Source organism: Bufo bufo, chromosome 9 (assembly GCF_905171765.1).
Source record: "Bufo bufo chromosome 9, aBufBuf1.1, whole genome shotgun sequence".
Lineage (NCBI taxonomy): Eukaryota > Metazoa > Chordata > Amphibia > Anura > Bufonidae > Bufo > Bufo bufo.
The window spans coordinates 202,792,656-202,936,834 of record NC_053397.1 but is presented as its reverse complement, the minus strand read 5'-3'; the positions used below and the strand labels follow the sequence as shown (position 1 = coordinate 202,936,834).

The following is a 144,179-nucleotide window of genomic DNA, read 5'->3' as shown; positions in this document are numbered from 1 at the left end:
AAAATGTGGAATGCACGCGGACGGTATCCGTGTTTTACAGATCCGCAATTGGCGTATTGACTGGAGTGTCTCAGGATCACATGCAGGCACATTCCCAGGCTGGCTCCAACCAAATGATGTTTCATATCAACCTCTGGTCCAGTTTATTTCTAGGAGCAGGTATTGTGTTCAGTGGAGAAATATGGAGGTCCATGAGCTTCACTGAATGGTGCCCAAGAATCATCTACAATATTCTGCTCCTCAGCTTGACTAGAACCTTAGGGCAGACTTTCATCTTCATAACTACAGTCTCCTTTGGTCCTCTCACCTCCTCCATGCGCCTCAGCAGTACTCTACCTAAGATGCAAACCATGCAGTGCAATGACTCTGGGTCCGCATATGTGACACCTTACCTAATGAAACCTATATGCCCCACACAGTATTATAGCGTTAAAGTCAAAGAACACATTGATTGAGCGATTCACATAAAAGATAGATGGCTGCAAAAGTTAATCATCACACAAAATGGCAGGACATAACATAACAGGGGTGACCAGTTACTTTACTGGTGGTGCATAGTTAAATGATATAATTTGCTGGAAGGGGATGTCAAAAGTAAAATGCCCAAAAAACTGGAATTGTTGCATTTTCTCTTAAAGATGTTTCGCTAGTCATCCAACTGGCTTTATAACTGAGAAAACCAGTCGGATGACTAGTAAAATGTCTTAAAAAGAAAATACAACAAATTAAGTTACTCTGACTTATTGCTACTCATATACCATGACTTGAATGAATGAGAAGCTTCACAGACTGGAGGGGGATGGTTGACTGCTCCAGCAGAGCTCATCACGGTTCCTCCTTACCCTCCCCACACCCTTCAGCACTCTCTATCAGCCATTCCTGGCTTTGGTTGAAAGGATACCCAGGACGAGAAGATTTGACTTCAGTGATAACAATAGTGTCTCTCCAGTCCACACCTTTTTAGGTCTTACTTCCACATGGACAAATTTAGTAAATTTTCCACTGTGGCAAGTGCAGAAAGCCCCTGAGGGAGCTGGAGTAGAGCATGGAAGTGGTAGTGGCCCTGATAAGATGTTGTGACACGGTGTGCTCCCTCAGGCCACCACATTGAAAAGATGGTGCAAGGAATCAAGCCAGAAGTAAAAGAACAAAAGTCTCTTTTTATTAAATGCAAAGAATAAGTTGTAGTACATCCAGCAATCGTTTGTTCAAAGTGCAATTCTCAGATGATAAACCATGGTGGCAGATGATGGCACTCTGAGCATTCTAGCCAACAAAGGTCTCCTGATTCTCTTACTAACAGCAATAAGCTGACACTTTTGGCTATACAGTCAGGTCCATAAATATTGGGACATCGACACGATTCTAACATTTTTGGCTCTATACACCACCACAATAGATTTGAAATGAAACGAACAAGATGTGCTTTAACTGCAGACTGTCAGCTTTAATATGAGGGTATTTACATCCAAATCAGGTGAACGGTGTAGGAATTACATTACCTTAGATGTATTCACTTACTGGTGTGACAGATGGTTACCTCATAATATACACACAAAGATGCCACATGCTGCATGCTAATGAGCTGATTTGAGTCCAGCGTGATGTCAGTGAGTCCAGCGTATATTTAATTCAGAGCTATAGCCACTCCCCTGCCCACCTGCTGCTGATTCATATGGAAAATAACTGTCAATCAGCAGCAGGTAGGCTGGGAGAGTCAGGAGCTCATGAATATTCAGGACTCATCATTATCAGCTGGAGCTTTTCAATACAAGATGTTGGCAGATTGACTGGGTCAATTAAAGAAAGTGACCCAACATTTTGCTAAGAGAATCAGTCACTTAATTATGTTGCCCTTAGTTAGGACACCATAAAACTAGTGACAGGTTCCCTTTAAGGGACCAAAAGTAATGGGACAATTGGCTCCTCAGCTGTTCCATGGCCAGGTGTGTGTTATTCCCTCATTATCCCAATAACAATGAGCAGATAAAAGGTCCAATGTTGCCCCGCCCCCTCAGGGATGCACCCGATACACCTCCACCCACAGGTTTGGTAGTGCTCCCTCAGTTTGGATGGAGATCTGGGACTGTTTTCAGTCCAGTTCACATTTCGCCCAGGACACAGTCCAGCTGGGTTACAACCGTTGCTATTGCAGCATCACACTATATATAAGGTATCCATTGTTGGCTGGTTCCTGGGTTTCTGATACCTGCGGCATTGTCTGCATTTTGTGTGAATTATGCTTAGGTTCCGGGTATTATCCATGAGTGGGGTGAGCGGCACTTCTAGGATTCACCTTATTCCTCTCCCATTATGGAACTTATCTCCTGTCTTAGGCTACTTTCACACCTGCGTTCAGGTGTCCGCTCGTGAGCTCCGTTTGAAGGGGCTCACAAGCGGCCCTGAACGCAGCCGTCCAGCCCTAATGCATTCTGAGTGGATGTGGATCCGCTCAGAATGCATCAGTCTGGCAGCGTTCAGCCTCCGCTCCGCTCAGTGAGCGGACACCTGAACGCTGCTTTCAGAATTCGGGTGTCCGCCTGGCCGTGCGGAGGCGAGCGGATCCGTCCAGACTTACAATGTAAGTCAATGGGGACGGATCCGTTTGAAGATGACACCATATGGCTCAATCTTCAAGCGGATCCGTCCCCCATTGACTTTCAATGTAAAGTCTGGACGGATCCGTTCAGGCTACTTTCACACTTAGAAATTTTTCTAAGTTATAATGCAGACGGATCCGTTCTGAACGGATGCAAACGTCTGCATTATAGGAGCGGATCCGTCTGATGAAACATCAGACGGATCCGCTCCGAACGCTAGTGTGAAAGTAGCCTTACAGGGTCCTTCATAACATTTTTTGTTTGATTCAGGACCTGGGGTTGCCAGGATACGGGCTGGGCGCTCTATCACATGATCTGTCATGTGTTGGAGGGCGTTTGCGCGTTTCCGGGACTCCCGATCATGTGACCCCTACGTCGAACACGTGACCACTGGGAATCTCGTTCCATAACTCGCGCATGTGCAGTGACATGCGGTAGACGCCACTCATCGCACTCATACTACCGGATGGATTCTCTGCTCAGCTGTATGGTAGGTTTTAATTGAAGTACACAGCTGGGAATGTTATGTTGATATACTGTTGAATTTTGTCACTTTAGAACACGATTGGGTGAATATGTAGGGGGAGGGATTGACCTTTCTGAGAGACAACCCCTCAACCAATCCGGATTGAATAATACACTTATATATGTATTGAAGTTCACTTGTAAACTATATGTAGCTTGAGAAAGACCTGTGTGTCAAAACGTTGCTGTATTTTTCGGTGTGATTAAACACTAAGTTTTGATTCAAGATTGAGAGTGCCGTGACTTCCCTGAAGTTTTCTCTATCAGTGAAGCAAGCCATTATTAGGCTAAAAAAAAACACAACAAACCCATCAGAGACATAGGAAAAACATTAGGTGTGGCCAAAACAACTGTTTGGAACATTCTTTAAAAGTAGGAACGCATGGGTGAGCTCAGCAACACCAAAAGACCCGGAAGACCACGGACAACAACTGTGGTGGATGACCGAAGAATTCTTTCCCTGGTGAAGAAAACACCCTTCACAACAGTTGGCCAGATCAAGAATACTCTCCAGGAGGTAGGTGTATGTGTGTCAAAGTCAACAATCAAGAGAAGACTTCACCAGAGTGAAGGGTTCACCACAAGATGTAAATCATTGGTGAGCCTCAAAAACAGGAAGGCCAGATTAGAGTTTGCCAAACAACATCTAAAAAAAGCCTTCACAGTTCTGGAACAACATCCTATGGACAGATGAGACCAAGATCAACTTGTACCACAGTGATGGGAAGAGAAGAGTATGGAGAAGGAAAGCAACTACTCATGATCCTAAGCATATCACCTCATCAGTGAAGCATGGTGGTGGTGGTGTCATGGCGTGGGCATGTATGGCTGCCAATGGAACTGGTTCTCTTGTATTTATTGATGATGTGACTGCTGACAAAAGCAGCAGGATGAATTCTGAAGTGTTTCGGGCAATATTATCTGCTCATATTCAGCCAAATGCTTCAGAACTCATTGGACGGCGCTTCACAGTGCAGATGGACAATGAACCAAAGCATACTGCAAAAGCAACCAAAGAGTTTTTTAAGGGAAAGAAGTGGAATGTTATGCAATGGCCAAGTCAATCACCTGACCTGAATCCGATTGAGCATGCATTTCACTTTCTGAAGACAAAACTGAAGGAAAATGCCCCAAGAACAAGCAGGAACTCAAAACAGTTGCAGTAGAGGCCTGGCAGAGCATCACCAGGGATGAAACCCAGCATCTGGTGATGTCTATGTGTTCCAGACTTCAGGCTGTAATTGACATAGTAACATAGTACATAAGGCCGAAAAAAGACATTTGTCCATCCAGTTCGGCCTGTCATCCTGCAAGTTGATCCAGAGGAAGGCAAAAAAAAAACTGTGAGGTAGAAGCCAATTTTCCTCACTTTAGGGGAATAATAAATTCCTTCCCAACTCTATCTAGTAGCTATAGCCTGTAATATTATTACCCTCCAGAAATACATCCAGGCCCCTCTTATATTCCTTTATTGTACTCACCATCTCCACCTCCTCAGGCAGAGAGCTCCATAGTCTCACTGCTCTTACCGTAAAGAATCCTCTTCTATGTTTGTGTACAAACCTTCTTTCCTCTAAACGCAGAGGATGTCCCCTCGTCACAGTCATAGTCCTGGGGATAAATAGATGATGGGATAGATCTCTGTACTGACCCCTGATATATTTATACATAGTAATTAGATCTCCCCTCAGTCGTCTTTTTTCTAACGTGAATAACCCTAATTTTGATAATCTTTCAGGGTACTGTAGTTGCCCCATTCCAGTTATTACTTTAGTTGCCCTCCTCTGGACCCTTTGCAACCAAGTATTAAAAAGTGAAAGTTTGATTTATGATTATTATTCTGTCCCATTACTTTTGGTTCCTTAACAAGTGGGAGGCACATATGCAAACTGTTGTAATTCCTGCACCGTTCACCTGACAGTCTGCAGTTAAAGCACGTCTTGTTTGTTTCATTTCAAATCCATTGTGGTGGTGTATAGAGCCAAAAATGTTAGAATTGTGTTGATGTCCCAATAATTTATGGACCTGACTGTAGGTATCCACTTGTATGCCCAACCTGAACTGTGTTGATTGGTGGCTAAACATGTTTCCCCTCACCTGCAGCAGAGTCTATATAGCTATAGTGCTGATCACTCTGCTGATTGCAAATGCAGCTTACAGAACATCTGTAGCCTGCGACACTGCAGTCTGTTTGGAGTAGTGGTCCTTACAGGTGACCTGGATCTCTAGTCCCTTGAAGCAGGAGCAGATGGACATGTTCCCTCACTCCAGGCTTGCTGAAGTAGGAGCAGATGCACATGTTCCCTCACTCCAGGCTTGCCAAGCTAACTCTGCCTCCTGAGAGGAAGTCAGATCAGCCCCCTCCTTTCAAGGGGGTGGAGTGCATAGAATCTTTCCCAATGCCACCCATACATCGTCTGCTGGTGTAAAAGTGCATAGCATGTCAAAAACGGTACAAACATTACATTATAAACCCAAATTTTGCAGATACCCCTAATTCTAGGGTATTGCACAAGTGGTTACAATACTTTTGAGCAATGTTCATACTCACAGTGCCATATTTTGATCCCTTCAAACAGTTGATTGACAGATGTGCCAAGAGTCAGTCCGCACCAATCTAATATTGATAGCCTATCCTGAAGGTAGACCATAATTGTTGGAAAGCTAGATAACCCCTTGTGTGGGGTAATTTATTCATGCATTCATAGTGGAGCACACAATAAACATTTATACTGTTCAGAGTGCTGATTATCAGGTGGGACTAAAGGAGCCAGAGGGAAGATAAATATTTATATAATGGGTGAAATGTCAACTTGTGACAATAAGACTGAAGATCTGGATAGTCTGAGGTTCTCAGAAGCTTTCAGTGGGAAATTAACTATAAGCCATTTTGACTCTCAGCTTTCATGCATACAGCTCCGGGGAGCTATGTAACTCTGATCAGCTTCATAGAATGGCACCTATCAGTGGGCATAGTGGTATAAGAGGTTTAGCAGCTATGCTCAATAGAATGGGAAAAATATCATTGGACGGAAATACCAGATCTGGCATGTGAAATCAGAGCTACAATAGGGTTGATTCATATCCCCAAAAGGGTCTTAAAGAGGTCCTCTCACTTCAGCAAATGGCATTTATCATGTAGAGAAAGTTAATACAAGGCACTTACTAATGTATTGTGATTGTCTATATTGCTTCCTTTGCTGGATGGATACATTTTTCCATCACATTATACACGGCTCTTTTCCAGGGTAACCAAACGAGCAGTGTATAATGTAATGGAAAAATGAATCCAGCCAGCAAAGGGAGAAATATGGACAATCACAATACATTAGTAAGTGCCTTGTATTAACTTTCTCTACATGATAAATGCCACTTGATGAAGTGACACTACCCCTTTAAGGTTACTTTCACACTGGCGTTTTGGCTTTCCGTTTGTGAGATCCGTTCAGGGCTCTCACAAGCGGTCCAAAACGGATCAGTTTTGCCCTAATATATTTTGAATGGAAAAGGATCCGCTCAGAATGCCTCAGTTTGCCTCTGTTCCGTCTCCATTCCGCTTTGGAGGCAGCGTTTTGGTGTCTGTCTGACGAAACTGAGCCAAACAGATCCGTTCTGACACACAATCTAAGTCAATGGGGACAGATCAATTTTCTCTGCCACAATCGAAAACGGATCCGTCCTCCATTGACTTTCAATGGTGTTCAAGACCGATCCATCTTGGCTATGTTACAGATAATACAAACAGATTTCGTTCTGAACAGATGCAGACGGTTGTATTGTCTGAACGGATCCATCTGTGCAGATCCATGACGGATCCGCACCAAACGCGAGTGTGAAAGTAGCCTTAGGTTGTATAATACTAAGTGGCTTAATTTGAAGCTCCTGGACCCACAATGCAGATTTTGTTACAAGGTTCCAAATCAACCATTTACAATTTATAATACTGATGTCTTCTTATGTGGCAGTTGGACCTGTTAGGGTGTCAGACCTAACAATAGTGAGCTTCCCACTCAGATCTTACATGGACAACAAGTGGGGCACAGACTTAGGGCTCATGCACACGAACGTATTTTCTTTCCAAGTCCGTTCCGTTTTTTTTGAGGACCGTATGGGGAACCATTCATTTAAATGGGTCCGCTAAAAAACAGAAGGTACTCCATGCGCATTACAGACAAGGATAGAACTGTTCTATTAGAAGCCAGCTGTTCCGTTTCGCTAAATATTGAATGTATACAGACGTCATCCATATTTTTTGCGGATTCGTTTTTTGCGGACCGCAAAATACATACAGTCGTGTGCATGAGGCCTTAGCCAGTTGCAACATGACTGTCATTAAGAAGCCACAGGCTTAATCTCTTTTAGCAGGCATTGCACACAACCTCTATGGGCAATGACACTCTGGCCTGCGGCCTACGGTACTCCCGGTTGACTGCAATGATGACGGCTGTGCTACTTTACTGTAAATGGCATCTCTCCTCATGGTACTCTCTGCAACTCTGAATTGGTGTCAACTCAGGTCACAACTGGTCTTTATATCTTGACCTAGCTCTTCAGGAGGTCCTCTTCTGCTTCAGGGAGCAGGGCCTGGGAAGTGCAATGGCTACTCCTATATTCCAAGTTACCCTCTCCACTGCACTGCTCAGTTGCTTGACCCTCTCTAGGCCCTGAGGTGAAGCACCAATCTGTGACTGCCATTCCCCTCAACTTGCTAGGTAGCTAGCTATCAGACAAATGTCAGCTGGTTCTCAATTTCCCCCAGCCGCAGCGTTTCCCACTACTCTCTCATGTTCACTCAGTGCTCTGTTTACAAACTGACCTTGAGACTCTGACAGGCCCTTCTTTTTATGCAGCAACCGGGTCACAGGGGCATGCGTGAATGGGGCTAATGTTGTGGACGTGGACAGAGGAATAGTCTCTACTCACGGTTAGAAGCTCCCTGGGTCGGCATGTGTAACATCCTGAAGTATGTCACTAAACTTCTGTTTCCCCGCTGCATCATGTCAGGTGCATATGTATTGTCATCTTGTGTAATATAACACTGCATTCATTATTGTATGTATTTTCCAGGCCTGTTTGATATATACCATGCTGTAATTTCCATGTACACCAGCAGGTGGCAGCAATATGTTCAGCAGACCATTGCCAGTTTAGTATTGCTAGATTGGAATAGTTCATTCCAACCTAGCTCCCCCCTCTTTGAGGAGGAGTAGAATGTTCCCACATCCTATCTCATGGGGAGGAAAGGAAGTTTAGTCAGTGTGTACCAGCCCCCTGCCTGGGGAAGGCTGTGTTGGTAGGAGCTCCCAGTTACAGAGATCCCAACCTAGGATCCAGCCTCGGCTGAGGCCCAGGATCACTCTTCCCAGCCTGAGTCATCTACCTCAGCTGGTGACAAGCAAGCAGCACCTCCAAGACTACAGATCTCCAGGAAACCATTCCCTGCGAGCAGTCCTATGAGTTACTTATCCAGAGTCCAGGAGAAGCCAAATACCTCCTCAGCTAGTCAGGCCCATACCAAGAAGAAGACAGACAGAGCAGAAGATGGATACCTGCCAGATTCTCTAGGCATATGTTAAGAAGCAGAATACATATTGATTCCTGCCACATATTGCCAATACCTGCTGGGACCCAAGACCTATGCTGTAACCGTATGGATTCAAGCTGCCAACCATTAAGTAAAGACGAGTTGGATTATATTTCCTGTCTGGATTGCATTCATTCCTTAATTACTCCTACTGACCACACTCAATTTTATTGCAAGTGAGCCAGGATCCAGGAGTCCAGCCGTACCAAGGTAGAAGACACCGTTGACACTACAATACCTACTATACATTATCCCCCTCTGGCATTCCTCACCTGGTACGTGAGTTATTACATCTTAAAGGGCCCTGCTACAGTACCTGCACAAGCTGCTGCAATTGGCGTCACAAACTACTACACATATATCCTGACCCACTGCATAGCTGACCCACTGTACCAGTGTCCTGCTCATTGCACATGCAGCGAGTGGATAGCACCGTAATCCTTCGGGTCGCTCTCAGGGTTACAGGGGTTCTCCTGCCGGATGGTAGTCAAGGTGCCCTTGATGGTCTGGGTTTAAGGTGCAGGGAAGGAAGGGTTCCTGAAATCTTTGTGACACCAGCACCCTTGGGTGTAAGTGGGTGATGAGTTTGCACAATAAGGAGATCAGTTTTCTTAACAAATTCCCCACATTTTACTGAAGCTGATCCAAAGGTCATCAATGCGCACAAAAGTCATTTACAGCAAGGCAGCTTCTACAATGGTTTAGGATAGTTCCCAACAATTGCATAAGTTTTATTTTTTTTCTCAATGTTCCTCTCTTGATTCTCCAGGCTGGAGGGATGTACTATCGCTGCTGTACTGTATGGTCAAATACTTCGGTTCACAATAGCTTCGGTATCCTCTCTAGGAATCTCCTGACAGGTGACCTTTCTGTCTTTGGTTATGGTGGGCAGCTGGTAGCTTGAGATCTTTCCACCAAATGCAGAGGAGGCTAAAGCCTGATAAACAAGAATCCCCTTCCTTTGTCAATATTCTCCTCTCTGGGTTGTCTTGATCTTCTGTAATCTTTCCCTTCTATGGGTTGGTATATGGAACTATCTCTGGAGTCTAGATAACTCTCCACAATGGCTGCTGAGATGTTGCTTCTAGCTCAGACAACACACACTGCACTGGACTTGACTGACTTCTCTCATCTTAGAGAGAGTGGGGTGGAGTCAGTCCTGTGAGGTTTGTTAGAACCTCCCCCTCCCTATGCAACTTTTTGGGGACTTGGGCACAAGCACATTTTAATGAAACAGAATTACAGTGTCTAGCAGTGTGTTTCAGGACACTGCATCTATCCCTGTGCTCCCTAGTGTGAGCATGTCTCCTCTGATGACCCTTTGACTCCAGCTTTGCCTCTTCACTGCCACAGTTAGGGCAGGACTGGGATTAAAAAGCACAAAAAAAAAACACAGATATTACCACCCCCTCCCCGCATGTCATGGAAAAATAGCAAAGTAGCACAAGCTTCACGCCACAAATATAATTTTTATGGGTTCTACAGTGTAGGCCATTCTGCAGGAAGCCCAACACTATAATACAATATGCAGGATCAGTACTACACCTATACATTATGTCAAACAGGCCTCTCACCTATTTAAGCCTGCACTCTCTGCTCTGCACTGATGAGGGGCAATCACCCCGAAACAGCTGTCTGCAGAAGAGGTGCTGGCTTATTTAATGTCCAAGTCATGTCTCAAGGCTTATTTTAAGAGCTGAACATTGACTTATAGAATAGCTGCCTTACATCTGGTGGCATTGGAGGCAGAGCTTGTTAAGAGCTCATTTGCATCCCTTCCCTTTAAAAGAACTGTAATGTGCATCAATAGCATGTGCCATATTGCAAGCATCAAATTCCCCTCACAGTACCAAATAACATTTACTAAATATATTGTAAAGGACTAGGAGGCGAGAGCTGCAAGGTGGCATGTGCTGAAAGGGAGAGGCTATACATGTGCCTCCTTTTCCCAGTAGTATATAATGTACATAGTATAGTGCAGGGATGCTCAACCTGCGGCCCTCCAGTTGTTGTAAAACTTCAACTCCCACCATGCCCTGCTCTAGCCTGAAAGCTGTAGGCTGTCCGGGCATGCTGGGAGTTATAGTTTTGCAACAGCTGGAGGGCCGCAGGTTGGCCATCCCTGAAGTGTATCACTGTAAGGGGGCAACATGCTTTTCATCCACAGCGAAACTACTGTATTTTGCAGACATCCAGCTTGCCCACTCTCATAATTCATACATGTTTTGGTATATATTTAAATGACCACCACTGGAAGCTTCATATTTTGATGAGCCACAGGAAGAGAGAGGGATTGTCCTGATTGAGTGGTCTTCCACCATCACTAGAGATGAGCGAACTTGTGTTTCAAGTTCGGCTTACAAGGTTTGAGTTATCTAAGAATTCCATTATGGATTCAGCTATCATGGACCATAACTTATGGTCCATGGTAGCAGAATTTATAACTGAATTCTTAGATAACCCAAACCTTGTACGTCGAACTTTAAACACAAGTTCGATCAACACTGATAACCACCCAACTCCCAAGCAAGGGAGGATAAGTTGGAAAATGCTGCTCCTGCATGTTCCATTCATCTGACATGATCATAAAAGCACCATTTAACACCTCCTCACTTCAGGACCTGCATGGTTTGATTAACAAATTTCCAATATTTGTCATCAAGTCAATTGTGGTTCTCACATGGGAACGTGTATACTTTACCGACTTATCAAATAATGGCAATTGGTGAATATAGACCTTCTTAAAAGGGTTTTCCGAGATTCTGATATTGATGACCAATCTTCATGACCAATATCAGATCAGCAGTTTGAGGAGGCTGCAGATTACCAAGCACAGCACCGTCCATTGGATAGCGGCTCTGCATGGTATTGCAGTCCAGGCCCATTTACTTGAATGGGACTCAGCTGCGCTTAGGCCATGTGACCATTGAACGTGACATCACTGGATCTCACCGGAGTGCCACAGCCTCTTCAAACATCTCATCGGCAGGTGTGCCAGGAGTCAGACCCCCACTAATCAGATATTGGTATGCCTCGTCATAAAATAGGAGCAGTATCCAGCAGTCTGTGCATCTGAACTGAGATCTACGCTAACCCTTGGCCGGAGTAGATTTCAGTGCTCTTTTATGCCACAAAACTGGGCCATCTTTTCAGGAAGGTGGCAAGGCCGGTGGAGAAACATCACTTGCACAAATATTTTTTTGCACCAGTATTATTGAAAAAGTCACGAACATGCAGTTTGCAACTTTTTCCCGACAGTAATCTGGTGTATCCTCCATAGTCTGAATAATCAGAACAGATGAACATTTGTCAGTGCAGCCAGGAACACGCAAGATGAGGCATAATGGAAGAGTGTAAAACAAGTTGTAATATAAGCGAAAGCCGAACACCATAAATGACCATTCTGATGTCACTCACTTAACACTTGCTGGACCAATTTGAAAACACACAGACGATCCAGTCCCCAGTTCTCTGCAGAGCCTTGCAGTGTGACATAACGTCCACCAGACAGGGGTGCGCGGGGTGGGAGCAGGAAGGTCAGTGACATCTCAGACGGATCTGGTACTGCTGTTATTTTCATCGTCCTATAGCAGAGCAGAACGATGGAAATAATCTAGATGTGAACACAGCCTTAGAGCTTGTTCACACAAACGTATGGGTTCCGTTCCGTGCATTGGGGCCGCAATTTGCGGTCCGCAATGCACGGAGAACGTTCATGAGGCCTCCGGGACGGATCCAGACCCATTCAACTTAAATGGGTCTGCATCCCTCCATTCCGCAAAAAGATAGGAAATGTTTTATCTTTGTGCAGAACGGAACCACAAAGAAGCACTCCGTAGTGCTTCCATGGGTTTCCGTTCCATGCTTCCGTTCCGCATTGCTTCGCATCTCCTGATTTGCGGACCCATTCAAGTGATTGGGTCCGCATCTGTGAGGCGGAATGCACACGGAACGGTGTCCGTTTATTGCGGAGCTGCATATGCGGTCCGCAATACAGCAACGGAACCCATTTGTGTGAACAAGCCCTTAGGCCTCATGCATACCACGGTATCCATATTGTGATCTGCAAATCACGGATCTGCAAAATACGGAGACCATCCATGTGCATGCCGCAATTTTCTCACTCAGTAGAAACGGCTATCCAGAAAATAAAATGTGGATCGGACGTTGATCCCGAATGCTGTCGTGTGTATGAGGACTTAATCTGGTTGCAACAAGATTTTAAGTTATACAGAATAGGGTATAGCTAACTGTGGGGGTCCGGCCACTGGGAGCCCCACGATTCCAAGAACAGGGTCCCTTTCCCCCAGTCCGATGGAGTGGCAGGTCCAGCATGCACCCTGCCACTCAATTCATTCTCTATGGAACTGCCAAACATAGGAGTTTACCGCGCTCTCAGCTTTTTCTGGCGTTCTTATGGAGAACAAATAGGCCAGCCGCTCCATCCAAATGGGGGAACAGGACCCATATTCTCAGGATTGGTGGGGTCGGACTACCACTGACAAGTTAGGTATCCCCAACACATTTCTTCAAATTTGCTGTGTGACATCTGTGTGCTGTCCATTTTTGTTTTTCGCGGACCCATAGAAATTAATGGGTCTGTGTGTGATCTACAAAAAAATGCAGATCGGACAAAAGCCAAAGATACGGTTGTGTGCATGAGGTTTTAAAGCACATTTTTTAATATATATATATATATATATATATATATATATACAGTACAGACCAAAAGTTTGGACACACCTTCTCATTCAAAGAGTTTTCTTTATTTTCATGACTATGAAGGCATCAAAACTATGAATTAACACATGTGGAATTGTATACATAACAAACAAGTGTGAAACAACTGAAAATATGTCATATTCTAGGTTCTTCAAAGTAGACACCTTTTGCTTTGATTACTGCTTTGCACACTCTTGGTATTCTCTTGATGAGCTTCAAGAGGTAGTCCCCTGAAATGGTCTTCCAACAGTCTTGATGGAGTTCCCAGAGATGCTTAGCACTTGTTGGCCCTTTTGCCTTCACTCTGCGGTCCAGCTCACCCCAAACCATCTCGATTGGGTTCAGGTCCGGTGACTGTGGAGGCCTGGTCATCTGGCGCAGCACCCCATCACTCTCCTTCATGGTCAAATAGCCCTTACTTTCAAAGTTTTCCCAATTTTTCAGCTGACTGACTGACCTTCATTTCTTAAAGTAATGATGGCCACTCGTTTTTCTTTACTTAGCTGCTTTTTTCTTGCCATAATACAAATTCTAACAGTCTATTCAGTAGGACTATCAGCTGTGTATCCACCTGACTTCTCCTCAACGCAACTGATGGTCCCAACCCCATTTATAAGGCAAGAAATCACACTTATTAAACCTGACAGGGCACACCTGTGAAGTGAAAACCATTTCAGGGGACTACTTCTTGAAGCTCACCAAGAGAATGCCAAGAGTGTGCAAAGCAGTAATCAAAGCAAAAGGTGGCTACTTTGAAGAACCTAGAATATGACGTATTTTCAGTTGTTTCACACTTGTTTGTTATGTATATAATTCCACATGTGTTAATTCATAGTTTTGATGCCTTCAGTGTGAATCTACAATTTTCATAGTCATGAAAATAAAGAAAACTCTTTGAATGAGAAGGTGTGTCCAAACTTTTGGTCTGTACTATATATATATATATATATATATATATATATTATACTGTATAATATATACTTCCTCTGTTTTCTATTAGAATCTTTAAGAAAACGTTAACAATTTTGTGCAGCCTCTCGGCTATTTTCGGAACTCCATTGAAATAAATGCATGTGCAGAGCACTCTCCAGGTGGATGGGAACACTCCAAAATTGTTTGCGCCATCCTATGTCATTTTGCGCTATTTATTGTATTTTCCTTTGTCAAAGCTCTTAAATTCCCATTTCAGGCTGGTTCAATTGTCTACACATATCCACCTCTAGGTGTCACTTTAACACCATTTATATAGGTCAGCCACAGGAAGTTAAAGGGAGATTAGGAGTGAGGAGTTAGGCGGAGAGGAGACAGACTTGTCTCTGTCTTCCTGGGCCTAGCCCAGGGAGTGAAGCTACTTCAACATTTGTAGTCCAATACTAGGACTTATTGATTCTTTACTGTAATACCCCTTATGGGTATTAAGAGAATAATTGCTGTATCTTGTGCAACCTTTTCAAAGAATGGAGCAAAGAGTTTGCCTGCCATGAGGGAGACCGCTCTTGGGTTGCTGAATTACTGAAGCGCTGAATATTGCTGAATTGCAGAATCCAAACTATTTTTGAAAGGCTGAGTAACCAGAGCAAGATCAGGAACCAAGTGCAAGTAAGATCATCATTCCTATACTGGAGCTTGAGCTGGAACCTAGATACACCACCTCACTGAGCCTGTTATTAGGATTTACAGCTTTACCATCTGTATTTTTGACAAAGTGCTGCTATTGGATGATACCTATTGCAAGACTACAATTTACAAGTAAAGTTCCTGTTTGGTTCAACTACTACCTCTCTCATCATTCAAATCTATCTCCTAATTGCACCTTACGGTGCTGGCATCACGAGCACAGGGGCCCAGCCACCAAAGCACCCTAAACATACCCACTACCATCAAGGGCACCTCAACTTCCATCAGGCTGGTGTTCCCTGCAACAGAGAGTGCCCCAGAGGATTTAGTGCCGTCTTCTTCATGACTGCACGCCGACCCAGGCAGCTGTAAAACCATGAGTACGACTACTACCCCCATCAGCCCACCATGCACTCACATACTGCCCCTGCGGTACAGTCCGCTGCAGATGGCATATCGTAGTGATATCCCACCAATGTCTAAAATAAGACAACTCCTTTAATAACGTCCCCAGGATAGACATCATACTGGTAATTCTCTTGTGGGTGCTGTATTGGCTCTGGTTGTAATTCTCCTTCAGGAAGTGGCCATGATGAATATATGGAGAAAACTCCATCCTGATGTGAGACAGTTCTCCTCCTGCTCCTCCTCGTGTTCCTCACTGTCACTTATTGATCTGGCACTGAGGAATAATATCTTACTTCCTTTGATATCTACCACGGACACTGTCTGATCATTCCATCTTAAAGGTGTCTATGTAACGCTACCAAACCACAGGGGAAACAAGTGAGGCTACGGTGGACCGATGGGTGTAATAGTTCATATACTCACGGTTAGCAGATGCTACCCTGGGCTGGCGTACAGTGGATGGGAAGACAGCACGAAAACCCTCCGGGCACTCTCGGTTACAGGGAACACCAGCCAGATGTTGGTTGAGGTGCCCTTGATGGTAATTGGTGTTTAAGGTTCTTTGGTGGCTGGGCCCACGGTTCGTAACGCCAGCACCGTAAGGTGCAAATGTTGAGTGTAGTAGAAAGGATGAGGAGTCAGTTGTAAATCAGTTGAACATTTACTGAAAATCAATAGTCTCTGGACAGTTGGTACAGTTCATCAATGGAAAGCTTTTTGTATAGCATAAGTAATAATAAGTTCAACTGTAATCCTATTATCAGGTAGTGGCAGTTGTCAATGGAGGGATTCTTCTACTGCAGATACTCTACAGGCAAACTGAAGATTTACTTTAAGTTCCAATTTTAAGTTCCAACACTCTGGTACTGGATAGGATATTTGCTTACTTTATATTTTGAGTTATCCAATAAGGGCGTTCCCCTCGCGGCAGGCAAACACTTCTGCTTCATTATTTGCAGGATACTCTATTATAGAATTCAAGGTCCACTATATCCCGGAAGGTTTTGTAGTGGTAAAGACAACTTTGCACATTAATTGTCTATTTGTGTCCCGGCACTCGGAAAGTTGCTCTCTATCACTTGTGCTTATGAGGACCATAGGCTAGATTCAGCTGTAACACTTACTAGTCTCTCCCCATATCCAGACATAGACTTACTTGTCTATGCTAAGCTGCTGTAGATAAATGTTAGTTGTACCTACTTAGCCTGGCCATGACCAAGGGGTAGAAATAGCAGACTACATGGTGGACGATGCCTGTTTCTCTCCTCCATACACTTGCTTTTCCTCCTCTCACTAACTATTAACTTCAACTAACTTTATTAACACACCCAAGCTATATATATTATGTGGTGACAGCACCACCTAGGGGCGACTGGGTATAATGATATTGCCAGCCTGATAATAGGAAATACCATACAATGCAAATACATAGGCAGATGTTTAAAGTGTCCCATTTACACACTGATGTGGGATGGTGCATCTATTATATTTCATATGACAATATATCAGGCTGGGCCCCACAGCAAATTTTTTAACAGAATCCCTCCCCTTCCCCCAAGCAATTTCCCTCTAATGGCTAGTCAAAACCACCCACACTTGCAAAAAAAAAAACACCCACTCAGAAGTTTTGCCTTCTTAGTGCCCCTACAGAAGCTATACCCCTTAGCCCATCGTCACAGTAGTGCTCCCCTTAAAGAGGTTTTTCAACACTTTTCTACTGATGAACTCTCCTCTGGATAGGTCATCAGTATCTGATTGGTGAAGGTCCGACATCCAGGACTCCCACTAATCAGATGTTTGAGAAGGTACCAGCGCTCGCAGTAGCGTTGCGTCCTTCTCGCAGCTTTTCCTAGGTCATATGAAGTCACATTCATCCGTTACATGGTCTAAGCGCAGCTCAGCACCATTGAGGTGAACAGGGCTGAGCTGAGATATCAAGCACGACTGCTATACAATGTACGGCGCAGTGCTTGGTAAGAAGCGAGAAGGCCGCTGCGCTACTGATAGTGCCAGTGCCTTCTCAAACAGCTGATTGGCTGGGGTCCTGAATGTCGGACCCCCACCGATCAGATACTAATGACCTGTCCAGAGGAGAGGTCATCAGTAGAAAAGTTTTAAAAAAACATTTTAATGCCCTCACACAGTAGTGCTCCTCTTAATATAAGTTAATCAGTAATACTCACCTAGTCCTGTTCTCCTGATGAGTGGAGCACATCCCACTCTCCCTAGCTGGCGCCATGCAGTGATGTAATCGAACCTGCTGTGATGAGTAGACGAGGACAGGATGATCCTCGCCCCGCACGCTCTTCTACTGTCAGTGCATTGTGCCTGTTGAAGAGAGAACGGCTGGGGAATGACAGACCTGGGACACACATGGGGGATTTATCAAAACTGGTGTACAGTAGAACTGGATTAGTTTCCCATGGCAACCAGATTCCACCTTTTATTTTCCAAAGGAGCTCAGAAAAATGAAAGGTGGACTCTGATTGGTTGCTATGGGCAACTAAGCCAGTTTTCCTTTACACCAGGGTTGATAAATCTCGCCCACATGGCTCATTATTACTGTGGAGTAGTAGGGGTCACTTTCATAACTCCAAAAAGGAAGCCTTCACACCCGGGACAGTGGGTGACGACAGAACACACAGAATGGAAACCATAATAAGATAAATCATTGATATTTAAAGCCTTTCCTTGCTGCCTCCAAGAGTTTACTACTGGACATTACAGGGAGGAGGTATAAGAGAACTACTCCCGACATGTCCAGGCCGTCATTATGTGGACTTTACAGGTAAGATGTATAAGAGAATAGAAGTACACCTCCCAGCATGTCCAGGCTGTTATGATGCGATATCAGAAGACTTTACAGGGAGGAGGTATAAGAGGAGAGAACTACAAATCTCAGCATCCCCTTGGCTCTGAATGAATGCTTCTCCACTTTCTTCTCTTTACAAAGCTCAGCCCCCCTCAGGTCACATGATGTCATCACAGGTCGTTCATCACCATTCTCCTCTCTACTTGTGAGCTCCGCCCCCTCCTGCACTGATGACATGATGGTGATGTCATCACAGGCCCTTCAGCTCTTGATAATCAGCAATTATGCAGAGGATATAGATATATATATATATATTTCCACGGACCATAACGCAATTCTATGACGGAACGCCTTTAGAGGACTCCCCTGCATAACGGAAACTGGACAGATCCGTTTTGCAGCCCATAGACTTCTATTATTACGGAATGAATAACGGAATGCCTCTAAAGGCATTCCGTTATGCATTCCGTCATAGAATTGCGTTATGATCCGTGGTAACAGAATCCATAACTCAATTCACCTTTTACCACCAAACTAAGTGTGAACGAATATCAAAATATGAAATTCGCTCATCTCTAATATACTGTACATATATATACAAAAAAAAAAAAAGATATGGCAGCACCAACCTGTATTTGAAGATGGGTGCTAGTGCAGCATGCCAGACCTGCAGGGTATTGCGAAGTGAGGTCACGGTTATGGGCAATCGAGGGTTACTCACTATTTGAAGGAGAACCCTGGGCAGGCATGCGGCAGGGAAGGAGAGGTAGACACAAGTTCCTCTGGGGCACACTCTGTATGTAGAGACCTGGCCTGATGTTGTGTGAGGTGCCCTGGATGTTGCAGGTATTTAGAGTGCCTAAAGCAAGGTCCCTTTCAGATTCGTGACGCCAGTGCCTGTAACGGTGGCACACCGGTTTCCAGTAGCAATAAGTGAGGTACACAGGTGGTATAGTGAACCAAACGTTGCTTTACTTATAACAGTCCAACTTTGTACAACAAGATGGTAATGCAGTCCCTTATATCATAAGCTTCACAAGCAGGCTCAATTCAAATACTGGCAGGTATAATTCTGTGCAAGATACTCAGAGGGTAATCAACAAGACACTCAGAATCAGGTTGTACGTTCTCCTCAGAAATAGTGTATGCTGTTCTTTAGAACTCCTGTCTGGTTTCTATCCCAAGGCCCAGATGCCTAAATGCTGGCTTTAATCCTTGGTAAATATATCTTCCTCCCGTATTGATTCTTGCTCTTACTTTGTAGTTCCTCTGCCCATTAGCTTACTTATCTTAGCTGGTTGCACTGTCTCTGCTTGGCTTGAGGGTAACTGCAGGTTTCTCCCAGGAGGTCCCGTCCTACTACTGGGGTATCTCGACTGAGCTAATCCTTGCCTCAGGAGCTTCAGGTAGACTAAGTGACTCCTCTAGTCCCCTGGAATGCACTAACACTCCCCTGTCTGGACCTAGCTATATATATCTAGGGCTCTCTAGCTCTCTCTAGTGTCTGGAATGTCTAATTACACCCAACTAGGCCTGACAAGCATATAACAGGGAAATACAACACATGACAGTGAATGCAATGAACACATTAACCCTTGTGTAGTGCCCACCTTTACCTAGTGGGACACTACATACCCCCACGCTATGACGTTGCCCGTCCTCGGCGCAACATGGAGGGTCCGCCCATCTGGAAACGGCAGCCTGAAAGACAAAGGAAGAACATGCATACACAACAATCACCACAATAACAATATAAGACAATGACGAACAGTGTCACTGAGAGGTGTGGTGAAAAGGGGCGTCGTTATCTTCTTTCAGGATAATGTAAGGGAACAGGGGCGCTGACCTGGTGCAGCGTATCAACAAACCAGGATAGTCCATTATAAACTTTAAATGTAAACAGTCCACAAAAACGCAAACAACCAAAAGTCCTTGGAGGCTCACAGGATCACATGAGTCCGTACCCAAGCTTGCAAAGGGTTAAACAGGGGTTTCCCGTGAGGGGCTACCTGGGCCCATAATGTAGTCTCCAAACCTCACAGGTGGGTGCCCCCTGGTAGAACGGGTGGACCTCCTTACTGGCAGGGGTTCTTCCTGCCTGAATTCAGGGAGGTCAGAGGAGCCCACCACCTCTGGAACTACTTCAGGATTTCTCTGGGGTAAGACGTCCTGAGGCGGAGGACTAACAGGAGCAGGAGCAGGAACCAGTAAATTCAACCAAGGCGTGAGGGCCCAGTGGAGCGGCTCTTCATCATGGATCAAGTTCTCCACAGCCTGCATAGGGTCCATAGGTGGAGCCGGCAACTCTTCTTCAGAAGGCTCAGGCTCCATATCCTCTGCCGCTGGTTTTCCTTTTATACAAGGCTTGAGACGGTTCCTGTGAACGATTTGGGAACCTTTTCCTTCTCTGGAGACTTGGTAAATGTGGGCTGCAGCATTGGGTATGGCAGTGATAACATAGGGAATCCTTTCCCATTTACTGTCCAACTTGCTGGTCCGGTGGTTGTTTTTCAACCACACCTTGTCTCCAAGAGCCAGGGGTTCCGCATGGGCAGTCTGGTCATAGTCTTTTTGCTGCTTTTCTCGAACAATTTCCATACGTTCCTGGACAATCTCCTTAGCATTGAGGAGACGCCTTTGGTGTTCCACTACCCAATCAGTCCTGGGCAGTGGGTTGATCACATCCGGCACTTGTACCCCTAGGGAGTGATCCGCAGGTAATCTCCCTTGTCGCCCAAACATCAGATAGAACGGGGTGTAACCGGTGGAACAATGGATGGTGTTGTTATAGGTGTACATGAGCTGTGGCAACAGAGTAGGCCAATCACCCCTCGTCTCAGGGGGTACTGCTCTCAGCATTTCAATGAGAGTCTTATTCATTTTTTCACAGAGTCCGTTACCTTGCGGATGATAGGCGGTGGTCCGGACTTTCTGGCAGTCTCATGGAACAGCTGCGACTCAAACGCAGACCCTTGGTCGGTGAGGATCCTTTCTGGGCAGCCGTAGGGCAGCAGAAAATGCTTCCAGAACGCCTCCGCTGTAGTCTTAGCTGTCAGGTCTTTCACAGGCACTGCTACGACAAACTTGGTGAAGTGATCAATTATAGTCATGGCATACGTATACCCAGAGCGGCTCGGCTCCAACTTCACATGATCAATAGCGACAAGTTCTAAAGGAGCTGTACTTACAAAAGGATGGAGAGGCGCCCTCTGGTCACGGCGCTCAGTTCGCCCCACAGCACAGGCAGTGCATTCTCGGCACCATTTCTCGATATCTTCTCTCATCCCAATCCAATAGAATCTTCTACGTATGGTGGCCTCAGTCTTTTGCACACCGAAGTGTCCGGACTGGTTGTGATACATATCCAGTACCAGGCTGGCATCCCGACGTGGCAGGAGAATTTGGTAAACTCTATCACAGGACACTGGATCCAGACTCCTTCTGAGCAACAGGCCTCTTTGAAGGAATAGTTGGTGGCGATGTCTCCACAGTCTCACTAGTTCTGGGTCTGCACTCTTCCTGCGGATTCTCTCAGGGATTTTCCCACTGGTAAGGAAGTCGAGCAGTTCACCGAGGACTCTACTTTCGGACTGCCGCGGCCACCATGTCGGCCAGATCTGGACAGTACACCAGCCTTTGGAGCCACTTGAACGTTTTGTCGCTCCCGAAATGAGCTCCCTTTTCATGAGCTTCACTGGCGGCCTCCGATCCCAACGACATGGGAATGACAATTTGTTGTACTGCAGCTCTGACTGTAAGTATATGATCCGGCACAGGAGGTCCTGAGTAATTGTCAGCTTGTCCCACTGCCTTAACAACTTCTGACCCTCTGGGGTCAGGAGGGCTCGTTCTTCTGGCCGAGGCCAGATCTTGCTCCGAACCCATACTTTCACCTTCCACAAATCCCGGCAGCTATCCTGGACTCTCTCCCAATCAGTCAACGTTTTCCCCAGCACCAGCGTCATTCCAGACGCCACCTCACTTGAATGTGCCACATCCGGGAACAGAGGTAAGCGACCAAGGTCAGGAGTTTCAGTATCCTCTAACTCCTCATCGGCTCTCTGAGTCGACTGTCCTACTGGAACGAGAGAGAGTGCATCGGCGTTGCCGTTCTCCCTACCGGACCGGTACTTGATGCGGTATTGGTACTTAGAGAGGCGGGCCAACCATATTTGCTCGAGTGTGCCGAGCTTGGCATTCTCCAGGTGTGCCAACGGGTTGTGGTCCGTCATCACGGTCACTTCTGCACCAGTCAGGTATTCTGCAAACCTTTCGGTCATGGCCCACACCAGTGCTAGTAGTTCCAGTTTAAAGGAGCTATAATTATCAGGGTTGCGTTCTGACTCTCTTAGGGACCGGCTCCCATTGGCGATGACTCTCTCCCGTCCATCCTGGACTTGGGACAAGATGGCCCCCAGACCATGTAGGCTTCCATCAGTATACAGCAGGAATGGGGTATCAAACCGTGCGTAAGCCAGAATCGGGGCATTGGTCAGCGCCTCTTTCACCGCTTCAAAGGCCTCTTGTTGCCGGGGCCCCCAGTTGACGGGGCATTTCTCTGGGCCCCCAGCCGTGCCTTTTAGCAACTCGTTTAACGGGCCCACCAGATGAGCGAATTTGGGTATAAACCTCCTGTAGTAGCCGGCCAGTCCCAAGAACGCCCGTACCTCCCGTAGCATACTTGGCCGGGGCCACTTCTGAATAGCCTCCACCTTGATGAGCGCCGGTTTTACCCCCTCCTGGGTGACCACATGTCCTAAGTACTCTATCTGCTGTCGGAACAGCTGGCATTTCTTTGACTTGATCTTGAGCCCATGGTCTCGTAACCGTCCCAAGACTTGTCGCAGCTTCTGGAGGTGATCTTCAAAGGATGCCCCGAACACTACTATGTCATCCAGGTATATCAATACTAATTCGAAGTTGAGGTCCCCCAGACAGTGTTCCATCAATCGCTTGAATGTCCCCGAAGCATTGGAGAGGCCGAAGGGCATCCGGTTGAACTCGTAGCGTCCCATAGGCAGAATGAAGGCCGTCTTGGCTTTGTCCTTCTTGGCCACCGGCACCTGCCAGTACCCACTAGCCAAGTCAAGAGTTGAGAAGAACTTAGCTTGGCTTAGGGCTGATAATGACTCTTCAATCCGCGGAAGGGGGTAGGCATCCCGGACGGTCTGAGCATTCAGCTTCCGATAATCCACGCTGAACCGAAGACTCCCGTCTTTCTTCCGCACCAAGACTACCGGAGCAGCCCACTGACTTTGACTTTCCTGGATCACCTGGTTCTCCAACATGCTGGCCACCATATCTTTCACCTCGTTATACATCTTAGGTGGGATCTGCCGGTAGCGTTCCCTGATCGGCGCAGCATCGCCCTTTGGGATTTCATGTTCAATGGCAGTAGCACACCCAAAGTCCTCATCATGTCTTGAGAAGGCCTCCTGAAATTCCCAGAGGGTGTCTTCCAGCAGCTTTTGTTCCCCCAGGGTCAGGGTTCTGCAGTCCACCCCCATACAGGCCATGATCACTCGACCGTTCCACTCCGCTGTCAGGGTTTCCCTTGAATGGACCTCCACAGCATAGGTCCAGGCTTATCTTCTATCTGGCTGCAGCATAAAGCCCCTTCATCGAGCGATACCCCCTTCGGACACATAAACTTTGGCCAGCAGGGTGTTTGCAGAGACGGTTAACTCGCAGTCCTCAACATTATAGCAGCGTACAGGCACACATCCGTCTTTCACAATGGCAAGGGCTCGGGCTACCAGTGGGCGAATCTGCGTTTCTTCTTGATAAGCGGGCTCGATCAGGACCTCCAGTCCATTCAGTCGTCGTCCAGCCCCCACTGGCAGCATCAATATTCGCTCCTGTCGAGGTGGGATCTTCAACGGAGTCCTCCGTAGCACCCTCACGTCTCCAATGGCCCGTCCGGACAGGTTACTCTTTTGCAGGCTACAGCTCCTCATCATTTGTTGTAAGACCTTCTGGGTAGGCCGGTGTGTGGTGGCCCGTTGCCAGTACTTCGGCTCTTCCTTGGCATAGAGTTGATGATCTAGGTCTCTCAGCATATTCATGCCCAGGGTCACGTCCATTCCTTTCCGGGACGAATGGTCCACCAGCACGAACCCTTTCATGCCGATGTCTTTCCCAAACAGTCGGACCCGCATCCAGACTATCCCTCGAACATTCATCTCTCTATTATCGGCAGCTGTCAGCCTGATGACGCTCCCATCTTCGGGCTCCATCATATGCCTGAAGTGCCTCTCAAAGAACTCCAAAGGCATTAGAGTGCACTCTGACCCTGTATCAACTAGGCAGCTAACCTTTCGGCCTTCCAGCTCGGCTTCTAATACGGGGCTGCTGGCATACAGATCACGTTCTTCACGCAGAGGGCTTAACTTCTGGTGTACCGCCGCAGGACGCCCAGCTACTGCAGCGGTCGGAAGTTTAACGTCGGCTCTGACGCTACCTGTTCTGGGCACTCTCTGGCCATATGGCCGTATTTTCAGCAAACCCAACAGAGGGGCCCTCTTCTGCCTGGCCCCCTCACCGGGGTTGTTCCGGGTGGAGTGACACGAGGTGCGGGGACAGTTTCCGGAGGCCGGGACGGTTCTACCTTTATCTGGGACACTTCCAGCCAAAGCTCTTTCAATTCCGCCCGCAGGGCCTGGACCACATCCTTTAAGGACTCAGATTCTTCAGATCCCGGCCGGTCCCTTGTAACATGCGCGCTATTCACCACTCTCGCTGCCACAGGTATGGGCTCTTCCTCCCTCTCTACGGCGGCTAAATAAACGCTGTAGAATGTCATATCGGCCATTGTACGGGTCCTCTCTTGTAATTTATCTTGTAGGAATTTATTGGAGAGCCCCACTATGAACTGATCCGTAGAAGCCGGTCCACCTCCCGGAAGACGCCCATAGCCTCAGGGTCTCGTCGTTGTATCTCATTCAGTGTCTCCTGTAGAGCATTGGAATATTGCATCAGGGTCTCGCCCTCTCGCTGGAGTCGGTTAAAGAAGTGACTCCGTAACTGTACCACTTTGGCCCGTCCACCTTGGGCTCTCTCTAGCAGGGAGAATATATTCTCTAGGGTATCTCTCTCAGAGTCAGGCCTTACCAACCTCGGCCCGCAATTCGGGGGTCAGGTTACACATTTTAACCGCACTTCGCACCCTTTCAGTCCAGTCCTGCAATGTCATGTTGTTACCGTCATACTTTGGCAGATGACGCAGCAGTGCCCCTACAGGGATGTATCCTACTGGGGTAGCCATATTGTTGGGGGAAAGCTGGACTTGCGCCTGTGCACCCTGGGCTGGGCCCTGATCCGGCACCACTGGCGCCGGGGGACGATCTCCCGCCGCGTTCCCGTCCATAAAGGTCACTGTATCCTGCCGACTACGCCAAGTTGTAAGCCGTGTACAGGGGTGGGCTGCCCAGAATACAGCGAAGTCACAGACAAGGAAAGCGACACTGACACCAGCTTACTATGCAAGAACAGAAACTTTATTTAGACGAGTGATAACATAAGAAAAATACAAACATGCATAGAAAACGCTATATCCCCGGACCCACAGTCAATGTCCCTGCCCAGTGGACAGGCCTAGCCGATGGCGGACACAGCAGAGCCTGCAAGTCGGGCTGTGCCGCTACAGAGGACACCCCTAGCCGATGGCAAACGCAGCAGAGCCTGCAAGTCAATGACTGCGCTGCAGTCCAGTACAGTACAGCCTTGCAAAACGATCTAATCCTAACTACCTAATGCTAGGCCTAGGCTAGTCTCTGTATCTTCAGGCGCCACACAATGTAACAATCAGTAACCAGGTGTACTGACCTGCGTCCGTTCTGGGCTCGAGGATGCAGCCTACCAGGGATGGCCACCAACCTCTTAGCAACCGTGCGGCCTTGCTTGATGATGAGGCCTTCTGTCCACACACTGAACTGGTCTTCCTGGGACAACCTCTCTTTCAGAAGAGCTGGATTCAGTCAGGGTATAACAGCTACTCTCCTTCTTCTGAGTGTCCATTAACTGCCAGACATCTGCAAGCCAGGATGGAATCGGATTCAGTCCCTTACAGCACAATCCTTCCACCACCATGCCAGATCAACACACTTCCTGGTTCACTCACAGGCAGCAGCATGAGTCATCATCTGTTTTGCATATTCAAATCTCAGAGTGTGCTGGCTGTAGCTGCAAAACAGTGGCCTCTAGTGCCTGGAATGCCAAATGACAGTTTAAGTACATACATTATGCAGAAATAGCTGTTTCACAATCTCACATGCCACCCCACTAGAAGTTGTTGCCCTCAGCAACTCTCTCCATACAAACTCATCCTGAGCATAGCGCTGTGGAGGCACACCAGCATTGGGCCTCGCTGACCTTCTCAGATTGAGGTTTCAGAAATACTGGGGACATCAGGCATATTTGACAAGAGAGGAGCTATTGATTGCTCAGCATTGCATCTGAGTGGCAAAACTGCCACGGCCGGAACCTCTGTGGACACTTGAGCAGGGACGACCCACCATTCCTCCTCTTCCTCGTCTGAGGGACTTTCCTCCATACCTGAGCGTGAGGAGGCACCCCCTCTACGCACACCGGCTCATCAAAATTGCAACGTCTTAACATATTACGGTGTAAGTTCCGTGAGGGTCCCCCTGTCCCTACTGGCTCTACCTCATAGACCGGAATAGCGGGGTCTACCCTTCTCTTCACCGTGTATGGAACTGCCTCCCACCGTCCATCCAACTTTCCTGACGGCCGTTTGGCTTTGACCATCACCCGATCACCAGGGACATACCCATCTTTCTGCACTGGTCTTGGGTTAGGGTGTACCACCTGTCCCAGGCGCTCCACCACAACCTTATGTACCACTCTCAGCCGGCGGCGGTGCTCCTGCACCCATGCGGTGGTACTTCTCGGTGGGGGCTTCATCAGGTTAGGCATGTGGAGATCTTCAATCTCCCATCCGGCTCATCCAAACATGAGCATATGTGGAGAGTATCCGGTGGTACGATGTACTCTGTTATTATAGGCCCACATTAACTCAGGTAGGTATGCGGGCCACTGGGCTTTTTGACTGTCTTCCAGAGTCCGCAGCATCTTAAGCAAGGTGCGATTGAAGCGTTCGCACGCCCTGTTTCCTTGTGGGTGATATGGAGTGGTTCGGGAGCGTTCAATCCCATACAGTTGGTACAGTTCATTCATTAGAGTACCCTGAAAGCATGCTCCCTGGTCAGAATGTATCCTCCGTGGACACCCGAACACCTGTATAAAGTGTTTACAGACAGCTTCGGCGGCCGACTCTGCGGTTTGGTCTCTGGTGGGCACAGCCACCGCATACTTGGTAAAGTGATCTGTCATAACTAGACAGTACGAGTGTCCCGAGGTAGAATATCCGATCTGTACATAATTGATCATCAGAAGTTCTAGGGGCGCTGAGGTGCAGATGGTCTGCACAGGAGCCCGCTGTTCAGTACTCTTACTCAACCCACAGGATCGACACTTAAGACATGCCGCGGCCACCATGTCGGCCAGATCTGGACAGTACACCAGCCTTTGGAGCCACTTGAACGTTTTGTCGCTCCCGAAATGAGCTCCCTTTTCATGAGCTTCTCTGGCGGCCTCCGGTCCCAACGACATGGGAATGACAATCTGTTGCCGGTACTGCAGCTCTGACTGTAAGTATATGATCCGGCACAGGAGGTCCTGAGTAATTGTCAACTTGTCCCACTGCCTTAACAACTTCTGACCCTCTGGGGTCAGGAGGGCTCGTTCTTCTGGCCGAGGCCAGATCCTGCTCCGAACCCATTCTTTCACCTTCGACAAATCCCGGAAGCTATCCTGGACTCTCTCCCAATCAGTCAATGTTTTCCCCAGCACCAGCTTCATTCCAGACACCACCCCACTTGAATGTGCCACATCCGGGAACAGAGGTAAGCGACCAAGGTCAGGAGTTTCAGTATCCTCTAACTCCTCATCGGCTCTCTGAGTCGACTGTCCTACTGGAACGAGAGAGAGTGCATCGGCGTTGCCGTTCTCCCTACCGTACCAGAACTTGCTGCGGTATCGGTATTCAGAGAGACGGACCAACCATCTTTGCTCGAGTGCGCCGAGCTTGGAATTCTCCAGGTGTGCCAACGGGTTGTTGTCCGTCATCACTGTCACTTCTGCACCAGTCAGGTATTCTGCAAACCTTTCGGTCATGGCCCACACCAGTGCCAGTAGTTCCAGTTTAAAGAAGCTATAGTTATCAGGGTTGCGTTCTGACTCTCTTAGGGTCCGGCTCCCATAGACGATGACTCTCTCCCGTCCATCCTGGACTTGGTACAAGACGGCCCCCAGACCATGTAGGCTTCCATCAGTATACAGCAGGAATGGGGTATCAAACCGTGCGTAAGCCAGGATCGGGGCATTGGTCAGCGCCTCTTTCACCGCTTCAAAGGCCTCTTGTTGCCGGGGACCCCAGTTGATGGGGCGTTTATTCGTGCTTCCAGCTGTGCCTCTTAGCAACTCGTTTAACGGGCCCACCAGATGAGCGAATTTGGGTATAAACCTCCTGTAGTAGCCGGCCAGTCCCACGAACGCCCGTACCTCCCATAGCGTACTTGGCCGGGGCCACTTCTGAACGGCCTCCACCTTGCTGAGGGCCAGTTTTACCCCCTCCTGGGTGACCACATGTCCTAAGTACTCTATCTGCTGTCGGAACAGCTGGCATTTCTTTGGCTTGATCTTGAGCCCATGGTCTCGTAGCCATCCCAAGACTTGTCGCAGCTACTGGAGGTGATCTTCAAAGGAGGCCCCGAACACTACTATGTCATCCAGGTATATCAATACTGATTCGAAGTTGAGGTCCCCCAGACAGTGTTCCATCAATCGCTGGAATGTCCCCGGAGCATTGGAGAGGCCGAAGGGCATCCGGTTGAACTCATAGAGTCCCATAGGTAGAATGAAGGCCGTCTTGGCTTTGTCCTTCTTGGCCACCGGCACCTGCCAGTACCCACTAGCCAAGTCAAGAGTTGAGAAGAACTTAGCTTGGCTTAGGGCTGATAATGACTCTTCAATCCGCGGAAGGGGTAGGCATCCCGGACGGTCGGAGCATTCAGCTTCTGATAATCCACGCAGAACCAGAGACTCCCGTCTTTCTTCCGCACCAAGACTACCGGAGAAGCCCACGGACATTGACTTTCCTGGATCACCCGATTCTCCAACATGCTGGCCACCATATCTTTCACCTCCTGATACATCTTAGGTGGGATCTGCCGGTAGCGTTCCCTGATCGGCGCAGCATCGCCGGTTGGGATTTCATGTTCGATGGCAGTAGCACACCCAAAGTCCTCATCATGTCTTGAGAAGGCCTCCTGAAATTCCCAGAGGGTGTCTTCCAGCAGCTTTTGTTCTCCCGGGGTCAGGGTTCTGCAGTCCACCCCCATACGGGCCATGATCACTCGACCGTTCCACTCCGCTGTTGGGGTTTCCATTGAATGGACCTCCACAGCATAGGTCCAGGCTGATCTCTTATCCGGCTGCAGCATAAAGCCCCTTCGTCGAGCGATACCCCCTTCGGACATATAAACTTTGGCCAGCAGGGTGTTTGTAGGGACGGTTAACTCGCAGTCCTCAACATTACAGCAGCGTATAGGCACACATCCGTCTTTCACAACGGCAAGGGCCCGGGCTACCAGTGGGCGAATCTGCGTTTCTTCTTGATAAGCGGGCTCGATCAGGACCTCCAGTCCATTCAGTCGTCGTCCAGCCCCCACTGGCAGCATCAATATTCACTCCTGTCAAGGTGGGATCTTCAACGGAGTCCTCCGTAGCACCCTCACATCTCCAATGGCCCGTCCGGACAGGTTACTCTTTTGCAGGCTACAGCTCCTCACCATTTGTTGTAAGACCTTCTGGGTAGGCCGGTGTGTGGTGGCCCGTTGCCAGTACTTCGGCCCTTCCTTGCAATAGAGTTGATGACCTAGGTGTAACGGGGTTCCGAAGGTGCACTTGGTCCCGCATTAGCCGCAGACCTGCTGCTTAGCTTCAGGATTGAGGATCTGTGTTTGACCTTGTTCCCAGGGCGGCTTTACTAGCTGGGTGGCTCTCTGCTCCTAAGTCTGCCTTGAGCGCCGAGCTGATCACTCAGTGCTCGACTGGTTGGTCTGTCGGTCATGTGACGCTGGCCACGTAACATGACCTTCACTCTCCACTATAAATAATGGCAGCCTGCTGGCCACAGGTTGCCTGTTAATTTAGGTTCCACCTGTGATTTGGTCTTTCCTGGCGTACTTACCTTCTGCTGAATTCCTGACCATCCTCTGCCTGCTCCTTGTGTACTTTGCTGCTCTCCTGGTAATCTGACCCCGGCCTCCTCCTGACGATCCTCTGCTGACTCCTTTGGTACTTCACGTCTCTCCTGGTATTTATGACCCTGGCTTCTCCTGACAATTCTCTGCTTGCTCCATTTGTACTTTGTAGCTTTCCTGGTATTGACTCGGTCCGTTCACGTCCTGTTGTTTGTCTGTCTGTCATCCCTGCACTTATTCCAAGTTAGGGATGCCGTCCAGTTGTCCCCTTTCATTAGGACTCGCGAGGCAAGTAGGCAGGGCCAGGGGTAAGGGTGGAGCGCAGTGGTCACTTCCCTCCCCCCTGTGTGTGTGTGTGTACGCGACCGTTACAGATTAACAGGCCCAATAACCACTGTATAATGAATCCTCTGGTGACCCTGACTGACCATGTCTCTAATCTGACGCAGAGGGTGCAGGAGTTAGGGGAAAAACTCAGTTCTTTTGAGTTAGGGCAAGGTTCTTCCACTCCTCAGGCCTCCAGTCCGCATTTTGAGCCCCAGATTAAGCTCCCAGAACCCTTTTCTGGAGACCGGAAGAAGTTTCTCTCTTTTAAGGAGAATTGCAAACTTTACTTCCGTTTGCGCCCCGTGACCTCTGGCCCCGAGAGTCAACGCGTGGGCATTATCATTTCCCGATTACAGGGTGATCCCCAGGACTGGGCGTTCTCTTTACCTGCTGGCACCAGTTGTTTATCTTCTGTGGAGGGGTTCTTTCAGGCCCTGGGTACCCTCTATGATGAACCAGAGAGGGCTCTAGTAGCCGAGACGGCTCTAAAGGCACTGGTTCAGGGCAATCTACCAGCGGAGAATTATTGCACCCAATTCAGAAGGTGGTGTGTCCCCTCAGGATGGAACGAACCAGCCCTGAAGAGTCAGTTCAGGTCAGGTCTGTCTGATAAATTAAAGGATCTTCTGGTCAGTTATCAACTTCCAGAGACCTTAGAGGAGATGATGACCCTTGTTGTCCGACTTGACCGACGGGTTAGAGAGAGACGACAGGAGCAACAGTTCTCTTCCCAGATGGTGGTCCAGCCAGAGGCCTATCCCAGAGACAATGCTGAGGTCTCCACCGAGGAACCCATGCAGGTTGGCATGACCCGAGGGAATCTTCGCCGCAGACGTGGAGAATGCATTTACTGTGGAGATCCTGACCATTGGATCAACCAGTGTCCTAAGAAGGTCCTCTCTGTCAAGTCTCCTAAGGCAAGGCAACCTAAAGACCAGGTACACCCTGAATTTTCTAAATGTAAGCTTTCGGTACCCATTACGATTTCTCTGGGAGTAGATAAATGGCCGGGTAAGGCCTTTATTGATTCTGGCTCAGTGGCTAGCTTTATTGACTCTGAGTATGCTGTAAGATTGGGTATTCCTATGTTTGCCTTACCAACTCCTATCCATGTCATGGCTATTGATGCTACTCCTCTTATTGGTGGTACGGTGAGCTTATGTACCTCAGAGATTTCTCTAACCGTGGGTGTGTGCCACTCAGAGAGATGTTCGCTTTTAGTCCTGGAGAACCTACCGGCTGAGGTGATACTAGGGTTGCCTTGGCTCCGACTACATAACCCCACTATAGATTGGTCCAATGGGAAGTTGGTGAGATGGGGACCTAAGTGTGACTCGTGCTTGTCCGTGGTACAGGCTGGGGTCTCAGTAAAGTCTGATACTTTACCCACTGTTGTTAAGGAATATTCTGATGTATTCTCATCACCAACCCCGGAGGTTCTACCCCCCCATAGACCTTATGATTGTACCATAGAGCTAGTAGAGGGGGCCAAGTTTCCTAAGGGACGAATTTATAATCTTTCTATGCCCGAACGCAAGGCCATGGAAGATTATATTAAGGAGAGCCTTGGTAAAGGGCATATTAGACCTTCTGTCTCTCCTATGGGGGCGGGGTTTTTCTTCGTTAAGAAAAAAGATGGTAGTCTTAGGCCATGTATCGATTACCGGAGATTAAATAAAATCACTGTCCAGAATAGATACTCCCTCCCATTGATTCCGGATTTATTTAACCAGGTTCTGGGGACAACCTGGTTTTCCAAAATTGACCTGAAAGGGGCATACAATCTAATCCGAATCAAGGAGGGAGACGAATGGAAGACGGCGTTCAATACATCGGTAGGACACTTTGAATATCAGGTGATGCCTTTTGGACTCAGCAATGCCCCAGCTGTGTTCCAAAACTTCATGAATGACATTCTTAGGGAGTTCTTAGGTAAATTTGTTATTGTCTATCTTGACGACATTTTGATATTCTCTCCTGACTTCGAATCCCATGTGTCTCATGTTAAACAAGTATTAGAGGTGTTGAGGGAGAATCAGCTATCCGCTAAGCAAGAGAAATGTGTCTTTGGTGTACAGGAGATTCTGTTTCTAGGGCATGTTCTGACTCCTCACGCCTTCAAGATGGATCTGGTAAGGTACTAGCAATTAAGGAATGGGTAAGACCTTAATCCTTAAAGGCCTTACAACGGTTCTTAGGTTTCGTCAATTACTATCGTAAATTTATTATGAATTTTTCCGTAATTGCTAAACCGTTGACCGACCTTACTAAGAAAGGGGCGGATTTGGAGAATTGGTCTACTGAGGCCATTTCTTCATTTGAAAAATTAAAAAAGGCATTCAGTAGCGCTCCCATTCTGATCCAGCCTGATCAGGAGAAACCTTTTATTGTGGAGGTGTATGCGTCCGAAGACGGCGCAGGAGCAGTCCTTTAACAAGGTCCTGCTAGCCTCACTAACCTGAAACCATGTGCCTTCTTCTCCAGGAAATTCTCTCCCACGGAGAGAAACTACGACATAGGGAATAGGGAGCTGCTGGCCATTAAATGGGCATTTGAGGAGTGGAGGCATTTTCTGGAGGGGGCAAGGCATTGTGTAACTGTTGTCACTGACCATAAAAAGCTTATGTTTCTCGAGTCTGCTAAGAGGTTGAATCCCCGTCAAGCCAGATGGGCTCTGTTTTTTACTCGTTTTGATTTTTCCATTACGTTCAGGCCGGGAAGTAAAAATGTGAAGGCGGACGCATTATCTCGGAGCTTCCAGGCTTTTCAACCTACTGAGGTACCACCTGAATCCATCCTAACAGCAAAAATCTTCTTAGCAGCTCTTACCCAGGATATCTCGGCTCGCATTAGGTCTGAACAACATCTGGCACTGGTATCCACCCCAACAGATAAGTTGTTTGTTCCCATACAATTTCGTCTCCAGCTGTTGAGTGTCACGATTCTGCCTTTTGTGGACATCCGGGTGTTGAGGGCACTAAGGATCTGGTTTCTAGATCTTATTGGTGGCCCACTCTAACTAGGGATGTCAAGTCCTACGTGTCAGCCTGTGAGGTTTGTGCCAGGTCCAAGACACCTAGGACTCGCCCTGCTGGTAACCTACGACCCCTACCCATTCCCAGTAGACCCTGGTCCCATATCTCTAACTGACCTACCGCCGGCGGAGGGTAAGACTGTAGTTTAGGTAGTGGTCGATAGGTTTAGGAAGATGGTCCATTTCATTCCCCTGTCTAAACTCCCGAATGCCAAAACCCTGGCGTCTATTTTTGTGAAAGAAATTGTTTGATTGCATGGTATCCCGGAAAATATTGTTTCTGACAGGGGTGTGCAGTTTGTGTCCAAATTCTGGAAGGCCTTCTGTCAAAAATGTAAAATTTCATTGTCTTTTTCCTCTGCCTACTATCCTGAGAGTAATGGGCAGACTGAACGCCTTAATCAGTCTGTGGAACAATTCTTGAGGTTTTATGTTGCTGATGACCAGCAATTATGGGAGAAATTTCTTCCATTGGCTGAATTTGCTTTGAATAACCGTGTCAATTCTTCTGCTGGGGTTTCACCTTTCTTTTGTAACCATGGTTTCCATCCCCGTTTTCATTCTGGGTCATCCGTCTCCTCCTCTAACCCTGAGGCGGATAGGTTCTCGTCTGAACTGTGCACAGTTTGGGCCCGGGTTCAATCGAACTTAGAAAAGACTCAAAGTTCTCAGAAACTCAAGGCCGATAGGAGACGTTCAAGGGGGGTGAATTTTCAGGTTGGGGGTAAGGTATGGTTGTCCTCCAAGAATCTCTCTCTTAAGGTAGATTCTAAAAAGTTTGCTCCTCGTTTTATTGGACCATATAAGATCACGGAGGTGATTAACCCGGTATCATTTAGGTTGGAGCTGCCCGAGTCATTCCACATTCATAATGTGTTCCATAAATCTCTACTTAAAAAATATTTTGAACCGGTAGTACCATCGAAAGCCTCGCCTCCGCCGGTTCTTGTTAATGATGCTGTCGAGTATGTGGTGTCTAAAATAGTCAGGAAGGTGCGTAATTCCTTGCAGTACCTCATTCACTGGAAGGGGTATGGACCTGAAGAGAGATCTTGGGTACCTGCCAGGGAGGTTCATGCTACTAGACTTGTTCGAAAATTTCATTTAGAACACCCTGAAAGGCCATCGCCTGCAGTCTTGGGTCCGGTGGCCACTCGTAAAAGGGGGGGTACTGTAACGGGGTTCCGAAGGTGCACTCGGTCCCCCATTAGCCGCAGACCTGCTGCTTAGCTTCAGGATTGAGGATCTGTGTTCGAACTCGTTCCCAGGGCGGCTTTACTAGCTGGATGGCTCTCTGCTCCTAAGTCTGCCTTGAGCGCCGAGCTGATCACTTGGTGCTCGACTGGTTGGTCTGTCGGTTATGTGACGCTGGCCATGTCACATGACCCTCACTCCCCACTATAAATACTGGCAGCCTGCTGGCCACAGGTTGCCTGTTAATTTAGGTTCCATCTGTGATTTGGTCTTTCCTGGCGTACGTACCTCCTGCTGAATTCCTAACCATCCTCTGCCTGCTCCTTGTGTACTTTGCTGCTCTCCTGGTAATCTGACCCCGGCCTCCTCCTGACGATCCTCTGCTGACTCCTTTGGTACTTCACGTCTCTCCTGGTATTTATGACCCCGGCTTCTCCTGACAATTCTCTGCTTGCTCCATTTGTACTTTGTAGCTTTCCTGGTATTGACTCGGTCCGTTCACGTCCTGTTGTTTGTCTGTCTGTCATCCCTGCACTTATTCCAAGTTAGGGATTGCCGTCCAGTTGTCCCCTGTCATTAGGACTCGCGAGGCAAGTAGACAGGGCCAGGGGTAAGGGTGGAGCGCAGTGGTCACTTCCCTCCCCCCTGTGTGTGTGTGTACGCGACCGTTACACTAGGTCTCTTAGTATATTCATGCCCAGGGTCACGTCCATTCATTTCCGGGACAAATAGTCCACCAGCACGACCCCTTTCTTGCCAATGTCTTGCCCAAACAGTCGGACCCGCATCCAGACTATCCCTCGAACATCCATCTCTCTATTATCGGCAGCTGTCAGCCTGATGACGCTCCCATCTTCGGGCTCCATCATATGCCCGAAGTGCCTCTCAAAGAACTCCAAAGGCATTAGAGTGCACTCTGACCCTGTATCAACTAGACAGCAAACCTTTCAGCCTTCCAGCTCGGCTTCTAATATGGGGCTGCTGGCATACAGATCACGTTCTTCACGCAGAGGGCTTAACTTCTGGTGTACCGCCGCAGGACGCCCAGCTACTGCAGCGGTCGGAAATTTAACATCGGCTCTGACGCTACCTGTTCTGGGCACAGGTAGTATTTTCGGCAAACCCAACAGAGGGGCCCTCTTCTGCCTGGCCCCCTCACCGGGGTTGTTCCGGGTGGAGTGACACGAGGTGCGGGGACAGTTTCCGGAGGCCGGGACGGTTCTACCTTCATCTGGGACACTTCCAGCCGAAGCTCTTTCAATTCCGCCCACAGGGCCTGAACCACATCCTTTAAGGACTCTGATTCTTCAGATCCAGGCCAGTCCCTTGTAACATGCGCGCTATTCACCACTCTTGCTGCCACAGGTATGGGCTCTTCCGCCCTCTCTACGGCAGCTAAATAAACGCTGTAGAATGTCATATCGGCCATTGTTCGGGTCATCTTTTGTAATTTATCTTGTAGGAATTTATTGGAGAGCCCCACTATGAACTGATCTCGTAGAAGCCGGTCCACCTCCCGGAAGGCGCCCATAGCCTCAGGGTCTCGTCGTTGTATCTCATTCAGTGTCTCCTGTAGAGCATTGGAATATTGCATCAGGGTCTCGCCCTCTCGCTGGGGTCGGTTAAAGAAGGGACTCCGTAACTGTACCACTTTGGCCCGCCCCCTTGAGCTCTCTCTAGCAGTATCTCTCTCTAGGGTATCTCTCTCCGAGTCAGGCTTTACCATCACTGTCCGCCTGACGTCGCCCTCTAGGGCTCCCAATGCAACCTCGGCCCGCAGTCCGGGGGTCAGGTTACACATTTTAACCGCACTTCGCACCCTTTCAGTCCAGTCCTGCAATGTCATGTTGTTACCGTCATACTTTGGCAGATGACGCAGCAGTGCCCCTACAGGGATGTATCCTACTGGGGTAGCCATATTGTTGGGGGCAAGCTGGACTTGTGCCTGTGCACCCTGGGCTGGGTCCTGATCCGGCACCACTGGCGCCGGGGGACGATCTCCCGCCGCGTTCCCGTCCATAAAGGTCGCTGTATCCTGCCGACTACGCCAAGTTGTAAGCCGTGTACCGGGGTGGGCTGCCCAGAATACAGCGAAGTCACAGACAAGGAAAGCGACACTGACACCAGCTTACTATGCAAGAACAGAAACTTTACTTAGACGAGTGATAACATAAGAAAAATACAAACATGCATAGAAAACGCTATATCCCCGGACCCACAGTCAATGTCCCTGCCCAGTGGACAGGCCTAGCCGATGGCGGACACAGCAGAGCCTGCAAGTCGTGCTGTGCCGCTACAGAGGACTCCCCTAGCCGATGGCAAATGCAGCAGAGCCTGCAAGTCAATGACTGCGCTGCAGTCCAGTACAGCACAGCCTAGCAAAACGATCTAATCCTAACTACCTAATGCTAGGCCTAGGCTAGTCTCTGTATCTTCAGGCGCCACACAATGTAACAATCAGTAACCAGGTGTACTGACCTGTAGGATGCAGCCTACCAGGGATGGCCACCAACACCTTAGCAACCGTGCGGCCTTGCTTGATGATGAGGCCTTCTGTCCCCACACTGAACTGGTCTTCCTAGGACAACCTCTCTTTCAGAAGAGCTGGATTCAGTCAGGGTATAACAGCTACTCTCCTTCTTCTGAGTGTCTATTAACTGCCAGACATCTGCAAGCCAGGATGGAATCGGATTCAGTCCCTCACAGCACAATCCTTCCACCACCATGCCAGATCAACACACTTCCTGGTTTACTCACAGGCAGCAGCATGAGTTATCATCTGTTTTGCATATTTAAATCTCAGAGTGTGCTAGCTGTAGCTGCAAAACAGTGGCCTCAAGTGCCTGGAATGCCAAATGACAGTTAAAGTACACACATTATGCAGAAATAGCTGTTTCACAATCTCACATAAAGCTGTCAGTATGATTCTGTAGAAAAAAGGCCATGCCGAGACACATAGCATTATAAATCATGATAATGCTGTGCGCTCCTGCAAGTCCAGAGCGGAGAATCACACTCACACACGGAGTGATTCCCGCAATGGACTCGCTCGTGTGAAACAGCCCTTATTTGTTCCATTGGCTGGCTTCACTTAAAAAAAAAATGAATTGCTGAGACAAATAAAATTTTAATACATAAAAATGAATCACTAGGAGCAACAAGGGCATTGCCGATACACCTAGATGCTCAGCTCTCTGCAACTGCTGCACCCTCCACGCCCATGTTTCTCCTAGAGGCTCATTTGTATATATTAAAACATAATTTTTCTCAGTAATGCGGGCACATATGAACATGGCACCAAAACAGATGCCTTCAGCTGTCAAGTGCACATGTAACAGGTCAGCCAGTGTCAGTCAGGTACAAATCTGCAGACAGATGGCCTTTAAATCTTGATTTGCTTATATGAACTACAAACATTTGCAGATTAACTTTTTTTTTTCCTGAGGACTCAATCCAAGCTATTGTTAAATAATCATGTCTGTCCTTATGAGGATTAAAAATAGGAAACCAGACAATGGTCAACCATAAAAATGTTCAATAGGGAATAAATAAAATCTAAATATATACAGTACAGACCAAAAGTTTGGACACACCTTCTCATTCAAAGAGTTTTCTTTATTTTCATGACTATGAAAATTGTAGATTCACACTGAAGGCATCAAAACTATGAATTAACACATGTGGAATTATGTACATAACAAACAAGTGTGAAACAACTGAAAATATGTCATATTCTAGGTTCTTCAAAGTAGCCACCTTTTGCTTTGATTACTGCTTTGCACACTCTTGGCATTCTCTTGATGAGCTTCAAGAGGTAGTCCCCTGAAATGGTTTTCACTTCACAGGTGTGCCCTGTCAGGTTTAATAAGTGGGATTTCTTGCCTTATAAATGGGGTTGGGACCATCAGTTGCGTTGAGAAGTCAGGTGGATACACAGCTGATAGTCCTACTGAATAGACTGTTAGAATTTTGGCAAGAAAAAAGCAGCTAAGTAAAGAAAAACGAGTGGCCATCATTACTTTAAGAAATGAAGGTCAGTCAGTCAGCCGAAAAATTGGGAAAACTTTGAAAGTAAGGGCTATTTGACCATGAAGGAAAGTGATGGGGTGCTGCGCCAGATGACCTGGCCTCCACAGTCACCGGACCTGAACCCAATCGAGATGGTTTGGGGTGAGCTGTAGTGATGAGCGGCAGAGGTCATATTCGAATTCGCGATATTTCGCGAATATTTTGTAGAATATTCGTCGAAAATTCGAAGATTTTTTTTTATACTCGAAAAATCGGAAATGTAATGATTGTGTAATATGTGAATTTTCGGAATTAAAATTTTTCGGAATTCGAAATTTTTATTGCGAATTTTTCAACTTACAACTATTAGACGAAGATTATAGCACTATATTAGCTAAATTGCTCTATATTCGATTTTTTTCGAATATTCTCTATATTGCTATAACTTAGTTTTTTCAAATATTCGTAATATTCTAAAACAAGAATATATAGCAATATAGCAAATATTCGAAAAAAACAAATATAGAGCAAAATTCGCAAACACTACTACTCCTAAAGTCAAGTATATTGCAGCCTTCTTATTGGCCCACAAGCTAGAAGCAGTGAGGGATCATGTGTACTGATTAAAAAAATATATATAAATAAATCGAAAAAATAAAAATAAAAAATAAAAATTCTAAATTCTAAAACAAGAATATATAGCAATATAGCAAATATTCGAAAAAAAAACGAATATAGAGCAAAATTCGCAAACACTACTACTCCTAAAGTCAAGTATATTGCAGCCTTCTTATTGGCCCACAAGCTAGAAGCAGTGAGGGATCATGTGTACTGATTAAAAAATAAATAAAATTGAATATTCGAAATTACGAATATATATAACTATATTCGAAATATTCGCGAATTTTCGAAGTACCTATATTCGCGATAAAAATTTGAAATTCGAATATTCGTGATCAACACTAGTGAGCTGGGCCGCAGAGTGAAGGCAAAAGGGCCAACAAGTGCTAAGCATCTTTGGGAACTCCTTCAAGACTGTTGGAAGACCATTTCAGGGGACTACCTCTTGAAGCTCATCAAGAAAATGCCAAGAGTGTGCAAAGCAGTAATCAAAGCAAAATGTGGCTACTTTGAAGAACCTAGAATGTGACATATTTTCAGTTGTTTCACACTTGTTTGTTATGTATATAATTCCACGTGTTAATTCATAGTTTTGATGCCTTCATAGTCATGAAAATAAAGAAAACTCTTTGAATGAGAAGGTGTGTCCAAACTTTTGATCTGTACTGTAAATATAAGCATATTATTAGTGTGACACGATTCAAAGGCGCACGCCCTTCTTTCTGTGCCAAAATGGTAAATAGATCCTCACTGAAGCAACAGGTTTAGGGATCATGCACACGGCCGTTGCTCAGCCGTGGCCCTATTGTGGCCCGCATATAGCGGGTTGGCAATACACGGGCACTGGCCGTGTGCCCCCCTCATCATGGATGCTGACCTATTCACTTGGATGGGTCCACAATCCGGGAGATGCAGTGCGGTGCAGAATGGAGGCACGGATCGGAAGTACTCCGTAGTGCTTCCATGGGTTTTCTGTCTGTGCCTCCGCACCGCGAAAAAGTAGTACATGCACAACTTTTTTGCGGTGCGGACCGTCGGATGTGGATCGCGGACCGTATTTAAGTAAATGGGTCTGCGATCCGCATGCGGCTGCCCCACAGTCGTGCCCGTGCATTGCGGACCGCAATTTGCGGTCGGCAGCACGGGCCCGGCCAGCACACGGTCGTGTGCATGAGCCCTTAGAGAAATGTCATCTCTGTCTTCATATGTGATGGTGAAACAGGTGCATAAAGTAAAAAATAAATAAATAGGTGTGTTCATGAATCTGCTTTTATCCCCAGGCAAACAGCAGTAGCTGGAAACATGCAATGAGCGCGAATGTGCTATAATACACTGCCGAAGGAACTTACAGTGACAGTCAGCAAACGGAGAGGTAAGGAAGTTCCCAGCGTGGACGCAGGTACGGTTTGCTTAATAATGTGTAAGTTTATTTTCATGCATAGACTTGTAGCAGGGGCGGAAACAGAAAGCAGAGGGCTCCTGTGCAAAGAAAGTGCCTGCCCCCCCCCCTTCCCCAGCCCCCCTGCAACCACACATACAGACATAAACATAGGCCATAGGAAAAGATTAATGCATAGTGATGTGCAACAGCAGAAGGCACACCAGATTGTCAGCTCCTCCCGATCCTGCAGGTGGAGGAAGGGGTGATCAAGGGCATCAAAGATGGTGGAGACCGCTCAGATCCTGTGGTCCGTATGAATGCCCCCTTAATGCCCTCACACAGTAATTATTGCCCCTTTGTGCCAGCATACCGTAGTAATATCCACATTGTGCCCTGTAGTACTATGCCCTGATATGTGCCCCTCACACAGACCCATTGAAATGAATGGGTCAGGAAGGATTCAGTCTGGATGATATGCATTTGCTGCACACATCGCATCCAGTAGGAAAATTCGCTATTGAAAGAGGATTTAATCTGACATCACACGTGGAGGGACACCGGTGCATGCCATCTGCCGACTCCAGACAAAGCAACCATGCGACGCTCAGCAAGTATCGTACATGGACCCTTCTGATTTGATAATTGTTGGGTGTCGGAAATGTTTTTGCTCTTTCTCCGTGTCTGATCAGAAGAAACTGAATACGCCTATATTTCAGGTGCAGTCGCAGCAATCTGCGACTTTGCTCCGCTCACGCCATGTCTAAATAAGTGGACGGGGAAGGGAAGGGGCCGACAGGCCCGTCTCATTCACCATTTTCTACGCCTGGTTTAGGGGTAAAAAATGATCTACATCTAGAACTGGAACATCTAGAACATGTAGAACTGGCAGAGGATCCGCCAAAGTTATGAAGAGGCGCCGGCCTCTTTATAACTTCTGCGGAAGCACCGCCAGATATAGGGGTTATTAAGATCGGGGTCTAAAACGCTGGTCTTAATAAATGACCCCCTGAGTGTCTGAGCAACACTTTTAACCCATTTACACGACACGGACCATATGCATTTTGTGATCTGCAAATTACGGAAGACGTCCATGTGCCATCTACCTTTTTTTTGCAGACCCATTAACTAGCCTGCATGTTGGGGACCAGTATAGGACATGTCACATTTTCTATCCTTTGGGGAACAGACATACGGATGCGGAATACAAATTACTTCTATGTGCTTTCCGTATCCGTATGTCCGTTGTGCATAAATAGAAAATGTGACACGTCCTATACTTCTCTACAAAATGCGGACTGCAGACCCATTTAAGTCATTGGGTCTGCAAAAATATGCGGATCGCACATGGACCACATCCATATCTTGCCGATCCACGGACCGCAAAATACATAAGTGTGGGCCAGGGCCAGTCACAGGAGGACCAGAGGGGGACAGGGGTGATGGGGGGAGTAAAACAAATAACATACCAAGTGTCAAGTTCAGTGTCAGGGACAGTGGGCACAGGGGCCACCTCCAGTCCTCACTCACTTTCTCCTGAGTTGCTGGTTTGCTGCAGGCCTCACACATTAAGCACCAACTTTGATCAGCTAGGAGAGGACAAGATGTGGGTAAAGCTACCGATGGGGGGGCTACCGTCATCACTAGATGGGGCAGAGCTACCGACACCGAGAAGTGGCTCAGCACAGGCCTGGCTTAGCTCATTTCAAACTCTTCATGGCTGCCCCAGTGCCCCCCACAGAGCAGGACTCGTCTGTAAGGAGGCAGAGCGATCACAGATACAGCTCAGGACGGGCTGCCCATGCCCTGCTGCTCAGAGCTGTGGATGGCACAGCATGTCCTCAGACTCAAGACAGTGAGACACAGATTGCCAGGGGGAGCCTTTCTACATGCTGGATGGAGTTATGAATGGTAAGCTAGGAGCGGGCGGCTCTCTGCTTCACCATTAGAATGAGCTGTCTGTGCGTCCTGTGGAGGGCCACCTTCCATGCTGGGCCCCTGTGCAGCTGAACCGGCTGCAAAGGCATTATGTCCGCCCCTGTCTTTTAGTATAGCGTGCAAAGATGTGTGGTTAAGTGCAATTTTTTATATCTGGCAAGTCTAGGTTTGTCTTTTGAAGAAGCAATGATAACGTTAATTAGTATAATCACTCCATGAATGTGTAGAAAGAATTCTGTCAAGTACAGGTGCAACGGGCATCTCCCCCCAGGGCTCTCTATATAACGCGTCGCAGGTGTATGAATGCCGAGGGGTATGTTGCGGCCTAAAATGTTGTTTTTATGTGTGTCACGGTGCTACTACCTGGATACCGCTGGACTCCAGGCTTTGGCTCCAAAGCAATAAATAGGGGGAATAATTGAGGAATAAAAGAATAACTTGAGTCCAGACCTTGAGATGAAGTTTAATGGCAGCTTTACTTGAATAAACATTTCTCCAAAACGGTTTACAGGCTTTGTCTTGGTTCCAGCAGGCTTTAGCATGAAACTGGCAGGCAAACTCCACTCTGCTATATCTCTGTTTCTCTCTGGCTCTGCTGTACTGACAGGCTGGCTGTATACCTCAGCTTCTTCCGTATGCTGCACTTCACTTTGTAGTCTGACTCTAGATTATGAAAGGGAACTTTCCTCCTGGCTCCTGAGGCTTCAAGCTTTGGCCTCCATGGCCAGAAGAGCTTAAGGTGCTTTAGATGGCGTGGGCACGTCCAGCAGAGACACCCTTCCACTAGCTGGGGGTAAACTAGACTGACTGGAACTTCTGCCCCACCCTTCCTGCAGAAAGTAGGACTAGCCCATTTCTCTCCAGAGGGGGGTTAGAAAGGAATGGAAAGCACAATTCTATATAATTACAGCTCTGCCATGAACCAGGCACATGATATGAACAATTACATTACATTAGATGCACAGTGTGGAGGACCTGGAAAAAATACACAAGATGACATGAGGTTAGACCAATAAAGACCTTAGCTGGGTGCAGAAGTGGTAACACCACCCTGGGGTGTTACACAGGGCCAGTCTTCAATTCCGGTAATAAATTACTTTTTACCTATGCCTTGTAGCCAGCCACACCTAATTAACCACCTCAGCTCCCCTAGCTTAAACACCCTTAATGACCAGGCCACTTTTTACACTTCTGCACTACACTACTTTCACCGTTTATTGCTCGGTCATGCAACAAATTAATTTTACCTCCTTTTCTTCTCACTTAGTCTACTTTCACACTTGCGTTCAGAGTGGATCCGTCTGGGGTCTGCCCAGACGGATCCGCTCATATAATGCAGACTTGGGATCCGTTCAGAACGGATCCGTCTGCATTATATTGTAGAAAAAATTCTAAGTGTGAAAGTAGCTTCAGACGGATCCGTCCAGACTTTACATTGAAAGTCAATGGGGGACGGATCCGTTTGAAAATTGAGCCATATAGTGTTAAATTCAAACGGATCCGTCCCCATTGACTTACATTGTAAGTCTGGACGGATCCGTTTGCCTCCGCACGGCCAGGCGGACACCCGAACGCTGCAAGCAGCGTTCAGGTGTCCGCTTGCTGAGCGGAGCGGAGGCTGAACGCTGCCAGACTGATGCATTCTGAGCGGATCCGCGTCCACTCAGAATGCATTGGTAGCTGAACAGATGCGTTCGGGGCCGCTTGTGAGACTCTTCAAACGGAGCTCACAAGCGGAACCCCGACGCTAGTGTGAAAGTAGCCTAATAGAGCTTTTATTTGGTGGTATTTTATTGCTGCGGACATTTTAACTTTTTTTTGTCATTAATCGAAATTTAACGATTTTTTTGCCAAAAAATTACATTTTTCACTTTCAGTTGTAAATTTTTTTTAAAAAAAACGACATCCATATATAAATTTTTCTCGAAATTTATTGTTCTACATGTCTTTGATAAAAAAAAATGTTTGGATAAAAAAAAAATGGTTTGGGTAAAAGTTATAGCGTTTACAAACTATGATACAAAAATGTGAATTTCCGCTTTTTGAAGCAGCTCTGACTTTCTGAGCACCTGTCATGTTTCCTGAGGTTCTACAATGGCCAGACAGTATAAAAACCCCTACAAATGACCCTATTTCGGAAAGTAGACACCCTAAGGTATTCGCTGATGGGCATAGTGAGTTCATAGAACTTTTTATTTTTTGTCACAAGTTAGCGGAAAATGATGATTCTTTTTTATTTTTTTTCTTACAAAGTCTCATATTCCACTAACTTGTGACAAAAAATAAAAACTTCCATGAACTCACTATGCCCATCCCAAAATACCTTGGGGTGTCTTCTTTCCAAAATGGGGTCACTTGTGGGGTAGTTATACTGCCCTGGCATTCTAGGGGCCCTAATGTGTGGTAAGTAGTTTGAAATCAAAATGTGTAAAAAATGACCTGTGAAATCCTAAAGGTGCTCTTTGGAATGTGGGCCCCTTTGCCCACCTAGGCTGCAAAAAAGTGTCACACATCTGGTATCGCCGTACTCAGGAGAAGTTGAGCAATGTGTTTTTGGGGTGTCATTTTACATATACCCATGCTGGATGAGATAAATATCTTGGTCAAATGCCAACTTTGTATAAAAAAAATGGGAAAAGTTGTCTTTTGCCGAGATATTTATCTCACCCAGCATGGGTATATGTAAAATGACACCCCAAAACACATTGCCCAACTTCTCCTGAGTACGGCGAAACCAGATGTGTGACACTTTTTTGCAGCCTAGGTGGGCAAAGGGGCCCACATTCCAAAGAGCACCTTTAGGATTTCACAGGTCATTTTTTACACATTTTGATTTCAAACTACTTACCACACATTAGGGCCCCTAGAATGCCAGGGCAGTATAACTACCCCACAAGTGACCCCATTTTGGAAAGAAGACAGCCCAAGGTATTTCGTGATGGGCATAGTGAGTTCATGGAAGTTTTTATTTTTTGTCACAAGTTAGTGGAATATGAGACTTTGTAAGAAAAAAAAAATCATAATTTTCCGCTAACTTGTGACAAAAAAAAAAAAATTCTAGGAACTCGCCATGCCCCTCACGGAATACCTTGGGGTGTCTTCTTTCCAGAATGGGGTCACTTGTGGGGTAGTTATACTGCCCTGGCATTTTAGGGGCCCTAATGCGTGAGAAGTAGTTTGAAATCAAAATCTGTAAAAAATGCCCTGTGAAATCCGAAAGGAGCTCTTTGGAATGTGGGCCCCTTTGCCCACCTAGGCTGCAAAAAAGTGTCACACATCTGGTATCGCCGTACTCAGAAGAAGCAGGGCAATGTGGTTTGTGGTGTCTTTTTACATATACCCATGCTGGGTGAGAGAAATATCTCGGCAAAAGACAACTTTTCACTTTTTTTTATACAAAGTTGGCATTTGACCAAGATATTTATCTCACCCAGCATGGGTATATGTAAAATGACACCCCAAAACACATTTCCCAACTTCTCCTGAGTACGGCGATACCATATGTGTGACACTTTTTTGCAGCCTAGATGCGCAAAGGGGCCCAAATTCTTTTTATGAGGGCATTTTTAGACATTTGGATCCCAGACTTCTTCTCACGCTTTAGGGGCCCTAAAATGCCAGGGCAGTATAAATACCCCACATGTGACCCCATTTTGGAAAGAAGACACCCCAAGGTATTCAATGAGGGGCATGGCGAGTTCATAGAATTTTTTTTTTTTTGGCACAAGTTAGCGGAAATTGATTTTTTTTTGTATTTTCTCACAAAGTCTCCCTTTCTGCTAACTTGGGACAAAAATTTCAATCTTTCATGGACTCAATATGCCCCTCACGGAATACCTTGGGGTGTCTTCTTTCCGAAATGGGGTCACATGTGGGGTATTTATACTGCCCTGGCATTTTAGGGGCCCTAAAGCGTGAGAAGAAGTCTGGAATATTAATGTCTAAAAAATTTTACGCATTTGGATTCCGTGAGGGGTATGGTGAGTTCATGTGAGATTTTATTTTTTGACACAAGTTAGTGAAATATGACACTTTGTAAGAAAAAAAAAAAAAAAAACAATTTCCGCTAACTTGGGCCAAAAAAATGTCTGAATGGAGCCTTACAGGGGGGTGATCAATGACAGCAGGGTGATCAATGACAGGGTGGTGATCAGGGAGTCTATATGGGGTGATCACCCCCCTGTCATTGATCACCCCCCTGTAAGGCTCCATTCAGACGTCCGTATGTGTTTTGCGGATCCGATCCATGTATCCGTGGATCTGCAAAAAACATACGGACTTCTGAATGGAGCCTTACAGGGGGGTGATCAATGACAGGGGGGTGATCAGGGAGTCTATATGGGGTGATCACCCCCCTGTAATTGATCACCCCCCTATAAGGCTCCATTCAGATGTCCGTATGTGTTTTGCGGATCCGATCCATGTATCCGTGGATCCGTAAAAAACATATGGACGTCTGAATGGAGCCTTACAGGGGGGGTGATCAATGACAGGGGGGTGATCAGGGAGTCTATATGGGGTGATCACCCCTCTGTAAGGCTCCATTCAGACGTCTGTATGTGTTTTTCGGATCCGATCCATGTATCCGTGGATCCGTAAAAAACATACGGACATCTGAATGGAGCCTTACAGGGGGGTGATCAATGACAGGGGGGTTATCAATGACAGGGGGGTGATCAGGGAGTCTATATGGGGTGATCACCCCCCTGTCATTGATCACCCCCCTGTAAGGCTCCATTCAGACTTCCATATGTGTTTTGCGGATCCGATCCATGTATCTGTGGATCCGTAAAAAACATACGGACGTCTGAATGGAGCCTTACAAGGGGGTGATCAATGACAGGGGGGTGATCAATGACAGGGGGGTGATCAGGGAGTCTATATGGGGTGATCAGGGGTGATCAGGGGTTAATAAGGGGTTAATAAGTGACAGGGGGGGTGTAGTGTAGTGGTGTTTGGTGCTACTTATTACTGAGCTGCCTGTGTCCTCTGGTGGTCGATCCAAGCAAAAGGGACCACCAGAGGACCAGGTAGCAGGTATATTAGACGCTGTTATCAAAACAGCGTCTAATATACCTGTTAGGGGTTAAAAAAAAAATCGCATCTCCAGCCTGCCAGCGAACGATCGCCGCTGGTAGGCTGGAGATCCACTCGCTTACCTTCCGATCCTGTGAAAACGCACGCCTGTGTGCGTGCGTTCACAGGAAATCTCGCGTCTCGCAAGATGACGCTTATATGCGTGACTGTGCCTGGAGCTGCCGCCTCCGGAACGCGATCCTGCGTTAGGCGGCCCGGAGGCGGATAAGGGAGGCGTAGCTAGAAATGACTGGGCCCTATACCAAATTTCTAAATGGGCCCTCAACACACATGCAACCCCCACCTCCTGCGGCTAGTCAATGTCACCCATGCTCACCGTGCATACTCCCCACCTACTCGGTCATATACAGTATCAAAAATAGGGGTGAAAAGCAGGGTTGGATTATTATTATTTTTTTCAATTCTGCACTGTGACCCCATTAATCTCTATGGCTGCACTGCTACAGTGTGATCCTTGGTTGCACAACATCTGTCTTGTCATAGATCTCTCTGCAGCCCCAGCCTAAAGGCTCATTCACACGACCACATAAATGGGTCCGCATCTGTTCCGCAATTTTGAAAAAACGTGTGCGGACCCATTTACTTTAATGGTGCCGCAAAAGATTGCGGACACCACACCGTGTGCTGTCTGCATCCGTTGTTCCGTTCCGCGCCCCCACAAAAAAAATAGACCATGTCCTATACTTCCACAAGATCCACAATCGCAGACAAGAATAGGCACTTCTATAATGGGTAGCCCGTTCCGTTCCGCAAATTGCAGAATGCACATGGGCGACATCCATGTTTTGCAGATCCTAAATTTGCTGATCGCAAAACACGGCGCGGTCATGTGAATGGGCCCTAACGCACATGACGCTGCCCCAAACGGAACTGTACTGTGCACTGCCATACGTCAATATTGTGCGCTAAGGATCCAGCTTCTATGAAACTATAACTCCCAGCATGCACACTTAATCAGCTGTTCTTGTAACTCTGATAGAAATGGGGGCATACCTCACTGCCATTGACATACGATAACGCTCCAAGTACAGTTACATTTGGACTCTGACACATTCCTATCTCTCTGGCTGCTCATAGGGTGTAATATGCTGGGAGCCGGAGTGAGGATTAAAGTTACAACAGACGGACACCATTTCCCTGTGGATTACAGATAGTATTGTGCAATACTTAGGGTGCACCCCAATGAGGAACTTGTCCAGGAACATACAAGTGCAGCTAGGCTGCTTAATAGACTTTGGGGAAAACATCACATTTGCTGGTTTATTGTTAGACAGTGTTACATTTACTGTTGGTTTATTCTCTGTGTACCAATCTGTTTTATATATTCTCAGCTTCTTGTTCACTACATTGTTCAGTAAACTCAACTGCTGGGAAAGAACCGTTGTCTGGGGGTACACGATGCCACACACAAAGTGGGGGAAAAAATGTCCCTGCATCTTATGGGGTGAATACAAATGAGCGCTTCCATTATGAAAGCGCTCATTAGTACCGGAGGACCGGGAAGCGGTGATGGCTCTGTACTCACCGCCTCCTGGTCCTCCGCTGTGGCTGCGCACAGCGCGAGGGCGCTCCGTGTCCTCGCGTTGTGCGCGCTGGTTCACAGCACAGCCGACAGGGGAAGGAAGAAGAGTGCTGGCGCAGCGGCACCCGGAGCAGGAGAGGTAAGTGATTTATTTTATTTTATGTCATCTGAGGCATGGGGCACATCTGAGGCAATAGGGGCTGATCAAAAGAGGCATGGGGGCTGATCAAATGAGGCATGGGGGCTAATATGAGACTGGGGGCTGATCAAAAGAGGCATGGGGGCTGATATGAGGCTGGGGAATGATCAAATAAGGCATAGGGCTGATCAAATAAGGCATGGGGGGCTGATTTTAGACTGGTGGTCTTATCTGAGGTCTGAATAGGGTCTTATTGGGGTGTTATTCACTTTTCGGTGTGAGCTGAGGTCTGATTGTGGGTCTGATCTAAAGTCTTATTGGGGTCTTATTAACATTGGGGATCTAATTGGAGCTGTGATCTGAGGTCTGATTAACATTGGGGGTCTGATTGCTGGTCTGACCTGAGGTGTAATGAAAAATATTTTTTTCTTATTGTCCTCCTCTAAAACCTAGGTGCGTCTTATGGGCCGGTGCATCTTATAGGGCGAAAAATACGGTATCTATCCTATTAATACACCCCGTAAATGGCTGTAGTACAATGTAACTTCACCACTGAATGGCAATTATGACATATTTTTTCATATTCTTTTTTCCTATTAATACACATAGTAACATAGTTTATAAGGCTGAAAAAAGACATTTGTCCATCCAGTTCGGCCTGTTATCCTGCAAGTTGATTCAGAGGAAGGCAAAAAAAAACTGTGATGTAGAAGTAAACTTTCCTGACTTTAGGGGAAAAATATATTTCCCGACTCCAATCAGGCAATCAGAATAACTCCCTGGATCAACGACCCCTCTCTAGTAGCTATAGCCTGTAATATTATTACACTCCAGAAATACATCCAGGCCCCTCTTGAACTCTTTTATTGTACTCACCATCACCACCTCCTCAGGCAGAGAGCTCCATAGTCTCACTGCTCTTACCGTAAAGAATCCTCTTCTATGTTTGTGTACAAACTTTCTTTCCTCCAGACGCAGAGGATGTCCCCTCGTCACAGTCACAGTCCTGGGGATAAATAGATGATGGGAGAGATCTCTGTACTGACCCCGGATATATTTATACATAGATCTCCCCTCAGTCGTCTTTTTTCTACACTGAATACAGTAACCCTAATTTTGATAATCTTTCAGGGTACTGTAGTCCATCCATTCCAGTTATTACTTCACACAGCAGCAGAATAACACCAATTTGGATCCCCAATTAGTGCAGCAAGGTATAATAGAATCACTCCTATTACCCAGGCTGTACACTCTTCTATTGCACCCTGTTCTCCTTTTATAGTGTAGATGATGCCTCCCTACCCTTTCCCTACACCTTGACTAATCTTTCCCTGAACTTGTAAAAAAAAAAATCAGCACAATGAAGTCTTTCCTAGCACTGTCCATAGCGACTGCTGACGTCTCTCCCTGCACTAAGCACACTGGAAAATGTCTGAATCCAAAATGGCTGAGGCTACCTATAGGGCTGTGACATCACAGTACTGGCTGGTGATTGACTGCATGCATGGCATTGTGGGTGTTCCCAGAGTTCTTTGTTCAATGTCCTAACATGTGCATCAGCCATTTTAGGAAAAAATGCAATTAGTTATTAGTGATGAGCGGCATAGGCAATATTAGTTTTTGCGATATTTTGCTAATTTTATGCATAATATTCGCAATAAAGTCGCAAATTCTAGAATTCGTGATCTCCGGTCATTATTTTCGCGATTGTGCAAATCAGCACTAATGATGCGCATATTTTTTGAGTAATACATGCTACTTCACATTTTATCAGGTCTGAGTAGATATTACTGATTGGTGCACTAAGTATTGTTGTGACATCACAGCACTATGTCTGTAGCATGTATGTATGGACAGCAGAGAAACAGTAATTCCTATCACACTACCTAATACCCTGCACTGGGAACCAGCTACACTATATCAGGATCTAACCTACACTGACTATCTCCCTCTAACTATCTGTATGATATACAGTATATATGAGCTAACTAACTATCTAATGGAATTGGCTAAGGAATAGGATCCAGATGACTCAGCAAAGCACTGAGCACAGCAATGTCACTGCTCTCTCTCTCAGAACTTCAAAGAAAACCTGCAGAAAATGGCTGCTGGGAAGTTTCTTATATAGTAAAGGTGTAGGTAACTTTCCTATTGGTTGCTAGGAATGTTGCTAATCTCTGACAAAGATATTGCAACCTTCTCATTGGCCCACAAGCAAGAAGGGAGGTTACTGTCACTGCCTCGGTCTTGTGCGTAGTGACACTTTAGCTGTGCATGCTGGTTGCCAGGGGCAACGCGTTGTTGTCGCAGCATGTATGTGCTTTTCTCCCCTTCTCCTGGTTCCTCCCCTGGTGTCTTTAGGGTTAACTATCTGGCTGGGTGTAGCCACTGGGTTCATATTGCCTGTGTATTCCAGGCTTTAGTCGGTTGTCCTCCAGCCTTGGTGTGTGCTGGAGTTGCTCCTGTCCTGGATATGTCATCAGTCCAGTTTAAGGGGCCAACTAGTTGGACATCGATGTCTTCCCGATGTCTTCCTGATGTCATCCTGTTGTCTTCCTTCCTCTCACTACCCTTGCATATGTTTGGTGATGTTTATGTATGGGTGGTTGTTGTCTTGTCTAGTTGTTGTTACATGTCTGGTCTGTTGGTGTCTGTAGTTCAGCATGTTTGCTAGACATGTCCCCTGTGTTGTGTACCTCCGGAAGGGGGTCTCAGGGTTCCCTGGAGGGGTAACCACAAGTCAGTGTGCAGCTCTGGCGGGGGCCACCATGCATCCTGTCCGCATGGGGTCCGGTTGCCGTTGTTGTCGCAGCAGGTAAGTGTGTGTTGTCTGTTGGCTCTTGCCTGCCAATTTAGAATCGGTGGACTGTCTGTCCCTTCTCTGGCAGCTAGGCCAGTAAGACTCATGTTTATCCGTGTCTGGGATGAACAGGTTGTCTCAGCCCCTTTCTCTATTTGAGGGATTATCAGGGCGACTCAGGGTCCTAGGTTTCCAGGGTATGAGCCGTCCTATCATCCAGGTCCGCTCATACCGTGAGGAGTTATGGCGAGGATTAGGGATGCTAAAGGAGGTGACCAGCTCCCTTATCCCGGCCCCTGGCCTAGTTATATTCTTGTATACCCACCTTATTGTACGGTGGGGAGTTTCCCCCACTTCCCACCGTGACAGTTACTGATGAAAAAGAAATCTAGAATATTCGCAATTACGAATATATAGCACTATATTCTACATCTTCGCGAATTCTCAAAGTGCTAATATTTGCAATAAAAATTCGCGATTAGAATATTCTCGATGAACACTATTTGTTACCACGAAGGGTGAGGAAATTTGGCTTTGGTGCGAATCAAATTTTTCCTGAAATTCGGATCGAATTCCACTTCATCAACTTCGATTCGCTTATCTCTAGTAACAATATTATGGGCTGGCAGGATGGGGTGTTCAGAAAGTGGGGGGAAGGATGGAAAAGTAGAAAACTAAGATTTCTGTGTGTCAAACTCTGCAGAGACCAGACGTGTTTAACCACCTCAGCCCCCCTAGCTTAAACACCCTTAATGACCAGGCCACTTTTTACACTTCTGCACTACACTACTTTCACCGTTTATTGCTCGGTCATGCAACTTACCACCCTAATGAATTTTACCTCCTTTTATTCTCACTGATAGAGCTTTCATTTGGTGGTATTTCATTGCTGCTGAAATTTTTACTTTTTTTGTTATTAATCGAAATTTAACGAAATATTTGCAAAAAAATGACATTTTTCACTTTCAGTTGTAAATTTTTTTTAAAAAAACGACATCCATATATAAATTTTTCTCTAACTTTATTGTTCTACATGTCTTTGATAAAAAAAAATGTTTGGGTAAAAAAAAATGGTTTGGGTAAAAGTTATAGCGTTTACAAACTATGGTACAAAAATGCGAATTTCCGCTTTTTGAAGCAGCTCTGACTTTCTGAGCACCTGTCATGTTTCCTGAGGTTCTACAATGCCCAGACAGTACAAACACCCCACAAATGACCCCATTTCGGAAAGTAGACACCCTAAGGTATTCGCTGATGGGCATAGTGAGTTCATAGAACTTTTTATTTTTTGTCACAAGTTAGCGGAATATGATGATTTTTTTTTTGATTTTTTTTTTCTTACAAAGTCTAATATTCCACTAACTTGTGACAAAAAATAAAAAATTCTAGGAACTCGCCATGCCCCTCACGGAATACCTTGGGGTGTCTTCTTTCCAAAATGGGGTCACTTATGGGGTAGTTATACTGCCCTGGCAATTTAGGGGCCCTAATGTGTGGGAAGTATTTTGAAATCAAAATGTGTAAAAAATGACCTGTGAAATCCTAAAGGTGCTCTTTGGAATGTGGGCCCCTTTGCCCACCTAGGCTGCAAAAAAGTGTCACATATCTGGTATCGCCGTACTCAGGAGAAGTTGGGCAATGTGTTTTGGGGTGTCATTTTACATATACCCATGCTTGGTGAGATAAATATCTCGGCAAAAGACAACTTTTCCCATTTTTTTATACAAAGTTGGCATTTGACCGAGATATTTCTCTCACTCAGCATGGGTATATGTAAAATGACACCCCAAAACACATTGCCCAACTTCTCCTGAGTACGGCGATACCACATGTGTGTCACTTTTTTGCAGCCTAGGTGGGCAAAGGGGCCCACATTCCAAAGAGCACCTTTAGGATTTCACAGGTCATTTTTTACACATTTTGATTTCAAACTACTTACCACACATTAGGGCCCCTAGAATGCCAGAGCAGTATAACTACCCCACAAGTGACCCCATTTTGGAAAGAAGACACCCTAAGGTATTTCATGATGGGCATAGTGAGTTCATGGAAGTTTTTATTTTTTGTCACAAGTTAGTGGAATATGAGACTTTGTAAGAAAAAAAGAATAAAAAATCATAATTTTCCGCTAACTTGTGACAAAAAATAAAAAATTCTAGGAACTCGCCATGCCCCTCACGGAATACCTTGGGTTGTCTTCTTTCTAAAATGGGGTCACTTGTGGGGTAGTTATACTGCCCTGGCAATTTAGGGGCCCTAATGTGTGGGAAGTATTTTGAAATCAAAATGTGTAAAAAATGACCTGTGAAATCCTAAAGGTGCTCTTTGGAATGTGGGCCCCTTTGCCCACCTAGGCTGCAAAAAAATGTCACACATCTGGTATCGCCGTACTCAGGAGAAGTTGGGCAATGTGTTTTGTGGTGTCATTTTACATATATCCATGCTGGGTGAGAGAAATATCTCGGCAAAAGACAACTTTTTCAATTTTTTTATACAAAGTTGGCATTTGACCAAGATATTTATCTCACCCAGCATGGGTATATGTAAAATGACACCCCAAAACACATTTCCCAACTTCTCCTGAGTACGGCGATGCCACATGTGTGACACTTTTTTGCAGCCTAAATGCGCAAAGGGACCCAAATTCCTTTTATGAGGGCATTTTTAGACATTTGGATCCCAGACTTCTTCTCACGCTTTAGGGCCCCTAAAATGCCAGGGCAGTATAAATACCCCACATGTGACCCCATTTTGGAAAGAAGACACCCCAAGGTATTCAATGAGCGGCATGGCGAGTTCATAGAAATTAATTTTTTTTGGCACAAGTTAGCGGAAATTGATTTTTTTTGTTTTTTCTCACAAAGTCTACCTTTCCGCTAACTTGGGACAAAAATTTCAGTCTTTCATGGACTCAATATGCCCCTCACGGAATACCTTGGGGTCTTCTTTCCGAAATGGGGTCACATGTGGGGTATTTATACTGCCCTGGCATTTTAGGGGCCCTAAAGCGTGAGAAGAAGTCTGGAATATAAATGTCTAAAAAAATGTACGCATTTGGATTCCGTGAGGGGTATAGTGAGTTCATGTGAGATTTTATTTTTTGACACAAGTTAGTGGAATATGAAACTTTGTAAAAAAAATAAAATAAAAAATAAAATAAAATAATTTCCGCTAACTTGGGCCAAAAAAATGTGTGAATGGAGCCTTACAGGGGGGTGATCAATGACAGGGGGGTGATCAATGACAGGGGGGTGATCAGGGAGTCTATATGGGGTGATCACCCCCCTGTAAGGCTCCATTCAGATGTCCGTATGTGTTTTGCGGATCCGATCCATGTATCCATGGATCCGTAAAAAACATACGGACGTTTGAATGGAGCCTTACAGGGGGGTGATCAATGACAGGGGGGTGATCAATGACAGGGGGGTGATCAGGGAGTCTATATGGGGTGATCACCCCCCTGTCATTGATCACCCCCCTGTAAGGCTCCATTCAGACGTCCGTATGTGTTTTGCGGATCCGATCCATGTATCCGTGGACCTGTAAAAAACATACAGACGTCTGAATGGAGCCTTACAGGGGGGTGATCAATGACAGGGGGGTGATCAATGACAGGGGGGTGATCAGGGAGTCTATATGGGGTGATCACCCCCCTGTCATTGATCACCCCCTGTAAGGCTCCATTCAGACGTCCGTATGTGTTTTGCGGATCCGATCCATGTATCCGTGGATCTGTAAAAAACATACGGACGTCTGAATGTAGCCTTACAGGGGGGTGATCAATGACAGGGGGGTGATCAATGACAGGGGGGTGATCAGGGAGTCTATATGGGGTGATCACCCCCCTGTCATTGATCACCCCTCTGTAAGGCTCCATTCAGACGTCCGTATGTGTTTTGCGGATCCGATCCATGTATCCGTGGATCTGTAAAAAACATACAGACGTCTGAATGGAGCCTTACAGGGGGGTGATCAATGACAGGGGGGTGATCAATGACAGGGGGGTGATCAGGGAGTCTATATGGGGTGATCACCCCCCTGTCATTGATCACCCCCCTGTAAGGCTCCATTCAGATGTCCTTATGTGTTTTGCGGATCCGATCCATGTATCCGTGGATCCGTAAAAAACATACGGACGTCTGAATGGAGCCTTACAGGGCGGTGATCAATGACAGGGTGGTGATCAATGACAGGGGGGTGATCAGGGAGTCTATATGGTGTGATCACCTCCCTGTCATTGATCACCCCCCTGTAAGGCTCCATTCAGACGTCCGTATGTGTTTTGCGGATCCGATCCATGTATCCGTGGATCCGTAAAAAACATACGGAAGTCTGAATGGAGCCTTACAGGGGGGTGATCAATGACAGGGGAGTGATCAATGACAGGGGGGTGATCAGGGAGTCTATATGGGGTGATCACCCCCGTCATTGATCACCCCCCTGTAAGGCTCCATTCAGACGTCCGTATGTGTTTTGCGGATCCGATCCATGTATCCGTGGATCCGTAAAAAACATACAGACGTCTGAATGGAGCCTTACAGGGGGGTGATAAATGACAGGGGGGTGATCAATGACAGGGGGGTGATCAGGGAGTCTATATGGGGTGATCACCCCCCTGTCATTGATCACCCCCCTGTAAGGCTCTATTCAGACGTCCGTATGTGTATTGCGGATCCGATCCATGTATCCGTGGATCCGTAAAAAACATACGGACGTCTGAATGGAGCCTCACAAGGGGGTGATCAATGACAGGGGGGTGATTAATGACAGGGGGGTGATCAGGGAGTCTATATGGGGTGATCAGGGGTGATCAGGGGTTAATAAGGGGTTAATAAGTGACAGGGGGGATGTAGTGTAGTGGTGGTTGGTGCTACTTATTACTGAGCTGCCTGTGTCCTCTGGTGGTCGATCCAACCAAAAGGGACCACCAGAGGACCAGGTAGCAGGTATATTAGACGCTGTTATCAAAACAGCGTCTAATATATCTGTTAGGGGTTAAAAAAAATCGCATCTCCAGCCTGCCAGCGAACGATCGCCGCTGGCAGGCTGGAGATCCACTCGCTTACCTTCCGATCCTGTGAACGCGCGCGCCTGTGTGCGCGCGTTCACAGGAAATCTTGCGTCTCGCGAGATGACGCGTATATGCGTGACTGTGCCTGGAGCTGCCACCTCCGGAACGCAATCCTGCGTTAGGCGGTCCGGAGGCGGTTAAATGAAGTCATCATGGCAGTCTGGTCTAAATGGAGACGATGAGGAAAGATCACTGAATGTGATAAATATGTGGTGCTGTATTTCCCTGTATGTTTGGTAGTGTGGAATGTAGTCATCTATCATGGATCCTAATGTGGTATCTGTCTTTTTTGACAGAAACAGTAGTGCTGCAGCCTGCGCGAATCTGTCAAATCTGAATGAACTGTTAACAGAGGATTAGAACAGAGCCTATGACAGCAGCATAATAATAGCCTTTGGGGAGGGAGGGTTATATGTTGTCACTCAGCTTTCCCAGTTGTTGAGAAGGAGCTCATAGCTAGGGTGTGATCCCCTCCAGCCGTGTATCATATAATTCTATAACAGAGGGCATGCACTCACTTTCTATATGCGGGGTGGAGGTTTGCCATTTTGATGTTTGCCCTGTTGGTCAATATGAAACTAATAGTAGTACTAGTAGCAGACATGACAATGTGCCAGCAATAAAGCAGTATCTAAACAATAATTGTGCCGGTCAACTAGTACCCCCCACACACCGTAATATGCTTCCAGTTACAGCTCACTCTCTGTTCAATGTCACCAGGTCTCCTCTTCTTCCTAATTGTTTCTTTCTCTCCATCCTCCTCTGTCTTCCAGTCCCCTTATAGCCTGTCTCTACTTCACTTCTCTGCAGTCTTGTGTATAGTTGTGTATAGGCAGTGAATAGTTAACCAACAGCTCTTTAGTTAAGTTACAAGGGTGAGCAGGCCTAGAATGAGGAAGTGTATGTATGAGAAAGTGTTGAGTTGAAGGGAACTGTCAGCAAGATAATCAGAGCATAATAATCTGCAGGCAGCCTGTTATAGAGCAGGAGGAGCTGAGCAGATTGATATACAGTTTTGTGGGAAAACATTCAGTATAACTTATATATCATGCATTAAAATGACTGTTCATTCTGGGCTTTGAAGTCCAGGAGGTGGTCCTATCAGTGATTGACTGCTATCTCTGTATAAACAGTCATAGAGAGCAGGCTGTCAATCACTGATAGGACCGCCTCCGTGACTTCAAAGCTCAGAATGATCAGGAATTTTGATGAAGAAAATACAAGTTTTACTGAATCTTTTCCCATAAAACTATGCAGCTCAAACCCCATGTTCAATGTGACCACTCCCCTTTTGATGAGTACAGAATTGCTCGCCTGTGGTTATTTTTTTGCAAAGTGTATTTATAGAGGGCCTCAGGGAGGACTAGTACCATCATTGCCACCTCCTATATACAGTCTTTGGGCAAAATGATTTACTTTAACCTTTTGGTTTTCTTAGTTATTCAGTAGAATATACTTCTCTTTCTGTGAAGCGAGGGGCTCTTGTCGGTCTGTGCCATGCTTCATGGCATTAAAACATGTGTTTCATGTGTTTTTATTATTATGAATTGGGTCAAATAGGTTGCGAATTTTGACAAATGCCATTTGTGCGGTAAAATTTGCAACATTTTCCTATTCACCTCACTTTTCCGAAGGGTCAAGAAAAGGGGGCGTGCTGCGGGCCGGCAGGCCCAGCTCATTAATCATTTTACGTGCATGTTTTTGTCAAACTGTGCCTATTGCTGATATGTGATGCGACTCGCATCATTTATTCAGTAAAGAGAGACTTTATTACAACCAAAGCCTTTGACTCTACCATCCATTCACTGGGCCTTATCTGCACTTGTTCTCCTGCCCCACACCCTGCCAACTATTCACCATCAAGGGCACCCCAGCCAACGGCAGGCAAAAGACTCCAAAAGTCCAGAGTGTGTCCCGAGGGAAGAAAAGGGCGCCATACCATCACTGAACCGGCGGCCAAGGGAGTACTGGAGGGAAAGGGATTAGCAATGAGAATTACAACTGCCCTTATTCCCACAGCTACCACACCCATACTCTCCAGCCCAGAGCCACCACACCTTCTCTGCGGCCTGGCCTGGTTCACTCATAGCGAGCTGAACACAGCTACTTGAACATGCAATTGCTCGATCGCTTATACCATAGACTGTAATACTATAGTATTGCAGTTTATTGTCCTTGTGACATCTTCCTATTAAGCCCTGCCTGTAGCAGGGCTTAAAAAGATAATGGCAAGCCTGGGAGCCCCCTCCTCTGTCTAAGCTCTCAAACGCCACAGTCACTATCGACCGCAGAATATGAGGGATTAAACATCTGGGATCTGAATTATCTGTTATCCAGGTCACTATGGGCTGGTGTCAGCAGTGTATGAAGTACATACATTCCCTGGCAACCAAGGACGTACAGGTATTTACTTGGTCATTAAGGGGTTAAAGGAGCAACACTCAAGCAATCTCACATTACATGTAACAAAACCTCTTTCTTTTTTCTAAATGTATTATTCACATAGACACCAACAATCATGCAAAAACAGCAGTTGGGACATTAAAAAAAATGTAAAAAAAAGTGTTATTGCTACATATTTCATATATTATCCTTGGCAATGGCTCGACCCAAGGAAAAACAGATAAAAAAAAAAATAAGGAAGGAGGGGGGACTCATGGGCTTTCATTAACCTTATATATACAGTATCTAAACAAGCATTATCCTAGATTAGACCATGTCCTGCTGCTCTACTGTAAACTTTATGCTGATTTCCTTATCATTACTATTGTTTTTGCTGTGATCCTTTAGCAGATCCTGGTCACAGCTTCATGACGAGTAGAATAAGACTGTCTATCAGTTGTACTGGGGTCAATTGTCTTTTAACATATTAAATGTGTTAATGTTACAGATGTGATTGCTGATGGTTTACACACTAATAAATAATCTATTCTATCAATTATTACAAGGTTTTACTGTTAGCTCAACAGGATTTCACACATCCTGCTTATTCATGGACATTACTTAACTAGTTCACCCTAGCTGGTGTCCTAAGTAGAGAAATATAGAGGTGCCTTAGCGGATGAGGATCCAAAATAGAGATCTTACTGGCATTTACCATATAGCCAAACTACTCATATCTGGGGTTTGTGCCATATAAACAGTCGAGTCACATTATTATGACCACCATCTAATATCCAGAGTAACTACTGTACTGTGCAGCATGGACAGCAGCTAGACAGGCCATGTGTGACTTGATAAGGTCCTGGTAGGTTGTCACAGGTATTTGGAGCCATGCTGACTGCAGTGCATCCCACAGCTGCTGGATAGTTGTGGGTGAGGATCTATAGAATGAACATGACCATCGAAGTGGTCCCACAGATGTTCAATGGGAAGAAAATTTAGACTACCACATCCATAAAGCTAACATACAAACGGCAAACAAAATATGGCAGCACACTGTTATATATGCAAACAATAGAACTAGGGATTAGAGCTGATTGTGGATTACATTGGTACTATATATGAAAAATGGAAGCTCTTCGAGCACTCTTCTTAGAAGCCCTGGGCAGATAGGTGGGGAGTGCTAAATCTAAAAGGAGGCATCTACCCACCAAACACACTGCAAGAAAAGACTTTGGATGTGGTAGTCTAAATTTTCTTGCTGTATGTTTGGAGGGTAGCTGCCTCCTTTGAAATTGATTACTCCCCACCCGTCTGCCCAGGACTTCTAAGCAGAGAATAAATGAAGCTGATTCCTACACCGCCCTGAACATTGTAGGCTTAAATTAGGCCCAGGACAGGCAGTCCTGTTAGTGTTGTGTACCCATCTGCAGAAGCCACCTTGACGTTGGTAGATGGGCCCAACACACGTTTGATCAAAAATGTGCACAAATATTTTCTATTTTCTCATGTATATGTAATCCGTGTACTGGGGTGGGCTCCCCAGGATACAGCAAGGTCACGAACGAGGAAAGCAACTCCAACACCAGCTTTTGCCAAAACAGTATTTTACTTAAACGTGTAATAAACATGACCACAAATGCTGGAAACACACAATAAATTTACATACACCCAGCCCAAAGGCTGAGACCCGTGTGCTGCACAGCATGGCGCCTTCAGATGGATGCTGGAGGAAAGTGCGGTAATATACTCACTGGCGGGCACAACTAAACAACCACGCCTTACCTGTTATTACCCTAAAAAATTAAGAACAACTGTTTGGCTGTGTGGTACGGGCTAGCCTGCAATGCAGCACAACAGCTTACAATCCTACAGTGCTCTACAGTATTCCTCCTCCCATAACTGGTCTTGTAGCACGTGCCTGAGTATTCCTTCTGAGCAAAACGTCAGCCTGACTTGAGTTTGTAGGGAAGTTTATTAGCTCTCCAGTGTGAAATGTCACTTTAAATTGTAAAGTCTTTGCAATGAACAGCCAGCAACAGCAACCCTACCTAACTAACTAGAGGCCTGGTCTCAGTCTCTAGGGTTCTAGGAACCAACACTGTGGTGAGGTGAGTGCACGATCAGTCTTACCGACCTGGGTATGCTCTACATCTGCTGTTGGCTGTTGACTGAACAAAAGCTTCTCCAACAAGCATGCGGTACCGCAGTGTATGTTGCTTTGCTCTTCAGCTATCATCAGCATTCCTGGAAGCAATTCTCATTCCTATGGACAGGATAAGGGCCTTGGACACAAATCGGCTTCACTGGGCTGTAGTGCTGGTCACCGAAGGATGTCGATGGATTCTCCTTACATACAGCCCTTGGATCCTCTTCCAAGCTCTCCCCAACAACTCCACCTCTCATGAATATGGAAAAATTTGCAGTCTGTTAGTTGGTTTAGGAAACAGCGGCATTTTGTGGCCAAACAGCAGAATGTCAATCCAGATTTTTTACTTAATTTACACAAACAGTGTTCAGAAAATGAGAGCTGTTTTCCCATCTCACATATAGTAGGTATAGTGCCAGTGTAATCCAGAATAATCTGTAATCCCTAGTTCTATTGTTTGCATGTATAACGGTGTGCTGCCATATTTTGTTTGCTAGATGTTCAATTGGGTTCAAGTCTGGGTAATTAGGGGGCAGGGTAGTACTTTGGTTGGAAGAGCATGACCAAACCTTCCAATGTCGGACATTTCTAGCTGTGTGACATGTCGCATGGTCTTGCTGGAAGATCCCATCCACCCAAGGGAAGACAGTCAGCATGTATGGGTATACATGATCTACAAGGATGGATTTAAAAAAAAATCGGTTGAGTGCTAGTTTCCACATGGATGAGTGGTCCCAGAGAATACAGAAAACATTCCCCAGACCATAACTCTGCCACCACCAGCTTGTGTTCTTCCAACAATCTTTTCTGCCGATTGAACTTCGTTGGCAGAGGTGCAGTGACCGTCTGATTCAGAGCCCCATACACAGTAGGGTTTGCTGAGCTGTTGTTTTAGACACAGGACTGGTAGCCCCTGGTTAATTTTGGCAATAAGCTGCTCCACTGTAGTTAGTTCCATGTCGCGTATTCGCATTGGTACTATTTGTCCACTCCCCATACACTTTCACCACAGCAGCATGTGAACAGTTCACAAACAGCACAGTTTCAGAAATACTGCCACCCTTGGCACAAAAGCCAATAATTATCCCTTTTTGCAACTTGTAAATCGTATTTTACCCATGACCGCAACGAGGGATATGTGTGTAGATAGCCTATCACACACCTTTTATACCCACCAGGCCAGCTCACCACACGTGACTTCCTTCTTGAGCTATGGGCTGCCAACTTTGACAGAAGGAAGTTTTCCTAATGTGACTCTACCATGTATGTGACCCTGTGCATGTTTTCTGTTGAAGAGGGACTGAAATTCAATCAAAGTCCATAAAAGTGTCAGAAGATAGGACATGCTATAGATATAGACTATGGATTTGTACTGTAATTTATTGCTTGTTCATGGGGGTAGGCTCTGTCTCTGTCAGGTTTCACTGAGCAAGTCAGTGGAGACTAACTAGTATGATATCTCCCTTATGCCTCATTCACATGTTAGTGTTTTGGTCAGTTATTTCTATCAGTGATTTTGAGCCCAAACCAGGTGCGGGTCTAAACATGGAACAGGTGCAGATCTTTCCCTTATACCTTATTTCTGTGGAGGCTCCAATCCTGGTTTTGGCTCACAGTCACCGATGGAAATCACTGACCAAAACACTGACATGTGAATGAGACTTTACACTGCACACACAGAGGATATCCCACTCCCCTAACTCTTTGTAGCACAACCCAAGAAGCAGCAGCAGCAGCATGGAGGGCATTATGCTGCAGTACTGAGCACTGTATCTGTGCATCCAACCCTGGAGTGAGATAGAAACCTTATAAAAAGCAGCAGTCTCTGTTGCTCTGTCTCATTCCAGCAGCATCTACTCCCCTCTCTTTAGACTTTTATGGGCAGCATGTAACCTTATCCTTGACTTAGCTAATGTTTGGTGTTGTCCCACAAGATGGATGGAGTTATTTTCCTTTAATAAGATACTAAAAGATCCTTGCGTTTACTTGAAATATTATGCAAGTTTGCTGAAACAGCAGTGCCTGTTTAACATAATTCTGGGTTTGGTCGCATGACACGTATATGAGCAGTATTTTCCAGACTGTACAGTCTTGTGTTCAGGTCTTCAGGCTACTCAGAAGCTAATCTGTTTGAATTAAGCAAGCCTAATATATTCCTTTCTAAGTACATATCCACTCAGGGCCCCTGGGTTACCTTCCCTCCTCCATCTGGTAATCCATTATGTATATTTGGTGGACCAACGAGGGAGGAAGACTATTTAATCATTATAAAGCATAAAGATATCCAATGAACAATCTGTGGACCCCTGTGGGAGGAGTGAAACAGGGCATAATATGATTTTAAAGCACTTTTTTTTTTAAAATGCCACATTACATTTGGTGGGCCCCTTTGGAGGGGAACAGTAGACTAATCTGAACCAGCGAATTGATTGGACCTCATATTTACATGTTATTGCCTATTTAGCATGGTTGAAACTGTGTGAGTCACTTACAGTGACAGTTGGGCATCAGAGGACTTAATAATAAGCGTCATAATAGGTACCACTTCTTGGTCTGTACAGATCACTTTACTGCAGTTATCTGCATTATAGGCAGGATTAGAATGACAGATATCACATATATATATAGACAACACAGGATTCACCATTCACAATACATTTTTAAAAATTTGATTTCTTAGTTTCCTAAGGTCTGCCTGCTGGGCTTCTTACCTGAAGAGCAGTGGCCACATGATATTAGAATTTTCTTAAGAGAGACCTTATTTCGCTCTAGGAAAGCAGCGGCACTGTGTTGGATAGGGGTTCGGAGCGATCCCCTATCCAACACAGTGCCACTACTTTCCTAGAGCGAAATAAGGTCTCTCAGGAAAATTCTAATATCATGTGGCCACTGCTCTTCAGGTAAGAAGCCCAGCAGGCAGACCTTAGGAAACTAAGAAATCCAATTTTAAAAAATGTATTGTGAATGGTGGATCCTGTGTTGTCTATATATATATATTTGATATCTGTCATTCTAATCCTGCCTATAATGCAGATAACTGCAGTAAAGTGATCTGTACAGACCAAGAAGTGGTACCTATTATGACGCTCGGTCAATGGGAAGCTCTAGTTAACCAAATTAAACCTTAAAATGTGGTGGTCAAAAACAGAGGATGCCTGCAAATATTTTGGAAAGTGTGGGTTGCATGGTGCACATCTTCCTTAACTGTTTTTCTATGGCAGAGGTTAAATGCTGCAATCATTCAGCTTTGCTGTTGTCACCGCCTTAATGTGACTATTCATATGCATGCTGTATATTTGTTCTGAATCAACACTCTACCTATATTTGTAACAAATAGTTTTCTTTGAGGCACTGACATACTGTACCTCGAATGAATATCGTTCGATATGACGCATAAAAAATAAAAAAAAACTAGGCCAGTTCCGGTCACTGTTCCAATCTGGCTGCTCAGAAGTCCATGGGGTAAATGAACATGGTACGCGCCGGAGAAAGGCTAGAGTCCGGGTAGGATGGAACCTGGACTTTGAGGCCATAGATCACCATTTGCTCATTTGCATCAGCCTGGCGCGGCACATGGTAAAACTGCTCCATCATGTTGTTGATACTGAACTGGCTGCTGTGGCTTCTGCTGATTGTGGCAGCGGAGAAGGTGGAAGTGTAAGGGGTGCAAGTGGATAGCGACAAACTCACTTTACTGGTGATGATTTTGCAGTACAGGGGTAAACTGTTGAAATTGTGCAACAGGTAAATTTGTATTTAAAAATAGGGATGCTGTCTTTTTAAGAATACGTGTTGATAACACGGAGGGTCAGGGATGTAGCTATAGGGGGTGCTGAGGTAGCAGTCGCTACCGGGCCCAGGAACCTGAGGGGGCCCAGAGACCCTTGTGCTGCATAAGAAGAAACCGGTATTACAGAAAGTGCATGCTGGTGAAGCTGCACCTCTGGCTGGAGGGAAGGGGTTTGGTCAAAATGTGCCGGGGGGGGGGGGGGGGGTATAACTACAGTCTCGGTGAAATAAGTTTAACTTCATACAGTCTCTCAGGAGCCGCACTTACTGATCCTGCTAGCGGGTGATAGACCCTCCTGATGCTCAATCTCTATCTCTCCACAGTAGGACCTCTCTTTCCTGCAGTGGAGAATCTGGCAGGACACTTCTGAGGCCTTGCCTGTCTGTGATATGTGCTCCGCACTCTGCTCCTTGCACTGGTTCGTGTTGAACCCTTCCTTCAGTGCCATACAATGCTCTGCCGGCTGCAGCCTCTCTGTACCTGTCTAGGATGCATTTCTTTACTTGGGTGGCCATATCGCACCACCCCTGAGCTCTGGTAGCCAATCATTGGTACTATTTTGGGGTACATATGATTTTTAATTGCTCTATGTTACATTTTTTGTGAGGCAAGGTAACCAAAAAATTGATGTTTTGGCACTGTTTTTATTTTTTATTTTTAACAACATTCATCTGAGAGGTTAGATCAAGCGCTATTTTTATAGAGCAGGTTGTTACGGACGCAATGATATCAAATATGACTACTTTCTATGATGTTTGTTTTAGTTTTACATAATAAAGCATTTTTGAAAACAAAAATTTTGGTTTTTGTATCTCCATTTTCTGAACACCCTATTTTATTTTTATTTTTTCTGCCGATCGTCTTGTGCAGGGGCTCGTTTTTTGCAGGAAGAGTTGACGTTTTAATTGGTACCATTTTTAGGTACATATGATTTTTTTGATCATTCATTATTACACTTTATGGGGCAAGGTGACCAAAAAATTGGTTGTTTTGGCGCATTTTTGATTTATTTATTTTTACAGCATTTGCCTGAGGGATTAGGTCATGTGACTTTTTTATAGAGCAGATCGTTACGGACAGGGCAATACCTAATATGTCTACTTTTTCTTATTTTTTTACGTTTTAGGCAATAATAGCATCTTTGAAACCGAAATAATGACATTTTAGTGTATCCATAGTCTGAGAGCCATAGCTTTTTTTTTTTTACCAATTGTCTTAGGTAAGGACTAATTTTTTGCGGGATGAGGTGATGGTTTGATTGGTACTATTTTGGGGGGTATATGCCTTTTTGATCGCTTGGTTTTGCAATTTTTGTGACGTAAGGTGACAAAAATTGCTTTTTTTTATACAGTTTTTTTTTTCACAGTGTTCTCTTGAGGGGTTAGGTCATGTAATATTTTTATAGAGCTGGTTGTTACGGACGTGGCGATACCTAATATGTATACTTTATTTTATTTATTTCACTTTAGCACAATAATAGCAGTTTTGAAGCAAAAAATAATCATATTTTAGTGTCACCATTGTTTTAGAGTGATAGCTTTTTTATTTTTTGGCCAATTCTTTTAGGTAGGATCAAATTTTTTGTGAGATGATGGTCTGGTACTATTTTGGGGGGCATATGCTTTTTGATCACTTGCTGTTGCAATTTTTGTGATGTAATGTGACAAAAATGGCTTTTTTTTACACAGTTTTTATTTTTATATTTTTACGGTGTTCATCTGAGGGGTTAGTTCATGTGATATTTTTATATAGCTGGTTGTTACGGACGTGGCGATACCTAATATGTATATTTATTTTAATGTATTTCACTTTAGCACAATAATAGCAGTTTTGAAATAGAAAAATTATGTTTTAGTGTCTCCATGTTCTGAGAGCGATAGTTTTTTATATTTTTTGGGCGATTGTCTTAGATAGGGGCTCATTTTTTGCGGGATGAGGTGACGGTTTTATTTCTACCATTTTGTGGGACATACGCCTTTTTGATCGCTTGGTGTTGCACTTTTTTTGATGTAAGGTGACAAAAATGGCTTTTTTTTACACCATTTTTATTATAATTTTTTTATGGTGTTTATCGGACAGGGTGGATCATGTGATATATTTATAGAGCCGGTTATTACGGACGCGGCAATACTTAATATGTGTGTTTTTTTTTTTTTCGTTTTTTATTATAAAATAAAGGGGAAAGGGGCGTTTTTTTTCTTTTTTTACTTTATAATTTTTTTTAAAAACACCTTTTTTAAACTTTTTTTTCTTTACTTTATTTCTGATGTTCAATTTTGGGGGTCCGATCCCCTCTGCAATGCATTACAATACATCTGTATTGTAATGCATTGCCTGTTCGTGAACTATAGTGAGTAGTACACAAACAGGTTGCTTAGGACCTGCCACCCGTAGAAGGCAGGTCCCGATGCCGTGCAAGGCATTGGGCATCCTCTGAATGGCATCGGGCTGCCTCGTCACGCATCGTATCCCCGCCGCAGCAGCTTTTACAGTGATGCCAGTGGATACAGCAGGGGCCAGGCTACCAGGGACTGCCGGGCCCTAGCAGTGATCGCGCGATCACCATGACGTACTATTACATCAAATTGCGGGAACGCAGTGGTTTCCATGACTTAGTAGTACGTCATGGGTCGGGAAGGGGTTAATCTTGCAGATCTTCCACATAGCAATTATTTTGTCTTCTGGCTTTGTGGGGAAAAATGGACAGACAGGATATACTTACAAACTCCTCACAGAACTAGCAGCAGCCAAGCATGACTTAGGTCTGGCACATTTTGAGCCTACACTCACAGTATCAGCGGCATCACCAGTTTCCCTGACCATAATAGAAGCAGATCTGGTCGTATGTTTTCTCTGCTCTTTATTGCTACCGTGCTACAAGTGAATGGGTCCTCATCCGTGATGCAGAGTGCACACGGGCCGGTGCCCTTGTATTGCGGGCCGCAATACCGCCACGGGCACACAACGTTTGTGTGCAAGAGGCCTTACAGTCATTTGTCATATTTCTAGAGAAGAGATGATGGAGCTGCACTTTCTGATGAGTGATCTAAAGATTCTCAACAATTAGTTTTGAAGCCTGAAATGATTGGCTATTATAAATGCAAAATCAATAATTGTTAGGCAGCTGTTAGCAGGTTGATAAACTCTGTTAGTCATTAACAACTGGTTAGTAATTAATGTATAGAAAAGTTAGACTTTATCTGAAAGAGATGCATTCTTCACCAGGAATGATGGACAATGTCACCACAGAGGCCCCGTCTGCTGAGCCTAAATATGCCACCTTCGAGGTTCCTGATATCATTGTCGTTGTGGTTTATTTTGTCTTTGTTCTTGGAGTAGGAATATGGGTAAGTCTATAAGTATTAATACTTAGTCTCTAACATGTTACTATCTGGGCTGCCATTTCATTAAGACCCATTAAATAGCACTAGACTTAGGTACAATCTATTACCATAATTGCAACTAAGCTCCCTGAGGGTTGCGTTAAACTTTTTCCGGTATTGAGTTCCGGCCTAGGGACTCAATACCGGAAAAAATTTTATCAGTTTTATCTTAATGCATTCTGAATGGAGAGCAATCAGTTCAGTATGCATCAGGATGTCTTCAGTTCAGTCACTGTACGGTTTTTGGACGGAGAAAATACTGCAGCATGCTGCGGTAATTTCTCCATCCAATATTCAGGTACACATGCCGGAATGCCAGATCCGGCATTATTTTACATTGAAATGCATCAATGCCGGATCCGGCCCCAAGTGTTCCATAAAAATGGATCAGGTTTTGCAGTCTGCGCATGCGCAGACCTTTTAAAAATGTGGAAAAGATAAATAGTGGATCAGTTTTTCCAGATGAGAACTGGAGAGACGGATCCGGTATTCCAATGCATTTTTGAGACTGGTTAGTCTACAAATGGTATCCGTTTGCATACAGATTGCCGGATCCGGCAGGCAGTTCTGGCGATGGAACTGCCTGCCGGAATCCAACAACGCAAGTGTGAAAGTACCCTAACTCATTTACATCTACTTCACAAATAGCATGAGTTTTCTACAATATGAGGATTATTTTTTTTCTTGGGATACGTTTATGCTGCATTCACTACATTGCTGCCTCACTTAATGCAGTTTTTTTTTCCAGCATGAGCCCACGACCGTTGGGCAAAAATTGCAGTTTCTTGGCAGGAATATTCTGCAGCAGACCATTATCTAGATCTGCTGAAGGTACCAGAGATTTTCAGTAAATGTGCACTTGCAATGCTCCAAACTACCATTCTACAAAGAGATCAATGACCTCCTTGATAAGAGCATTTCACGACTGATGATTGTCCATCACTGCTCAGGAAATAAGATACAGCAGAGCTAATGATACAAAGTGAGCTTGTTTGAAAAGTAGTCTGGAAACTAATCAACATTACCCAATGCGAATGTATGCCTTAGGCCGAGTTCACACGAACGTGTGTGTGTGACCCGTGTCTGTGCTGCGGCCCGCAAATAGCGGGCCGCAATGCACGATCGCCAGGCTTAGGTCAGCCGCATCGGATCGCGGACCCATTCAATTGAGGGTTAAAAAATTAAAAATAATTAACTCACCTTCTCCTCTTGATCGCGTAGCTGCCGGTCTCTTCTTACTTCTTTAATCATGAGCTGCCGGCTAAAGGACCTGTGGTGACGTCAAATCACATGGTCCAATCACATGGTCCATCACCACGGTAGCATTGTGTCTATGGACTGTAATTGGTTCTAGTCAAGTGAACTAAGCTGAAATGCAATACCAAATACAGATCATGGGCAAACATGGTGTTGTCTTTGCAAAAACTTCTGACTCTTCTATCTAGTCCTGGACAACCCTTCTAAAGTACAATGTTCAGTATGAATATTCTCGTCCTTGTACAATGACCTCTGTTAACACCATTTTACTGTCATTAGGGTACCAATGTTAGTTACTATAATGTTAGATGGTATCTATCTACTATATGGTCATGGAATTTGTACTGTGTATTCTCCATTTAACACAATATCAGCAGAGTCCATCTTCAGTCTATTATTACCTGTAATACAAAGGTCAATAGGGAAGACAGAAAATACACTGTATTAATGGAGACCTGTAGCTAATAGTGCACTGACCAGTTTTTCCATGTTTTACAGTCCTCTGTCCGTGCAAGTCGGGGAACAGTAGGAGGATATTTCCTAGCCGGAAGAGCAATGACCTGGTGGCCTGTAAGGAATAATAAAACACATTGGTTTATACTGTTAATAAGGGATAATAACCTGCCGTTACTCCATGTCCATTTTTAATTCTGCTGCAATGAATTTTAATCCCTTTCTGATGTCGTCCAGTCTTCTTATTCTGAGTAGTAGTTATTGGTTTTGTTACGACTTGTCATGGATGAAAATGACATAAATAGATCCCTATAAAAGCATCCAGCTTCTTTATACGAGCCTTTAAGGCAGGATTTCTCAACTCCGGTCCTCGGGACCTACCTCCCGGTCAAGATTTAAGAATATCCGACAGAATGAATACCTGTGGTAAGTCCTGATGCATGGACACTAATTATATCACCTGCTCAATACTAAGAAAATCCTGAAAACATGTCTGGTAGGTGGGTCCCGAGGACCGGAGTTGAGAAACCCTGCTTTAAGGGGTTACATATTAACATAGTTTGTAAGGCTGAAAGAGGACATCCGAGCATCCAGTTCGGCCTGTTATCCTGCAAGTTGATCCAGAGGAAGGCAAAAAAAAACTGTGAGGTAGAAGCCAAAAAAAATTCCTTCCTGACTCCAATTAGGCAATCGGAATAACTCCCTGGATCAACGACCCCTCTCTAGTATCTATAACCTGTAATATTATTACACTCCAGATTTGTAGGGCGTCTACCTAGAAAAGAATACCGTACATACCTTTACCATGCATTACAAGCTAGACATTTTTTCTAGTGAAGACATGGCCTTTGGACGGAAAGTCTTTTGTGCTATTGTCCCCCCCCCCCCCTAATATATTCTTTGTTATTTCTTAGGATGTGGTGTCATGGAGACGACTAGGGAAATTAGTATTACACTCACCGGTAATCCGGTTTCCTGGAAGTCTCCATGACACCACATACTTCCCACCCATTTATTTTAGTACTGTACATAGATTAATTATATTTTTTCCTGTCCTATCAGAAGAAGTCAGTCTCAGGATGTGGTGTCATGGAGACTTCCAGGAATAATGGCAACGGAGAGAGGCGCAGACATAGCGGAGTGCGGATTGACTTGGGGGGAAGACTGCAGGCTAGAAGGGGGTTAATGTTAAGAAGTTATGGCGAGGGTTGGTTTAAACTAAGGAGGGGGAGGAGTTAGCAAGTTGGCGGGCAGTATATATGGTTTGGAGGGAGGGGTTTTGGGCAGTTGCCAGCGTAGAGCCAGAGTGTTTAGGGATCCAATATGTCGTCTCTGGATAAGCTGTTAGAGGCGGTCAGGGCCGCTGTCGAGGTACATGGTGCAGAGTTACTGCAACAGACCATTCAGTCTGCTTTGAACCCCCCTCTACTTCTACTGTGGCTGTGCGTTCTAGCAGGGCCAGGAGGTCGGTCCCCCCTGAACGCCTGAGCCCTGAGTCTACCCCCCGGGTCCGCCGACGCCTTAGGAGCCCCCCCAGGGACCCTCCGCTGAGGTCTGAAGTGTCCGTTCCCAGTGCGGCGCTCAGGCGCAGCGGGAGGAATCCAGCAGCACGTGGCAGGCCGGCGGGAGAGGGACGGGCTCGATCCGGTCCCGTCTCCCATGCTACAAGGGGGAGAGAATATGTGCAGGCGGCTGACTCCCCATGAGAGGCTCCGCGCGGGGAGCGAGCCTTGATCGCATTACCTGTGGTGCATGGCGACGTTGCGGCCGGGCTGTCCGGCGGCTTGGGTCTTCCGGCCGGGGAAGAAGAGGTGTTTTCTGCGCGGCAAGTGTCTTCAGGTCGGCGGCCCCAACGCACTAGGACCAGAGAGCGATATGGAGGAGAGAGCGTTGCGGCCCCTAGCGGTGGGTCGGCGACATTGCACCATTGCCAGGACTGATGGGGTGACTCCGCCCCCTGACCTCCGGCATGATGACGCGGCTTACAGTGCCGCTGCTGTGGAGCCTGGATCATTGAGGGCGGATAGAATGGGGAGTTCGCGGCCATGTGATGAGGCCACCACTACAGGGGAGATGTCGGGTATCCTTCCCCTCCGTCAGCAGTCTGAGGGGGGCTGTCACAATTGGAGGAAGGAGAAGTGGAGCCAGGAGAAGACACAGCGGCAGGCGGAATGGACGTCTCTTTGGGGGAGGACGCCGTGCCTTACAGGCTGGACACGCCATTGGTGACACCCGGGAGGAGACCTGCGGCTGCCGGAGAATCCATCCGGGGACGGCCAGGTGAGAGGACGTCGTGTCAGATTCCTGTTGGGGGGTTGGGGGTTCAGTACTGCATAGTGGGGGGGCTCTGAAGTTTTGGTGCAGGATGTATTGTCGGGTATGCTGTCATTGTTGTCGCGGTTGGGTACTGGATCCACCGCATCCCCGGCGTCAGTCTGGGCTCCGGCACAAGCGTTGGCACTGGAACAAGGGACGGCACGGGGTGCAATAGGGGCGGGTGAGAATGGCGTCGCGGCTGATACACAGGCCTCAGGATCGGGAGTGGTAGCTGGAGTTAGAGGTGACGTGGGGGATGGCGTTAGGTTGGCAGATGCAGCAAAAGGAGAAATCTATGTGTGTTTTGAGGGGCCGTGGAAATTTTCTCGTTGCTTCCATTAGAGAAATTTAATTTAGATAGGGGAAAACTGGATGAGAGTAAAAAGGAGGAGGAAGAAAGGAGGCGGTATAGATTGATTCCACGTACTTTTCAAAATTGGCTTCAAGCGTAGTTTGGGAAAAAGCGCCCGAGCACTGCTCAGCCCTTTTCTGCTATATGGATGCTATTGGGGAGGCTCATCGGACATGTGGGGGTGTGGCGTGGCTTAGGTATGATGAGCAGTTCCGGCAGCGGAAGGCGGTCAGGCCTAGCATTCGTTGGGACCACAAGGACATTGGTCTGTGGATGCGGTTGATGGCGGCACCTAGGGGGGGTTCTCAGCCCTTTTGTGGATCGGCTGGGGGTACCTCGGCTTCGGAATCTCAAGGGGGAGTAGGAGGGGCTGTTGCTGGCAGTATAACGAAGGACATTGCAGGTTCTTGTCTGATTGCAGGTACAAGCATGAGTGCTCCGGTTGCGGCGGCTCCCATAGTTTGTCTCTGTGTTTCAAGCGAGGGAAGGGTAAGGGACCCGAGGTTATGCAGAAGAGGAGTGACGCTAGTGAGGGTGGAAAAGATGGAGCCCTATTTAAGTAAGGGAGGTAGCTCAGTTGTTGTTGGCAGGGTTTACAGGGGGTTTCGTTATTCCATGTAGTTTGGTGGGGGCGAGAATGGTGTCCCGGAATTTGTCCTCAGCTTTGCGTCACCCGGCCGTGGTGAGGGGGAAGATTGAGAAGGAGGTGGCGGCTGGCAGGGTTGTAGGCCCCTTTGCGGAGTGTCCTTTGCCGGATTTGTGGGTTTCTCCTTTGGGTTTAGTGCCTAAGAAGGAGCCCAATAAGTTCAGGCTCATTCATCATTTGTCTTATCCGCTGGGGGGGTCTGTGAATGATGGTATAGCAGATGAGTTGTGCTCCGCTTCGTACACGTCTTTCGATGAGGCGGTGCGGTGGGTCCGGCGTTTCGGGCAAGGCGCCCTGCTTGCAAAAACGGATATTGAGGCTGCGTTTCAGTTGTTGCCCATTCACCCTGATAGTTTGCATTTACTTGGTTTTCAATGGGAAGGTTGTTTCTACGTTGATTGTTGTCTGCCGATGGGATGCGCGATCTCGTGCTCATTGTTTGAATCGTTTAGTTCATTTCTAGAATGGGTGGTGAAACAGGAGGCGGGATGGAGTTCGGTTTTGCACTACCTGGACGATTTTTTGTTTTTGGGTCCGGCTGGATCCAGGGTGTGTGCCGTTTTGTTACATACGATGGAAAGAGTTGCGGCGCGGTTCGGGATCCCGTTAGCGGTGGATAAGACAGAGGGTCCGTCCACGGTCATAACGTTTTTAGGGATTGAGATTGAAAGTATGGTCATGGAATGTCGGCTGCCTGAAAATAAGGTGTCTGATCTGTTGAATGAGGTTGTGTTCCTACGGAGGGCAAAAAAAGTCCAGCTCAAGCGGGTTCAGTCGGTCTTGGGCAAATTGAATTTCGCTTGTCGCATTTTGCCGATGGGACGGGTTTTTTGTCGTCGTTTGGCGCTGGCGACAGCAGGGATTACCGCCCCTTTTCATTACTTGCGATTACCAGCGGCAGTAAAGGATGGTTTAGCGGTGTGGGAGACGTTTCTGTTGGAGTATAATGGGCGGTCTATGTGGATGGAGGCAGTGATTAGTAACGTGGATTTGGAATTGTTCTCGGATGCATCAGGTTCGTGTGGATATGGTGTTTTTTGTTGGGGACAATGGAGTGTGGAGGCGTGGCCGGCAGTGTGGAAGTAGGCTGGTTTCCTTACCAACTTGGTATTGTTGGAGCTTTTTCCTATTGTTTTGGCTACTGAGTTTTTCCTATTGTTTTGGCTACTGAGTTATGGGGGGACTGGCTTAGGAACCGGCAGATACGTTTCTACTGTGACAATATGAGTTGATTGAGCAGGTGGGTGGTTGCAGTTCGTTGGATGATTTTCGGACGTTATTGGTTTTTTGGGTAGGAACCTTTTATGCTGCGGGTTTGTCTTTTTCGGTCGCGTCAAAGAGGGTAGCGGCGGTTGCCTTCTGGTTGCGCCTGCGGGGCCTGGCCAATGTGTCTCGGTGTTTTATGGTGTGGAAGTCGTTAAAGGGGTTACCATCGTGGTGTGATACGGAGGGACACTCGGAGGCCAGTTTCTTTTGCGGTGTTGCAGATGTTGTGGGAGGAGGCGGGGTCGGTTTGTGTGTCAGCATTTGAAGTGCGTCTGTTTAGGGCTGCCTTTGCACTAGCCTTTTTCAGAGCCTTTCGAAAATCAGAGTTGGTGTCAGCGAGTCGCACGGGTGGTGGGGGTTTGTTATGGGAAGATGTAGGGCTGTGGGAAGGTGGTTTGCGGTGTGTAGTACACAAGTCTAAAACTGATCAGGAGGGAAAGGGTGTGGTTTTGTGGCTTAGGCCGCTTGTGGGGTCAGTGCTTTGTCCTGTGCGCTGTGTGGAGGAATTTTTCGAAGTACGGCCCGGTGGTTCGGGTGCGTTGCTGGTTCACCAGGATGGTTCATGGTTGTCTCGCTTTCAATTTGTTTCTGTTTTTAGGAAATGCTTGTTGGCCGCGGGTTTGCCTGCCAATGACTATGCATCCCACTCATTTCGGATAGGGGCCGCGACCGAGGCGGCCAGGTGGGATCTAGGGGAGGAGGTTATAAAGCGTATTGGGCGCTGGGAGTCGGATTGTTTTCGATCATATATTAGGCCTCATCTGTTATGAATGGTTGTAGGGAGGGGTTGCTAGGAGTGATATGATTGACTTGGCGTTGGTGGTTATGGTTTAACTCTGTTTGTTTTGTTTCAGGGGCGGCGCCTTGTCGGGCACTCGTACGTCTATTGGGGGGCCTTGCGAGCTGACGTCAGGCGGAACGGACGCCAGTTGGGTTTCCCGACGGAGGAGTTGCTAATCTGGTGGATTGGTTTGAGGGGGCTTCTTTGGGGGCGGGTTTTGCCTGAGATTCATACGAATGTCACTTTAGATCGGCCACCTGATATTTTAGTGCTTCATGTAGGTGGCAACGATTTGGGGGTGCGTCGGTCTCATGACGTGATTCGGGATATTAAGTTGGATGTGTTGCGTTTATTGTCGGATTTTCCTGACTGGTGGTGTGGTCAGAGGTGGTTGCGAGAAGTAGTTGGCGATTGGCCAGGTCGGTGGAGCGGATTAACAAAGCTCGGGCGAAATTGAATAAGGAGGTGGGGCGAAATTGAACAAGGTGGTTTAGTGGTTCGCCATCTGGAATTGGAGGCGGCGTCGCCTCAATTCTTGAGAGCCGATGGTGTGCATTTTAACGATGTGGGCATTGACATGTGAGCATTAGGTATTTAGGAGGGTTTGGAGACGACTCTTAAGGTGTGACAGGACGCCCACAGGTGAGGTGTCACCGGTGGTCTTCTAGTGGCTGATATATATGGGATCCTGGGGAGCAATACAATGGTTAAGAGATGCAGGACATGTTGGAGCCTGCATCTCATGTGGTTTGTGAATGCCGAGGATGGGGCTCCTGTTTGGGCTAAAAGGCCTACAGGAGGAGATACTTGTATACTTCAAGGATTTGGTGCCCTTGGGTCGGTGAGTGCGGCCAAGGGTAAGTTTGAAGTATAAGGTGAGACGGTTAAGGAGGATACCGCTTGTTTGGGTTGCCCTCCAGGATCCTTGTTACGGTGCAGTGGGTCATAACGTTGAAGGATGTGTTAAAGTGCCTGTTATTATTATTATTATGTGTGGAATAATAAAGTTTGGCCGTCATGGTCATTTTCACCAAAGCAAGATGGTGTCGGTGTGGTTATTGAAGGGGAACGGGTTAGGTAAGAGTAGCCAGAGGAAATTCTTCCATCCTATTAAGTCATAATGGCAACGGAGAGAGGCGCAGACATAGCGGAGTGCGGATTGACTTGGGGGGAAGACTGCAGGCTAGGAGGGGGTTAATGTTAAGAAGTTATGGCGAGGGTTGGTTTAAACTAAGGAGGGGGAGGAATTAGCAAGTTGGCGGGCAGTATATATGGTTTGGAGGGAGGGGTTTTGGGCAGTTGCCAGCGTAGAGCCAGAGTGTTTCCCGCCCTCCCACCCTTGTAGCGTTGGGTATTTGATTGCAGTGTAGGAAGGGCTGATTGATATGGGATCCTGGGGAGCAATACAATGGTTAAGAGATGCAGGACATGTTGGAGCCTGCATCTCATGTGGTTTGTGAATGCCGAGGATGGGGCTCCTGTTTGGGCTAAAAGGCCTACAGGAGGAGATACTTGTATACTTCAAGGATTTGGTGCCCTTGGGTCGGTGAGTGCGGCCAAGGGTAAGTTTGAAGTATAAGGTGAGACGGTTAAGGAGGATACCGCTTGTTTGGGTTGCCCTCCAGGATCCTTGTTACGGTGCAGTGGGTCATAACTTGAAGGATGTGTTAAAGTGCCTGTTATTATTATTATTATGTGTGGAATAATAAAGTTTGGCCGTCATGGTCATTTTCACCAAAGCAAGATGGTGTCGGTGTGGTTATTGAAGGGGAACGGGTTAGGTAAGAGTAGCCGGAGGAAATTCTTCTATCCTATTAAGTCAATCAGATTACCGGTGAGTGTAAGGGCTTGTTCACACGACCATGCCGTGTTTTGCGGTCCGCAAATTGTGGATCTGCAAAACACGGATGCCGCCCGTGTGCCTTCCGCAATTTGCGGAATGGAAGGGATGGCCCATGATAGAAATGCTTATTCTTGTCCGCAAAACGGACAAGAATAGGACATGACTTATACATTTTGCGGAGCCACCTATTGGAGCAACGGATGCAGACAGCACACGGAGTGCTGTCTGAATCTTTTGCGCCCCAATTGAAGTGAATAGGTCCGCACCGGAGCCGCAAAAAATGTGCCTCGGATGCGGAACCAAACCACGGTCGTGTGAATGAGCCCTAATACTCATATACTGTCCTCTGTAGTATTAATTACTTTACACAGTTTAGTGTCATCTAGAAAAATGTAATTTTACTGTGCAAACCTTCTAAAAGATCATTAATAAATGTATTGAAAAGAATAGGGCCCAATACTGACCCCTGAGGTACTCCACTAGTGACAGTGACCCAATCTGAGTGTGTACCATTAATAACCACCCTCTGTTTTCTATCACTCAGCCAGTTACTTACCCACATACAGACATTTTCTCCCAGTCCGAGCATTCTCATTTTATATACTAACCTTTTATGTGGTACAGTGTCAAATGCTTTGGAGAAGTCAAGATATACGACATCCATTGAATCACCGCGGTTAAAGTCGTCCTAGAAACTGATTAAATTAGTTTATCATGACCAATACATCATAAAGTCATGCTGATATGGCGTTATTTGCTTATTTTCATTGACGTATTCCAAGATAGCATCTCCTACAAAACCGTCTGTTTACCTACAACAGATGTTAAACTTACCGGCCTATAGTTTCCAGGCTCTGTTTTTGATCTCTTTTTAAATATTTGCACCACATTTGCTATGCGCCAATCCTGTGGAACGCTCCTTGGAGTCCTTAAATATTAGAAATAAGGGTCTGTCTATGACATTACTTAATTCTCTTAGGATATGGGGGTGTATGCCATCTGGTTCTGGCGATTTGTCTGTCTATTTTAATCTTTTTAAGACGCCGCTGTACTTCTTCATTGGTCAGACACGGCACTTTTAATGGGGAATTTACTTTTACATTCTGAATTTCATCTGACAGTTTATTTTCCTCAGTGAATACAGTGGAGAAAAAAAATAAAGATTCAATAGCTTTGATTTCTCCTCATTACTCTCTTTTAGTTTAGTCTTAATCTATCTCTCTGTCTTCAGTTTGGCTGCTTTTATTTGTCTTTTACATATTCTTTTTTTTTCCTTGTTGTTTAATGCTTCCTTGCTACCCTCCTGTTTAGTGATTTAAATGCTGTGTCAATGTTGTCATCTCAGACATCAGTGGCATATTGCTAGGATATGCCACCAATGTCAGAAAGGTGCAGGTGCCACCTCTAGCAATATGCCACCAATGTTGGAAATTAGACTACTATCATTATGTAAACGTGTCATCTAATGCATTCCAGACTGTAAGGGTTACATAGCATCATAAATCAATATAATGCTATGTGGCCCCGTCAGTGCTGGGAGGTCAGGCCGGGAGCTGCGCTGTGGACCCGCAGCATGACACACGCTCGTCTGCAAGCGGACTAAAAGACATAAGACTAGGAAACAAAGACCTGCTTGGTGTTCTTGCTTTTACAAATAGGTATTAAATGTCACTTAAAAGGGCTGGTTTAACAAATTTGTTGCCGCATCCAGCTAGCCACCGCTCTAAATAATAACATGTTGGCTTCCTGCAGCTTCTATTTGCTTACTGCAAATAGTTATACACTTACTGTTTAACTCTATAAATCTGTATACAGTAAGCTCCCCCTAGTGGTGGCTGCAGACAGACAGAAAATTGCCAGGAATGGGGTTTTCCTGGAGTTAAATATCGATGATCTATCCTCAGGATAGATCATTCATCTCAGATCAGTGTGGATCTAACTCACTGATCAGCTGTTTAAAGGGGGTCGGCAGGTTTGGATGAGCACTGCAAACTTTTCATAGTATACCATGCACAGCACTATTGAAAATAACATTTAAAGAGGTTTTGTATGTGTTTAAGGCTAGGTCATCAATGCCGTATCTGAGTGGTGGGGGTCCAACTCTTGGAAATGCCACCATACATGTATAGAAGCTGCGTTGGTAGTGCAGCCCAATCCTATTCGCTTGAATGGGACTGAGTTGGAGAAAGGCCATGTGACATTACTGGATAAGCGGGGGAAGGGTGGGTTGGCGGAAGGATAAGTCACCAATAATTAATGCGATTAAAAAAAACACTTTAAAATATGTGGCTACCACTGGCTTCTGCATCTCACATGTATTACAAAACATAGTGCCCATCTGAGTCAATCTACAGATGCCATTTACAGTCAGATGGGCTTGATCATTATTCCCCAAGTGATTGCTCAGAAGAGGAAAGAGAGGGGTTAGACTAGAGACAGAGACATCAAAAAGCCGGTCTGGCAGAACTGACTGTGAACTGCTTGCTATGTGTTATGATAAAAGCTGTAATAAAAATCGGTTGTAAAAAATGTTTTTTTTATTACAAAACAGATGGAACACAATAAAAACACGTGAGCAGAGGTGTGCATGAGGCTCACTGCTGTTACAGTAGTATCGTATTCTGTTGATATTGTTCATATCAACGACCGCACAATAAACTCTATGGCCCTGATTTATCATATCTTCACTCCATAATTTTGGCATAAAAAAAGTGGCAAAAATAAGACTTTTGCAACTTTTTGCATTTTTACACCACTCACTCCAGTTTTGTAATGTGGGTGAAAAAGTGGGTGTGGTTAGCTATGTTAATGAGTTTCACTCCATATTTATCATCGAGACTATTGGGGGGGAAAAAAAAAATCGCAATTCACCCCAGGAGGAGGAATAAGCCAAATGTATCAAGTAAGGGCGGGTTCACATCACCGTTATGGATTCCATTTTTGTTTTCCGTTATAACATGGTAACTATGGTGTGAACACGGTCTGAAGGTGATGAAATCCAGCTCACAGCCAAGCTTCCACACAACCACATAGCAGGACAACTAGTGCAATGTGAACAAAGACAGACTGTAAGCCTCACCCATATCAGACCGTGTGATGGAGGTTACCAGGTGCAAAAGAATGTTTGAATGCCAGGTGAAGGCACATTCAATACATATGGAACAAAATCACAGAAATATAGTGGCCAATATGGGGGAACTGCTCAGACCCCAAACACTGTAGCGTGTTTCTTATTGGGGGGGCAGTCCCACCGCATGTGGACCGCAGCCAACGACCATCCCCAGCAAAAAATGCGTACAATGGAGGATGGCGGCGCGGTCCACATGCATGATGGGCTCCGATATTTTCCTGACAGGAATATATTGGCAAAAGTCTCAGCTTTTAATATCTGCTTGTATGACTAGCCAGTATAGTCAGTGGCATATCCGTTTGGTGCATTTTTTTTTCTGTGATTTATATAATTATATTTTCATCCGCACAATGCTCAGTTTTGTGTAGGATGCCTTTGTGGTGCATGTGGACCGCGCCGGCGTCCTCCATTGTACGCATTTTTTGCTGGGGATGGTCGTTGGCTGCGGTCCACATGCGGTGGGACTGCTCCCCCAATGAGAAACACGCTACAGTGTTTGGGGTTTGAGCAGTTCCCCCATATTGGCCACTATATTTCTGTGATTTTGTTAAAAAAAGAATCCACCCTAACATGAGATCTTTGATAAATGTGGCATAAAGTCCTCCAACACAGACTCGAGCATAATTGACTTCAGATTTTCTCCTCATGATAAATCTCCCCCTGTGTCTTTATATAACTGGCAATTTAGACCTAAAAATTTCTTAACACTAACAACTCTGTCCCTTGTCCAACTGCCTTGCCCTGTGCAAGTGAGGTATTGCATTACAATAGACATCTGGATCCTAAAATCGGAAGTTCATTGGTTGCAGTGGCATGCCTAAGGTGTTTGGCACCCAGGACGGGTCCTTTCTCTGCACCCCCCCCCCCTCCCCCCAGATACTTTAAAACATTGTGCCCTCCTCACAGTAGTTATACCTCCATTGTGCCCTCCTCACAGTAGTTATGCCTCCATTGTGCCCTCCTCACAGTAGTTATGCCTCCATTGTGCCCTCCTCACAGTAGGAATGCCCTCATTGCGCCCCTTCACAGTAGTTATGCCCTCATTGCGCCCCTTCACAGTAGTTATGCCCTCATTGCGCCCCTTCACAGTAGTTATGCCCTCATTGCGCCCCTTCACAGTAGTTATGCCCTCATTGCGCCCCTTCACAGTAGTTATGCCCTCATTGCGCCCCTTCACAGTAGTTATCCTCTCAATGCACCCCTCACGTTAGTTGTGCCCTCATTGTCCCCCCTCACAGTAGTTATGCCCACACTGTGCCCCTTTACAGTAGTTATCCCTTTATTGTGCCTCCTAAACAGTAGCTGTGCACTCATTGTGCCCCTCACAGTAGTTATGCCCTCATTGTGCCCCCCTCACAGTAGTTATGTACTCTGTGCCCCCTTAATAGTAGTAATGCCCTCTCTGTGCCCCATTCACAGTAGTAAGAATTAAACATAAACAAATTTTAGGAAATTTGCTGATCTCTATCGCATAGTAGAAATGCAGTGTTTAAATCATCCCAGACCTTAATCTGCATGCCCGTATGAGGCTGGATGGAAGAGCACATCCAAGCACTGCTAGTGTAAACCTACAGACTATTTATATAGACTGCTAAAAAAGGACAATATATGTATTACCATATTTTTCGCATTATAAGATGCACCTGATGATAAGATGCACCTCAGGTTTAGAGGAGGAAAATAAGAAAAACATATTTTTCATCAAACCCCCATATCAGATTCTCCCATCAGACTCCCATATCAGGATATCACATCAGTCCCCAATATCAGGACATGAGATCAGACCCCCATTAGAACTCAGATCAAACCCCCATATCAGATCCTCCCATCAGACTCCCATATCAGGACATCACATCAGTCCCCAATATCAGGACATGAGATCAGACCCCCATTAGACCTCAGATCAAACCCCCATATCAGATCCTCCCATCAGACTCCCATATCAGGACATCACATCAGTCCCCAATATCAGGACCTCAGATCAAACCCCCATATCAGACCTCAAATCAAGATCAGACATCCATACCAGACCCATATATCAGACCTTAGATCAGACATTAAAATAAATAAATGCACTAACCTCTCCTGCTCTGCCACTCCAGGTCTGCTGGTCTCCCCAGCAGTCACACTCCTTGGCCTTCTCTGGGCTTGCACTGCACTATGACCTGACTGGATACAGCATCAGGTCATAGTGCACGTACTACATCCTGACACTGTATGCAGTCAGAACAGTGCAACGCAGACCTAGGTAGAAAAACTAGGGAGGGTGAGTACTGGCAGCGCCTCACTCCCCGCTTTCCGCAACTACGGCTTACTAGTGAGCACTTCCATAATGAAAGTGCTGACTAGTATTCGCTTTATAAGACTCACTGCCATTCCCCCCCCCCCCCCACACACACTTTTGGTGGAAAAAAGTGTGTCTAAAGCGGAATTTACTGTATATTGTCAATTATATAGTAGTGCTGAAATAAAAAAAAAACAGCCCAAAATTTGTAAAAAATTCTATGAATAATAAAGGGCTTCTGTCACCCCACTAAAGTCATTTTTTTTTTTTTTTTTGGGCTAGTTAAATTACTTATACTGCAATATATGAAAATATAATGGTCTTACTTACTTTGATTCAGCAGTTTCTTCTAAAAACGAACTTTTATAATATGCAAATTAGGTCTCTACCAGCAAGTAGGGCGGCTACTTGCTGGTAGCAGCTGCAGAAATCCGCCCCCTCGTCGTGTTGTTTGACAGGGCCAGCCGGGATCTCCTCCTCCGGCCAGCCCTGTCAGCATTTCAAAAATCACACGCCTGTGTTCATTCGGCGCAGGCGCTCTGAGATGAGGAGGCTCGCCTCCTCAGAACTCCCTCAGTGCGCCTGCGCCGATGACATCACCGAAATAGAAGTCATCGGCGCAGGCGCACTGAGGGAGTGCCGAATGAACACAGGTGCGCGATTTTTGAAATGCCGACAGGGCCGGCCGGAGGAGGAGATCCCGGCTGGCCCTGTCAATCAACACGACGAGGGGGTGGTTTTCTGCAGCTGCTACCAGCAAGTAGCCGCCCTACTTGCTGGTAGAGACCTAATTTACATATTATAAAAGTTCATTTTTAGAAGAAACTGCTGAATCAAAGTAATTAAGAGCATTATATTTTCATATATCGCAGTATAAGTAATTTAACTAGCCCAAAAAAAAAAATGACTTTAGTGGGGTGACAGAAGCCCTTTAAGCTTACATAAAATGCTCTCTTCTGATGGAAATGTTCCAGACTTTATATCGGTCACATATTTGGCATCAGGTACATCTCAGCATATTGTAGTTGTATTGCATACAGTATGTTAGAGACAAGCTAATTTCTTTAAATTTGTTTTAGGTCTGATTTGCTACATCATTTGAAAAAATAGATTTGGACCTGATTCAAATATACTCCAATTGCACTGAAAATTTGTACACAACGCTGTCTGGTCTCCTAGGATTTTTTTTTTCTGGACAGCCTTAGGAAATATGAGAAGAGGGACTGAGAGGGTAATATTATCTTAGGTTTCTGGGAAATATGTATGCTTTGGTGGGTACTTTTTCTCATCATGGAAAGTATTGTAGGGCAGGCAACTCTGCTCTTGGTTACTGGGAAAGATATTTTTCATATCTGTGTCTCTGATATTTAAATTTCTCATAATATTCAAATCTTATGCTGAGCCTTTGTCATGCCACCAGATGTTAGACATGTTTCTAGCTTACAATACACCTCACATATACTAGGCGGTCTCCATAATAAAAATAATACCCACCCAGAGGTCCCCAAGGCTTTTCAAGAATAAAAAGGCAACTTTGGTCTGCTTGATTAAGAGATAATAGCAGTCATTAAGAGTCATTAAATATTTTTCATTTTAGAATACATAAGCTGCAAATATGCAGGTGGGAAGGCACTGTTTTTGGCAAATGGGGTCCTCAGTTGTCTTTGTTTGCCCTTGTTATAAAGGGTGCAGACAAAGCAGCTGTACCCAGGCCCTGGAGTCTGATGGTTGCTAAAGGCACTGCCGTTACATAAGAGGACATCAGTATGATAAATGGCACATAGTGGTGGGAGACTTTTACAGATTTTGCACGGTGGTCGATATATTCATGTATCGTCAAGAGCATGGTCATTTGCATGACACCTAAGCTTACATTTTTGAGCAATATACTTTCCTAATGGGTACAGTGTATTAAGTACAGTAGGATTGTTACCTAGTATCTTAATTCATGCTGCTACTGTATAAAACATAGTAGACAGGAGCTACTGTGCATTGAATGGTATATGACTGAGGTTGTATAAGTTTATTGTTGGGGTCATTCACATGCTATGGAACTGCTATAGATTCACAGTGTGGTTTCCCATACCAGAAATATGCAGACCTTTACAGTACATACATGCAGATGGGGGTTCTGCATGTGTTGAAAATCTGCAGTAAATGAGTTCTGGAGTGTATTTTTCTTCCAGATTTTCACTATTTTTTGTTGGACGAGATCATGAGTTTCACAGTTATCAGGGGTAAAGCTACCCCACTAATCAAGTGACAGTGAAACAGGATCTGAAGTAGCATATGCAGATCTAGCAGAGGAGGTGCAACTGTCCATCATTTTTGTGAATTTGTTTATGCAAATAGAAGCTGTAGTAAAGTAATGCACATACAGAGTGACCCTATAGTGTTAGATACCAGCTCTAAACAGTGACATTGCAGTCCATACTAGAATACAATAAACCATATTACAATACAATTAAATCCAGTGGTTCACAGATAACTTCTTATTTTAGATGTTGTCTAACCATTTCTTCTCCATCCAGCCCAGACCACTATAAAGACTTCTCCTAATGACCTCTTTAGTTTACTGCCAACAACTTTTGCACCTCACTTTCCATCTTTTATAGCAAGACAAATAAAATCAGAGCTCAAACCACAGATAGACCTACAGTACAACAGCCTGTAGTGCTCTGGAAGGGGGGGGGGGGGGGGATCCTAGTGCCTGCAAATCCAGTAAGCCAGTAAGGGTCAAATTTTTTTTTACAAAGTTAATGGGTTCTAATTGTTAGGCTTATTTTGTCCTTGTGGCTTAAATCCACTAAATATTTGAGCAATTCAGGCATGTGACTGTATCACTCAGAAGTGAACTAGTCATAAAAATTTCCCAATTGGCCCTCATAGGCCATTAGCCAGTATATGAGTGACAAAGGCTGGAAGAGGCCTGTGACCTGCATTGGAGATGGCGGTTTGAAAGGAGTTATTTTTATTTTTTTCTTCTTTCCTTAGCCATTTGGGGAGTATATTACTGTGGGCATTACACCGCGCAACAATGATTTTGCTACTGAGAGAAAAACGTGATTTTATTAAAATGAGCGTGCTGATTCCAAATATGAACTCAGAATTTGCCTGACACGTCTAGATTTTAAGTTATACATGCACAGCCTATTCAGTTTTAATATTAATGCATTATATTGGAAATATTCTAATGGACACTTTTTTGGCAGATTTTTCATTTTAATAATTTTTTTCCAGTTACAAAGCAAGGGTTAACAGCCAAACCAAACTCAATATTTATGGCCCTGATTCTGTACTTTACAGAAACACCCCATATGTGGTCGTAAACATCTGTACCGGCACACAGCAGGGCGCAGAAGGAAAGGAATGCCATACGGTTTTTGGATGGCAGATTTTGCTGGACTGAGGTGATGAGGGGATGAGGTGACGGTTAGATTGGTACTATTTAGGTGGGCAAACGCCTTTTTGATCGCTTGCTGTTGTACTTTTTGTGATGTAAGGTGACAAAAAAATTGTTTGGGGAAAATGACGTTTTTGTTAATTTTTACTTGAAACAAAAAATTTTTGGGGGAAAACTTTATTTTTTCAACTTTTTTTTCCCACTTTGGGACTTGAACTTTTGGGGGTCTAATCCTTTACAATGCATTCCAATACTTCTGTATTGGAATGCATTGGCTGTATGAGTAATACAGTGAGTATTACTCATACAGCTTCCGGCCTGTGAGATCCAGGGAGCTTGATCTCACAGGCTCGTCACCGGAAGGCAGCGCAATGCCTTCCTTAAACATTGCGCTGCCTTCTATGCCATCGGGTCCCCCCCCACAGCCGCATGGGGACCCGATGGCACCGCCCGCCGCAACCGCAGGTAAAAGCTGATCACATGACCCCCCCCCCCCCGGCATTGTGACAGGATGCCCGCTGAATGATTTCAGCGGGCATCCTGTTCCTATTAACCCACGCCGCGCCGCAATCTATTTTCTAAACTTAGGACGCACCGGTACGTCCTGAGTCCTTAAGGACTAAGGGGTTAAACCAGTACCACACGATGTAGAGAATCCCCTCCCACAGCAGGAACGGCAAATGAAACAGACGGTTCTGATCCTGATGAAGAAGAAGATGTTGATTGTCACAATTTATTAACTGATCCAGAACAACTGGAGGGTCAGCCGCACTTGCTGAGCCAATCAGATTTACATGATCTGGTAAGAGATCTGTCATTATCTAAAGAAAAGTTAGAACTGCTAGCTTCTAGAGTTCAGGAATGGAATTTGCTACAATGAGGCACCACAACTTCACACTTTCGTCATCGACACACCAAGTTAGCTGCATACTATGCAATGGAAAGTGATGTCTGTTTCTGTACTGATGTAAATGGTCTCATAATGGAGTTAGATGGTACACATGTTCCCGATGAATGGAGGCTATTCATAGACTCTAGCAAAACAAGTTTGAAAGCTGTCTTGTTGCACAATAGTAACGAAAAACCATCTGTTCCATTGGCTCATGCGGTTGGAATGAAAGAGACCCATGCTTCTATGGAGTTCATTTTAAAAATGATCAAATATTCAGAACATAAATGGAAAATGTGTGCTGACCTGAAAGTGGTAGCACTGCTGCTTGGCCTACAGTTAGGTTACACAAAGCATATGTGTTTCTTGTGCCTATAGAACAGTAGTTATGACAACATTCATTAAACAATGAGACAGTGGCCTCTCAGAGTCGAGCACACAGTTGGTTAGTACAATGTACTGTACAACACAAATCACTGGTCGATCCACTTCAAGTTTATCTTCCACCACTTCACATTAAACTTGGTTTAATAAAAAATTTTGTAATTGCACTTGATCGTGAAGGAAATGGTTTCCAGTATATGAAGGAGAAGTTAAGCACACGGAGCAAACTGATGCCAAAATAAAGGCCGGAATTTTTATGCCATTCTTGCATTGGGAGGAGGGAGGAGGCTGTGAGTCCCACCCAAGACTGGCTGATAAGGCCCAGGCCTCACAGGTGCACCTAAATGTTGCCTGTGGATGAAAATCAGGCACATTTAAATCTGGAGTTTATATACCTCCAAACACATCTATATACAAACTACAAAAAAATGGCGTGGTGTCAAAAGGCAGGAAGTGCTCAACCCCATATGCAGTTGTGCATCTATACCCAGGGGAGCAGATGCTGCACTTATGGCATACATCCATACATTTTTCTATCTTGTGTAGGATGTCTTTTTGTGGTACTTGTGGTCCGCTGCGGGCATCCTCCACTGTATGCATCCTCCACATTTTTGTGGACCCATAGACTTGTATGGGTCCACGGAACATTTTCTGCAGACAAGTATAGGACATTGAAGTTTATTTTTGCGGAGCCGTGGTACGGAATAACGGATGCGGACAGCACACGGTGTACTGTCTGCATCTTTTGAGGGTCCATATAAATAAATGGATCCGCAGACCTTCCGCAAAATTGCGTAACGGGTGCGGATCTATACATACGGTCATGTGAATGGGCCCTAAGGGTTTTATGTATCCACGAAATGACAAGCTATTAAAGCATATAAAAGCACATTAAAGCCTCATGCACACGTCCGTGAAACACGGACCGTGTGATACCGGCCTGGATATCTTCTGAGTGCAGGAGCGCACAGCGTCATTGTTTGTACGCTGGTATGATCGATACCAGTGTATCACTGTACTGCGGCGGCAGCAGGAAGCGCACGGCGTCATAGCAAACAATGACGCCGTGCGCTCATGCACTCAGAAGACATCCAGGCCAGTATCACACGGTCCGTGTTTCACGGACGTGTGCATGAGGCTTAACACAGTCAGTATGTGGCTGGTCCTGCCCAACTCGAGTTTTGCAATCCTTTTTCTTGTGAAACCAACCGTTCCCTCATGCCACCTTCTTTCTCACATAGACTGCTTCCCTATGCCCCCCCCCATGACATTCTGTAGACTGTTCTCTATGCCTCTTTCTCAGAGACTGCTCCCCCCGGCCCTCTCACACACTGCTTTCTCTGGTCCCACCCAGTTAACCTTAGCGAAACACTGGGTCACTTACTTGAACTGACAGCCATTTTGCTAAAATTTCAGAACAGCTCTTGTGCTGCACCTGTTCAATACAGATTTAAGCACAACTATTAATGATCCAGCATTTTGCTAAGGCTATCTGTCAATTTATGCTATCCTCTATCAGGGCACCATAAAACTGGTGACAGATAACTTTTAAGGGAGCAAGAATTATTTTGTGTACCTAACCCTTTTATTTCCATAAGTACTGTGACATCACTGTGTCTACTATCCCTGTACTGTGACATCGCTGGGTTTATTATCCCTGTACTGTGACATCACTGTGTATATTATCCCTGCACTGTGACATCACTGTGTCTACTATCCCTGTACTGTGACATCGCTGGGTTTATTATCCCTGTACTGTGACATCACTGTGTGTATTATCCCTGTACTGTGACATCACTGTGTGTATTATCCCTGTACTGTGACATCACTGTGTTTATTATCCCTGCACTGTGACATCACTGTGTTTATTATCCCTGTACTGTGACATCACTGTGTGCATTATCTCTATACTGTGACATCACTGGGTATATTATCCCTGTACTGTGACATCACTGTGTATATTATCCCTGCACTGTGACATCACTGTGTTTATTATCCCTGTACTGTGACATCACTGTGTTTATTATCCCTGTACTGTGACATCACTGTGTTTATTATCCCTGCACTGTGACATCACTGTGTCTACTATCCCTGTACTGTGACATCGCTGGGTTTATTATCCCTGCACTGTGACATCACTGTGTTTATTATCCCTGTACTGTGACATCACTGTGTTTATTATCCCTGTACTGTGACATCACTGTGTGCATTATCACTGTACTGTGACATCACTGTGTGTATTATCCCTGTACTGTGACATCACTGTGTGTATTATCCCTGTACTGTGACATCACTGTGTGCATTATCTCTGTACTGTGACATCACTGGGTATATTATCCCTGTACTGTGACATCACTGTGTATATTATCCCTGCACTGTGACATCACTGTGTTTATTATCCCTGTACTGTGACATCACTATGTTTACTATCCCTGTACTGTGACATCACTGTGTGTATTACCCCTGTACTGTGACATCACTGTGTGTATTACCCCAGTACTGTGACATCACTGTGTTCATTCTCCCTGTACTGTAACATCACTGTGTTTATTATCCCTGTACTGTGACATCACTATGTTTACTATCCCTGTACTGTGACATCACTGTGTGTATTACCCCTGTACTGTGACATCACTGTGTGTATTACCCCAGTACTGTGACATCACTGTGTTCATTCTCCCTGTACTGTAACATCACTGTGTGTATTATCCCTGTACTGTGACATCACTGTATTTACTATCCCTGTACTGTGGAGTGGGTTTTGCTTTGGGGCCCCAAGGTTACTTGTTATACACCTGTCTGTTATAATTACATGTTTTTTTTATATTATAGATGTGAGCAAGATATTCTGGATACGGTTACTGTAGTGTGCTTGGCACAACCCATGTTATTAACACACCCCGACAAATACAAAATGTTGCTAATTCCAAAACAATGCACTACAGTAAAGTATATTGCTATTTTTTCTTGGCCTGTGTCCTTCTCTAATCTTTACCCTTAGGCTCATTCATTCCTGAAGAGTCAAGTCTGTTCAGAAAAAACTATAATTTTACAAATTTGCATACCTTCCCTATACACTTAAGGGTAATGTGGTGTATCATCGTTGCCAGGATTAGAAAAAGAGAAAAAAAATGTACAACATTTATACTATTTTTAAAATAGCACCATACCTGTTCATGAGTTGAAGAATGAGTAACTTCAACTCCAACAGTGGCTGCTGCTTCTCTGTATGTGATCCTGCAAGTATGTTGACTATAGACAGGTCTAGTTTAACCCCTTCAGTACCGAGCCACTTTTCACCTTAAATCCCAGGCCGATTTTTTGCAAATCTGACATGTCCCTTTATGTGGTAATAACTTTGGAACGCTTTTACTTGAGACAGTTTTCTCTTGACACATTTTACTTTATGACTGTGGTAAATTTGAGTCGATGTATTTCACCTTTATTTATAAAATAATCCAAAATTTACTAAAAATTTGGAACAATTCAAAATTTGCATTTTTCTACTTTTAAAACAGATAGTAATTCCTCATAAAAGTTATCAATCAACATTCCTCATATGTCTGCTTTATATTTTCAACAAAATTTCCAAAACAATTTTTTTAAAGGGAACCTGTCACCAGTTTTATGGTGTCCAAACAAAGGGCAACATAAATAAGTGACTGATTCTCTTAGCAAAATGCTGGGTCACTTTCTTCAATTGACCCAGTCAATCTGCCAACATCTTGTATTGAAAATCTCCAGCTGATAATGATGAGTCCTGAATATTCATGAGCTGCTGACTCTCCCCGCCCACCTGCTGCTGATTGACAGTTTTTTTCCATATGAATCAGCAGCAGGTGGGCAGGGGAGTGGCTATATCTCTGAATTAAAAAAAACGCTGGACTCACTGACATCACGCTGGACTCAAATCAGCTCATTAGCATGCAGCATCTTTGTGTGTATATTATGAGGTAACCATCTGTCACACCAGTAAGTGAATACATCTAAGGTACATTTTAGTAGTTAATGATTGTATATAATTAGTTATATTATAATCAAATATCCACATGACAGGTTCCCTTTAAGCACCAATTCAGTTACAAAGTGATTTTGAGGGGCTTACGTAATGGAAACCACTCATAAATTACCCAATTTTAAAAACTACACCCCACAAATTATTCAAAACCGATGTTACAAACTTTGTTAACCCTTGAGGTGTTCCACAAAAATTAAAGAAAATGTAGGTGAAATTTTTAAATGTCACTTTGTTAGTAGATTTTGTTTTATGTTAACTTTTTCTTGCTACACAGCAAGGGTTAACAGCAAAATAAACCTCAATATATATTACTCTAATTCTGCAGTTTACAGAAATACCCCATATGTGGCGGTAAACTGCCCTATGGGCATGTGGCAGTGGTCAGAAGAAAAGGAGCTCCATATGGATTTTGGAGACAGATTTTGGTAGAATGGTTTTTAGGCAACATTTTGTATTTGAAGAGACCCTGACGTACTCCTACAGTGGAAACCCTCAAAAAGTTACCCCATTCTGGAAACTACACCCTTTAAAAATATATTAATGGGGGTACTGACCCCTTAAGGCCGAGTTCACACGAACGTGTGTGACCCGTGCCCGTGCTGCAACCCGCAAATTGCGGGCCGCAATGCACGATCGCCGGCTGTGGGTCAGCCGCATCGGATCGCGGACCCATTCACTTTAATGGGTCCGTGATCCGCCCGTTCGCAAAAAGATAGGACATGTTCTATCTTTTTGCAGAACGGAAGTACGGGACGCAACCCCACGGAAGCACTCTGTAGTGCTTCCGAGGGGTCCCGTTCCGTGCGGCTGTTCCGCAATTCCGGATTTGCGGACCCATTGAAGTGAATGGGTCCGCATCCGTGATGCGGAATGCACACAGAACTGTGGCCGTGTATTGCGGGCCGCAGTATGGCCACGGATCACACACGTTCGTGTGAACTAGGCCTAAGTGTTTTACAGAATTTGGAAACACTTGGCTATAAAAATGAAAAGTTTCATTTCTTCGAAGAAAATGTTGCTTTAGTCCCATATTTTTCATTTTCACAAGGAGTAGCAGGAGAAAAAGCACCCCATAATTTTTTAGCCATTTTCTCCTGAATACGGCATCACCCCATATGTGGTGGTAAGCTGCTGTGGGGGCACATGGCAGGACTTAGAATGGAAGGAGCACCATATGGCTTTTGCAGCGCAAATTTTGATGGATTGGTTTACGTGTGCCATTGGTTTTTATTTTTTAAGTGATTGTCTTATGTGGGGGCTCATTTTTTGCGGGATGAGGTAATGTTTTCATTGTTACCATTTCGGGGTACATAAGACTTTTTGATCGCTTGGTATTACACTTTTTGTGAGGCAAGGTAAAAAATGGCGATTTTGGCATAGTTTAAAAAAAATAGGTTTACAGCATTCATCTGAGGTGGCATATAATGTGATATTTTTATAGAGCATGTTACGGGTGTGGCGATACCTAATATGTCTATTTTTTTTTTTGTTAAGTTTTACACAGTGAAAGCCTTTTTGAACAAAATAAAATCTTGTTTTTGTGTTGCAGTTTTTTGAGAGCCATATTATTTTTTTGGGTGATTGCCTTAGGAAGGGTCTAATTTTTTTGTGGGTTTGAGCATTTTGGGCTAAATATGCCTTTTTATCACTTGGTATTACACTTTTTGTGAGGCAAGGTGACCAGAAAATGGCTGTTTTGGCACTGTTTTAATTTTATTTTTTTACAGCGTTCACCTGACTGGGTGGATCATGTGATATCTTTATAGAGTAGGCCGATACGGATGCGGCTATACCTAATAGTTCTACTTTTCTCTTTTTCCCTTATTTAACTTGTTTTTTTTTTTTACTTTATTTTGGGAAAAGGACTCTTCTTTTATTTTATTTTATTTTTTCTTGACACTTTTAATTATTTTTGTAAAACTTTATTTTTATTACTTCTTTTTTAACTTTTTTAACTTTTTTTTAACTATTTTTTGTCCCACTCTGGGATTTCAACTTTTGGGGGTCTGATTCCCTTTACAATGCATTGTACTTCTGTATTGTAATGCATTGGCTGTTAGTGTATTAGCAGTGTAATACACTTACAGCCTGCTTCCTGTGAGATCCAGGGGGCTGGATTTCACAGGCTCATATGGATGGCAGCCACGATACCTAAGGAAGGCATTGGGCTGCCGTGCAAGCCATCGAGTCCCCGTCACAGCAGCGCGGGGACCTTATGGACACACCGCACCCGGCAGGATACAGCACGTACTGCAGCAGTTCAAGGGTTAATGCGCCGGCATCAGTGTTTTCACCGATGCCGGCGCATGCAGCAGGGGTCCGGCTATCAGTGACTGCCGGACCCCTGCAGCTGATCGGGCGGGCGCAGTTCCTGCGCCCGTCCGATCAGAGCACCGTAGCTGTACGGCGCTGGGATTTGTGACTGTGGTATCCTATGGGTTAAAGGGAGCCGGTCACCAGGAAATGTACTGTTATTCCCACCACAATGCCTTGTAAGGCTAGCTCAGCTGACTGTAATGATATCTTTCACTTATTGATTTGTTACTTTGTTCTGAAAGGAAAGTACTTTTAAACTATTTTCAAATGAGCAGTTAAGTGCACTGAGAGTAGGACTAAGCCACTCTGTGCACCCTTGCTCCTCCTTCCTCTGCCAACCTCTCCCTCTTCTTGATTGACAGGGCTAGGTTTCTGCACAGTCCTCACCAGGCCCAGTCAAACAAGACAGAAAAGGAAGGGCTAGAAGAGGAAGCAGGAGAAGCTGAGTTTCTTAGGCCCGCCCTAAGTGCACGTAACTGATCATTTGCATATGGAATAAAAGTAATTTTTCTCCAGAATGAAACAACTGATTCTTAAAGGGGTTGTCAGGGCTTTTACTATTGATGACCTATCCTCAGGAAAGGTCATCAATATCAGATCGGTGTGGGTCTGACACCCAGCACCCCCGCCAATCAGCTGTATGAGGCACGTGCCATCTTCCTGTTTACTGCTGCTGTCTATGGCAATTGGCAAAGCCCTTAGACAGCAGAAGCATACAGGAAAAGAGAAGGGAGACGGCACATGCCCATTGCGCACGCAGTCTCCTCATACAGCTGATCGTCGGGGGTGCTAAGTTTCAGACCCACAGCGATCTGATATTGATGTCCTTTCCTGAGGATAGGTCATCAACAGTGAAATCCCGGAAAACGCCTCTAAGGCTACTTTCACATTAGCGGCAGGACGGATCCGACAGACTGTTCACCCTGTCGTATCCGTCCTGCCGCTATTTCGCCGTGCTGCCGGACCGCCGCTCCGTCCCCATTGACTATAATAGGGACGGGAGCGGAGCTCCGGTGCAGCATGGCGAAAGGCCGCCAGACTAAAAGTACTGCATGTCCGACTTTTTAGTCCGGTGGCCTCTCACCGCGAACTGCCATGCTGCGCTGGACCTCCGCCCCGTCCCTATCATTGTCAATGGGGACGGAGCGGCGGCACGGCGAAATAGCGGCAGGATGGATCCGACAGGGTGAACAGCCTGTCGGATCCGTCCTGCCGCTAGTGTGAAAGTACCCTTAGTGACAGATATTATTACATTCAGCTGAACTCTCCCCACAAGGTGTTGTGCTTGGTATTACAAGGAATTTCCTGGTGTCTGTTTCCTTTTAATTTCTACATAGGTCTCCGCCAGCAAACCAAACAAAGTTTATAACTCCGGAGGATTCGCTTCTCGTGGTTAATTAATACTCAGAGACTGACATCTTCAGCCAGTTTAGTAATCAGTTCAGTGCATTTATATCCGTAATGTTACAAGGAAAAAATCTTTGCACAAGGAACACTCAGTCCACATTACAGCTTCTGTAGAATGTATATAATGTCCATAAATGTTTATATCACAAAGATGTCTGTCATGAGAAAACCCCTTCAGGAGAATCAGTGACGGGAGAAGGGGGACTGATCCCCTAAATAGTAGCATGAAGTTTCCCCTTGGTAAAGACCATAGGGATTTATGAAGTTGCACAGGGTGCACCATTTGTCACAACTGAAGGTGACACCACAATCCCAAAGGCTTGGACCCCTAGAACTTGCATCCTTGATAATACTCTTGGTGATTGCCCATCCAAAAATTCTGAAAATATTCTCAACGGATGGAAGCCTCAGATTGGCCCATATCTGTGGTTCGTTTTCAGTATATCAGTTCACCTACGGTATTGTATTTTATGGGTCAGACAACAAGCTAGACAGTGTCTACCTTGTGGCTTTACAACTCTGTTACAAATCAAGCAAGGCCAGGGGAGTAGACAAAATTTGGACTCCAATGTATATGCAATGAAGCTGTAGATTTTTTCCCCTAAATTTGTCAGAAACAATTATGGCATCAATGCTAATCCTGCAGATACACCCATCTAGACCTCCTGAAATGCCTTTAACCTTGTCCTTATTCTTGCAGATTGGTGCCTCGTTAATGTCCAGCAATGTTGGTAGTGGTCTCTTCGTTGGTATGGCAGGATCGGGGGCCGCAGGAGGTTTGGCTGTCGGAGGTTTTGAATGGAATGTAAGAAAACTATGTATTGATTTATTAACTGCAATGCAAATGAGACGAGATTCTTAGAGCAAAATAAATTGAATTTGAGATTGGTCTTGTCACTTGTCGGAATATTACCACCTTAAAAAAAAGAAATATCCATAGGATATATCATCAATGTCTAATGCAGTGTTTCCCAACCAGTGTGCCTCCAGCTGTTGCAAAACTACAACTCCCAGCATGCCCGCACAGCCAAAGGCTGTCCGGGCATGCTGGGAGTTGTAGTTTTGCAACAGCTGGAGGCACACTGGTTGGGAAACACTGGTCTAATGTATGCAGGACCCACCTTTGGAACAAAAAAGTATCTTAAGACCAGGCCCCCTCGACCCAATCCTGTCTGGATGCAGTGGCCAGGGGTGTTCAGAATTATAAAAGCAGTCAAGAGGGCTGTGCTACACTGTTTCCATAACTCCTATAAGTGAAGGGGAGTTACGGCATGGCACAGACCTTTAGGCTGTTTCCTTAGTCCTGACCCCCTTGGGCTGCCACATCAAGGTGAGATGTGGTCAGGGGACTTCATTCTAGTGATAGATGCGGTTCCATCTCTGGGACTCGCATCTGTCTGACATCTATGGAATATCCTGTGGATTTGCCATTCATGTCTGAGATGGGAATACTTATTTTAAGCCAATGCTAGTAAATAAGAAGTCGATTAGAATCCAAACTGTGGTTATTATGTTTCTTATAAGAACAGAGATAACAGGAAGTGCCACCATATTACTTATTCTGTCTTCATACACATTCACACAGTGTGCAGTATGACATTCAGCATAAACCATTCATGTCTTCCAAATAAGAGGACTGTTCTTTGTAGTTTAACTTGTTTATTGATAAAACAGGATTGGTAGCAAACCAGGATTGTTTGATTGGTAAAACAGGAGTATTTGATAAAACTACAAGAATATAAATAACATGTATAAGTATTAAGCATGTATAGCATGTACTATAACATTTGCATTGACAGTGAAAGCACATGGTAAAATGGCTGCCTATACATAGGATTACATGTCTAGCTAACAGTAGTAACAACTTCACTGAGTAACAATTATGACTACCTGAACAGCTCTGCATACCGTAATATTCCTGAAGCAAAGGTAGATCTCTCACTAGATATGCTTTTACAAGGATGGTGAAGTTTGAGAAGGAGATATGCAGAAGGACAGCTCTGCTGATGTGCCCTGGTGACTGGAGGCTTCTCTCTCCCAGGATGCTTTGCATCCCCACAATGCAGTGCACCACCCACAATGTAGTAGTCTTTGTAACAGGAAAAACTAAGTGTAATATAACTTAACACGGCTAGATGGTGCTATAACCACATTAATCACTACAGAAATACAGAGGTAGACTCTGTCAACTCTGCTGGGCAGAACATTACTTCTCCCCTTAGAACTAGATTCACAACAAAATGTCAACTTGTCACTGGTCAACAAAATGATAGGTGATTGTCTGTGCCTCATAAACCACTGTAATTCAAAAATGTCATTTTCTGTAGTTACTTAAAAAATGGCTGCCGCAAGAATGCAACTGTCTCTCTCTAAGTCATTAAAACACAATTACCAAACTTTGTTTCTGCCCTAACTTTTGATTTACTAATATACAGCCAATATTATGCTCTGGGAGCAAATCTTAATATTGCCTTAAAAGCACGTTCCACCCCCTGCCCTCATAATCATTAGAGGTATTACAATTTACACGTATGCATACTCGTCTATTCAAAATCCTCACTAGTCCCAATAGTGGGGCTTCCAGTGATCATCTATTTTCTTTTTCTATACTGTTCAGGTGATGAATGTTCCACCACTTCTGTACTGTAAATTGTTTTGAGCATCATCTAGAAGTCCAATCAACCAGGAACCAGGAGGAAAAAATAATAATTAATAATAGAAAATTCCTTGTGATATCAGTCAATGAAGTTCTCTATTCTTAGTTTAATAACGCTGTCATTTTGCACTAGGCATCTTGGGTGCTGGTGGCTCTTGGATGGATCTTCGTACCTGTATATATTGCCTCTGGAGTTGTCACTATGCCACAGTACTTGGAAAAACGTTTTGGTGGTCACCGGATTCGTATCTACATGTCTGTCCTATCGCTTATCCTCTACATCTTCACTAAAATATCAGTAAGTTTTAAGAACTTTTAATTACGTTTGTTATATACTTCATTACTATAGTTATTATCAGTAAGGTACATCCATGTATACTATTGTCAACTGACCCCCACCGACGGGTTCTGGTTTCCTTTGGTCCCTCACTGATGTACTCCAGTCCTACCTGTCAACATCCCATTTGACAGGGGACACGTGTGCCACTGCAGCCAATGACTAGCCGCAGTGGTGATGTGTCCCCCATGTGTCATGTCAATGCCCATAGTTGCACACATGACACCTGTCAAACCGGATGTTGACACGCAGGACCGGAGTGCATTAGTGGCAGTGGGGGACAAAATAAGCCAGAACCCAGTAGTGGGTAAAAGGCAAGTGCTTTTTCCTTTAAAGGTGAGGCCAAAGGCCCCTAAACTTGAACAACACTTAACGGGCAAATTTTTTCAAAATCATCTTAGTATCAGAGACTTGACAGGATTTCACATTACAATTAAGTATGGCTTCCACCCATGAGATCTCCGCCACACATACCACACCTTTATTAGACTTAATTTTCACTGTAACACCTTTACTTACATTGTATACTTATAATATAGTTGGATCAGGAAGGTGTTTTTCTCACTTGATACAATTGCAAGAAAAAAAATAGGCAAACCCTTTGGAATTACTGGGATTTCTGCATTGATTGCTAAGATTGTGGCCTGATTGTTATCACAATTGTAGTCAAAAGCAGTGTAACTAAACTAAAACCACCCAAACCAGTCCTGTTTTTTACCGAGTACAGGGGAAAAAAGTAAGTGAGCCATTGAATTTAATAACCTGTAGATCCCTCAATACTCCTAGCCACCTCCCCCAAATATTTCCTGTAACTGCAAATAAGATTTGCACAACGCTGAGAAAGAATTCTGAACCATTCCTCCCTGCAAATGTGTTTCAGTTCATCAATATTTCTGGGATGCCTTTTCCATGCACAGCCCTCTTCAGGTCATACCACACCATCTCGATAAGTTTGGGCATTCCAAAATACTAATCTTCTTTTACAACCATTCTTTAGTTGATTTACAGTACATGCGTGGTTTGGGTCATTGTCCAACGTTTCCTCAGCTTGAGGTCACGGATGATTGCCCTTACGTTCTCCTGTAAAATGCTTTATTCCACCTTAATGATTCCAAGTCGTCCAGGCCCTGAGGCAGTAAAGAAGCCTCCATCCATGATGTTGCCTCCACCAGATTTAACAGCTAGGATGAGGTTTTGGAGTTTACTGTCCCTTTATGCAGTAAGGGTACAGTCACATGGGACTGTCCTGTCAGGGGTTGTGGCATGGCCGTGCTGCAGTTGACTACCATGCAACTGTAGGGGCCACTGTGGGCTCTAATTAAACTAATGAGACCACACTGTTTAGTCCGTCTGCATTGTTAATGGCCATGCAACACCTGCAATACTGCACAGCCATTAACAAAGCAGAGCGACTATAAAGTGTGTTCTTATTACTCGAGCAGAGCCCACTGCGGATCGTACTCTAAGGGGGTTTATTTACTAACAGAAATGCGTCTATATTAGGCGTATTTCTGGCACAGCTTGCAGTGCCAAGGTACTTTGTGTCACAATCTGCGACTTTTCCCTGCTCACGCCAGGTCTAAAAAAGTGGGTGTGAAGTAGACTGGAAAAGGAGAAGGGCCAGCAGGTCCGTCAAATTCATCATTTTCTATGGCAGTTTTAGGTGTAGAAAATTGTCTAATTCTACGCCAGCAAGGGAGCTGCCATAGATTAAGAAGGAGTCGTTGATCCGCCGAAGTTGGACCTTCGGAGGACCAGCGCAGGGCCTTATTAAGACTGGTGTCTAGAATGCCAGTCTTAATAAATGACCCTCTAAGTGTTTTTTTTTTTATAATGCTCATTACTGATGCCTTACCCTTTAAAGTTCTAATTTGCTGCAACCTGATGTAGTATAACAAATGCATCTAACTTATTTTTTGCTTTTATTTCACATAGCGTTGATGGTAACATTCAGAATTATTTTGTTTTCTATTTCTTTTTTTTATTCTTTTATTATTTTTTTTTTTTTTAGACAGACATTTATTCTGGAGCTCTCTTCATCCAAGTGTCTCTGGGTTGGAACATTTACATGGCCACAGTTATATTACTAATAGTCACAGCAATTTACACCGTCGCTGGTAAATATCTTTATAATGCATCTTGTATAGATCATTACTGGATTGGCTTAAAGGGGGTGGGCATTTACAACCTCAATGGTTGACATGTCTGTTTTTATATTTACTTGTATGTCCCTGAAAAGGACAGTTCTGTAGTGTTCCTCTGTTATCACTCCTGACAATGTATGAATGAACTGACAACTGGCCGTTACCATTTACCTTTGTTAATTAGACATATTCTATATTTTGTGGGGGGCAGGGCTTATGCAGATGTGCTCCAAAAACGGGTCACCCTGAGAGGCAGGGGCATAGCTAAACCTCATGGGCCCTGGTGCTGGAGTTCAGTTTAGGCCACCCCTTCCCCCATTGGTTTATGGAAAGGGGCATAGGTGCACCTAGTCTTTCTGCTGCCTGAGGAAAAAAATTGAAACAGCCCCCCCCCCATGCCAAATACTCCACCTAGCCCCTTCCGTCCAGCCCTACTGTTAAAGACATACTTGGAAGACATTACATACTGCGCTACAAACCATACAGGGTAATACAGTATCACAGGGTTTCCTTTGATGTGCATGTTCTCTTTCCTCGTCTTCTCCATTTAGAGCAGACCACCCAGCAAATAGTGTCTCTGACACTAAGGGCTTATGCACACAGCCATAACCGTTTTTCCGGCCCGCATTGCAGATCCGCAAAAACACAGATACTAGCCACATTTCATAATAGAACAGTCCTATACTTGTGTGTAATACGGACAAGAATAGGACATTTTCTATGTTTTTTTTGGGTGCCATACGGTCATACGTAAATGAATGGGTCCGCATCCGAAAATGCGAATTGGAATCGGACAAAAAATATGTTTGTGTGCATGAGCCCTAATGGTGTTGTAAAACATAATGTCCCCCAAAAATAATTGTGCTAAGATGATACTGTGCCAGGGTGCCCCCCACAGTAATAGTCCTTCCCAAAGTCCCACCAATAGAAATAGTTATATGCCAGAGTGCACTTAGTGTTAACAGTGCCCCCAATAATAATAATAATGTCCCAGTTGTGCTCCAGAAGTAATAATGCCCCCATAGTGCCCATAGTAGTAATCATGTTCCCCGTAGTCCACCAGTAGTAATAATTCTCCTTATAAATATAATATGTGCCAGTAGAAAAAATGCCCCCTAATTTGTGCCAGTACAAAAATACCGCCTTATTATGTGCGCCAGTACAAAAATCTCCCCCATTATCTTTTTATATCACTGCATACTTACCAACGTTTCAGTTGGTAAAATCAGGGCATATAAGCCACACACCCTGGAACATCCCCAACCCAGTCGTAAACTCCTATTTATGGATGGCGTTTGTGTTATTCCCACCCATTTGTGGCCCAGGACAGCACAAATTTGCTGGGATTGTCTCTGAAAATCAGGGACAGTCCTGCCAAATTCGGGACAGTTGGTAACTATGTCACTAATCAGGACAGTGATAAACACATTGGGCTTCATTTATCTAAAGGACCTAACAGTAAAACTGTTACAGGATTGTTACAGGGGCCCAGGTTGTATGATAAATCTGAAGCATCCATATACTGCCTGTCTAAGAGTTGTATGCCAGAAATGCTGGTGCATTTTGGTGCAAAAAAGTCACATTTTAGGCTGCACCCCTCGTGTCCTGTTAAGCTATGCCTCATTTTTAACTATATCATGCCCCCTTTTCAAGTGCAGTGAAAAAACTGTCTAAAGGCTAGGTTGAAAAGTTATCATTCCCCGTATCCTTTTTTTTTTCGGTGGAAAAAACTTAGTATTATTGAGACTTTTTTTTTTTTGCAATTGCCATTTTTATACACCCTTGCCAGTTTTCCTAAAAGGGGCATAGCTAGTGCAGTGTAGGATTTTTTAAGAACAGTCTACCACAAATTGGGGTCTAAATGCAACTTTTTGCTTTAAATTGTGCTGCATTTGGCACCTCCTCATTTCCAGTTGAGGTGCCAACACAATAGTAAATCTAAGCCAATATTTATACCCAAGTCATTTCAATTGATTTATGTAAATGTAAATATATATATATATATATATATATATATATATATATATATATATATATATATATATAGATAGATAGATAGTACAGACCAAAAGTTTGGACACACCTTCTCATTCAAAGAGTTTTCTTTATTTTCATGACTATGAAAATTGTAGATTCACACTGAAGGCATCACAACTATGAATTAACACATGTGGAATTATATACATAACAAACAAGTGTGAAACAACTGAAAATATGTCATATTCTAGGTTCTTCAAAGTAGCCACCTTTTGCTTTGATTACTGCTTTGCACACTCTTGGCATTCTCTTGATGAGCTTCAAGAGGTAGTCCCCTGAAATGGTTTTCACTTCACAGGTGTGCCCTGTCAGGTTTAATAAGTGGGATTTCTTGCCTTATAAATGGGGTTGGGACCATCAGTGGCGTTGAGGAGAAGTCAGGTGGATACACAGCTCATAGTCCTACTGAATAGACTGTTAGAATTTGTATTATGGCAAGAAAAAAGCAGCTAAGTAAAGAAAAATGAGTGGCCATCATTACTTTAAGAAATGAAGGTCAGTCAGCCGAAAAATTGGGAAAACTTTGAAAGTAAGGGCTATTTGACCATGAAGGAGAGTGATGGGGTGCTGCGCCAGATGACCTGGCCTCCACAGTCACCACACCTGAACCCAATCGAGATGGTTTGGGGTGAGCTGGACCGCAGAGTGAAGGCAAAAGGGCCAACAAGTGCTAAGCATCTCTGGGAACTCCTTCAAGACTGTTGGAAGACCATTTCAGGGGACTACCTCTTGAAGCTCATCAAGAGAATACCAAGAGTGTGCAAAGCAGTAATCAAAGCAAAAGGTGGCTACTTTGAAGAACCTAGAATATGACATATTTTCAGTTGTTTCACACTTGTTTGTTATGTATATAATTCCACATGTGTTAATTCATAGTTTTGATGCCTTCATAGTCATGAAAATAAAGAAAACTCTTTGAATGAGAAGGTGTGTCCAAACTTTTGGTCTGTACTGTGTGTGTATATATATATATATATATATATTTATACCAGACCACAGGACTTTTTTCTGATCAAATCCCTCCTATAGTCATACATTTATAAAAAAAATGACATTCAGGTGGGCTGCTGCCACCACTAGAGGTCACTCAGGAGCTTTCAGCATACTGTTTATACATTCAACTCAATAATAACAGTATGCAGTCAGCTCTTAAGCTCCTACTAGTGATGGATCTAAACCGACAGAATATAATCATTCAACTCTCCAGGTGGAATTTATCACCCTATGTGCGCCAGGAAAGTAGTGCCAAAAAGTCACCGATTTGAGACTTTTTGGGGTTTTATGCTACTTTTTTTTTCAAAAGTCTTGTCTGCAGCTCACTCCAGCACAAACTAGTTCAAGACATATGAATCTCCAGTCTTGATAAATTATATCCACTATGTCTGTAAAGGGGATTTGGAGCTCTGTATCAGTATAATGGAGGCCTTACCGCTGCAGTATAAAATTTATTTTGAAATAATCGGCACAGATTTTTGGGTCTAAAACAAGACATAATGATACAAGGTGGACGTTCAATTTAAAGGGAATCTGTCACTGGGGCACTTAAATCAAAGGGGGCATTTACTAACAATTTGCCATTTAATGCTTGCAGCAATAAATGCTTCAAATTTGTCTATGGGGAATACCATGAGCCCTCTTCAGACTTCTGATCTCCCTGAAACCTGGCTCTAGGGCCCATAACCAGGGGTAGACTGGCCATAGACTTTCCAGGGAAGCTCCCCAGTTGGCCAATGACCAGGGGACTGCCTTAGCTGTCCTCATGGCCACCAGCCATGGAAAGTAATGGTCTGAGGCCCCCCTCCTGACTCTTGCAATACAGTTGAATTCCACCATACGGCAACTTTAGTAGAAGGACAGACCATGGCAGCTGGAGAGGGCCACCACAGAGGGGCAGTTTTTGGGGAGATATTTTGGGCTGCTGGGGCAGTACTTTGTGATGCACTGTGGTATTTGGCTCCGCTGGAGTGGTATAATGTGCAGCAATATGGTATTGCTGGCCCCACCTACTTATGTACCAGTACATAGGGAGAGAGGACCCTGCCCGCGAGGGCTTACAATCTACAATGTAATAATTCAATGTGCAATGTATTCTGTTTTATTAATCAGGTGGACTAACTGCAGTCATCTACACGGACACCCTGCAAACCATCATCATGGTGGTGGGGGCCTTTATCCTCATGTTTATATGTAAGTAGGACACTTTGTTTTGTTTTGTTTTTCATCTACAAATTGATTTGTCAAATTCTGTTCACTTAACTTATTCTGAAAGTATTACATTATCGTAGTTTTCTCAGTACATACTGACCCACTGGCTACTCTACCCCATTATAGTTTCATTATCTAAATAGTTCTCTGAAATAAGAGATCCAAATCCCCTGCATAGACATAGTAAATAATACAATTCTGACTGCCTGCAGCCACCACTAGTGGGAGCTTAAGAGCTCACTACATGCTGTCTGATTATTTAATTTTAAGGAGTTGTCCAAGTTGTTATAGATGTAACCTACCGAGATGCTGTTAGAACACTGCTCCCTCCACTGCAATGGGTTGCAGCTGTGGCTTACTGTTTTGGCTGCAGTAGTGATGTTCTGTACACTGCTGCGGCGAATCACTGGCTTCGATGGTGTACGGCACAAGACTGCTGAGGCCAGTAATTAGCCTCAGTGGTATAGAGGCTGCAATACATGCTACAACCACCTGGTGGCCACATATAGACGCATGTAGGTTAGACATCTCATGACACTGTATTCTTTTTAAACTGTTCATGCTACAGGTCTTGGGTAAAGAAGATGCAAAGGTAAGAAAGGACATATCTATATCTAGAATACAGTTATACTGGTTACAAGGGAGAAAGTAGGGTAACATATTACTGAAGGATCAGACCGCATAGGGTTTGTTTGTAGTATCTAACCAAGGAGATATATGGATCTGCACAGGAATTGAATATACAATACAGTAAAATATTTAAAATATACTCGTACATGGCGATTCAAAATGGATGGTGCACAGGTGAAGCAAGAAAAAGCTTTTTCCGTGTAGGAATTTGCAACATCTGGATCTGTTGTGACAGTACAGCAGAATTTTCTGAATAATCTTGGTAAATGTGCTTTGCATAGAAATGGCCTTTAGCTTTGGGTGAAGATATTGGAAACCACTGGCTATGGGAAAAGTCCAGGCCACCCAAAGACTTTGGAAGAGACAGTGAACAAGACTCCAGCCATGCACGAGCATAGTCCTAGAAAATGACTCCATACTAGTCAGACTGGTTCATAAGTGCCATATACCATGGTATGGAGTATCTTACAAACACGTTGGTGTTGTGAGCTGTACACAAATACTTCAGGAGCTGAAATGGAAGACAGACCAATATGCAGTGACTTTCACATTGACTTGCAGGGCCTATTGGAAGAGGCCAAATTCACTGAAAGGTTGGTGTTCAGCGATGAGACAACCTTTCACCTCAATGGGAAGGTCTATCGCCACAAGGTTAGAATCTGGGGATCAGAAACCCACCTGCCCTTATCAAGCACACGAGGGGCTTGCAGTAAACGTGTTTTGAGCAATGAGGAGGCAAAAAGTCTACGGCCGCTTCTTTTTTGCCAAGAATACTGTCATTGGCAATTCCTACCTGGAAATGTTAAGAAAATGGCTTATGCCACAGAGACAACTTTTGGAAGATCTTCCTCTATCTGCAGGATGGTGCTCATCCTCATTTCCAGTTGTATGTTTGCCGACACCTGAATGAAACTCTACTGGAACGTTGGATGGGACGCACTGGAATACACAATTCACCAATGTTTAACGATCACCAGATCTAACACAATGTGACTTCTTTCTGTGGGGCTACGTCGAGACCTCAGTGTATCTGCCCCCACCCAGATACAGGATATGAATGACCTGAGATCATGCATCACTGAAAAAGTGGAGTTCATTATCAAGGATATACTGGTACATGTCTGGACAAATCTGGACTGCCACCTAGAGATCTGTTGTGTCACCCATGGATCTCACATTGGACATTTTTAGCGCAGTGCCCATAGATGCAGTGCCCCAGAGGACTACTACAAAGGGTTACTTATTGCTGAAAGAGTTAATTACATTTTACTGAATGAAACGTTGTGATCACTTGTTAAAGCACTTATTTCTTTATGTATAGTATATGTCTAATGACAATGTATGGGCAACATATAGTTAATGCTGACAGCCTTGGTTAGGTTACCAGTGTGATGGATTTTGTCTTCCCCCTGGTAAGGGTGTGTTTTGTCAGCCGAACTACAGGCAAGACGTGTGTGTGAGCTCCTGCAAAGTAGGACCAAAGAGAAGCCCCATCCAGGACAATCCACTCCTGAGACTGAAAAGCGGCTGGAAAGCTACTTAACTAAGGGAATATTAAAGGGGTTATCCCATCTTAGACAAGATGCCCCCATTGTCTGATAGGTACGGATCCCACCTCTGGGACCCGTACCTACAAGGAGAACGGAGCCGGGGAGAGTTGCGGCTGGAGGACCACGGGTTTCCCGGGTTCCGTCCACCACCAGGCGCAGGTCCCCACCTCTCGCATTGAAGTGAATGAGAGCTCACCATGCATGCGCGGCCACCTCTCCCATTCATTTCTATAGGGGCGACGGAAATAGCCAAGCCAGAGCTCGGCTATTAGAAATGAATGGAGGGCGGCTGCGCATGCGCAGTGCGCCCTCCTCAACTTTCTCCGCTCCGTTCTCCTAGGATATGCACCTGTCAGACAATGGGGGCATATCCTAGCGATATGCCCTCATTGTCTAAGATGGGATAACCCCTTTAAGGCCTGCCATATGTCAGTAAAATACCTCTCGTTTATGGCAAAAGACTTTACTGCTGTGGAAAGGGTTAATTGCCTCTGACACCTGCCAAACTTTAAGACGGACTGGCCATGGAATCTAAAATCTGCAGAAGGAGTTAACCACAGGGTACTATTCTGTACTTGTTATCTTGGAAATATTGCAAAGTATCTAGAGTGGGACTCAGGGACTAGTACTTCCATCATTGCCACTGCCCATACACAGCTATTGGAGAGAAGTACTGTAACCTCTAGGAAAGTCTTTATTTATTACAACCCACAGGCCTGATTATTGACTCCATCATCCATCTGCCAGTCCCTGCTCCTGTAATTCTGCCTTGCACAAACATCCACCATCAAGGGCCCCTTAACTACCACTAGGCAGGAGTCCCGGAAAGTCAGGAAGTTCCCCGAGGGAAGAAAAAGGTGTGCCCTTCTTTCACGGTGCATAGTTTGGGGAGCACCAGTAGGAAGACTGACACCGTGAACTGCAAGTACTACCACCACTATTATACCACCGCTGCCACTCCTTCCATCCTCTCGTCTCATTCACCATTTTCTACACCTGTTTTAGCTAGAAAGCTGTCTTACATTTAGAAGAGGTGGATCCGTTGAAGTTATGTAGAGGCTGGCCCCTCTTCATAATTCCAGCAGATCCACCACCAGGTATAGGATATATTAAGACCAGCGTCTAAAATGCTGGTCTTAATAGATGTGCTCCTAAGACTTTAATTTTGCACAATTCTTCTTGAATCCCCTGTATTAGAGATTAGAGCATTAGAGACTTGGTTGCAGAATTATTATACCTGTCTTTTAATTAATAAATATTTTCATTTATTTTGCAGCTTTTAATGAAATTGGCTGGTATCCTGGACTGGAAGAAAAATACATGAAAGCCATCCCAAAAATAATTGTACCTAACACAACATGTCATCTGCCCCGTAGCGATTCTTTCCACATGCTTCGTGATCCAATCACTGGAGATCTACCTTGGCCCGGTCTTATATTTGGTTTAACAATATTGGCCACTTGGGTTTGGTGTGCTGACCAGGTGAGTCAAAAACATAAAACACATGGCTTCCTAAAAAACAAAACAAAAAGTAATGTCAGGATCACAACTTAGACTTAGAGGATAGGAGCTTAAAGGGTCACCCAGATTTCAAAGTCAACTTTCCACTTCGCTACTTTGATCAACAGGGTTATGCTAAATCTTTCCCCCTCAGCTATCTGACATCCACGTCTAAGGGATCTTAGCTGCCACCACTTGTCATAGTAGGCAGGCAAGGCGCATTGAACTAGGTAACTCACAATTACCCACTCAAACCCACTATGCTCTCTAGCATTCACAGGGTTAACACACAAATATATAACTAATGGAGATAACTGACCAAATAACTGAAGTGTGAACTGGGCCTAACTCTTCTTCATTAAGGAATAGGAATGTCCCACGGCGCAAAAACCACCCAGTGGTTGGATTAGATTAGGGGTTCTTTTATTGAGCAAGCGGTACAACGCGTTTCGGGGATATACTTTTCTTCATGTAATTGTTAAGAACACAAGAAGGCTCTTATTAAAGTTAAGTTTTAATATCCACAGGACAGCGCGTATAACAGTGAGGTTATCAGAATGTAAGACTACAACACCATATACATACAATTCAAAAAATAACAGTTGGAAAATAAAAAGGATAAAAGAAAAGGAACTTAATGCGTTACAAAGTTGTACAAGCCTCGTAGCCTGGGACTAGCTCTAGTAGTAGGACACACACCTTAAGAAGAATCTGCAGATTCACCACTAGCCTTTCCTTTGATGTCATGAAGAGGCTTGTGTACATGTGAATAGCCTTTTGAGGTCAGCTTAACAAAGATTTTGACTTAAAATCTCTCAACTAACATGTATTTTGTTGTGGGCATCATAGTGACCTCATAATACCTTAATCGAACCTTTTACAATGCACCTGTTCTGCACAAGTGTATATCAAACGTGGAGGGATTAGAGGCAGTATTTGGGGAGTTCATTAATTAGTATACCTTACAGAGCGCTGATTGAGTTGACGTTGACTCGGGTGAAGTTATTCTGTTTCCCTGGCTTTGTTTAGATAAAATTTGTGTTCTTGTTTTGGGATTAGACATTGATGATTTTATGGCCAGCCAAAAGAATGTTAGAGGGTTCTACTCATTTGTTATCTAAAACCATTTTGATATCTATAACACCACAAGTAATATTGCCATATTACATGTTACATAGTTGGTAAGGTTGGAGAAAGACACAAATTCAGGAAGTTCAACCTATAATCCTACAATCCAGAAGATGACAAAACAAAAAACCCCATGAGGCAGATGCCAATTGCACCATATTAAAGGAGAAAAATATTTTCCCAACTCCAAATCTGCCAGTCTGAATAAATTCTTGGATCAGTGTCTCAAGTCCAGAAATTTAGTGCCCCTTTATTTACAGTTAAGAAAGCCATCCAGACCCTTCCTAAACCTGTTTAATGAATTTGCAGTTACAACATAGAGTCCCATAGCTTTGCTACTCTTACAGTAAAGAATCCCCGTTAATGATGATGATGATGATGAAACCTTCTGTCCTGTAAGCATAAGGATGTTCTATTCATAATTATACCTTTATATTACACTTTCTCTCCTAATGCAATGTTGACAAAAGCTGTTGATTTGCATTTTGGGAAGTGTTATTCATCCATCAACATTAAATTTACAGTCATATTTTCCAAAAATGGCACCTTTACTGAGTCTTTAATTAGTACATGGCTAACCCATTGGGTAAGAAAGTTGCATGTGACCTTAAGGAAATTGCAAATAAGCCAACCGGGCTGTATTTTTTGCAATGTCTACATGGTAACTTGCAACTTGTTTTCCTGTAAGGATACATCAAAGTTGTTGCTGTAATGCTGTATTTTAACTATAGGCCCCAGTATAATGATTTGTTGTACGTTATTGCTTACATCACAGTTTTAGACAAGAGCAGAAAGACATTGGGCAACTGTGGAAAAAGTGCAATCCCTACAGCTACCCCAGTCTGTTTTAGGATTTGAGCCCTTTATATTTTACCTGAAATATCCATAAACCAGGGGCACAGATAATTCTTAAAGGGGTTTCCAGAAATTTGATATTGATGACCTATCCTCAGGATAGGTCACCAATATCATTTTGGCAGGGGTCCAACACCCATCACCCCTATGGATCAGCTTTAGGGCTCATGCACATGACCGTATGCCCCGCGAGACATACCGTCCATGAGCGGGCCATAAATGTCCCTGTGCAGCATTCATCGTCCGCACGGGAGCGCACAGTATCATAGATTACAATGTGCATTGTCCTGCACTCATAAGATCTTACAATAGTCCCGCAGGCAGCCCAACGGACAGCATCATTGTAATCTATGATGCTATGCGCTCCCGTGCGCACAATGTATGCCGCACCGGGACATATGGCCCGCTCATGGACCGTATGTCTCGGAGGGCATACGGTCGTGTGCATGAGCCCTTATGAAGAGGCCACTGCGCTCAACGAAGCTCCAGTGAGCACTGCAGTCTCTTTACAGCTTTTTAGGAACAGGGCTATCCAGTGTATAGCAGCTGTGCTTGGTATCGCAGCTCAGGCCTATTCACTTGAAGAGTACTGAGCTGCACCTAGGCCATGTGATCAATGTACAGGGACGTCAGTCGTCTAGGAAAAGGCCTAAGTGCTCATTGAACCGTGTGGCCTCTTCAAACAGCTGATCGGTGGGGGTTTTGTGAGTCGGACCTCTACCGATCTGATATTGATGACTTATCCTGAGGATAGGTTTATCAATATACAAATTACTGGATAACCCCTTTGATGACCTTCAACTGATATTAATCCACCCCTTAATCCAACAACTTCTTAAAAGGAGTCTGTCATTAGTTCTAACCATGATGAACTGCTGACAGCAATCAGTAGGGGACAAGGAGAGTAGGACAAATATACCATTTGTGGATCTTACATTATCAGAAGTAATGTGAATATGATGTTTTATTCCACCAGATTCTGCCCTGCAACTGCTCGGGAGGCAGAGTTTCACTGTAAAGTGCTCTCTCTTCTCTACATTGAGCTCCTTCACAGTTCATCCCCTCTACTCTGAGTGACAGCAATAGTGGTCTTCTAGTTGGATGATATAGTTGTCACTCAGAACATAGAGAAGAAGCTGTGAAACAGCTCAATGCTGGGAACAGAGAGCACTCCAATGTAACTCTGCCTCCAGCGTACTTAAGGAGCAGAACCTGACAGAATAAAACTTCATAGTCATACTACTGATAATAAAAGCTCCACAGAAGATATATTTATACTGTTCTCCACAGTCTCTCTCTAGTGCTGTCAGCAGTTTTGCATGGTCAAAACTGCTGTCAGAGTCCCATCAAAGATGAAGTGCTTTGAAATGGGCACCCAGAATTCAACATAATACTGAACACACAAATTAGAGGATGGATCATTTAATGTCCATTGAAAATGTATTCCAGGTAATTGTGCAGAGGTCTTTGTCGGCCAAAAGCTTATCCCATGCCAAAGGGGGCTCTATTGTTGGGGGCTACTTGAAAATTCTGCCCGTGTTCTTTGTGGTACTGCCTGGAATGATCAGCAGAGCATTATATCCAGGTAAGATACAATAGATCTTATAATCATATAGTTACATTGTTCATAAGGTTGAATAATGAAACAGGTCCACCTAGTCCATCCTATAACCTTACTAGTATGATCCAGACAAAACAATAGCTGATCTTAGGAAGACCAGCTACAAAAACACAGTGGAGCCTCATTCAAGAGTCTCAACACAGCAATCCAAAGTGCAAAGCTCTATGGGAAACAGTAATATGTAAAAAACGTGGAGCCCCAGTTAAGGGTCTTCAACACAGTGAAAGCCAGATATCCCTTAAAATAATGAAAACCAAGCAAAGGGGTGTCCAGAGATCACCAGATCCCCCATATTAAGTGGCCCCTATGTCAAGATCCAGCTCTTTTATAAGTCTTAAGGATGTGACAGGGGAAGGCCTAAGCCAGTTATCCATCCACAGACAGCTGTTTCGGGGTGTTGCCCCTTATCAGTGTGGAGTAGGATTCTGGCTAACCGGGAGCAATGCCTTGGAGACTACTCAAACAAAACAATAGCTGATCTTAGTGAGACCATCTACAAAAACACGGTGGAGCCTCATTTAAGAGTCTCAACACAGCAATCCAAAGTGCAAAAAGTGCAGAGGAAGGCAAAAGATCTTATGAGGATATCACCAGTTGCTCCATTGTAGGGGAATTATGGCCGTCAGACTTGATCCCATTTCCAGAAACCTAGTGTTTAGAACTTGTATTACTTTTAAGAAAGGCATCAATGCTCCTTTAGAACTCTTGGCGTGTTCACCATCACAGCATCCTGTGGCAGAGAGCTTCATAGCCTCACGGCTCTTACACTGAAGAACCCTCTTCTATGTTGATGGTGAAACTTCCTTTCTTCTACAGTACATGTAGAGGATTTTCCCTTGTCATGGTTACACGTTTAGCTATAAGAAGATCATTATGTAAGATTTTTACATTTCTGTTTCATTAAAAGGGTTGCAGGACATGATAAAGAATGGTTGAGTTGCAAAAAATAGTCTAGCAGCGTTACTCTTGCCCACGGTCTGTATCTAGTATTGCACTTGATCCCTATATAAGTAAATAGAGATGAACTGCAATAAGAAACACAGCCTATGGACAGACCTATTTTTCAAATCTCGTACAAGCCCTTAAAGGCGCAGAATGCAGACTGGTACTGTTGAATAAGTGATATTTAGAAAGTCCGTTTCTACAAAGGTACTGCAAGATGGCTTCTAAAAACCTTGATCCAGTTCACCAACTTTACTGAATGTTCTTTGCAGATGAGATCGGCTGTGTTCACCCTGACGAATGCCGGAAATACTGTGACATTGATGTGAGCTGCTCAAATGTTGCATATCCCAAGCTGGTAATTAGACTGATGCCTGTTGGTGAGATGTCAACTTATTATCTATTTTGGGAATCCCACTTACTACAGACATAATGGGCCTCATGTATCTAAACTGTGTGAGACAAAACTGGATGGCACTAAGTGAAGGGAAAATGAGAATATTCCCTGTCCATATGTCGAATTAGGACATATGGCCATCATAGCAGGGGTCTAGCACACTGGATCATGCATTATAAGTCAGAACATTATAATGTATAAGATGGTGGCTCATTAATTTCGGTAACTCTTTAGAGACTCTTCGATTTTAGTGACAGGAGACATTTTGCCAATAATAGAGACTTTCAGATATTGTCACTAGAGATGAGCGAATTTCCACTTATGAAATTCGTTCACACTTCGTTTGGTGGTAAAAGGGGAATTGCATTATGGATTCCGTTACCACGGACCAAAACGCAATTCTATGAAGTTATGTCCTGTTTCCGTTATGCAGTAGAGGACTCCCCTGCATAACGGAAACGGGACGGATCCGTTTTGTAGCCCATAGACTTCTATTATGACAGAATGAATAACGGAATGCCTCTAAAGGCATTCCCTTATGCATTCTGTCATAGAATTGCGTTATGGTCAGTGGTAACGGAATCCATAACGCAATTCACCTTTTACCACCAAACGAAGTATGAACGAATTTCAAAATATGAAATTTGCTCATCTCTAATTGTCACTCGTAGCAGCTGCCTAATAGCTACTAGAAAATCTTGAGAGGCAAAATTTGCTTTTTGGTAGCTGAAAGAAAGTTATATTAGATCAGCGGTCTTCCCAATCGTATTTTTGGACACCGGAAATAGATGTCTTATTTTAAAAAAAAAACATCTTCAGTCGAACTGACTTGATTGGAATGACTGATTTCAGGGTCACATTCATTTGCTTTTGCCCAATTCTTTTCTTAAAGGGGTTATCCCACAAAGTATTTATCAGCTAACCTCAGGATAGGTGATACATGTCGTATCCTGGGAAGTCCGACTGATACCACCAGCCATCTCAAGAACGGCAGAGTCCCTGAGTCCCTCTCTGAATGGAGCAGCAGTGCAAAAGTTGATCCATTCACTTCTGTTGGACTGATGGAGCATTCGGAAGTCCTTGTATTCATGAGCCCCCAACTTCCCCATTCCCTGCCACGGATTGCTAACTTTTTATATGCAGATTATAGGAATAGCGCTATCTGTCCACCACAGAGCAGGAAGGAGCCTGATGCTCATGAGTATTGTTCAGTGCTCAGGTCCTTCTCAATAGGCATTTTAAGAAAACACTCGGGCCAAAAGAAAAATTATGTGGCCAAGTGTTTTAATCAGGGTCTATGTCATTAGTTTATGCTGCCCTTGGATAGAGTAATATAAAACAGGTGACAGACTCCCTCTAAGGGATCAAGTAAGGTGGTGTGGACAGAGGCTGTATAGCAGTGTAAGGAGTGGCATGTTGCCCTAGAAGCTCCATCAGATGCCATAGGTATTGGGTTATTCGCCTTTAGATGCTATGCTTCTGTGGCAGAATACCTACATGCATCTAATAAAGCCTGCCACAATTCTTCTTCTTTTGGATTCATACAGAATTTGGAGGTATACACAAGGTTTTACAGACATTGAATACAGCATTCTGTCCTTAGGCACAGAGCACTAAGGCACAATCTGGGATAATATCTTATTCATAGAATTGCATTATTCAGTTGGTAGCCACATGATAACTCTTGTAAAGTCAGATACAATATCTTCACCAGTCACTAAGTACATTCCCATTTAAATTGTACTATGTTCGTTATGTTATGGAGCTTCGATGGGTCAGACCATACAGTCTTTTAAATGAATGACAGCTCAGTTTTACAGATTTTTATTTCCTTCTTCTAGGATTAAAGGGTTTAATGATAGCAGTAATCATGGCAGCTCTAATGAGTTCTCTCACATCCATCTTCAATAGTGCCAGTACCATATTTACCCTCGATATCTGGATACGTATACGCAAGAATGCAACGGAAAAAGAGCTTATGATTGTCGGCAGGTACAGTGTGGACATTCATATTTCTAGTAAATATGAGGGGGTTCTGATAAGGTCTTCGTTTCGACCACAAAAAAAATCTGATAGAATCAGCATTTTCAGCTCTTCAACACAACCCCTTGAATATGAATGCACTTCTGTCTATTGTGTTGAAACCTCTTCAACCCATTCAGATAGAATTCCTTTGTTTGGGAGGCCAACCAGGGGCCAGTCACTGCAATTGAATTAGAAATAGAGTTGAATTTGGGTTTCCTTGTGGTGTTTCTTCAAATTAGAAAACAGATGATAATTTGAGGGTACCAGATCGGGTGAATAAGGAGTATGATCCAGCACCTCGAAGGCTAGGTCAGCAAGTTGTTCTGGTTGATGGCTGCTGTGCGCGACAAGGTACTGTCGTGCAAGAACATGACTTCTTGGGTCAACTTTACTTAATATTTTCTTTTACTTTAATGCCTCCTTCAACCTGTGTAATACACAGGTTTGATAGTGGACCCATTGAAAGGTAGTCCACAAGCAGTATCCCATCTTTATCCCAGAAAGCAGAATGAAAACTTACGTACGCTGAACTTTTTTGGATTTATAGAATCACTCTGTCTGCATTGTACTAACTTTTGATTTATGAATGCATAAATATTCATGTCTTATCCATCATCACCAGTTCAAACAGGAAAGCTTTAGCATCCTACTGAAATTGCTGCATAAGTTTTCTTGAGGCATGCAGTAGGAAACACTTTCGAGACTGACTTGGCAGACACCTATCGCATGTCCATATGAACATGAACTATGGACCCAACTCTTTCTCTGGAATTATTCAGAGCCTCAACTATCTTCAAAGCAGAAATTCAACAGTCTACCAGAATCATGTCATTGATGACATCCATGATTTCTGGATGGAGTTCTCTCGGAACAGTCTTCACCATCAGTGTTGAAGTGGCCAGTTTTAAAATTGGCAACCCAATTATTTTTATTTTTTTACCCTTTTGACAGTGGAGTACAAAGGGCACCTTAGTTTCATCAAATGTTTGCACCTATGTTACAGGGAGTGTCTACGGTAGGCTTGTTTCACATATGCGTAAAACAGGTCTGGCAGGCTGGTCCGGCCGGGAATTATAGTGAATGGGACAGGATGGAATTTTGGCAGAACACAGTTGTGCCCAACAGGGACGGATCCAGCAGGCTGTCCCCAGCCAGAACAGCCTGCCAGATCTGTTTCAAGCATATGTGAAACAAGCCGTAGATGTTCCTTTCAAAAACCGAAACATCATTGCCCTGGCCTCCTTTGCAATGAAATCTGACTGCAGACTCCGCCATGTTGTCTTCAAACCTGCATAACATAAGAATTGAATATGGGATCGTGCCAACATTTGCTCACACAATACTGTAAAGATAGAGCTTCACAATTCTCTAACTTTCATATTTTTTTTTTAAAAAAGTTAAGATTTACAAATCCAGTGATGTATCAGCATCCTAGGACAATAGAAAAAAAAATGGTAAGCAAAGTAACCAAAAAGTTGTTGACCTATTGCTAGTTGTCCAGTAGACATTAGAAGTGTCAGACTTATATCAGTCTTTGTAAGGACTGTCTTTAAGGGGTATTCTAGCTTTATTATATACAGCATATGCCCTATTGTCTGGAGAGGTCATCAATATTACCTGTACAGTTGCAAGAAAAAGTATGTGAACCCTTTGGAATTATATGGATTTCTGCACAAATTGGTCATAAAATGTGACCTTATCTTCATCTAAGTCACAACAATAGACAATCACAGTCTGCTTAAACTAATAACACTCAAAGAATTAAATGTTACCATGTTTTTATTGAACACACCATGTAAATATTCACACTGCAGGTGGAAAACGTATGTGAACCCTTGGATTTAATAACTGGTTGAACCTTCTTTGGCAGCAATAACTTCAACCAAACGTTTCTTGTAATTGCAGATCAGACGTGCACAACGGTCAGGAGTAATTCTTGACCATTCCTCTTTACAGAACTGTTTCAGTTCAGCAATATTCTTGGGATGTCTGGTGTGAATCGCTTTCTTGAGGTCATGCCACAGCATCTCAATCGGGTTGAGCTCAGGACTCTGACTGGGCCACTCCAGAAGGGGTATTTTCTTCTGTTTAAGCCATTCTGTTGTTGATTTACTTCTATGCTTTGGGTCATTGCCCTGTTGCAACATCCATCTTCTGTTAAGCTTCAGCTGGTGGACAGATGGCCTTAAGTTCTCCTGCAAAATGTCTTGATAAACTTGGAAATTCATTTTTCCTTCGATGATAGCAATCCGTTCAGGCCCTGACGCAGCAAAGCAGCCCCAAACCATGATGCCCCCACCACCATACTTCACAGTTGGGATGAGGTTTTGATGTTGGTGTGCTGTTCCTCTTTTTCTCCACACATAGTGTTGTGTGTTTCTTCCAAACAACTCAACTTTGGTTTCATCTGTCCACAGAATATTTTGCTAGTACTGCTGTGGAACATCCAGGTGCTCTTGTGCAAACTGTAAACATGTTTTTTGTTGGACAGCAGTGGCTTCCTCTGTGGTATCCTCCCATGAAATCCATTCTTGTTTAGTGTTTTACGTATCGTAGATTCGCTAACAGAGATGTTAGCATATGCAAGAGACTTTGTAAGTCTTTAGCTGACACTCTAGGATTCTTCTTCACCTCATTGAGCAGTCTGCGCTGTGCTCTTGCAGTCATCTTTACAGGACGGCCACTCCTAGGGAGAGTAGCAGCAGTGCTGAACTTTCTCCATTTGTAGACAATTTGTCTTACCGTTGACTGATGAACAGCAAGGCTTTTGGAGATACTTTTATAACCCTTTCCAGCTTTATGCAAGTCAACAATTCTTAATCGTAGGTGTTCTGAGAGCTTGTCACGACTGTGACAGATCCAGACAGGTCTGGGAGGAGAAGGTCGCAGCGACTTGCTACTCGCGATAGCTTGTGAGTTTGCTCTGTGGTTCAGGGTATGTCATCCAGGTTTTGCCTTGTGAACCTTTTTGTCCTGACTGGGAGTTTGTAGGCATCCTTCTCAGGTGAGTCCTGTCTGCCACTCCCAGATACTATATTAGTTTCAGTTTCACTTGCAGTCATTGCCAGATATAGTCCTTACTTCCAGTGCTACTCTGACCTTTGAAGGAGATCGTTTGATGGTGTTGCTGTGGAGCTCTTGTCCGGCGCGGACTGTCGTGTTTGGGATCGCCTTCTCTGCTCGTGACTGGATAAGTCTATCTCTGCTGTTGTTTGTTTGTTGCTGTCTTCCCCTGTTGTTTTCCTAGACGTGAGTGATGGTGACTAGCGCTCCCATCGGCCTTTCCCCAGTCCAGTCTTGTTAGGGCGACTGAGGGTTTAGGCATCCTGCTCCCCGCACGGGTTCACACCCCGTCTAGGGTATCAGGGCAGACAGGTGCCAGCTTAGGGTTAGTCAGGGGTGGCCATTCTATTTCCCATCCGTAGATAAGGGTCCCCCTTCCCCTCCGTCTGGTGCGACACGACTGCTGCTGGGATAGCGGTCGTGACAGAGCTCTTTTGTGCGAGGCATCATTCACATCAGGCAATGCTTCTTGTGAAAAGCAAACCCAGAACTGGTGTGTGTTTTTTTATAGGGCAGGGGAGCTGTAACCAACACCTCCAATCTCATCTCATTGAATGGACTCCAGTTGGCTGACACCTCACTCCAATTAGCTCTTGGAGATGTCATTAGTCTAGGGGTTCACATACTTTTTCCACCTGCATTGTGAATGTTTGCATAGTGTGTTCAATAAAAACATGGTAACATTTAATTATTTGTGTGTTATTAGTTTACGCAGACTGTGATTGTCTATTGTTGTGACTTAGATGAAGATCAGATCACATTTTATGACCAATTTGTGCAGAAATCCATATCATTCCAAAGGGTTCACATACTTTTTCTTGCAACTGTATATAGGAGGAAGGTCAACAATTATCACTCTCACATCATCTGTTTAGGAAGGTGGATAACATAGAGAGGGGTCTTCTGCTTGGAACCAAGTATATGATCTGCAGAAGTGGCTCCCGTTCTGGGGGACTTGAGCTGTCCTTGCATTACACTAATCTAGGTAATACTACAAACCGGATTCCCAAAAAGTTGGGACACTAAACAAATTGTGAATAAAAACTGAATGCAATGATGTGGAGATGGAAAATGTCAATATTTTATTTGTAATAGAACGTAGATGACAGATCAAACGTTTAATCCCAGTAAATGTATCATTTTAAAGGAAAAATACGTTGATTCTAATTTTCACGGTGTCAACAAATCCCCAAAAAGTTGGGACAAGTAGCAATAAGAGGCTGGAAAAAGTAAATTTGAGCATAACGAAGAGCTGGAAGACCAATTAACACTAATTAGGTCAATTGGCAACATGATTGGGTATAAAAAGAGCTTCTCAGAATGGCAGTGTCTCTCAGAAGCCAAGATGGGTAGAGGATCACCAATTCCCACAATGTTGCGCAGAAAGATAGTGGAGCAATATCAGAAAGGTGTTACCCAGCGAAAAATTGCAAAGCTTTTGCATCTATCATCATCAACTGTGCATAACATCATCCGAAGATTCAGAGAATCTGGAACAATCTCTGTGCGTAAGGGTCAAGGCCGTAAAACCATACTGGATGCCCGTGATCTCCGGGCCCTTAAATGACACTGCACCACAAACAGGAATGCTACTGTAAAGGAAATCACAGAATGGGCTCAGGAATACTTCCAGAAACCATTGTCAGTGAACACAATCCACCGTGCCATCCGCCGTTGCCAGCTAAAACTCTACAGTGCAAAGAAGAAGCCATTTCTAAGCAAGATCCACAAGCTCAGGTGGTCCAGGGATCATTTAAAATGGAGTGTGGCAAAATGGAAAACTGTTCTGTGGTCAGACGAGTCACGATTCGAAGTTCTTTTTGGAAATCTGGGACGCCATGTCATGCGGACCAAAGAGGACAAGGACAACCCAAGTTGTTATCAACGCTCAGTTCAGAAGCCTGCATCTCTGATGGTATGGGGTTGCATGAGTGCGTGTGGCATGGGCAGCTTGCATGTCTGGAAAGGCACCATCAATGCAGAAAAATATATTCAGGTTCTAGAATAACATATGCTCCCATCCAGACGTCATCTCTTTCAGGGAAGACCCTGCATTTTTCAACAAGATAATGCCAGACCACATTCTGCATCAATCACAACATCATGGTTGCGTAGGAGAAGGATCCGGGTACTGAAATGGCCAGTCTGCAGTCCAGATCTTTCACCTATAGAGAACATTTGGCGCATCATAAAGAGGAAGGTGCAACAAAGAAGGCCCAAGACGATTGAACAGTTAGAGGCCTGTATTAGACAAGAATGGGAGAGCATTCCTATTTCTAAACTTGAGAAACTGGTCTCCTCGGTCCTCAGACGTCTGTTGAGTGTTGTAAGAAGAAGGGGAGATGCCACACAGTGGTGAAAATGGCCTTGTCCCAACTTTTTGGGGATTTGTTGACACCATGAAATTCTGATTCAACATATTTTTCCCTTAAAATGGTACATTTTCTCAGTTTAAACTTTTATTCCGTGATTTATGTTCTATTTTGAATAAAATATTAGAAGTTGGCACCTCCACATCATTGCATTCAGTTTTTATTCACGATTTGAATAGTGTCCCAACTCTTTTGGAATCCGGTTTGTACATTTCTCCTAAAAACTCATAAACCTTTTTTTTTATTCACGTTTCTCCTTTGCAGAGTCTTCATTGTCATACTTGTGGTTATCAGCATTTTGTGGATCCCCATAATACAAGCAGCAAATAGTGGTCTCCTCTTTGACTACATGCAGTCTGTCACCAGCTACCTCTCTCCGCCTGTCACTGCAATATTTATTCTAGCAATTTTTATCAAGAGGGTCAATGAACCCGTAAGTGTCTGCTAGTAAGTTTCTATTGTATCTACTGAACATATCCATCACTGACACTAAATGTGTTGTATCTATTGACAGGGTGCTTTCTGGGGTTTGCTTATTGGCCTGGTGGTAGGCGTGATACGAATGATCATGGATTTTGTGTATGTAGCTCCAAATTGTGGAGAGGAGGACACAAGACCTTCAGTACTCAAGGATGTCCACTACTTGTATTTTGCAATCCTTCTGTTTGGATTGACGTCAGTTGTCTGCATTGTGATCAGTTTGTGCACAAAAGCCATACCCGACAATGAGGTGAGGATGCAGTGGGTTATTTGTTAATTTCTTAGAAATTGTAAAATTAAAGGGGTTATCCGGGATTGGGGACATTGGTGTAATAGTACTAGAGTGACATACATATTACATACATGCATGTCCTACCTACATATTTCTGAAGCCCCGTTTTCATATAGGAAATTCTTAGCCAGAAGTGACTGTTTTCTTATACTCGGTGACGGTCTCTTGCAGGTGAGATGAAGCTTCTTCTTCCGGCTGCTCAGGAAGCCCGGTGATGTCACCAGGACTGATGGGCAGCTTTAGCGCTGCTCTAGCCAGTAAAAGGCTAGGGCAGCGCTAAAGCCTGCCCATCAGAGCCGGTGACGTCACCGAACACACTGCTGGGCGGGAGCCTCCGCCCGGCATTGTGTTATTGTAAACAAAATAGCCTTTGCCCTGCACGATTTTGCGCAGGGCAAAGGAGAGCATCGGAGCATGAACTGCTCTGATGCTCAAGTCAGGGGGGCTGCCTGAGTGAAAATGAAGGTTTGTCCGGGTTCAGCTCTGAACCCAGGCAACCCCATTAAGTAATAAATTGTGCTTCATTATGGACTTCAAAATGTGCATGTTCTACTCAAAGGGGCCATTCCGTTAGGACAACCCCTGTTGATATGCCCCATTAGGGGCCCCCTCTATGAACCAGAGCTGAGAAGCTCTAATAAGCAGCTGCTCTTGCTCTGTGGACTCGGGGGTCATAGATGTATTAATTTGACTAGGTTGTATATTTAAAAAAATCCTGTGATCACATGATGGCAACATTCCCCAGAAAAATGTTTGGAGCTATCTAGAAAAGTGTTGTCTAGGGCAATTTCTTTAACCCAATAACTATAAAGCACCATATGTAGATGTACATCACCTGAATGTAGGCTTTAATAATGTGCCATTGTAAATGTAAGTCTCGATCTTAAAGGCTATGGGCATTTTTGGAGGCATTATTTTATTATTGCATTCTGCTTATTTTTTTAATTGTTTTCAGCTTTTAGTTTCAGGAGACTGTTATTTCTCTGTGAATTCCATCAGAGAACAGCTTTAAAGGGGTTGTCCGGATTCAGAGCTGAACCCGGACATACCCAGAATTTCACCCAGGCAGCCCCCCTGACTAGAGCATCAGAGAATTTTATACTCTGATGCTCTCCTTTGCCCTGTGCTGAATTGCGCAGGGCAAAGGCATTTTCAGGAGTTCCGGTGATGTACCGGGCTTTCCTTAGGGCTGCCAGGTGGAGGCTTCTGCCCAGCAGTTAGCCTGGTGATATCACCAGCATTGATGGGCGGGCTTTAGCGCTGCCCTAGCCTGTAAAATGGCTAGGGCAGCGCTAAAGCTGGCCCATCAAAGCCAGTGACATCAACGAATACACTGCTGGGCGGAAGCTCCCGCCCAGCAGTGTATTATTGTAAATAAAAAAGCCCCTGTGCAAAGAATGTGCCTGGTCCTCTCCATTCACTGGGCCAAATTGGCAACCTAACCTATTCCCTCCTAATATTACATACAGCAATATAAAACATACAAGGTAAGACTACTTTCACACCCGCGGCACTACTCACACCCGCGGCACTACGATCCATCCGGACACAAACCACAGCATGCAGCGGTTTATGTCCCGCTGATTCTCTGCATTTTTGCCAGATTGTGGCCGGATCTCTATCGTACCCCATTATAGTTAATGGGGCCGGCGGGCGTCCCGTCTGCATCTAGGAGTGCCGGATTTAGTGACTTCTGGCAGGCTGTTCTCAGCTGGAACAGCCTGCCAGTATCACTAATGCAGATATGAAAGTAGCCTAATACAGCGCCACATACCTTGTACATCCAGTGACGTTCTCTTTCCTCATCTTCTCCTTTCAGACCGGACCACCATGATGATTCCTTTCAGCCGTCTCTTCTCTCTGCAGAGTTTCACAGACAGACATCTTAGTTTCCTACTTTTCCAACATCCTCCAACCTTCTGAACACCCCATCCTGTGCCTGCTGTGCTCCCCAATACTATACTGCAGAAACAGATAAACCCCCTGAAAATACTAGTACCAGATAGTGCCTCTTCAATAATTATTGGCACACAGTCCCCTAAAAAATAACTGTGCCCAGCAAATAGTGTCCCTGACATTAATAAACACAATGTCCTCCAAAAATAATGATACAAAAAATGCCCTGTTGTGTGGCAGTAAAAAAAAAAAAACTCCTCTTAGTGCCCCTAGTAGAGCCAATGTCCCTATGGTGCCCTCATGTGTGCCAATGCCCCCTACTGTGTGCCCCAAATAAACACTCTTAGTGCCCCCAGTTGAGCTAATGTCCCCATAGTGCCCCATAATTTTGCACCAGTATAAAATACTCCTATATAGTGCCCCCAGTAGATGCCCCATAGTGCTCCTCCCCCCGTTCCATGGTGCCTGACATAATGTGCCAGTATAAAATGCCCCTATAGAGTGCCCCAACAAGATACCCTGATAATGTTCCTCTCCCCCCTTCCCCATAGTGCCCATATAATGTATGCCAGTATAAAATGCCACTATGGTACTCATCCCCATTCCATATTGCACATATAGTTTGTGCTAGTATAAAATGCCCCCCAGCAGATGCCCCCATAGTGCTCCTCTCTCCCACTTCTCCTCAGTGCTCCCATGTGTGACAGTATATAATGTCAATATATAGGGCCCCCAGTAGATGCCCTCATATGGCTCTTTCCCCCACATAGTGCCAGTATAATTCTAATATATAGGGCTCCCAGTAGATGCCCCCATAGTGCTCCTCTCCCTCATGTGTGCCAGTAAATAATGCCCCCATAGTGCTCCTCCCTCCCATGTGTACCAGTAAATAATGCCCCCCCATTTGTGCCAATAAATAATGCCCCCATTAGATACTTTAATAGTGCTCCTCTCCCCCCATGTGTGCCAGTATAATGGCCCCTAGTAGATGCCTCCATAGGGCTCCTCTCCCCCCATGTGTGCCAGTATAAAGCCCCCTAGTAGATGTCCCCATAGTGCTCCTCTCCCCCATGTGTGCCAGTATAAAGCCCCCTAGTAGATGTCCCCATAGTGCTCCTCTCCCCACATGTGTGCCAGTATAAAGCCCCCTAGTAGATGTCCCCATAGTGCTCCTCTGCCCGCATGTGTACCAGTATAATGCCCCCTAGTAGATGCCCCATAGTGCTCCTCTCCCCCCATGTATGCCAGTATAATGCCCCCTAGTAGATGCCCCCATAGTGCTCCTCTCCCCCCTTCCCCATTCTGGGCAACAGCATAGTGTTAAAAAAATAATTGTAAAAATGTGTTTTATACAGATAGCACAAAAAGGCTTTTACAGTAGATTTCATATCTGCTAGGTTACATAGAAATTCTCTTCTTACTTAAAGGGGTTGTCTAAGTTTTTTTTTATTGATGACCTATCCTCACCTTTTTATTGATGACCCAAAAATAACTTGGACAACCCCTTTAAAGGAGTTGTACACTTTTTTTTGCAAGCCCTCCTCACCTCTTGGGCAGACCTGCAAGTGGAAGCATAATTACCTGCTTCCTGGCTCCTGCGTTCTCCGGCCTCCAATGCTCCACTCGAGTCCGTGAATCTAGACTACCTCTTTGACGTTGCAGCAGCCAGTAGCTGGCCACAGAGGTGACCTACTTCCCTTGGTCATGTGATGAAAGGGGAGAAGGTCAGTGCTGCAGTCGATGATTGGCTGCAATTACATACAGTACAGACCAAAAGTTTGGACACACCTTCTCATTCAAAGAGTTGTCTTTATTTTCATGACTATGAAAATTGTAGATTCACACTGAAGGCATCAAAACTATGAATTAACACATGTGGAATTATATACATAACAAACAAGTGTGAAACAATTGAAAATATGTCATATTCTAGGTTCTTCAAAGTAGCCACCTTTTGCTTTGATTACTGCTTTGCACACTCTTGGCATTCTCTTGATGAGCTTCAAGAGGTAGTCCCCTGAAATGGTTTTCACTTCACAGGTGTGCCCTGTCAGGTTTAATAAGTGGGATTTCGTGCCTTATAAATGGGGTTGGGACCATCAGTGGTGTTGAGGAGAAGTCAGGTGGATACACAGCTGATAGTCCTACTGAATAGACTGTTAGAATTTGTATTATGGCAAGAAAAAAACAGCTAAGTAAAGAAAAATGAGTGGCCATCATTACTTTAAGAAATGAAGGTCAGTCAGTAAGCCAAAAAATTGGGAAAACTTTGAAAGTAAGGGCTATTTGACCATGAAGGAGAGTGATGGGGTGCTGCACCAGATGACCTGGCCTCCACAGTCACCGGACCTGAACCCAATCGAGATGGTTTGGGGTGAGCTGGACCACAGAGTGAAGGCAAAAGGGCCAACAAGTGCTAAGCATCTCTGGGAACTCATTCAAGACTGTTGGAAGACCATTTCAGGGGACTACCTCTTGAAGCTCATCAAGAGAATGCCAAGAGTGTGCAAAGCAGTAATCAAAGCAAAAGGTGGCTACTTTGAAGAACCTAGAATATGACATATTTTCAGTTGTTTCACACTTGTTTGTTATGTAAATAATTCCAAATGTGTTAATTCATAGTTTTGATGCCTTCATAGTCATGAAAATAAAGAAATGAGAAGGTGTGTCCAAACTTTTGGTCTGTACTGTATGTCAAACCAGAAGTTTACATCCTGGGACCCGAGCAGAGCAATTGAGGCCAAAGAGTGCAAGAGCCGGGAGCCAGTGTCCTAAAGCAAGTGAGTATGCTACTCTTTACCAACCTCCCCCTAAACCTACACAACCCCCTTAAGTGGGAAGAGAATTTCCATGTAACCTAGCAGTTATGAAATCTACTGTAAAAGCCTTTTTTGTATTATCTGTATAAAGCATATTTTTACTTCCACTGAACAATAGACTAGATAGAAACTATATTGTAAGCTACTGAATGACTAAATCTGAAATGGGGTTATGCACCTACCATGTGCCATTTATTCTACTGGTATGTTCATATGGGTCAGAGAACCTTCAGTCACCAGGAACTAGGTACAACTGCTACCTCTGCATCCCTTGTAGGTATGGCCCTGAACTAGAGAGAGTGCACGTCATCTCTAGGGACAAGAACTGCAGTGGTGGTTCTTCATAGTCTAGAACCTTGTCAAGGACTGTTAAAAATGATAACTACTTTGCACTCCTTCGTCATTTCTAGCTTGGTCGTATGACTTGGTGGACTCGAAAAAGACCAGATCCAACTCTTTACCTGACAGCTGAAATGGAAAGTTCAAAGGACATAGCTGCAATATCTTTAACTGTTCCACCTATTCAGAAAGAGCCAGGTGAGAGATTTTCCTCTCTGTAATCTTTGAGTTTCAGGACCTCTATTTAGACCCTCCACCAAAGTGTCAATGAAATTCATGACCAATAATTACATTATAAAATATATTATTGTATATACAAGGTTCAATGTGACAGTTATTACAGATCCTGGGCATGACAAGGGCTGAACAAGTGCTAATCTTTTGGGAACAAGCTGCAGGGAGGCTGATATATATATATATATATATATATATATATATATTACAGTGTGTTCCCAAAATGTTTGAACTCGACAATCCTTTCAAAGCTTCTAGACCCCTTACTAACCTCTATAGGCATGATACATTTAAATTGCATTGGACAAGCACCTACCGATGTACTAGAGTTAACACTCAATTCTGAGATTTCCGAGATGTGTTATCTAAATTAAAGAGGACCTTTCACTGATTATTACCCTATGAACTAACTATACAGACATGGAGAGCGGCGCCCGGGGATCTCCCTGCACTTTCTATTATCCCCGGGCGCCCCTCCGTTCTCCTGCTATGTCCTCCGGTATCTCCGTTCACTAAGTTATGGTAGGCGGAGTCTGCCCTTGTTCTGCTGTAGTGCTGGCCAATCGCATTGCAGAGCTCACAGCCTGGGAGAAAATAACCTCCCAGGCTGTGAGCTCTGCGCTGCGATTGGCCAGCGCTAGAGCAGAAGAAGGGCAGACTCCGCCTACCATAACTTAGTGACTGGAATCTCCGCCTACTATAACTTAGTGACCGGAGATACCGGAGGACATAGCGGGAGAACGGAGCGGCGCCCGGGGATAATAGTAAGTGCAGTGAGATCCCCGGGCGCCGCTCTCCATGTCTGTATACTTAGTTCATGGTGTAATAATCGGTGAAAGGTCCTCTTTAAGCAAACACCTTCAATTGCTTTTCAATGGCTTTTGTTTCAAGATAACACGATAATTTAAGAAATGTGAGTTAAGAGTTTGAGTGCTAACCCTGCTACATCTGTATGGGTGGGTTCACACTAGCGTTAGGGATTCCGTTATGGCTTTCCGTTATAACAGAAAATAACGGAATCCATAGGATGGAATGCAAAACGGAAGCCTTTAAGAGGCATTCCGTTTTGCTTCATCCTAATAGTAGTCTATGGGAAAACAAACTGAGCCGTCTGGGTCCCGTTATGCAAGACGGAAAACAAAGTCCTGTCGACAGGACTTTGTTTTCCGTCTTGCATAACGGGACCCAGACGGATCTGTTATGCTTTCCCATAGACTTCTATTGGAAAAAAGGCTTCCGTTTTGCATTCCGTCATAATGCAAGTCTATAGGCAGCAAAACGGATCCGTCCTTCCGTCTTATGGATTCAGTTATTTTCCGTTATAACCATGTTATAACGGAAAGCCATAACGGAATCCTTAACGCTAGTGTGAACCCACCCTATAACTTATTTTTTTTGACTGCATGCCCTGCCCTAATTTCCATATCATTAGTTGTGGTAGATTTAGCATGATTATTGTAGATGCATGTAAGAATGTCATCCCACCATTGCACTCGATTCTTTTAACCCTTCTCTTTTGCTGGGTTCGGGGGACCTTGGGGTCCTGATATGTCAGGAACCCCAGCTGGAATACACATCTGAATATTGGCCCTGAATTACTATTGCCTTTGCAATTGAATTTTGTCTTAAATTAAGGCACATTTTGACTCCATTAGAAGAAAAAAGGCAAACCTAGTGTTTTTAGTCACTTTAGACAAGGAGAAATTAATTAATTAAAAAGGGCTGTTTCTCTGGGCAAAGATCATCAAATAAGATGCATCTTCTTGCACCAAATTGTACCAAAATGTATGTCTTAAAAATCGGAAAAATAGTAAACTGCACTGAAATACACAGTCCAAATTGCTGTGCTAGGATAATGGTGAGGACTCTAGTGCATGCACCCAGCAGTCCTGACAATGTGTTTCAGCGCAGCTTTAACCCTTAGGCTACCAGAGGTTTTATCATTTTTGTGTTTTCATTTTTCTTCCCTATTTTCCTTGAGCCATAACTTTTTTATATTTTGGGTCACATAGCTGTATGAGGGCTTATTTTGTGCGGGACAGGTTGTAATTTCTAAGGCCATAATTAATTATGGCATAAAATGTAGTGGGAAGTGGTAAAAAAAATTCCAAATGGGGTGGAATTGGAAAAAAAAACGCAATTCCTCCACTGTTTTACGGGTTTTTTTCCCACGGACTCTTGTTAATGGCAAAACTGACCCTTGCGCTTCATTCTCTGGGTCAGTACGATTACAACGATACCCCATATGTGTAGGTTTTTTATGTCTAAATAGTGTTAAAAAAAAAAGAAACTTTTATAAAAAAAAAAATTTTTACATCACCATAATCTGACGCCCATAACTTTTTTATACTTATGTCTACTGGGCTGTTTTGGGGCTCATTTTTTGAGTAAAAATCTGTAGTTCTTATTGATACTATTTTGGAGTGTGCATGATTTTTTTGATCAGATATTATTAAATTTTTTTGGGTAAGAGAAGCAATGAAAAAATGGCAAATTGGCCATTTTGACCCTTTTTTCCTTTACGCCATTTGCCGTATTGGAATTTTTTTTTATATTTTAATAGTATAGGCGTTTTTGGTTGTGATGATAGGTGGGTGATTTAAACTTTTTTTATATTTTTTTTAAATATTTTTTTTAAACATTTTTTTAAACATTTTTTTGTGATGATTTTGAAGCTCATATATGAGCCTATAAATAGTGTTTTTTAATTTTTGATTTTGTTTTATCAGGGATTTTAAAAATTACATTTTAATTAGAAGTTGCTTATTTCTTATACTGGCCTGCCATCTGGCGGCCAAAATAAGAATTGCAGCATGAATACTATCAGCCTCATAATCGAGGCTGAAAGTATTCAGCGCAACTACTGACGCCCACATTGGCCGCACGGGGCATCGGTAGGAAGCCCGGAAGCGCATTTAGATGCCGTGATCTCGCTTGATCACGACATCTAAAGCCTTTAATTACCACAATTGGCATTATTGCCGTTCATGGTAATTAGCCGCAGGTCTCTGCTGTATGAAACGATCAGTGATGAACGTGGCATCTTAGAGGTTCAATGACTGGGGGCAGCACCATCGCCGTTCCCAGTCATTGCGCCTGCTACATACAAAGAAATGTGCTTCGTGACAAAGTAATTCCTCACAAAGCGAATTTCTTTGTGAAATTTGACAAAACAGCCGAATCACATTTTTCATAATTTCGCTCATTTCTAATTATAGCAGACAGATATTAATCCAAGATTGTGGGGATTCCCTTTAAAGCCTCCCTTTCTACACGTCTAACTCGTAGTAAATCTGTGCCACTGTATTTTTTCTCAAAAAGGTTTGCTTATGTTTATATCCGCAGAAGGAAACTTGATGCCACAAATTGAAATTCTCCAAGACACTTATTTTGTACAGGAGCAGAAAACAAGCAATGATGGTAAGTACACAGATTATTCATTCCACAAGCCTATACTATAATAATATGCCCTTTTATTGCATCCACTTCACACCTGCTTACTTTTAAGATGACCTCCAGATCCTACAGAAGCTACTGTACTTCAATTTTTTGTAATTTCTATATCAATTTAGCTGGGCACCAATTTGCACATGAGTAATAATTCAACAGGGAATTCATGCTCATAGGATTGGGGTTAAGTGTCTGTTCACTGGATCACCTAGAGCAGGGGTGCACAACCTGTGGCCCGTGGGCCGCATGCGGCCCCCGGAGCCAAGGTTTGCGGCCCCCGTCCTACTGGAAACACTTTCTTCCTGGAGCACCACACAGGGAAGGATGACAGCTCCTGCCCCTGTACTATAGCAGGAGTCTGGAGCAGGACGGGTCCCTGGCTATTGGTGAGAGTGGGGGAGCCAAGGAGAAGGCAGGCGCAGTTTATCAGCGCTTCTGCCTTCTTCTCAAGGAGCGCTCTGCAGCAGTGGCGTACTAAGGGAGAGGGCAGTCCACCCCGGGTGCCGCTCTCAGGTGGGTGCCAGAAGCAATGAGCGCTTCCATCAATACAGATGGAAGCGCTCATTGTTGGAGCACAGGCAGCTGCTGTTCTGTCATTCAGCTCCCCGCGCTCCTCCCCTCCTTCAGGCCGGCGGCGCTCTGAATAGTAGAGTAGGAAGACTTCTCCCCGCTCTACCATTCAGCCTGCAGACACGGATCGCACTGCCAGAATGTGTTGGCGGTGCCTGCACCCGGGAATCTGCATAAGCTCCGCCCACACAGTGCTGCAGGGTGATCTGTGCCGGCAGAGAAGAGAGGTATGTGAGCTTCCGGAACGGGACAAGGTGAGTAGGTACTGTGTTTTTTTTTTTGTTTTTTTTTATAGGGGGCACAATGGTCATTGCTAATGTGAAGGGGGCACAATGGTCATTGCTAATGTGAAGGGGGCACAATGGTCATTGCTAATGTGAAGGGGGCACAATGGGCATTTCTACTCTGGAGGGTGGACAATGGGCATTGCTAATGTGAAGGGGGCACAATGGGCATTTCTACTCTGGAGGGGGCACAATGGGCATTTCCACTCTGGAGGGGGAACAGTGGGCATTTATTGTATGGAGGGGGCACAATGGGCTTTGCTAATGTGAAGGGGGCACAATGAGCATTTCTACACTGGAGGGGGCACAATGGGCATTGCTAATGTGAAGGGGGCACAATGGGCATTTATATTATGGAGGGGCACAATGGGCATTTCTACTCTGGAGGGGGCACAGAGGGCATTGCTAATGTGAAGGGGACACAATGGGCATTTCTACTCTGGAGGGGGCACACTGGGCATTTCTTCTCTGGAGGGGGCACAATGGTCATTGCTAATGGGAAGGTGGCACAATGGGCATTTCTACTATGGAGGGGCAAAATGGGCATTTCTACTCTGGAGGAGGCACAGAGGGCATTGCTAATGTGAAGGGGACACAATGGGCACTTCTACTATGGAGGGGGCACAGTGCACAGAGGGAATTACTACTATGAAGGGGGCACAGAGGGCATTATTACTGTGAAGGGGGCACAATGGGAATTACTAACACAGAGGGCATTACTACTATTAAAGGGGCACAATGGGGATTTCTACTATGGAGGGGACACAGAGGGCATTATTACTATGAAGGGGGCACATTGGGCATTATTACTGTGAAGGGACACAATGGGCATTATTACTGTGAAAGGGGACAATGGGCATTACTACTATTAAGGAGCATTATTACTGTGAAGGAGGCACAAAGAGGGCATTACAACTGTGAAGGGGCACAGATAGGGTATTACTACTGTGAAAGGGGCACAGAGAGGACATAACTACTGTGAGAGGGGCACAATGAGGGCATAACTACTATGAAGGGGGCACAATGTTGGCATAACATCTGTACAAAACAATGAGGGCAATACTACTGTGAGGGGTTATGGTTTCTTAAAGTATTTGGGGGGGGGGGGTGCCAGAGAAAGGACCCGCCCCGGGTGCCAAACACCCTTGTCACGCCACTGCCGCTGATCAGCTCGTTTGTTGGCTGATTTGCATGCTTTATCAGGATGAAAGACGTACAATTATTGCCAGCATATCTCACCGTGTAATCAGGAATTTGCTGCCAATAATCAACAGAACTGAATGAGGGAGCAGTGACTGTGGTAGTGATTATTCCTCCCCATTTACTTTGCATCAGCCTGTGTAATAGGCTGATGCAAACAAGTGCTGATTAACTTTTTTTTTGCGGCCCCTTGAAATAGAGCAATGTGACAATGCGGCCCCGAGACCAAAAAAGGTTGTGCCCCCCTGCCCTAGAGATTACAAAAAATTGACCTCTCGGAGTTCCCTATAAGAATGGAGTGGTCATGCAGATGTATAACCTCCACTCCATTCACTTCTATGGAACTGATAGATATAGAGCCAAACAGGAGTTTGGCTCCCCAGTAGTTAGAGTCTTATCCCTTGTCTTAAGAATAAGTTACAAGTATTATTTGGAAAAGCTCTTTTCCTCTATTTTGAGGTTTCATTTGACTTGGAAGAGTGGTTTCTCTATCTCCTTCCTCTTTTATTCTCCATCTGTATCACCAGATATTCATATTAGCTATTTTTGGAAATAATGTTTCTGTCACTTTCAATGTTTTAAAGTATACAGTCAAAAAAAGAACCAGTGACAAGAATACTATTTAAAGGAATTTGATATTTTATGGCCTTATCATAGGGAAAATCAAATCAGTGGAGGTCCAACTGCCAGCTTCTCCAGCAATCAGCTGATTGAAATGGTATTAGAACTCAGTCCAATTTCCTTGACGTGTAATATCAGACATAGCTGCTATGAAATATACTGAGCTGTGCCTCTAAACAATGAAGAGAATATGGAACACGCCAGAACACTGCAGAGCCTTCAATCAGCGATCATGAGGGTGGAACTCCCATGGATCTGATATTGATGGCCTATCCCAGATAACCTCTTTCTTATTTATAATGTAGCACAGGTTAAATGATTCCTTGGTTAGAATGTTTCAGACACATTGATCTTAATACAATTCCAAGAAAGTTTGATGAACTCTGTGTGAAGTGCTTGGTGGTTTACATTGATATTTGGATACTTGGATACGTGATCTAAGTAAAAGTTGATCAGCGATTATGGATTCACTAAGATGCCAACTATACCTACAGTAGATGTGCTTTATAATTTAAATACTAAAAAACAATCTCTTTTGATGATGACACCCTTCTATCTAGCTTTCCATGGACATTATGTGAGCCATATGTTTCTCTGTGCTCCAGTACATCCTCCTGACCTGGGTGTAATGATTATGTCCGTTGTCTTCTTACAGCCTCAACATATTCTTGTTGGAAAAAGTTGTACTACTGGTTCTGCGGTATATCCATGCAGCCTGAAGTGAAATTGTCCAAAGAAGAAGAGATGAGGTTGCAGAGGAAGTTGACCAGTATTGAAGAGAAGCCACTCTGGAGGAACGTGTGCAATGTCAATGCCGTCATCCTTCTGGCCATCAATGTTTTCCTCTGGGGTTACTTCGGATAAACTACACTGAGCAGAAAGAATTATGTTTGTAGTCACAGTTTCAATTGGCAACAATTGTAAAATATCACAACCAGAAATGTCACCTCAAACTTTGGATCTTCTTGTAGGAGAACTCCAGGTGGCTCCATGTTTTTCTATGGAACATGTATTTTATATCTATTTACCCTCCACATCTCACTGTACACTGGAGTCCGTTTTTAAAGGTTTTCTAGCACTAAAAGATTTTTGTGACAATAATGTACTAAAAATAAAGGTTACATAGAATTTCATGTACAAATATTACCATGCACCCACACTTACTAATAACAGTAGACGGTTTTGTTGTACTCCATTTTACTGGTGATGCCCATGTCCACATTTTGCTCCCTCTGTGGTTAGGGGAAAGTAATGCAAAGAAATGTTTCCAGATAAATGTGAGCTGACTATCTAATGTGTATGGAGGTCTCCTGATCTTCTCCTGATATCCGGTGGTGGAGGCATGAAGGATTGGGCATGATAGACTTCAACAAACTCAATACTTTGTCCCCCTTGCTATATCCCCCAGCACGTCTATAATCATTCACATTTTCTTTCTCCCAGAGGAACAAAGGACTAGGCACGTTGAATCCTAACACACCCAATCTTGTTTGACTTCAACACAGATGTTGGTGAAAAACTAGGTTGTCCTTATATACTATTGTCACCAAATCCATCTAAAATTGGTGGGATCTGTGATATCTATCTAACCTGTATGACCTGTTTGACTCAGTGCAGCTCTTACTTTACTTTAATAATCCTTTAGATAAAGTAAACTTAGGCAGGCTGTCTAGACGTCCACCAGATTTACAATATCTCAGTGGCTCAGTCTGGATGATAAATCTGGTGCAGGGATAGACACTTTTTTCTAGCTGCTTACCAACTATTGGTTGGCTTACTTTGCAGCAGAATTTTAGGCCAGAATTGTAGAGCAATTTTGAAGCAAAATGTTGCACCAAATTTTGGAGAAGTTGACAATGTCTAGGGTCAAATTAGTAAAGTCGGACACTGAGTCCTCCATTTTAAGTTTAGATGCTGCTCTTGGCCTCACATAATCAAACTAGAGATTATTTACCACTGATTAGGTAAACATGTCATAAAGGGGCATTTAAAAAAAAACTATATGTGCAAAGCTATATAAATCCCTTGACCCTGGTTTCTGATATTACATACCAAATGACAAACTCAACCCTGCTCTGCTGCACAAACTCAGTTACATCTGTGCGTAGTTTAGAAAGATAGATGGCTAGATAGAGATGTATAGATAGATAGATAATAGAAAGGACATTTTACAGTGACTTTCCTTTTAACTTTTGGAAAATTCAAGACAAGAAATCAATGTAATGTCCAAATTAAAAACCATGCAAGATGAGAGTTAGGGCTGGAGCATGTGACATCTTACCGTGTCCAGGTACCTGACTCTTTTTTTAAAAAACAATCCCAAGAAAAAACGTATAGCACCAGACTCGTTAATTCAAAAGGTACAGGGAGTGCAGAATTATTAGGCAAGTTGTATTTTTGAGGATTAATTTTATTATTGAACAACAACCATGTTCTCAATGAATCCAAAAAACTCATTAATATCAAAGCTGAATATTTTTGGAAGTAGTTTTTAGTTTGTTTTTAGTTTTAGGGGGATATCTGTGTGTGCAGGTGACTATGACTGTGCATAATTATTAGGCAACTTAACAAAAAACAAATATATACCCATTTCAATTATTTATTTTTACCAGTGAAACCAATATAACATCTCAACATTCACAAATATACATTTCTGACATTCAAAAACAAAACAAAATCAAATCAGTGACCAATATAGCCACCTTTCTTTGCAAGGACACTCAAAAGCCTGCCATCCATGGATTCTGTCAGTGTTTTGATCTGTTCACCATCAACATTGCGTGCAGCAGCAACCACAGCCTCCCAGACACTGTTCAGAGAGGTGTACTGTTTTCCCTCCTTGTAAATCTCACATTTGATGATGGACCACAGGTTCTCAATGGGGTTCAGATCAGGTGAACAAGGAGGCCATGTCATTCGATTTTCTTCTTTTATACCCTTTCTTGCCAGCCACGCTGTGGAGTACTTGGACGCGTGTGATGGAGCATTGTCCTGCATGAAAATCATGTTTTTCTTGAAGGATGCAGACTTCTTCCTGTACCACTGCTTGAAGAAGGTGTCTTCCAGAAACTGGCAGTAGGACTGGGAGTTGAGCTTGACTCCATCCTCAACCCGAAAAGGCCCCACAAGCTCATCTTTGATGATACCAGCCCAAACCAGTACTCCACCTCCAACTTGCTGGCGTCTGAGTCGGACTGGAGCTCTCTGCCCTTTACCAATCCAGCCACGGGCCCATCCATCTGGCCCATCAAGACTCACTCTCATTTCATCAGTCCATAAAACCTTAGAAAAATCAGTCTTGAGATATTTCTTGGCCCAGTCTTGACGTTTCAGCTTGTGTGTCTTGTTCAGTGGTGGTCGTCTTTCAGCCTTTCTTACCTTGGCCATGTCTCTGAGTATTGCACACCTTGTGCTTTTGGGCACTCCAGTGATGTTGTAGCTCTGAAATATGGCCAAACTGGTGGCAAGTGGCATCTTGGCAGCTGCACGCTTGACTTTTCTCAGTTCATGGGCAGTTATTTTGCACCTTGGTTTTTCCACACGCTTCTTGCGACCCTGTTGACTATTTTGAATGAAACGCTTGATTGTTCGATGATCACGCTTCAGAAGCTTTGCAATTTTAAGAGTGCTGCATCCCTCTGCAAGATATCTCACTATTTTTGACTTTTCTGAGCCTGTCAAGTCCTTCTTTTGACCCATTTTGCCAAAGGAAAGGATTTTGGCAAAATGGATTTTGTGCCTAATAATTATGCACACCTACTATAGGGTGTTGATGTCATTAGACCACACCCCTTCTCATTACAGAGATGCACATCACCTAATATGCTTAATTGGTAGTAGGCTTTCGAGCCTATACAGCTTGGAGTAAGACAACATGCATAAAGAGGATGATGTGGTCAAAATACTCATTTGCCTAATAATTCTGCACTCCCTGTATATCTAAGGTAACGTCCATCAAGTCCAAAGTGCATAAAAGAGCATTAGTACATCAGAAACCAGTATAAAAACAGTATTAAAAACATGTATTTACTCACTTTATTGGGGGGTGGTCTGTAGGATAAACTCAAGACACCTACAGAACCAATCCCCCCTGGCCAGAATCGCCTGTAGAATCTTAGATATTGATGGCAGCCAAAACAGCAGAGGCTTCTTATAAATTTCTTTATTGTAGATCCCACTTAACGCATTTTGGGGGATAATAGGAGCCATTGGCTCTATATAAGTGCATCCAAGTATACTATATGTTTTTATATATTTGTTTGTATTGCTCCTGATGAAGGGGGTCTCCTATTGTACCCCAAAACACGTTGAGCACGATCTACAGTAAAGAAATTGAGTCAGGTCAGGTACCTGGACATGGTAAGTTGTCACTAGAGATGTCCCGAACTATTCGCCGGCGAACAGTTCCCGGCAAACATCGCTTGTTCGCGTTTGCCACGGCGGGCGAACATATGCGATGTTCAGTCTGCCCCCTATACGTCATCATTGAGCAAACTTTGACCCTGTACCTCACAGTCAGCAGACACATTCCAGCTAATCAGCAGCATACCCTCCCTCCCAGACCCTCCCACCTCCTAGCAAAAAGCAAGGACAGCATCCTTCTTAGATTCATTCGGAAGCTGCAGTCTTAGTGAGAGGAGGGACAGTGCAGCTGCTGCTGAATTAATAGGGAAATCGATAGCTAGGCCAGTGTATTCAGTGTCCACTCCAGTCCTGAAAGACTCATCTGAACTCTGCTGTAAGGACAGCGTCCTGACGGCACCCCAAAAAGCCCTTTTTAGGGCTAGTACATCAGTCTGCTTTTCTTTTCATTTTTTTCCTCTGTAATCTAATTGCAGTTGCCTGCCAGCGTGTGTGTCAGGCCCACAGCGTATACTGTGCCCACTTGCCCAGTGCCACCACTCATATCTGGTGTCACAGTAGATTACATTTTAAAAAAAAAAAAAAACTTTTTTGACTGTAATATAATTGCAGTTAGTTGCCTGCAAGCGTGTGTCAGGCCTACAGCGTGTACTGTGCCAACTACTGCCAGTGCACAGTGCCACCACTGATATCTGGTGTCACAGTAGATTACATTAAAAAAATAATAATAATAATTTGACTGTAATATAATTGCAATTGCCTGCAAGCGTGTGTGTCAGGCCTACAGCGTGTACTGTGCCAACTACTGCCAATGCACAGTGCCACCACTCATATCTGGTGTCACAGTAGATTACATTTAAAAAAATAAACTTGTTTGACTGTAATATAATTGCAGTTAGTTGCCTGCAAGCGTGTGTGTCAGGCCTACAACGTGTACTGTGCCAACTACTGCCAGTGCACACTGCCACCACTCCTATCTGGTGTCACAGTAGATTACATTAAAAAAATATATAATTTGACTGTAATATAATTGCAGTTAGTTGCCTGCAAGCGTGTGTGTCAGGCCTACAATGTGTACTGTGCCAACTACTGCCAGTGCACACTGCCACCACTCCTATCTGGTGTCACAGTAGATTACATTAAAAAAATATATAATTTGACTGTAATATAATTGCAGTTAGTTGCCTGCAAGCGTGTGTGTCAGGCCTACAGCGTGTACTGTGCCAACTACTGCCAGTGCACAGTGCCACCACTCATATGTGGTGTCACAGTAGATTACACTGCTTCACTTGATCTGTCAGAGGAGTTATTTACACATCAGTTGGAAGAAATGAGTGATGCGCAACCATTATTGCCAGAGGATGTAGATAACAGGGATATGTCTCAGTCAGGCAGCATTACATACATGGACGTACGGTGTGATGATGATGATGTTGTACCCGCTGCTGCTTCCTTTGCTGAGTTGTCAGATACAAGTGAAGCGGTTGATGGTGACGATGTGTCCGTGGATGTCACGTGGGTGCCCGCTCGAAGAGAAGAAGAACAGGGGGAAAGTTCAGATGGTGAGACAGAGAGGAGGAGGAGACGAGTTGGAAGCAGGGGGAGGTCGTCACAAGGAGCTAGTGGCACAGTCAGACATCATAAATTGGCACCCGGGGTCAGCCAGACAGCACGCCAATCAACCCATGCTGTTGCCACCACCAGAATACCGTCATTGCAAAGCTCAGCAGTGTGGCATTTTTTTTGTGTGTCTGCCTCTGATAACAGCGATGCCATTTGCAACCTGTGCCAAAAGAAACTGAGTCGTGGGAAGTCCAACACCCACCTAGGTACAACTGCTTTGCGAAGGCACATGATCTCAAATCACAAACGCCTATGGGATCAACACATGATGAGTACAAGCAGCACACAAACTCAAAGCCACCATCCTGCTCCTGGTCCAGCATCTTCAGCCACGTCAACCACCGCTGTCCTCCTTGCCCCCTCTCAACCATCCGCCTCTCACCTTCAGCAGTTCCTGCTCATATGCCCACAGTCAGGTGTCTGTCAAGGAAATGTTTGAGCGTAAGAAGCCAATGTCACAGAGTCACCCCCTTGCCCGGCGTCTGACAGCTGGCTTGTCGGAACTCTTAGCCCGCCAGCTTTTACCATACAAGCTGGTGGAGTCTGAGGCCGTCAAAAAAATTTGTAGCTATTGGGACACCGCAGTGGAAGGTAACCGGCCGAATTTTTTTTTTCACAAAAGGCAATCCCCAACCTGTACTCTATTGTGGAAAAAAGAAGTCATGGCATGTCTGGCACACAGTGTTGGGGCAAGGGTCCATCTGACCACTGATACAGAGGAAGAGTTGTGGTCACCATCACCACCAGAAACAGCCTTATCAGCATTGCTTGCTGGACCTGCGGCAACGCTGGAAGAGGAATCTGAGGAAGAGGAGTCAGAGGAGGAATGTGGCTTTGAGGAGGAGGAAGACCAACCACAGCAGGCATCCCAGGGTGCTCGTTGTCACCTATCTGGTACCCGTGGTGTTGTACGTGGCTGGGGGGAAGAACAGACCTTCAATGACATCAGTGAGGACAAGGAACGGGACATGAGTAGCTCGGGATCCAACCTTGTGCAAATGGGGTCTTTCATGCTGTCATGCCTGTTGAGGGACCCTCGTATAAAAAGGCTGAAGGAGAACGACCTGTACTAGGTGGCCACGCTACTAGACCACCGGTATAAGCAGAAAGTGCCTGAAATGTTACCGAATTACCGGAAGTCGGAAAGGATGCAGCAGTTCCAAAACAAGTTAAAAAATATGCTTTACACAGCGTATAAGGGTGATGTCACAGCACAACGGGAATCTAACAGGGGAAGAGGTGAAAGTAATCCTCCTCCTACCACGACCAGGCCGGCAAGGACAGGACGCTTTACAGACGTGTTGTTGATGGAGGACATGCAGAGCTTTTTAAGTCCTACGCATCGCCACAGCCCTTCGGGGTCCACCCTCAGAGAACGACTCGACCGACAGGTAGCAGACTACCTCGCCTTAACTGCAGATATCGACACTCTGAGGAGCGATGAACCCCTTGACTACTGGGTGTGCAGGCTTGACCTGTGGCCTGAGCTATCCCAATTTGCAATAGAACTTCTGGCCTGCCCCACTTCAAGTGTCCTGTCAGAAAGGACCTTCAGCACAGCAGGAAGTATTGTCACTGAGAAGAGAAGTCGCCTAGGTTAAAAAAAAGTCTAGATTACCTCACCTTTATTAAGATGAATGAGGCATGGATCCCGAAGGGACTGACAGTGGGGGATGCATTTGACTAAGAAAGGCCTGATGAGATGCCTTGGGCTATAAAATGGTCCACTCGCTGCTGTATTTAAAATCTGCATGCCGGATGACTTGCGTGACTTCTCCGCCACCAACTAGGGTTCAAGCCGCAATGTTTTAGTGCACTTTCTGCATGGAAAACATCAATACCTAATTTTTCAGGCATGTGTACATGCCTAATTTTTCTGGCCTCTGGTGCTGCACTGTGACTGCAAAAACAAATCAAACAAAAAAAGGCACATACATGTGTCAATCCCCTTTCGTGATCGTTACCTTGTTGTGGTGAAGGGGCTTGCATATCACAATGAAGCGATCACCTCTATGAGTGTGTTGGCAATGTTGGCACACCCCAGATGAGATAAGGTCGTTGCTTCATTGTGAACAGACCAAAAGCGATCGGCTGGATAATTTTGCATAGAAAAAACATTAATTTTCTTTGTGATCATCTAAGGTGATCATTAAAGCCTACTAGGCCAACAATGGGCCCACACTGCAGAATCATTGTTTTCTGGGTCACTTAACTGTCACTGAACTACCTCAGCACGACCATAGGCTTTGAAAAACCGCCATCGCCTGCAATCTCCTGAACGTGCGCACGAGCACAGTCATCACTACACCAAGATTGACGCATAGAGGAATAAAATTTATGTCATAAGTGTGTCAACTATTGACAACTCTTTGCGGTTGTCTAAACTCTATTCCATACACGTCCCCTGATGGGGGACGTAACAGGGATTAAACTGATAGGAATAGTACTACTTAACATACCACTCATATTGGGATTGCATAGTACATTGCACGGCGCACGCGCAGAGCCCAAAATTGGAAGTAAGAGGACCAACCAAGCATCTTTTTCCATCTCCCGGTTCCTAAAATCTATTCCATGCACCGGCCCCTGATAGGGGACGTAACAGGGATTAAACTGATAGGAATAGTACTACTTAACATACTACTCATATCTGGTAGCCCAGTAAATTGCACGGCGCACGCGCAGTGCCCCAAATTGGAAGTAAGAGGACCGACCAAGCATCTTTTTCCATCTCCCGGTTCCTAAAATCTATTCCATACACCGGCCCCTGATAGGGGACGTAACAGGGATTAAACTGATAGGAATAGTATGTCACGACGGGGAGTGGGGGAAACCCCCCACCGTGCGGTGTCAAAGGGAAAAAGGGGATCAGCCTGGCCAAAAGGAGTAATAAGGGAGCAGGTCACCTCCTACTGCGTCCCTAATCCTCTCCATAACTCCTCACTGTATGAGCGGACCCCGATGGTAGGACGACTCATACTCAGGATTCCTAGAAACCCTAAGTCGCCCTGGTAATCCCTCATATAGGAGCAGGGGAGAGACAACCTGTTCATCCCAGTCATGGAGGAACAGGAGTCTCCATCTGAGGCCAGGCTGCAAGGAGAGGGGAACACATACAGCTATAAGGAGATGGCAGGTAAGTGAAACCAGTAACACACTTACCTGCCACAGACACACTGACTGGAACCCGTGCACAAGTGCTGGTGTCCACACCAACATTAAAAGGACACAGCACACACCACAAACCACACAGGAACCCAGGACAGCCATAGCTGCAATAAACATAAGACACCATAAAAACATCTTCTATACACATAGGGACAGGAAGGGAAGGAGACACTGGGTTGACATAGAACATCTTCTATGACCACAAGGGTGGCCCTCACTGGAAAGATGGTAAAGCCAGGAGCATAACTCCAACACACACCATGGTTGGAGACAATCCAAGCTACAGGCTTCCAGCAGAGACTAAATAGCCCAAGCAGCCACACCCACAAACACATAAACCCAGTGTTAAGACTCTAGGAAGGGAGTTAACCCTTCCAACACCAGACAGGGGGAGGAAGCCACTTATAGGGGAAGTGCACACACAAGCATGGAAAGCTACACGTTGCCGCAGGCAACAACATGCGTGGCAACCATGTCACAGCAATCACCCAGAAGGCCGAGACACTGCCACCGCATGCATACACAGCAGCACGTTGCCGCGGGCAACTGCAAGTGTAGCAACAGTGTCACAGCGCACACCATAGGCCGTGACATAGTACTACTTAACATACCACTCATATCGGGTAGCACAGTACATTGCACGCGCAGTGCCCCAAATTGGAAGTAAGAGGACCGACCAAGCATCTTTTTCCATCTCCCGGTTCCTAAAATCTATTCCATACACCACACCGGCCCCTGATAGGCGACAAAACAGAGATTAAACTGGTAAGAACTGATTTTTTTAATAAAAAAAAAAAGAGGACAGCCTCTGCGGAGCTGGGTATTTATGCCCTTTATGGATTAAAACCCGAATCTGCGTCAACTACGTAATTTTCCATGGGAGTTTTGCTATGGATCCCCCTCCGGCATGCCACAGTCCAGGTGTTAGTCCCCTTGAAACAACTTTTCCATCACTATTGTGGCCAGAAAGAGTCCCTGTGGGTTTTAAAATTCGCCTGCCCATTGAAGTCTATGGCGGTTCGCCCGTTCGCGAACATTTGCGAAAACTCACGTTCGCCATTCGCGAACGGAAAATGTTATGTTCGCGACAACGTGCTCCAGACCTAACTCTCTTGCATTGATTTATATGTGGATAATTCCCCACTTGGGAATTCATATCACTCTCGGTCTCCTTTTCTCCACTGGCGCCTCCAGTTTCTCTTATCTTTCAAGTTTTTTCTCTTCAAATATCTGATTAACCCTTGTTCTT

General features: G+C 44.7%; 1 protein-coding gene and 1 long non-coding RNA gene across 2 annotated transcripts; one reads left to right on the top strand and one right to left on the bottom strand.

The window, feature by feature from the left end:
- Window positions 1–30,381: 30,381 nt before the first annotated feature.
- LOC120978842 lies at window positions 30,382–47,339 on the bottom strand. Its single transcript, XR_005774196.1, has 3 exons — window positions 47,328–47,339; window positions 36,193–36,202; window positions 30,382–30,509 (listed from the first exon to the last, which is right to left on the bottom strand). It is a non-coding gene; the product is annotated as an uncharacterized LOC120978842 (long non-coding RNA).
- Window positions 41,035–134,912, top strand: LOC120978839 (sodium/glucose cotransporter 4-like). Its single transcript, XM_040407213.1, has 16 exons — window positions 41,035–41,135; window positions 69,228–69,349; window positions 71,141–71,212; window positions 96,831–96,935; window positions 98,920–99,084; window positions 101,135–101,240; window positions 105,411–105,491; window positions 108,966–109,171; window positions 112,622–112,757; window positions 114,008–114,115; window positions 115,974–116,124; window positions 121,857–122,025; window positions 122,107–122,322; window positions 127,490–127,616; window positions 130,998–131,072; window positions 134,433–134,912. Exons 1-16 carry the CDS (start codon window positions 41,054–41,056, stop codon window positions 134,639–134,641), a joined length of 2,130 nt encoding a protein of 709 aa, XP_040263147.1. The 5' UTR covers window positions 41,035–41,053; the 3' UTR covers window positions 134,642–134,912.
- Window positions 134,913–144,179: the final 9,267 nt, after the last annotated feature.

Coding starts and splice junctions, on each gene's coding strand:
- LOC120978839 (XM_040407213.1), top strand. CDS start 41,054: ATGTGCTATAATACACTGCCGAAGGAACTTACAGTGACAGTCAGCAAA. Junction 41,136..69,227: donor AGTTCCCAGCGTGGACGCAG/GTACGGTTTGCT, acceptor ATTCTTCACCAG/GAATGATGGACAATGTCACC. Junction 112,758..114,007: donor CAGCAGAGCATTATATCCAG/GTAAGATACAAT, acceptor TGTTCTTTGCAG/ATGAGATCGGCTGTGTTCAC.